The sequence below is a fragment of the Ylistrum balloti genome, unplaced genomic scaffold (assembly GCF_031769215.1).
Source record: "Ylistrum balloti isolate Yb309-2 unplaced genomic scaffold, AGI_CSIRO_Ybal_v1 Utg371668, whole genome shotgun sequence".
Classification (NCBI taxonomy): Eukaryota; Metazoa; Mollusca; class Bivalvia; order Pectinida; family Pectinidae; genus Ylistrum; species Ylistrum balloti.
In genome coordinates, this window is record NW_026782845.1 from 171,654 (window position 1) to 275,123 (window position 103,470).

At 35.3% G+C, this 103,470-nt stretch overlaps 7 protein-coding genes across 7 annotated transcripts; 3 read left to right on the forward strand and 4 right to left on the reverse strand.

Annotated features, from left to right (window-relative positions):
- Window positions 1–8,021: 8,021 nt before the first annotated feature.
- On the reverse strand, window positions 8,022–19,142 carry LOC132563295 (uncharacterized). Its single transcript, XM_060228056.1, has 4 exons — window positions 19,055–19,142; window positions 16,713–16,938; window positions 14,369–14,579; window positions 8,022–9,077 (listed from the first exon to the last, which is right to left on the reverse strand). Exons 1-4 carry the CDS (start codon window positions 19,079–19,081, stop codon window positions 8,828–8,830), a joined length of 714 nt encoding a protein of 237 aa, XP_060084039.1. The 5' UTR covers window positions 19,082–19,142; the 3' UTR covers window positions 8,022–8,827.
- A 4,799-nt stretch (window positions 19,143–23,941) lies between these two features.
- LOC132563281 (proteoglycan 4-like) lies at window positions 23,942–24,766 on the reverse strand. Its single transcript, XM_060228040.1, has one exon. The coding sequence runs from the start codon at window positions 24,764–24,766 to the stop codon at window positions 23,942–23,944; it is 825 nt and encodes a 274-aa protein (XP_060084023.1).
- Window positions 24,767–34,075: 9,309 nt separating this feature from the next.
- LOC132563300 (rhodopsin, GQ-coupled-like) lies at window positions 34,076–36,912 on the forward strand. Its single transcript, XM_060228063.1, has 3 exons — window positions 34,076–34,729; window positions 36,006–36,117; window positions 36,557–36,912. Exons 1-3 carry the CDS (start codon window positions 34,076–34,078, stop codon window positions 36,910–36,912), a joined length of 1,122 nt encoding a protein of 373 aa, XP_060084046.1.
- A 4,430-nt stretch (window positions 36,913–41,342) lies between these two features.
- On the forward strand, window positions 41,343–44,712 carry LOC132563282 (melanopsin-B-like). Its single transcript, XM_060228042.1, has 3 exons — window positions 41,343–41,996; window positions 42,869–42,980; window positions 44,399–44,712. The coding sequence occupies exons 1-3, from the start codon at window positions 41,343–41,345 to the stop codon at window positions 44,710–44,712; spliced, it is 1,080 nt and encodes a 359-aa protein (XP_060084025.1).
- Window positions 44,713–51,701: 6,989 nt separating this feature from the next.
- Window positions 51,702–70,464, reverse strand: LOC132563283 (beta-galactosidase-1-like protein 2). The gene is made up of 14 exons (XM_060228043.1): window positions 70,271–70,464; window positions 69,296–69,364; window positions 65,466–65,561; window positions 64,185–64,293; window positions 63,403–63,495; window positions 62,820–62,916; window positions 62,194–62,352; window positions 60,673–60,813; window positions 60,054–60,146; window positions 57,947–58,008; window positions 57,414–57,566; window positions 56,575–56,664; window positions 56,005–56,127; window positions 51,702–51,836 (listed from the first exon to the last, which is right to left on the reverse strand). The coding sequence occupies exons 1-14, from the start codon at window positions 70,462–70,464 to the stop codon at window positions 51,702–51,704; spliced, it is 1,614 nt and encodes a 537-aa protein (XP_060084026.1).
- Window positions 70,465–75,226: 4,762 nt separating this feature from the next.
- LOC132563296 (tubulin epsilon chain-like) lies at window positions 75,227–97,380 on the forward strand. The gene is made up of 12 exons (XM_060228057.1): window positions 75,227–75,298; window positions 76,035–76,108; window positions 77,580–77,699; window positions 78,655–78,770; window positions 79,266–79,387; window positions 87,780–87,846; window positions 90,917–91,037; window positions 92,285–92,487; window positions 93,466–93,606; window positions 94,842–94,982; window positions 96,345–96,519; window positions 96,870–97,380. Exons 1-12 carry the CDS (start codon window positions 75,274–75,276, stop codon window positions 97,026–97,028), a joined length of 1,464 nt encoding a protein of 487 aa, XP_060084040.1. The 5' UTR covers window positions 75,227–75,273; the 3' UTR covers window positions 97,029–97,380.
- On the reverse strand, window positions 80,423–85,618 carry LOC132563278 (tripartite motif-containing protein 3-like). Its single transcript, XM_060228037.1, has one exon. The coding sequence runs from the start codon at window positions 85,590–85,592 to the stop codon at window positions 84,168–84,170; it is 1,425 nt and encodes a 474-aa protein (XP_060084020.1). The 5' UTR covers window positions 85,593–85,618; the 3' UTR covers window positions 80,423–84,167.
- Window positions 97,381–103,470: the final 6,090 nt, after the last annotated feature.

A 103,470-nucleotide genomic window follows, 5' to 3' on the forward strand; every position in this document is an offset into this window, starting at 1 on the left:
GGATTGCTATCTCGAAGTTTTTGTATGCTATTTCGAAATTTCGGATTATCACATCGAGTTATTGTCTCAAAATTTCGACTTTTCGTTTATATTTCATATTACTAAGCGGGATGCCTTTCTTATTTACTTAAATACGGTTCTGCAAAATCTACGATAGCAGGAATTTCACTTGGTATATGTACAGTATCGTCGTTGGAAGGAGAGTCTGTCTGGAAACGTCAGAGCAGGGCTTCGTGAGTTTCCGGCGATGCTTTTTCTAAAATTTCAGAGCAGAGGCTCGTGAGATTTTGCGTTTATAATGTACACACAGAAGAATGTAAGAGTCAAGGAGAAGAGTTATGTCGTAATAACGAGTTTGTATGTCGTAATAACGAGTATATCTATTAGTCCGCAGGTTTCTGACTATTTAAACAGATTACGTTTTATGATACAACCATGAGACTCAAACATTTTCAGGCGGCTGGTCAAGGATTCTACGCTGCAACGAGCCATTACTAAACAGGGACGAGGGGTTAGGGGTGGGCTGTACAGACTGTGATATCTATAGACAGCTATATTTATGACAAAGTGTACAACAAACGTAGCAAAACCGACTACAGAACATTGTCACCATCTTGTGTACTTTTTTCTGTAACTTTTACCATCTCGTCACACAATTATATACCTTAATGTATATAGGATTATAGAACAGCCGAAAAAGTTGGTCGATTCCTTACCATCTCGTACACTACGTACGTCAGTGCTAGTACGCTCCACACTGGTCATATGTCTGATGAAGGTGACCGTGTAGTCATCGAGACGTCACACTCTAATCCTCTACTGGTAATGTTACAATGTTAACATATTAATGTTATTCTACTACCATTACCGACCTGAAGAAATTTTTTCGAAAAATACCATGATAGTTATTTCAAAGGATTTTCCGGTTTTTGAATTAGAATTGAAGACGTATTGATGACAGAAAAATTCCAGCTACCTATCCACTTGTGTGTCTTTTTTGAGCAAGTTTCGAGATTGCAGGTGGTATACACTGCTGGTCATGGACTTTTCGTCCTCGACATTGTTCATAGTATGTATAACAGTACAATGCCATTGTACTTGAATTTTCTTTCGAAACAGTAAGATTTAGGAATTAATTGAATTATGGGGCTAGTGCAGCTACCCATCAAGATATTAAAATTTCTATCAAACAGTTTTTCAATCTTTCCTCGCATACATTGTATCCCTGAAGGACGAAACATTTGTATTCGCAGTTCACTTCATTATTTGGCTTTACTGCATCCAGTCCTTTATTGTGTTTTAAGGCTATCTTATAAATATGACAAGAATTAAGGGTAATGTCTCGTACGTCCTCAGCTTCACCATAGGACAGTTTCAGGATAAAGCAAACGTGCATTTGAAATATTTATATACGTGTATTCAACTGTAGTTCAATAATAATAACCACCTCCCCTCTCCCCTCCCCCCCCCAAAAAAGAATAAAACGATGTTGTAGCTTAATTTTTCAAAATCTACAAATTTAAGAAAAAAACCCTTAATAAACCAATATTTCTATCCGAGTTTACTAGAATAGCAATCACACATATATATAATTAAACTATCTTTTGTTTGCTCTTTGGATTTTGTCCTTTATAGAACTATTTTTTAAACTTTCAAATTTACAGAAAACTTAGAGTGAACTTCAGAATCTGAAATGTGCGCCGCGATAGCCATGCCCAGATACACTAGTTGCCTGGTACATTAGAAATGGCCTCAGGTCGTTGATTTTTCTTCGAAAAATTTGGCTTTCCGCCACCTTCTAAACCTGGGACGTCAAAATAAAATGACTCTGGCTGTTAATAGAATGTTGAACAACAAAAGACTAATTTAAATTCAGAGAGAATGTCAGCCCAACACCATGATAAGTCCAGGTCACGGCAAACTGTAGGCGAAATTCAGCACAATCAATTATAGACTAAAATTATTATTGAAACCATATGTTTAGAATGCCTTATTTCTAAATATATAATAAGAAACCAGATTTGGTAATAATATAAACAAGAGTGCCGTGGACACAATATACACCGCCACAAGATATAAAGACCAAGATTGGTCGCTTTTAACATGTCTGTATCACAAATCTTACAAAAATCAATGAACCGTAAAATCGCCTCTTCATGCACATCGGACCATTGTATTAGTGACATTGAGCAAGTTTTATGAAAATCTTATCATTAGTTTACGAGAAGTTGCATTCACAAGGCTCCACTATGAGCAAGCTACAAGTTTCATGAAAATCTGATGATTCGTTTAGGAGTTGCGTTCACAAGAAATGGACGTACGGACGGACGGAGAAGATGACGCCGAAGGCGGTCGTATGAAAATGCAGACACAGGAGCCCACTTTTTAGTGTTTATGTCTCGCTCCACACCTCGACAATAGCGAGAGACAAAATAGTACATACGCACTTACTCCACCGGTATTCTGTACATCAGCGGAAAATCTCTAACAGCGCTAGACATCGTTTTCTTATCAACGTGTTCCAAAACTCAGCATTTGTTTTCTTCTGGTTAATATCACACCATATAAGCCAAGTAAAAACTCCATGTTTATTATATAATCCAGAAAGATTAACGATGATGCATCTGACACACCGTCCGAATCCATCTTTTCAGTCGTCGTTGCGGTAATAGAAGCCCGGATGTTAAGGAGTTTCACGCCTGATATTAACCGGTTTTTTTATATTAACTGGTTTTCTTATATTAACTTGTTGAACTGGAAATATCCAGTTGATATCACAATTTAACAAAGGTCACGTGTAAGGGATTCATCAAACGACAGAAGGCATACAGTCACATTATAGAATAAATTAGTTTGCTGGAATGATCAACTGTGAACAGTAGAGATCATTTTGAGGAGATGCCTCGTTGTGGTAGATGGTATTTATCTTACTGAACAACATACAGGAAGCCCGCCGCATGAAATCTGGACAATTACGATGAAGTGTCTTTTCTTGTCAACACAGAAGAACAAGACAACTCGAAAGTTCTACAGACCGATCTGTCATAGCCATAAAAATAAAAGATATTTGATACAGGATAAAAATAGATGAAACTGGATTTTAGGACTTCAGTAATGCCAGGGGCTTCGTGTACAAGAGGCATATTGTAAATCAATACAGCTCTAGTGCACTCGACTTAGAGGGGGAATACGTAAACCTTAGAATATCCAGAAAAAAATACTACTTAAGATACGTGGTGACGGAGTATTACCCCGGGGAAGCCGACCTACGCCAATTCTACTTATTGTCGAGTTTGCGAAAAAAAAAATCGTATTTTCAACATTCTATTCCTATTTTCTACAATGATGTATTTGAGACTATAGGGAAGATTAAAAGAAAAATGACACGTGACTGATCAGCACGTGAGTCGAACGTAATATCACAAACATTGAGGGAAGACTTCTAGGCGATTATTTGCCTTGTCCATTAACAGGGCGAGTATTTTTTTCTTCTGGTTAATATCACAGCATATTAACCAAGTAAAAAGTCAATAATTACACAGTATTTCATACGGAAAAGTGATATTTCCCTTCACTTTAAGAAAAAAAAATCAGTATCTCGTCTCACCATGTTATTCATACTCCTTCACGATTTCGTCCTTAGACTATACGATCTACGGGAGACAACTCCAACATAAACATCGGCAAATGTTCTTAGTCTTGGTATCCGTTTTGTTTTCTATTTAGATACGACAGATGAACTATTTTGATCATTGTTTGACAAATATTTACATGTATTGTAAATGACAGGTATTCTCGTTGTATTTTCTGAAAGGTACCACGTAAATATTTTCCTTCTACTAAATTTTATTCTCCATCCATTTACAATATTTGATTTAAAAATCACATTCACGTACAAAGTACCTTTGCGCTGAAAAATTGATTTTTTCTCTCTGCACAACAGTTGAGAAAATTGCTTATGTTTGTTAACATAATTGTTAGCATATATATGGTACACGTGATGTGTACAATCCAAGTGGCCAGTCAGCCATCACGACTATCTAGTCAGCCATCATGAGTATCCAGTCAACCTTAAAATACACGTTGCGGCCGCTGGCAGCCACCTTTGATAAATAAAACTACTATGCATGCCAAGTAAGCCTAAAAACCAAGGAAAAAGCAAACGAAAATATAAATGTGCTTTAATTTTCGAAATATAGTGATAACAAGCTTCAAACGTCAGAAATGGCTGTATGTTAGCCATTTTGTTTATCAGACCAATCTCCAATCAAGGGTCCAATGAAAAAAATGCGTTTCTCATGAAATAGTGATAACAAGGCCTGTTAAAGGCAGAGAGTGAAAAAATCACAGTTGGCAAAGGCTAATCATCTGATTGTTTGCTAATGTATATTTATTTATCATATTACAAGGAGTTAAAATTTTATAAATGCCTTCTAACAGAACATACTAGCCTTCGGAAACTGTCTAAAGTTTGGTAAGAAAACCAAGTTTTGGAATTTACTTGACTTTCAGTATTCTTTACTTTCATTCAATAGTTTATATGTATATATATACCTTTATCTCAGACATGATTAAACGACGATTTTGCTGGAAAGTTTAGTGTCAAAATTGGAGAATACTGAAAGAATTCAAACCTTTGTATTGTAACTCTAGATTGTATGTGACGATTGAATTTGGAATCTTTTAAATGTTTTCTCTTTCCTATGGATCTTTTTGTCTTCCTTGACACTTCATCATATCTAGCCTTTGGTTGAGTATTCGACCCTCTGAGGAAGGCTTCAGATTCTGGACCTACTTTTATAAATTATACAAATAGTTGCTATATTCTGTTAAATGCCTGGCATTGTGTTTGTTCATCGTCGATATAATGTCACTTATGTTGCTGTTTGGGGGCCTCAAGCAGTAGTACACTTCATTTTGGTAACAACAGAACTATAAAGATTCATTTCCACTCTATCGTAAGGAGGCTTACATGGACATGTGATATCTCCATCTACAAAAAAAAAACACACACATTCAGCTAACAAACACCTAGAGGCTGCCCTTAAATGACTCCAGCTGTTGGTAGGACGTTAAACAATATAAAACCAGGCCAAATCTCCTCACATACAAAAGGAGGCTGTCCTTAAATGACTCCAGCTGTTGGTAGGACGTTAAACAATATAAAACCAGGCCAAATCTCCTCACATACACCGGGAGGCCTTCCTTAAATGACTCCAGCTGTTGGTAGGACGTTAAACAATATAAAACCAGGCCAAATCTCCTCACATACACCGGGAGGCCTTCCTTAAATGACTCCAGCTGTTGGTAGGACGTTAAACAATATAAAACCAGGCCAAATCTCCTCACATACACCGGGAGGCCTTCCTTAAATGACTCCAGCTGTTGGTAGGACGTTAAACAATATAAAACCAGGCCAAATCTCCTCACATACACCGGGAGGCCTTCCTTAAATGACTCCAGCTGTTGGTAGGACGTTAAACAATATAAAACCAATCCTCACATCTCTTAAATGACTCCAGCATACAATATAAAACCAGGAGGCCTTCCTTAAATGACTCCAGCTGTTGGTAGGACGTTAAATGATAACAGACAAACTCTCCTCACATACAAAAGGAGGCCTACAATACAAACAATACAAGACCAAACCAAACTAACTCAAATATGAAATTAAAATTAGAAATAGAATGACAGATGAGTAAATGAAATATGAAAACTTTTCCTTCTTTATAAAAAGAAGAATGTTTAATTGCAATAAGACTTGTTTATAATACATTATATATACGACTGGAAATTAGTAACAGTGACCAAAAACAGATGAGAACTGAAAATGAAAGAGAGAAAAAACAACAACAATCTCACAACAAGTTAATTAAACATATCTTCCATATATTTCAAATTCCTGACTTTTAATATTTATTGATTGTAAATGATACAAACAGCAGGAATCTCATTGGGTCCTCTTATCATACAATTTCTTTATCTTAACTAGACATGCACCTGGTCATTAACATACTTAGCCAAACCAGAATTTAAAGAACTTGGTAAAGTCATTTGATTATAATCTGATGAAATTTATTAATTGCAAGCAAATCCCAGCACAGCATACTAATTTGAATCAAGAAATGTTTGAACGAAAAATTATGATACATGTATAATAACAATGATAACCTACTACAGCCTCCATCAAAATGGGTATAAAATACTAGCTACCAAACATTAAGAGTATAAATGAGTCATGATCAATTTTTTTTTAACTTTATAAGTGGAATCATGATAAGAGATATATAAAAAATTGTACTTGATCAGTCAAAGCCAAAACAACTAATCTATCACATCAATTTAGGCCTCAACAATTTTTCCTATTAGTATGTCAGAAAAAAATGAATGTAGGTTTGTCAGGAAATCTCCTATCTATACAGAGAGAATCCTAACTTTAAGAAATATGCAGTCTTTTTCTTGGAAACTGCATGAAAAAAAAAAAAAATTTGGCTGGGGGTTAAAAATACATTTTTTATATATATGTATATAGGGTTGGTCCAGTTAGCTGAAACACATGAACAAGTATTCAATTTAAGACCTAATCAAAGCTTGTGGATACATACAAAACACCCTTAATGTAATGTATGTATGATGGAATTTGTTTGTAAGTAGGAATCCCATTTCCACTGTGAAAGAATAATCTTAAAACAATGAAATAATTTTGAACAATCAATGAATGAAAAAACACATGCCCAGAAGAACAGAAGTAAATGTGCATATGATATGAAATATGTTCTTTCTCCTGTGAACCCAATCTGTTAAAACATTCTAAAGGTATATGCAATTGATTCAGAACAAAAAACCGGACATGACAGGATGGACAGACATATGGGTAACACTATATGTATGCCATAAAATGTTGGGGACATAGAAATCACAGTACAGATATGATACGAAGCAAATTTGGTAAAGGTTGACAAAATACAAATATTACTACACACAGACCTAAACTGTCTTTGTACCCAGAAATCAATGTATACTAGTATGGCTACACGATGTGTCAGCATAGAATTTTGTCATCCATTATTTATTGTTGCTTTATATCCTATTAACAGCCAGGGTTTTCAAAGACATGTTACCTTTGGGTGGTGACTCCCTACATAGGTCTCGAACCCGCGACCCAGAGGTGGAGGACTAGTACTAAAGACAACCAGATGCCTGGACTTTTTTGCCACTGTTACCCCACACGACAGAACTTATAACTGAATCTATGTACAGTAAACTCCTAAATATGGTGTAGAAAAGATATACTCACTAGACAGCAGAATTTTTCTAACACAAGACTACATCAGTACCAGTTGCAGATTCTAGTCCAAATTTTCATAAACCTGTCTGCAAGCTGAATACATGTAATTTTTCTTATCCATTGTAATCTTCTGAAATTCAAATAAAAGTATGTGTGAGAAATTTTGTTGTTTTGTTGAAGAAATCTATGTATAAATTGGTGCCCACAGAAAAAAGAAAAACTCAAGAATATTCAGGAATTAATGTTTAGGAAGGGGGAGACGCAGTTTGTTTGCATTTAGATGACAAACGGACAGACGGACGGACAAGGCAGCAACTAAATGCTCCCCCGATTATTTTCAGGGAGCATAAAAATGGTAGCATGCAGAGTGAGAATGAGTTACAAACTTGTTTTTACTTACACTGAGATGTAATTCCTCAGAAGAATTACATTAATTACAGAAAATGTCAAACAAATTGTTCACTGACAACTCTCACCGTATATATCTTACAATAAGCCCTAGAGGCTGACATGTTACCTCTTAATCAAAGTCTGTGGATGGGCTTAATACAGGACACCATGGGGCTGACATCTTACCTTTTAATCAAATTCTGGGGGTGGGTTTATTACAGGATACCATTGGGCTGACATGTTACCTCTTAATCAAAGTCTGGGGGTGGGTTTATTACAGGACACATAGACATGACACAAAGGGGCTTAATACAGGACACATCATCTTACCTTTTAATCAAATTCTTGGGGTGGGTTTATTACAGGATACCATTGGGCTGACATGTTACCTCTTAATCAAAGTCTGGGGGTGGGTTTATTACAGGACACATAGGGGCTGACATGTTACCTCTTAATCAAAGTCTAGGGATGGGCTTAATACAGGACACCATTGGGCTGACATGTTACCTCTTAATCAAAGTCTAGGGATGGGCTTAATACAGGACACCATGGGGCTGACATGTTACCTCTTAATCAAAGTCTGGGGGCGGGCTTATTACAGGACACAAAGGGGCTGATATCTTACCTCTTAATCAAAGTCTGGGGGTGGGCTTATTACAGGACACCATGGGGCTGACACCTTACCTCTTAATCAAAGTCTGGGGGTGGGTTTAAAGAGGACACAATGGGGCTTATTTTCAGACATAGGCTTATTGCTGAATACATACAGTAGTTGTTTTTATATATCTCAGACATTTTTTACACAACAGACAAATATGATCAAGTTTTCAGGTCCCATAAGCTAGATGACTAAGTCTAAATCAAATCTCCAGTCCGTCCTGATATCAAATGTGCATTCATTGTTAAGATCCCTCAGCTTCAATGTTAATTAAACCAAACGTCACAGTGTTTATACTGCTGGAACATCCACTTAAAAAAGATGGATTTTTCTGTAATGTATGCTGAAATCCATTGTCCACAATGTGCTGGAGTCTCAGCATTCTCCAGCAAAAAAGTTGTTATTTTAAGTTTCACTCAGACAAAATAAACGAAATCGTTAATCACCGTCAAGGAACGTGTACACATAACCATATAAAGTGTCTTCACATCCTAGTAACGCCCTGGTCGCACCAGGGAAAAGAACTTGGAACCAAATTTCCATATAATTTGGCCAAACACCAAAATATACACAATTCTATCATAATATGACCTACGAATGTTTTCTTCTTCTAGGTGTGTAACCTTTCGTGTGAGTTTTGCAACTTGCTTCTTTAAAAGAGTTGTCTCATCTTCTTCATTCAGCAGCAACGAGTCGTTCATAGAGGCACCCGGTGTGTAAGGCTCCAGTTGAACTGCTGACCTATTTTACAAAATCAAAGTTATCAAATTCCATTAGTTAATCACTTCAAATACTTGTACATGTAGTTTACAAAACCAGTTAATAACTACAAACCATAAATGAAATGCACACAAACTTGTATATTATTCGTACTAACTACAATAGTTCAATCATCAAAGACATTTGTCAATATGTACATTTCAATTTTCATCAGAAGAATTTTGATAGACTGGAAATCGGCATCTGATTTAGAAAGATTAAGACAGCATGGCAATTCACAAACAAGTACAAACTCAGGTTAAATCTTAGACAGAGAACATGTATGCATAGTGGAGATAGAAGGTTTTTTTTAATTCCACCTTTATATTGCTTGAGATAATCTTCCCATGCCTATAACATCTAAAGATCTGCAAACGGAATTGGAGCCAATAAGTTGGCATTGGACAAAATGCCTACAAGTTACAGTGATACCAAATTTGTATATGAGTTGTCTCCCTTCTATAATTTATTTCTTCAAATGCATTACGTATACAAAATATAAGTGATTTTATATCTATTTCTGGTATGGGACTTAAAGCTGGCATTAAAGATGGAAAAGATTGTTGCAATCAAACAAGCTGTTATCATGTAATTAATGATACAACATACAAGGAAGCTGAGCAGTAAAATATACGAGTAAATTCACTAATATTCTCCAGCAAGTTTTGTTTGTATACTCTCTTTTTAATGACTTTGTTTTAAACATTTGTAGTGATGGGGTTTAATATAGTCATGATTCAACAAAATGGCTTATAATAGGTGAACAAGCTTTTAATGAGAGAATAAGTCGGAGGACTTTTCAACTTTACTAAAGATTTTTGCAATATGGAATACAAATGTGTAAAAAACAAAACTAACCAATACACAAATGTATACCTGATAGCTTTAATACATTGTACACATTATGCAAATGTAAACTTTGCAATACATTAACTGCTGTTTCATACTAAGGTTTCTGACCAAGTTTGAATTAAAAGAAATTAAACTCAAAAATTGAATTTTCCTTTATGAACTTGTTCCATCCATACAGTGGAACATCTCTGAAATTTCAGTCAAAATTTGACCCATTTTTGGCCTCGCCTATCTCCACTGAGTCAGCCCAAGTCAATATTTTTTACAATTGTTAGCTTGTTCTCATTATTCTAACCAAGTTTGAACTATTTAAAAAAATAAACAAATTATGCTCAATAGTGTAATTTTCCTAAACAAACTTTTGTAAATTTTACAATTTTACAGAAAGGTTTTTGTAAAATTTCATCAAAATAAGTTCTGGAGTTTTTAGAAGAAGTAAAAATATCAAAGTTTATGACGTCGGACAAAAGGGGATTGCAATAGGTCATCCGGAGACTATGTTGATATTTTTGAAACCTGTGACCTCAAAATTAGGTCATAATCAATAATATTAACAAACTTGGGAGTCCTTCATTCTGGCATAATGCTGACCAAATATCGCTACCCTGGGGTGTTTGGTTATTGAGTAGATGTCACTGAGATATTGCAACACATGTGATCCCTGTGACCTTGAAAGTAAAGTCAAGGCAATCTATTTCCACGAACTTGGTAGCCCTTCATGGAGCACGCTACAGGGTCAATATCAGCACCTTGCACTGTTTGGTTATTTAGGAGAAGTGGTGTTTATAGATTTCAACACAATTGACCTCTGTTACCTTGAAAAAGGGTCAAGGTCATTAATTTTAACAAACTTGATATCCCTTAATCAAATTATGCCACAGGCTAAATATTAGGACCTTGTGCATTTTGGTTATTGAGAAGAAGTAATTTGAAAGGAAAGTTCCTGCATGTCTGATGGTGTACAATGATGGACAAAACACAATGGCTATAAGTCATTCTGACCCTTTGGGTCAGATGACCTAAAAATGTTATTTAGGAATACATGTCATGGGGATTAATCTACAAAATGTTTTCCAAGCAAATGATAAAAAATATACAAAAGTTCTCAGAAAATGGACAAGCAACACCGTACCATAATATGTCAAATTTTTGGACTGGCACATAGTCAACCCAAGCAAACCTATGATACTTTATATCATATCAATAAGGCAATTATTTTAAAATAGCACTTTATACTATGTTGGCAATGGGCTAATAGTGAGAACCTACAGCCTATCTCTGCTATTTACTATTAACAAAAGTGATCACCAATATATAAAACAACAAATTCTACAGTCATCTTACCAACAAGTCATATGTATTTCAACATCTCTACGCTGTCATTATAGCAGGTAAAGTCTTTATTAACAATTCACAGAAACAGTGTCGGACACAAAAGAAATAACAAAAAAAAAGAGTGTGTGTATAATTAAAGCAAAATAAAAACTCTGAAGTTGTAGAAAAGCTTTTAAAATGAAAGAAAAGTAAAACAAAAATTGGACATTCCTTTTTTTTTGTTCCTTAAAGAGAATGCTAAAAGAAGCGATATACAATGTATATATCAATGCTGATGACGGCGCTACATGCAGATTTCCGTATTGATCTAGCACTAAGTTCTGTACGGGTTTGGTAAGTCACCTTGTACATCCATTCTAGAATTTGGATAAATTTATTACCTGCTAGATAATCTTCATCTACAATCTTTGGTTTAGGTGGATATAGATTATAACAAGAGGCCCAATGAGCTCGCACACTCACCTGATATTCAGTGTTCATAAAAATTAAAATCAATCTTCATTACAAATACACGAACATGTGTAACATTGGCATTCAAAGTGGGCTTATTCAATCAATTTGAATCAAATTTGAATCAATTTCCACAACAAACTTTGGCTTCTAACACTCTGCTCTAAAAAGCAGCATTTTGAACTGGTAAATATCACTATTTGTTTCCGCCAGATTTGTCGGGTTTGACCCAGAAAAGACTTTACTTTACCAGAACAGATTTTGACAAAATTGGCCTCTGTGACCTTAAATACGGTTCAAAGTCATTTCTTTTTTCAAATTCAGTCAGGCTTCATCCCAGAGACCTACCTGCTGAATACCTGCTTCTGAGCCTTTTCATTAGAAGAGTTTGTTTTAAGGTTTTAACACATTCCACTCCTGTGAGAGGACAAAAGTAATTTTTTTTTCAAACTTTGTCAGAATTTGCACTTGAAACCTATCAGCCAAATATGATGCTTCTGGGCCTTTTTGGTTCATTATAAAAAGTCATTTTAAGGTTTTAACAAATTCAACCACTGTGACCATGAATACTAGTCAAGGTAATTTATTTTCAATAGCTTTGTCAGGTTTCATCCTAAGGAACCCATCCTTCCAGCCAAATATCATGATATTTTGCCAGTTGGTTATTGAGAAGAAAAAATTTCAATGTAAAATTTGACGCCTGATGGACAGATGGATGGTAGAAAGCAGACAGATGGACGACAGACGCTGCACCATGGTCCACTGTGCCCTTTGGGCCAGGTGAGCTAGTAACTCAATGACAGTGGTTCATGTAATGACAAAAATGGAGGATCATTTTAAGGATATCACCACTATTTAAATAAATATCTATATTCTAAAAGTTGAACATGATGACCATTTTTCTTGATGAACATGAAAATAATTCTAATGCTGTTCAATTCATTGTTTTTTCAGAAAGTCATTTGAAATTAATAGAATCTTGTCCCTAATTACCATGAAAATGATGCTAATATTACAAATTACAAATTTAACATTGACTACAGTGCAGACCATGTCAATATCACAAAATACTCATCCTGGCCAGAGACCCACAAAAATATACCCCCACCCTTTCATCTTTTTAATTCAAAAGTTACAAAGTGTAACCTTTGAGTCTGTCACCTTGGCCAATGACCCTCAATACCTCAATCTGGTATAGAAATATGTAGCATGGTGTCCGGTGTGAATATAAAAACTAAATCTATTGAAGGATTCATAAAGCATCTTGTACACAACATTTTTAACTTGAAAGTTTGATGCTATGGTGTTCTGGGGTTAATATGATACAGTATCCAAATTTTTGATCCCACACTTCACCATGACCTCCCAGACTTGTTGCAGAATCATTACGGTACGCAGTCGTCTCATATTTTGTTTCATGCAGTGAACAATTTCACTTAATTACACTGTGATGCAAACTGAAATACATGTATTACAATATAGCTGCACCTCTAGTGAGGTCTTGTTGAAGAATTTACCTAAACCAGTTAGCCATCGAAGATGTTATAAACTTTTCCATAATTCCATGTAACTTTCCAAATTTGTGACCCTCTGCTTCAAGCTCGGGCATGATGTTTTCATTTACTGAAACTTGTGTATTTCTGATGGGGAATACAAATTTGGATTCACTGCAAACAAAATCATGTAAGAAAATTGAGGGTGTACACTTTTTCCTCACATAGCTAAAACTGTAGTAAAATGTTGAGATCATTCCTCCAGACTTTTTTGTTTGAATATATTTCCATGATCAAAATTTTGAAATTACAGTGTGTGATATCTTAATATATTAGGATAAACACATGTTGTTGGACCAGAATCAATAAAAAATTACAAATTGTTTTAATATGTCACATTGCAATGTTCTGACAGAGTAACGTCCCCTGAATAGGATGCATACACTAAAATTTTACCCAAAATAATTACCATTGAAGCACTATATACACTGCATGTGTTTTCCTCACCACATTGTGGCGACTTTATGAGGCAAGCATAAACACCCATGCATCCACCTGTTTGCAAAACTTGTTTTCAACCTATGAATAGCCAAGGTCACTTGCAGGTGTAGTTCACATCGCCATGTACCCGACTGAACACCATGCAGGAAGCCAGCCACATGCTGTCAATTGCTAATTTGGTAAATTGTCTTTTCTCAGGACCATATCATGACAGTGCAGATGATTTGTCAGAATTTTGAGGAAACAACAGAAAAAGGTCAACCTTGGTAGGTGGTCAAACTACACACCTCAGATCTTCACCTTGGCAATGTTTGATACTCAATCAACTGATCTAGCTTGACCATTAGATTTTTAGACCATCTCCCAAGTGATTTGACCAAAACGGAACCAAACTAAATATATGAATGGGATTTTCAATGAAAGAAAACTCAATATTTTTATTGGATCTTTCTTTTCCTTCTACTGTAGATGTGTAACTTAGATATGTACAATCATTCTGGCATGCTATGTGTCTACTGCGAGATATCCATCGTTTGAATGTGCGATGAGTTCACTAGGTATGAAGTCATCTAATGCTTCAACAGTATGAAGCTGAGGAGAGGGTTCACACCTTCACTATAAAACACACATACTAAAACCTACCCGTTGAACTGTGACTGTTGTACTTTGTTTGTAGTTAGTTCTTGTTTTGGTTCCTCCTCTTTTATATCCATTGCTGGAAATCCCTGTTCCTCAAGGGTCAAAGTTCGTGGCGGGGTCATCATCCCAACATATGGTACTGTCTGGGGTGAAGGGAGGTTATCCATATCAAACAGTCGAAGATTCTCCTTAGCGCCAATGTGTTGGCCTTCACCTTCACAAAAGCAAAAAACAACACCATATTAAACTAGTTGCTCTTGGTTTCAATCTGTAATGTTTCTTCATATCCTGTTTACACATTAACAAGTGCAATGCATCTATCAGATTGGCACCTTAAAAAACGTGACAATATATATCTGTAAGAAGGGATACACACACGTCATCTGCGTCAGTATTTTTTTTAATTATAGAGGAAATTTGAATAACAAGTGGTTACATTAAACCAACATTAACAATTGTAAAGCAATATTGTGATCAATGGGAAATTGTCCACTGAAGGTAAATGTTATACAATCACAGCTTTACTTAGTGTTATTACATTAATAGTCATAATAAATTCTTTATATAAAGAGTGTTACAACATAGGCAACAGGGCAATGAAGAGATAAATATAGATACTGATGGGCTAATTATAGCATTTGAAGTATTCAGTGAAAAAGCAAATCTAACTGGCCTACAAGTTTATAAACTAGATACGTTATTTTCATCATTATGAAAGTGATATACATGTAGTTTGAAAGTGTTTGAAATCAAAATTTCATGTGTGTGAAAACCAGTTACCAGCAGTGTTTCCAATTACCCCTGAATGAGAGTACAAAACTCCCTAAATTTGTAAAATTCAAGAATTGTGCCCCTTGTTTTCAAGGACCTTCATATATGAACACATTGAGGGGGTGAACTGTATTCTCAGTTTCAAAATACAAGGGAAAACACTTTATCAGTATATCAATGCCCTGTGCCATGATATAATGAGGTAATATATGCCTTCACATATCTACTATCTTCAGTTTACTATCTACAGCAGCAACACATTCACTCTCTTTCTGTATGTAATATCATGCTTGTCAAATTTATACATTCACAGTCAAAACAAATTTAAAATCCATACATTATTTTTATACACGTAATATAATGGAAAAGGAATAAACACAGGGTCAAAGTAATTTCAATTGAACCTGTGTATAAAGGCCATTTAGTTTTAAAAGCATTCTTCTCTGCCCTCTTAAGTGGTCTTTATAGACAGGTTTGACTGTATATATATGGACAAAGTTTGAAATATGTTGAAGAGTGACATAAATATCAGACAGAAGATACATTTATCCTGATCTAGATATTGTATCATAGACTAAGATATCTAAGTCCATAGTTGTATATAGAGTGAATGCATATTTGATATCAAAACCTTGTACAGCTTCTGGGCTTGGAATTGTCTCTGGAAAAAAGAACATTTTTCAAAAAATCTTGTGTATGTACAATGACAAATAGAACATCACAGGATTTATATTTCCTTTGAATTATTGAAAAATTAGTGATGTACTTATCAAATGAACTGGATTAATTCCATTTTAAAGAATAGGAAATGTCTGCAAGTTACATGAATAACAGTGATTTTAAGGACTCTGATATTTTCCTCCTGGACTCATGCTTTTCAGGTGGGACTCACTCACATTTTGAGAGAACACTGTATCTTTTATTACATTTGTATTGGGATTAATCAAACTCTTGGAACTGCCACTCACGACTTCCCTAAAAAAAAATCCTAGCAAAATCACTAAATAATCTCAGACCAATTTATAAAAATATATATATTCTGTCCCTGTAGTCTATAAAGACAGAGAGACATGGACATGTGCAATCAATGATTCCTCAAAGCATCTACAATGTATTCAACCTTATACCTGTAATGATATACCAAAATAAACAAAATAGGTGAACAGGACCAGACAACGCCAATGAAGATCTTCTGGCGTTGTCTGGTCCTGTTCACCTATTTTATACCTATCCTTGGGTACCGGACTCTGTATTCCATCAGGGAATCCGCTGTGGAGTGTAACCGGACTTACCAGCCTTACCTCTTGGACATTGGATCTCTTTTTCTTCGTATTCAAAATAAACAAAGTTTATTATTATTATATACCACACAAGAGGGTGTGGGATGTATACCTATTGTCCTAAAAGCATTGCTTTCAAAAACTTACCCCAAAAACTCAAAGTTTCACGAAGGACACCATGATTAATATGGTTGCCAGGGGAACCGTATAAACTCTCTGATTACTTATAACCAGTGAGCTAAAAAGAGCAATTTTCAGTTGTTAATAATTTGGCAACAGGTTTCATGCTGTATCACCTGCAAGTAAGATCCTGTCAGGAACTGTCATATGGTGGGCACTGACATCAGTGGCGGTTGACTGGAATCCATGGGTGTCACCAACTTCATCCTTAATAGGGCCAAGTTTATGGGGCACCTGCATCTTATTACTTATATCTGATATAAACTCTGGGTCATAGGTTGATGGCTGGACATCGCTGTAGTCAGAGGGCAAGCTCTGCAGATGAGTTTTACGGGGGGTGCCCTGTAATTAAATCAATATAGACATCAATGAATTGATAATCTCAGGTAGCTTAATATGATAATTTGAATCATTCTAAATTCAAAGATATAGATCGTTATACCAGTATTTGTAATTGTAAAATAAAAATAGTTACCATGTCTTTGGAACAAACACATGCAAAATTTGATCATGTACAGTTAAGTTTGAACGATGTCTACAAATTCTTTGACAATGACACTTTAAATGATAAATCAAAGAAAGTCAAAATTATCCCGTGAAATTTTAAAGTTGAAAACCTACTTCTGGATGTTTTTAGTTCAGCTGGTATATAATTTAACAATACTTTGAGCTAAAATCCCGACACCACAACATAATGTTACACATACCAAAAACATAGGGTAAAATTAGATTGTTGTATAGCAGCACAGGAATCAGACATTTATAAAAAAAAAATGAAAGTTTGATTTAGGACACACAGTACACTAATAAGCACTCATTTCGGGCTTCTCAAAAGGTTTTGATGTCTCACACAAACTCTATCACTGACTTACATCATACAAAAGACACTGTCAAGGCCTTAGCCACCCATTACTGATCTTCTTCCTTACATTGCTGTACATGCATGTAAGATAGCCATGCGACCTTGCAACAGTGAACCTGAAAGTCCCACAGTGCACAATCCTCAGCATGATCTTATCTCTGTATCATAAAGGATCTACCTGACTGTATAAACTCATCGTAGACCTGTTTTTTCACAGATGACTGACTGTCACCTCTACTGAGGTATCAAGAGAAAGAAGATCACACTTCTTTTCTGACAAAGTTTCAAATAACTAGAAATTTTAGGTAATACTTGATGCATCAATTTAGCAGTTGAGAAGTTACTGCCAAGAAATGCTATATACTAAGCATATAGTATCCAACACTGTCCACCAAAAGGTACCATCTAACCCCTATCTCCAGATCACTATCCCAGAGGATATTCAATGGAATCCAATCTAAGACATCAACAACATCTCTAGCAGATTCAGTGTACATGCCAATGTTTTGATGATTTGATCATTCTTAGTGTCAGTGCATGCCAAGGAATACACTTTTATAATTATAGCAACTTTTAAATCACAACAGACATAATTTGTCAATCTGTGTACATGTATGCACACAAGTGCAGCAGATGATCAATTTTAGCAACAGAAATAAAAGACTAACAAACGATGAACATAAAAAAATCTTTCTTTGATAGAACAATGCTTGTGGCAATGACACCGTATGTACTCAGTCAAATCACTGAAACAGTCACATCAGTACTAAATGATCATAACAGTCAACTAAATCTGTTAAAATAATGTAAAATGACTAAATCCATTGATCTTCCATCTGTTTTGTGTATGTATGTACAATGTACTCTCTCACCCCTGCAAAAGTGTTTGGAATTTTGAGATATATAGCAGTGTAAATGACCTATATAAAATGTATAAATATCTTAAATTACAGTTGATGTACTTTAATATCTGGCATGAAACTCATAAAATAATAAATATAAATTTTAGGATTAATTCATTATCTTGATATAATCGAGTCGTATAAAACACAAGTCTGTATACAATATACAATCTAGTTTATTATTCACCAATTAGAAATGTCACAATGCTGCATAAATTTATGACAAGGTAAATAATTTCTTCCTAAAAGTTGTTTACTGAATGTGCTTGCTTCTTAGAAACCTGATGTAACGGTCGTCGCCATGACTAAATTTGCTTATACTAGGCTAATTTATGTTTCATATACAAATTTGTGTTTTTCCCCAAATGGATAATTACTACATGTCGGGACCCCCTATACGTCCGATGCTTATGACAGCAGGTTGAGAACATATTTGGATTTTAGAGGATGCACACAAACACTTATGTGTCCTCTCATCTCAGAGAATGTAAATATCTGAGCTTATACACATAATTGTTCAAATGAAATATATTGTTTCCCGTCACGACAATGCATAAATAGCCAGAGGGAAAGTCATTGGCAGATTAGCAGGCCCTCGCGGTGAATGGGGGTCAAACGGACGGCGATCAACTCCTGGTCTGACATTATATTCACTTATCAACTGATCAATAAATGAGAATGTATAAACGCAAACCTCATTGCTATCTGGGTGTCCGTTCATGTTGTCGGTGCCTGTATTCAGAAAACTTATCCAATATTCATCAGGAAATCTCTGACATCTTCGAACTACCTTTGTGCACAAATATTGATGACGTCACATAAATGAAAAGAAAACGGAGGCGGATGTCATATTTCCGGACAATTCTTCTCTGTATCGTCTTTTGAAAACTTTGTGATGTGATAATTGATGACTTAGATTTAGTGCAGCACTTAAATAAAAGTAACATGATTTTCTTAGGGGGATAAGGGATACGGTTAAGGCCATTTTATTGAGCGTCAGTCGACATGTAAATTATATAGCGTTTCTTCTTAGACAATTGTAGGAAATAGTATTTTTTTGGTGGGTATGAACCTTCAAAAGTCGGACATTATTTTCTGAAGAATATTGGTATTCGTATACACAAGCACGTTACAATGTCCAATATTTTCATGACTCGCTAGTGTTATTGGTGTCACATGACGGGCCTCGTTTGTGCAAATTTAGGATGATACGAATTTAATCAGAAAAAACCAAACCCACTGAAACATATATGTATATACAGATGTACATTGCATAGAAACCTTGAGTATATACATTAAAGTAAACAAATCATATACTTACAAACATCATCTTATATGTCTTCTTTCATATTTTTTATCACTGTGCATACAGTATATGTACGTCAAATTGTGGATAAACGACCAAGTTATCTACATTACACCGATACATACACACTGTATGTCACTCGGACTATCGCGACGAATGTTTATATTTATCAATATTTGATATTACGGCTTAATATCTATAAATTGATGTGTCTGTTTACCCAACAGAGACTGTTAAGCTGGTTGCAATGGCTTGTGATATCATTATTAATTAGTTTTTAATTAGAATATTTTATTACATTTCGAAATTCACTGTCCAAGCTTGACCGTAATACATCATAACACAGGTTTAATACTACATATATGCATATATATATATACATGTATCATGTTTCCAATTAAAACCGTTAAGCTAATTGTCTTAGCAGTACAAAATGGCCACATGTACAATTACACGTTAGGAGAAGCTGTGATTGGTGAAGGTTCAGAGACATCTTTTAGCAACTTATGAACTCTTCTCCATACATAAAATTACAAATAATTAATATATTACACGTGACACATATTTATACTATAAATATAAAGATAAGTAATTCGTAGACGTACAATTGTAAGTTTAAATCATTTTGTCAAAAGGAGGAAAATATGAGATGATAGGATAGAAAGAAAAGAAGAGAAAAAGATATACGTCTCTGATTTTATATAAATTCTATATCAATTCTTTATCAATTCTTTATCAATTCAGTGCCGACTACAAACAGTTTATGATTAGGTAGTGATTGTTTCACAAAGTGAGACCAATAACTAAATTCTAAGATTACAATTTCATGTTTTTCAAAAATTTCGATACATGTTAATCTTTTAAAAGATTATTCCGGAAATTTTACCCTTTTTAATTATTATTTACCTTTCACTTCGGGTTAGTCTACGCAAATGGCGGGAAAATTCGAAAGATGGCAGCAATGTCTACCGTGTGGTCTTTGAACCGCTACGCCAGATTTCGCCAACTACAGCAGACAGAGGGAGATACCGGGCCACCTTTTAAAGGAAGTTGGGAGGAGGTAACGCAATGTACTAGTGTGAAAAGAATCGATCTTCCTAATTTCCTTCACGCATTTTCTTTGCTGTTCCCGAATGCATCGATTTCGATGGGGGTTTTTTTTTCATATCGAAAAGTCATTTCCAAGTTTGCTCGTATATTAGTAACATTAAAAAAGGAAGGGCGACAACTTAAGCGGAGCTTTTCGTGTACATAGGCTCCTCATACATCTAGTTACTTTTCTACCAAACAGTGACGCTGTTACAAAGATGAAGTGTAAGGATATTTATACACGCTGCACGTATGTGTGAGCTGGGGATCGACTGTCCGAGGGATAGTCTGTTCTAAATGAGAAAATGTATTTAGGATGAAATGTGTTGACGAGTATACAGGGGCTATAAGCATGTTTCCAGCACTAATATCAGTATCACAAACCTCCTCCCCTCCCCCTTGAGAAAACATTGCATTTACATACAAAATGACTAGTATGGAGTATCGAGATTTGAAAAAAAAAAAATCTTTAAAGTAAATGTTGGTATCCGACCGACATTGGTGCCCAAACGAAACCAGTAAGTTGTTCTCGCAACCAATGTCATTATATTTGACTTTTGTTTCTTCAATAGTATTGCGGGGACGAAAAACCACTGAGAGCTGTACTTCACCAGGAAGGTCAATTTGTGCTGACGAGAGGTACAACGGTCATGGTAGGTTTCATTTTGAATATAGTGCTTTAAGTCCTTGTGTCCATGGTAGTACAGGTGACCTCGACCCCTCCATGTCCGAAAGGGAATCGAACACCGGTCACCGAGGTGAATGGCTAGCGTACTAGGATTGTGCCATCGATCGCTCATATTTATGTGAATTTATATTTATTTTTACAGTTCAATATTGTCTATGATCAATTCATGCCCTACTTATGTATTAAGGGAGCTAATAAAATGAAATGAGGCCAATGCGTAAATAAAAACAAATAAACGTGCACGTGATCATATATTTGTAACTTATATGGATGTTTGTACATTATCAGATAATGATGAATTATACCAATACAATGCAGGAATCAATCCATTTGAGGACAGCTGGATCTTGGATTAGAGGGACGAGTAAGGGAGACAGTGTCCTGTTGGTATGCAAAATCAAGGTATGCTGTGCTATTTGTAAGTTACCCTACATATCATAGTCTATCTACTTTGTGGCAGTATTTATATCGATAACATTAACAGACAAAACAGTGTGGTGGTTCAGTCACACACTCTTATTTCCATATTTCACTTTCCCAACAACAATTCCAAAGGTTCTAAAGGCGGATATGTCATTCAGAATAAGCTTTGCCACGTAATTAAAAAATGTTACGATATTAAAATTCCAATGACATGTGAACAAATGCTTTTAGTATATGAGTTTATTTTTAAAATGTCTATTTTCTGTGCCTATGTTATCGGTTTCAGGAAGAAACCCGCCGATTTAGAATGCAGTTTTCGAGCTGCAATGAACAAACAGATGTTAAGACATGTCAGGATTTCTCTGAAAAGATGTCTGCATATTTTCCAATCAAAGTGCTTCAACTTGAAAAAGACATAAGAGAGGTGTGTTAGTGATGTCCCAAGTACTTTTAGCATTTTAAATCCAATAATAACAGAAGCTGAGGTACTATAATTGACCTACACCCGACCTATCGATCTACTTTCGATTAAATATCTTTGTGACTTAGTACCAAGCTGACCCAGCCTAATATTGACCTTGTCCCTAGCTGACATAACACCAAACTGGTCTAGCTAAGCTGGCGGTGTTTTAAAAACCAAACGTGACGTAAAATGTGCATAATCTTGCCCCAAACTGACCTAGTCAGGCAGGTGAAGCTTTACACCAAACGTGACATAATCAAGTGGGTGTTGTTTTATACCGCAATATGGCCTCTATAAAAGCTCCAGGATTTCTGTTGAAGATCAGCTTTCGCATCAGCGAAAAACAATACAATTTACCCGAGAGACGTCACCGTAGTAAAGATGTCGTTGACCATCAGTTTATTCGAAGCTGATGCAGGTTTGAGATAAGTTAAGGGGTATTTTAGATGTTGTTTTATATCCTAACTAGTAGGAAAACACTTTAAAATTCCTATGTAACTTTATGGGGGAAAAGAATATTCTAACAAACCCGGCGTGAGTTCTCTCTGAGGGAAGACACTCTTCCTCAACTTATTGCGTCATCCATCTCACCAAAAATCTTCTGTAATTTCATTGTCGTCATTAAAACAAAACAAAGGCATGAATTCTGTTAGCGTTAAGGATGAAAAACCTGTTGTATGGTAATAGGCACATAACAGAACTAACTCTTTGATTGTTAAATGTCTCTTTAATAGTCTAAGATGACTGTCTTTGACTCCAGACCATCCTATATAAAATACTTTTCGAGCATAACGGCTCTCAAGATAGCATTTGAAAAGAGATTCGCGGTATATGTTGGGAAAACCGATGTTACATTTGATGAGTGGCACTTTCTGAAATGAGATGGTAATGCACATACGCGACCTAATGTAGAGTTGATGTTTTCAGAATAAAGACACATGAGAGTTGTCTACAGTAATTATGTAACACATGTAAATCTATTATTTCCTTGGAGTGTACATGTAAAGTGCTGAAGACTGTTTTCCTTTATCTTGATTTGATGATTCGCGGTACAATCTCTTGGGGATTCGCGGTACAATCTCTTGGGGATTCGTGGTACGTTCTCTTGAGGATTCGTGGTCAATCTCTTGGGCATTTGATGATTCGCGGTACAATCTCTTGGGGATTCGCGGTACAATCTCTTGGGGATTCGTGGTACATTCTCTTGGGGATTCGCGGTTCAGTCTCTTGGGGATTCGTGGTACAATCTCTTGGGAATTCGCGGTACAGTCTCTTGGGGATTCGCGGTACAGTCTCTTGGGGATTCGCGGTACGGTCTCTTGGGGATTCGTGGTACAATCTCTTGGGGATTTGATGATTCGCGGTACAATCTCTTGGGGATTCGCGGTACAGTCTCTTGGGGATTCGCGGTACAATCTATTTGGCATTTGATGATTCGCGGTACAATCTCTTGGGGATTCGCGGTACAATCTATTTGGCATTTGATGATTCGCGGTACAATCTCTTGGGGATTCGCGGTACAATCTCTTGGGGATTCGTGGTACAATCTATTTGGCATTTGATGATTCGCGGTACAATCTCTTGGGGATTCGCGGTACAATCTCTTTGGGATTCACGGTACAATCTCTTGGGGATTCGTGGTACAATCTCTTGGGGATTCGTGGTACAATCTCTTGGGCATTTGATGATTCGCGGTACAGTCTCTTGGGGATTCGCGGTACAGTCTCTTGGGGATTCGCGGTACGGTCTCTTGGGGATTCGTGGTACAATCTCTTGGGGATTTGATGATTCGCGGTACAATCTCTTGGGGATTCGCGGTACAGTCTCTTGAGGATTCGCGGTACAATCTCTTGGGGAATCGTGGTACAATCTCTTGGGGATTCGCGGTACAGTCTCTTGGGGATTCGTGGTACAATCTCTTGGGCATTTGATGATTCGCGGTACAATCTCTTGGGGATTCGCGGTACAATCTCTTGGGGATTCGTGGTACGTTCTCTTGAGTATTCGTGGTCAATCTCTTGGGCATTTGATGATTCGCGGTACAATCTCTTGGGGATTCGCGGTACAATCTCTTGGGAATTCGTGGTACATTCTCTTGGGGATTCGCGGTACAATCTCTTGGGGATTCGCGGTACAGTCTCTTGGGGATTCGTGGTACAATCTCTTGGGCATTTGATGATTCGCGGTACAGTCTCTTGGGGATTCGCGGTACAGTCTCTTGGGGATTCGCGGTACGGTCTCTTGGGGATTCGTGGTACAATCTCTTGGGGATTTGATTGGCAATCTTTGGGGATTCGCGGTACAGTCTCTTGATTCGCGGTACAATCTCTTGGGGAATCGTGGTACAATCTCTTGGGGATTCGCGGTACAGTCTCTTGGGGATTCGTGGTACAATCTCTTGGGCATTTGATAATTCGCGGTACAATCCCTTGGGCATTTGATGATTCGCGGTACAATCTCTTGGGGATTCGTGGTACAATCTCTTGGGGATTCGTGGTACAATCTATTTGGCATTTGATGATTCGTGGTACAATCTCTTGGGCATTTGGTTTTTTTTGGTAATTCTCTTGAGAAATGATAGTTCGTGGTACACGCTTGGGGATTTGATGGTTCGTGGTACAATGTACCGTTGGCTAATCTGTTTCTTGACAGGAATAATTCATGGTATGTTTTTCGGAAAATCATTTACCTCACGAGAAATTCATCACTAAATAAATATTGTTTTCAAAAGGACTGACATTCTGCCTAAAAAAATATGTTGTGTCAAACTGGAAGTTACCTCCGTTGAGGTGAAGTATCATCAAATTTACCACAGTATCTGCAATCATTCCACTACATTTCTATTCCACAAACATATATTTTCATAACAACATTTACTCAAAGTTTTATAAAACTTTCGAAGTAGGTATAAATGTATGTAGCAAATACTGAAAAAATAATTTAATCTGAAAGTTGAGGAGTATCTGTTATTCAGCCAAAAGCAAATTACAACACCCCAGATTTCAGGAATCAAGCAAATTTTCTCAAAGTATTGTATTATATTATGTTATATTATATTATATTATAAGTTAAATGATGAAATTTATATTACATTATTATAGTAATACTTTCTTGAACATAAAATTTTAGGTGTGAAATATGTCATTTGTGATACCATGGTAATATACTAATGATATATAACATTCTATACTGTTTCAGAACAAAAACAAAGAATCTGCTGAAAGACACGAGGCAAATCTCCAAGGGGAGGTTACTCTTTCGAAAATCGCCAAGGTTGGTATTTATCTTTAAGTTCTGACTGTCGATAAACTTAAATAAATGTATATAGTACATACGACATGAACGCTATGTTTTAGAGAACAGCGGAGGTAGGAACATAACTTACGGCATGCAATCAAATGCACGTTAAGTACTTAGTCCGTTTCAAATAATATGCTCTGGTATATATACTGCATTTCAAACTTTACGTGGTTGTCAGGACTGAAATTGCTCTCTCTTGTATATTGTTGTTTTTCAGAACTATTAACACGAGGTTCCGAATAAAATCAGGTACACTTCAAATGGTTTTTTGGTTAGAATGTATCAGTTAACGATATTAGTTGATATATTGGCGTCTTTCCATATTGTTATGCTTTTGTTATGTAGGCCTGAGTTGATGTGGCGACAGATGTACAAATACTTAAACTGGTAGTGAAAGTGAGAAACGAGTATATATTTCGCAAAAACGGCTATATCGTGCGAAAACTCTTATGAAAATAACTTCTAAACCTAAGACTACACGTGTACTAACAATTTCGAAAACAGTATACATACCGTTCATGTTTACGGATTTTTTTCCAGAAAGTTAGAAGTTTTGAGCGAATCAAAACCGATTATAAAATGTGAATTAAGATATAACGAAAAAATATTGTAACAAATGAATATAATACTTTTTAGATGTTGCATTTAATGTCTTATTTCTAGTATTAACATGACGTTTCGCATATTTTTAAAGGTTGTTACAAAAGAGGAAGAAGCCTCGTTCCCGGCAGCTTATCAAAACTGTTGTAATATACCGGGCGACCATTTAGAATTCATCTTACGTCTGTGTTTATCAGATCCAACATTTCCTGCATTTGTTGAACAAGTTGAACAAAAGTTGAATAAAATAAAGAACAACTGAAGATTAGAAATTTACTTATATATTGTCAGTAGATTTGTTTAACTCTTCAAATAAAAAAAAAACTCAAGTTCAGCGTTTTCAAATATATATATATAAAATGGTACGAGGTATGGCGTAAACGGATCCTAAATACATGTATGCCAGATGTGGTCATATGTATCATTTTGGAAAATCAATCGCCCCATACTCTATTCACAGTGTCATCGGCACCATGTGGTCCCCGCATTCATATTTACTTTACGTAAAAAGGAACCGAATGTTTTGATGTGCATATTGCATGTACTAAAGGTAAACTTAAACTAATTGTTGATAAAACGTAGGATACCATAGCCCTATTGCTGAAAAGAATGCATTTTCTTGTTATTTACATCAGAGTAGCTAAACACTATGACCCCAAGACGATCAAGAATTGGTGACCGGCACTCGGAGTTGAAAATTTGTTCATAGTCTTGTGTGGTATTTAACACACTTCTGCAATTTGCATTAAAGATGTATGAGTGCGTCCGCAGAAGAGCATTTTAAACCTTTATCGTTATCTTGATGGTAATGGTTACGAAAAGATAACTGACATTTATTAAAAGCCGTCGGTAACATTAGTGAAAACTGTCATTGACGTTATATCCTCATTGAAATTGAATCATCTGATAATGATACTTTCTTACTGAAACATTTAGACATATTGAGGATAATCTTCTAACAGGAAAAGTAATCCATCATTGTGTTGTTGAGGTACAAGTGTAATAATTAGTCTTAGACTGGCTCTGACAATACTGATTTGTTCATGCTAAGAAGTAATTGCAAAGAAAACGACAACATATGAACGATCAATTTGTGAAGCTAAGAAGAGAAAATTCTTTATCCCGACGACGAGTAATACGGTTTCAACTTTGTGAATGATTCACTTACTAGGATAGACATTATGAGACAACCAATGAAACTTAATTTTTTGAAGCATTATTTGATCCTATAAGCATATGGTATCTACATTAATTTGGAATCTCCTTTTCGATCTGATCTTACGTGCACTGCTTGCTAAAAGCTGGGAAAGATAAATCAGATATAGGGCGAACGATAAATTGAAGAGAAGCTTACTAGGCGAAGAACTGACACACCCAGATGAGGAATACGTAATCTTTTGACAGACTTGTTCAATATGATGATACAATTCTTATTGTACGAATTTACGATAGGGATTATTTTATTTTTTTTGACATTCTTAATAATAATTTCTTACATTCACTGCCTGAAAAATGAACCTGAAAATTTTAAATATGAAACACACACACACACACCCACTCCCCCCCACCCCCCAATCCAAAAGACACATGTGAATATGAATTACACCTCAATTCAAATTTATAATTAGATACAGAAGAGCCAAATAATGAATTTACTGCATTATACAGCAGTTTCGTCCTTCTGGAACTCGTCAGTGATGCTACATCATACAGCAGTTTCGTCCTTCTGTAACTCGTCAGTGATGCTACATCGTCCTTCTGGAACTCGTCAGTGATGCTGCATCATACAGCAGTTTCGTCCTTCTGTAACTCGTCAGTGATGCTACATCATACAGCAGTTTCGTCCTTCTGGAACTCGTCAGTGATGCTACATCATACAGCTGTTTCGTCCTTCTGTTACTCGTCAGTGATGCTACATCATACAGCAGTTTCGTCCTTCTGGAACTCGTCAGTGATGCTACATACAGCAGTTTCGTCCTTCTGGAACTCGTCAGTGATGCTACATCATACAGCTGTTTCGTCCTTCTGAAACTCGTCATTGATACTTACATCATACAGCTGTTTCGTCCTTCTGGAACTCGTCATTGATACTTACATCATACAGCAGTTTCGTCCTTCTGGAACTCGTCAGTGATGCTGCATCATACAGCAGTTTCGTCCTTCTGGAACTCGTCAGTGATGCTACATCATACAGCAGTTTCGTCCTTCTGGAACTCGTCAGTGATGCTACATCATACAGCAGTTTCGTCCTTCTGTAACTCGTCAGTGATGCTACATCATACAGCTGTTTCGTCCTTTTGTAACTCGTCAGTGCTACATCATACAGCTGTTTCGTCCTTCTGTAACTCGTCAGTGATGCTACATCATACAGCTGTTCCGTCCTTCTGTAACTCGTCAGTGATGCTACATCATACAGCTGTTTCGTCCTTCTGGAACTCGGCATTGATGCTAAGGGCCTAAAGTTCGAAGCCTAGGAGGCGACTAAGGGGAATCCAAAGTGATGAAAAGGAAAGTCAAAATATAGACGGGGCTTCAAGTCCACCAGCTGTGTCTACCACCTGCTATCTTAAACTTTGTACGAAGGTCATGCATGTAAATATAGCCTTTAAATACTTCCGATTAAGATAAAGCAGTGCCAATTAATGAATTCAAACTGTTTCGTCCTTTTACATGTATGACAAGCCAGTACAATATCAAAAGGCCTTTGGCACCGCGGAGGCTATATCAAAACCGACCAAAAGAAATGCCTATATCTAGATTGAGAGATGCACAAGCTTAATAATGCAGTAAATCACGGTAACATGCATATAAGTGTATCTGATAATTTCCAAACAACATCAAATATATGCGTATATTCTGAACCGTGCTATTATTCCGACAATTTGAAACTTGACAAGCAGGTTAAGGCAACCTCGGCAAAAAGTCCACCAGCAATGTCTATCATATACAGTTTCTAAGGTTGTACATAATACACACAAGTCAATAGCACCATTCAATACAATTTTAGAATTAGATACAGTAGATCCAAGCAATGAATCATATAGCTGTTTCATCGAAAAACGCATTAAGGGTTTGTTCGTAAATGGCACTTTCTACAACAGAAAATGAATGATATAACCGTTCATTTGTCCTTTCCCTTATACAGCTATATTTTTGACAGGAACAGTTCCCCTTGTCAACTTTCAGAGTGGAAAAAAACCTAGTTGGTCTGGTCTATTATTCATAAAAGAATCAAATCTGAAACGATACCGAAAGTCAAAACTGTTTTTCGTGATCTTGAAGTTAGGGCCTTGTTAATAATTTAATAATATGTTTTTGTGTATGTAGATAAGATACAGCGTATCTTATAATTTGATCCTTGTTTAGGAACACTATTTGCATTTAATGTATACAAAATGACTAGACATGCTCTTTAAAAAGGATATATCATCCACATTTTCCGAAGACACAGTACGAGCTAATCATTCTGATTGCCACATAAAGATCGGGGCGTTTCTCGTTTGTAATGAAATCCTATACTTCATATGAATCGATGTAAACATTATTATCAAATTGAGATCACCACCGTTTATCTTCGGTACGGTGGACCGAATAGCTACCACAAAAGCGACAAATAAGCCCTTATCACTGCTAGCGTAATTGTTTAAATTTTTCTATATTGAATTTTCCATTTCTGGATAAGAACATTAATACATCCCCAATCTTTCGTATTTACACATCAGAGTTGATTTGATATTCAAGACTTTATTCCCATTATCACGATTTTCGTCCAAAAATCGTCAACTGACGCATAAACTTGTTTCCAAAGATATAGGCTAATAAGAAGTATGGTGCAGTTTTACGTTTGTAAAGTGGTCTCATTGAGAAATATTCTGGTGGGTTTTTTTGTACGATAAAAAAAGCTGGACGTGTTTGGTGCTCGTTTGTATGCCTGTTGGTTCCGTTGTTGTATACTTTGTACTCATTTAAAAATCAGATGCTTTTTTAAAATTTTTTCAGGAATCTTCGCCTAAATCTATATTTTGTTCATATTTTGCTCTAGTTTTATTGAATCTGAGTTTGGTTAATGATTATTTTGACATGGTGGAATTTTAATGTTTTTCTTTTTCTGTCATTAGTTAAAGCCTGGCAGAATTTTTCACACTCATTACAGAAACATTACATCTGGAACGTATGTGAAAGTATTATGGTCGACCTAATCTAATTTCTTTTTTCCCTGTTTAATTTAGATGTGTTTAATGTTCGCAAGGTAAGCTGGTTTTGTGATTATTTATGTTCTTTTTTGAGAATGTCACATTACCTCATTTGTTTTCCCAAGATTTACATTGCTAGTGTTGTCGATTAAGCAGAAACCTACCTTTCTAGCACATGGTCTTATTTCCCTCGTGCCTTGTTAAGGTTATTTAAATCTTGATTTGTTGATATGTTGTCCTCGTGTCATCGATTTTTTAACATGCGAGTTGTTATTTCATGCTGTTTTTATGTAAGCATTGTTCCATTTCGAAATAACTAGATGCAAACAAGAATTAATTTTACATTACATATCAGGAATAATTTACATATTCGGTAATTTCAGACATTACATACCATATATTGATTGTTTTGTAAATGCATGATGAGATAAAATGTTAATCATTCTTTATCCTGGCAAAACCAAGTACTAAATTTTCATTACCGGACGTATGAACAAACAATTTTGTTTGATTTTTTAATATTTTTTTTAACTTAAAGTTGTTAATGTATTCGGCTGAAGAGTATTATCCATCATTACATTGCAACGTAGCATATTGATTACAAGAGTTATGGAAGGCAACATTAAGTACGCTACTTTGATAGTATTATTCTCAGGATTTACCGTAGAAAGAAATTTCATGCGCTTAGCAGAAGATATCTAATGTGATTACAGAATATGTCAGGGGTGCAAGTCATCTTTGAAGACAGATCGTCAGTTAACGTGTCAGCAAATCTGTATTTTGCATCTTCATTTTGGATGATGGCGTGTGTTAAGGAATTTGGAATTAGTTTTATTATTGATATAGTTAAGGTAACGCCCTATTCGTTCGAAGATGTGCTCTTATTTTGAAGATATTCCAAGATAAAAGTCATCAGATAACAAGACAGAAGAAAAACTGTGGGACTCAATATTGCGAGTTATCGAGAATCTTGAGTCGTGAAATTTCAAACTATCCTGAAAGCCTTTCAACAAATTTGTCTCAATCCTTTACACGCATGACTGGGTAAAGGTTATCATGTTTGACCTATATTTGACCTTTTCCTTAGATCAGTATTTGCCTATCACAAAAGTTAAACGAGCGTATCAATATTCGACTTACGTTCGTCGTGTACAAAGTCATAACAGTTAGACCTAAATTCAAAGCTCTCCTTTGGAAAACTTGGTCTTATGTTTCATGTACCATATCAAGGGTCTTCTTGAGGTTATATTTTAATTGGGTTTAGTTTCTTTTGTTATATTGCTAGAAATTGCTATTTCGCTAAATATAATTTTCGATCTAATCTGGCATTATTTTGGTTACGCTTCTGATACTGTTATGTTTCCGAATAATAGTACAGTGATTCTCTGATGATTGATCGTTCGTTTTCATGATCAGCCAAGTTATGTCCATTGATGTAGAGAAGAGGCTTACTGAGGTTTAGAATATCAATACGTCTGTAAGATATGGTTCTCCTTTTGTGCAGTTCCATGAAAATAATACATTAAACATTAGGTTGTGTGTTGACCAAAGAATGGAATACAATGTTATACATTCGTAACACAATTCATCAATCATAATGACATGACATTAATAGTCAAAATCATGAGATGTGCTTAGTGAAACTTATCTTTTAAATGGAATAGATCACATTGCCGAGGATTAGACAGTAATCTCCCACGTGGTAGAAAAAAATCTGCCCTACATTCAGGATAAATCACTAATCTCCGAGAAGGCAAACACATCTCTGTTGTACCCTAAAGTTAGGGAATGATTCCTTTATCTGCCCAACCCAACATAATTCAATAAAACATAGATTAAATCGAATTTATTGATTAAGTGAAAGAGCTTGCTGCACAGGACGTACTTGTTCGAAAAAAAGATTAAGACATTCTATACTGTAGCACTGATACTAGATATTATTGATGCTGTGCGCTTCTTGTATCTTCTACGAAATGATAACACCAGCGTTACCTTAAACTCTTGAATAACCTGAAACGAGGGACTGTATGTGTGAAACGAAGGACGGTATGTCTGAAACTTGGGGTTGGTATTTCTGAAACGAGTTTGAGAATTTCTGAGACGAGGGTCGGTATCTCTGCAACGAGGGTCGGTATCTCTGCAACGAGGGTCGGTATCTCTGAAACAAGAGTCTGTATCACAGAACCGGAGGTCTGTTACTGAAACCAATGTCGCGATGGAAATAAGGACTAGCTATGCAAGAGATCTTAAATGAATTGCACTTTAGGAACATGTGATTCATACGTGTATATAAGCATGTGTTCATGTACCTACCAAAACATGAACAAAAGAAAGCTTCACACGGAGACTCCTGAAAAAGTACAAAGAGGATGGCATTTGAACCGCACGTTCAGCTAAGTAGCAAAATGAACTGATGTATTTTGTAAGTCATTGTATAATGTATATGTGAATGATATCAATTAATAAAATACACTGTATAGGTCAACTGAGACAAAGTCTCATGGTTATCTATTGCAATCTCCTTTTAACCGACATTGTCTGTCGATCGCCGTGCTATCGTAAAACATTTAACATTATTAACTTCTGAATATCCCTTGGACTGATTTCAATAAACTTTTGCAGAAATCTTCCATGGCAACATGGCAAAAGATATACCAAAATTGTAGATTGTATGCCAACGATCTGATGGATAAAAATGACTAAGAACTTAAAAAACGTGCTCAATACTTGAATATGGTAGAATTAATACTTTTAATCGATGGAAGGGTGTACATGAGCTTTATCACAATTGTAACTTTCATGACCCCATAGTCGCAGGGAAGGGGTAAATTTTACTATATCTAAGTTTTTATGATACAAAATCATGCCAATTGTTCCTGTTTGTGATTTCACCATTTAGGCCCCTTTGTCTCTTTTTGTATAAAAATATGGTGTTTCTTCTTTTATTTTGTCTATTTATTTGGTTTTTGTTTCTTTTTCATTGTGCTTGATTGTTTTTCGTTATCTGTCTTTTGGAGGGATATGGTGCGATTTTTGTACATACCAGACTAATTCTTAAGCGTTAAATATCGATAAGAATAAGTGAGATAAACATTCATATACAAAATGACCTTGGTATTACACCATTCATATTGAAAACGAGAGATTAGTGTGCTTAAACGCAAGAAAAAATACGATCATTATTATATTGCAGTGTAATGCAATGCAGTCACACTGATTTTTATATCTACGTAAGATGATTAACATGCACTCCTCCGCGTTCTCACCCTACACTCAAGCATACACACACACACATATATATATATATATATAAAGACTTACCTGTCTATTTTCCTTTGTCTAAGTAACGTGCAGACAGCCTACCACTACGTGCAACTGTTCTTGTGTAAAATGGCCGTCGACTCAGTTCACTAGTAATGATAATGGATGAATATTGATATCAAATTGAAGCTGATTATACTTGAGTATTGTTGCAGAAGTCCTTTGATATTACTCAAAATGCGTTGCTAAATTGTATTTACCTGATAATCATTTGATATGGGTATATTTATATATTAAGAATATAACAAGTTCAGAATAGATCAAGACTCCTTGATGCTGGGAAAGACAAGAAGATTTGGAAGGTTTTGACTGTTAAAGGCACCACGTTAAAGATGAATTCATCAATTTATGCAAATATTTGTTATCAGTGTTATTCTGGCACCAAAGATCAGAACTACTTCCGGAAAGGTGTGTTGCAGGCTACCGCTATTTTCATGCTTATCCTAGCAACATTTGGATTGCTTTTTAATAGTTTGTTCATATACATTTTACTTACACACAATATCGTGAAGACCAGAAACAATATTTACGTCATAACACTTTGTGTCTCAAGTATCATGATCGCAGTTCTTGTGGTTCCGACGCTTGGTGTGTCGTCGTTGGAGGATAAATGGGTGTTTGGAGAAGTTGGGTGTACGTTACATGGCTTTATCATGACAACGTTTGGACTTTTTCAAATATTTGTTCTCACCGCTATGTCGGTCGAAAAATATATCATAGTGGTCAGAAACCATTGGGACTCATTTGTGTCAAAAAAGGGGACCCGCTTCACCACTGGATTGTGTCTGGCGTTGGGGTGTTTACTTGGGAGTTGTCCACTCTTTGGGTGGAACTCTTATAAACTGGAGCTTCAAAAAACGTCATGTTCCATTGACTGGGCCGATAAAAGTAGGAAAGCGCTTTCCTACACGTATCTACTGATTATAATTGGACTTGTGGTTCCTGTTTCGGTGATGCTTTTCTCGTATATAAATATATATTTCCAGGTAAGTAGGTACTCCATGTGTCACAAATACCTGTTTGATACAATTATTGTTCAATTGCGTGATTTAATCTTTATTTTTTAAAATCACATATAATTGCCTGCTATTTTCAACCTTAACTATCATCTTATTCTGAGGCGGAGAAATTACACTCATTTCATGTTTAAAAAGTATTTTATGGCCATGCCAGGAACGAAGAAACGATCATCCTAAGGTAGTAAGGATGACAACCGAAGGCTGCGATTCCGAAAGTCCCCCTTTACACAACCGATGAATGATTATTTTGACTGTTCCACAGGTACAGTTGTACAATGTAGCAACAAAGCAACTTTTAATACCATGATATATCGACGTAGAGAGAAATGTCGTTTGGCATACATAATGACAATATTAATTGAGTAACAAGCAAATTCATGGAATTTATATTCCAAGCTTTCCAAACATATTGTAAGTAAATATTTAGTGTTTATTATATTTAGGAAAGTTAGAGCACAGACACTGACCGACCAATGAAATGAAAGGATACCTAATTAGTATGCATATACATGAACAGATGATGCTGATTGCTAAACTCAGTCTTATGTGCCCTAATATGTATCTGCTGATCAAGTTTCATCTAAATCGGATGATATTTGGGGAAGTTAGAACACGGAAACGAAAGTGTGACAGATAGACGGACGGATAGACAAACCCTAATTAATATTCCTCGTTTCGGTGCGGGGGATAATGAAAGTCAAACTTGGTAATGTAATGATCTGAAATGATATGATAAGAAAAGCATCGCTTTTGTGCTATTGAAATAATATTTTTGCTTTATTAAGATTGGTGAGTCTTATGCCTATATATACAACTTACATATATTATGTTTAGACCATAAAAATATCTTACTGTTTGCATACAAATTTGGTCAATTATAGAGCAAGCTTTAGCATAACTTTTATTAATGATGAAACAGGTTCATATCTCTTGTGCACTTCTTTTCAAGCCAGGAGAAATGTTTTTTATGTCACCGGATCGACAGATCGAGGCGTTTTGTCTGTCTGTTTGACTGTCTGTTCGTTTGGCTTTCATACTTGGAATGTGTGTTGCTTGTGACAAGACCTTTGCAGTGGTATCAATTGTTTTGACCATGTGAACTTGACGTGACGTTTGAAGGTGTATATAGCTGTCGAAGTAAAACTGTCAAATCATTATCACAATGAATACATAAATGTTTCCCAAAGTGTGTATGCAATAGGGCCTATTAGCACATGCCTTATGTTAAAAATATCTTTTGCAGATTAAAGGTCATATATTCAATTTACGCAAGGTGTTACGTAACAGCGGGAAGTGTTATGCAAATATGCTGAAGAGAGAGGTCAAAGTCATCAAAACCATGTTTATTCTTGTTTGTAAGTATTTTCTTAATGGGAATATTCCATGGCACCACTACCTTACTCCCTCTACCCCTCGACCTTTGACCTTCCTATTGTACTAGATAATTCTTCCCAAAATGTCGACATTCACCACTAAACATGCTTATCATTAAGCATTAATTTAAAATTTTCATTAAATCGTCTGAAATACAAAGTTTGACATTTTGGTTATTATTCACATGTTTGATACTTGTGCTATATATTTAGATGTTCATAATATTCACGTTCCTGGTGTTTTCGGCGAAGTAGAAGACACTTATCATGTAGGAACGCATCACAGTCAATCTTCGTTAATTCGAAGTTGGCGGGACGTTGGGAAACTTCGAATTAAACGGGTTTCTTCGATATCACGAGTTTCGACTGTATGTCGTTCTCATTGTTGCATGTTAGTAAAACTGTTTTCTTTGTGTTATAGGTGCCTTCATTGTCTCCTGGGTTCCATACGCCACTATTTCTTTATATGCTATGTTCAACGATATCAGCTTAATGAACCCATTGCTTTATATGTTGCCGACACTGTTCGCGAAAGCTTCTGTCATCTGGAATCCGATCATATATATGTTTATCAATAAGGCATTCAAAAATGCCCTTATGGAAAAAATACCAATATTAAGGAAATGCCGCATATGTAAGCGTTCCAAAATACAGAACGAGCTTTTAAGTAATGAAACCATACCTAGCCCTACATATAGCAAAGATTCCAAATCATATGATCACCGACACACAGTCAGAATGTCAAGTCCAACCCACGTTGCCATCACAATGCTGTAATTTGTCAAGTCTCGTTTGTGCTAAGATCGACTGATAGAACGGATGTCGAATCTAAACTATATGTGTGATTACAATTTGGTAATTTGCCAGGACTCATTTGTATGACCATCAATATATACAGAAAGGAAGTCTCTTCCGAAGTGACTAGTTACGTGCAGATGTTTCGCGTCAAGACCTGCCGAAATGCACTATACACGCGGTAAAGGTATGAATTTCCAGTTAAATATGCCTTTTCACTAGTGTACGGCATCGAAACTCATTCAAACTTCCATCGATAGGCATTGAAACACTAATTCTTACTTATGTAGCTACAGTAAGTCTATGTGGCATCAAGACCTGCCCAAACTACCATCGACAGGTGGTTGAAATGTCACGTCCCAATCTGGTGCTCATCAAGACATCCGGCCTACAGTAAGGACGCCGAGAACTGCACATTCGGTGAAATCAAGCTACATGTACTTATACAGGAATTACCGACATCAACGTTAGGCTTTGTTAAAAATGAAAGTCTGACTTTTGTGGCCAGCAACTTACATTTTATAGTACAGATGTTCTAGTGATTCAGCACTATCCTTAACCATGCATCAGGCTTTACTAATAACTAATCTACTACCATAAAAAAAGTAGTATTGATATATAATATGTAATGTTCTCCCGTTCAATTATGACGTCACACAATCACTCTTAATACTACGTCACAGACATTGTATCTAGACAATTTATTAAGCATCATGAAGAATCAGGAATGAAAACTCTAATGCTTAATTCGCCGTGTTTTACTTTATTTTAATAATAATATATATCAAAATACTATTGATGTGTCAATGTAAATATATGTACTTCTTGTCTTTTAAAGTTGCTGTTGAAATAATATATTCATATGTATAAATACGATTAAAGCATTCTCATTTTATCATTTTATCGTCAACCTCATATAAACATTTCCTAAAAACTTGAACTTGAATGTTTTCTATTTCACATTCCGTTCCATTGGGGATTGAAAGAGTCTATTAATCTACAGTAACTGTATCATAAGGTTATACGTTTGTTCCATTTCACACCTTTACTTTCATTGGTAAAGATCTGATGAACTCTTCATCAACTTATGCTTAATATACGATATAATATGCAAATAATTCATGTTGGCCCATTTCCCTCCACGTAATTCGTGATGCAGGCGAATTGTATTAATAAAGATTTGAATGTTCACTTGTGGGCACTATTTTCGTGGTATTTTGATTTCCACAATAACCAGAAATTTGTACAATATTGTAACTGTTTATTATTCCGTGGAAATGTGGATTCATTGATGATGAGTACCTACAAAACGAAATTAAACTATTTCAAAAATATTTTTATATTTGATACGTTTTGATGCTGTTTATATGTCATGTTGCAACAACTAAATAATGACAGGTAATCAGGCATTTCTTGGTTTCTGTTATTGTTTCATACCGGTTTCTAATAAGTACGTATATTAGACTAAAGCTAAACTTATTCTTGGGTTCTTGTCTCTTCGTACTTGGGCACGATAGCTAAGTCGGTTAGAGCGTTGACCTATGCAGTATCAGTCTGGTTAAAAATAAACAACGTGTACAGACTATTGCTGGAGCAGTTTATATTTTACATTCATAAAACATCAAATCTACTCAATAAAATCATCTTTTTTATACTGGTTTCCGATAAGAACGTACATGTATATTAAGTATATTAAAGTAAGATTAAAAAGGATAAATGCTCAAATAGACTATGGCTATTGCAGTTTATCATGTTCAAACCATAAAACATCAAATCAAAATGATACAAAGGGAAAACATAAACTTGCCAGGAGTGACAAACTAAGAAATACAGTTATGTAAATAAGGTGCAAAAATATTGACTATTTTACAAAATGTCCTTCAGTAAAGCATTATTGAATTGTGGTATTAATTAATAAAGAAGTTAGATCAAAGGATGGTGGACCTTATATATTTTACCACATGTTGACTGATTAATGACAGGTTTTCCGTTTCCGCAGCTCGTCAAGGCGATGTCTCACCGACGAACGATCTGGCGGTGTGAGGGGGTGAACTGCATCTCCCTTCACGGGCGGAGCCGTCTGCCAGGGTGTCCGGGTGTTGTGTAATTTAAAAAGACCCTAGGCCTAATGGCGCATTAACTTGTCAGTGGCATAAATGATGTTAGCCTAGTTGATCCAATTGAATTCAGCCTGTAAGGTTGGATGGGGCAATGGGTTAGAAGGGGCGTACATATATTGATTTGAAATTAACGTAGTCTTAACGTCCATCATGTACTAATAAGATGTGTTTATCTTAACGCTATTCCTTAAACCACTGCATCGGCGTTATCGCACCTACTCTTCGAAGAGAAGAAACAGGATGGAAAGTTCTCACAAGAGCCACCGTTTGATATCCCGTCCGCCTGCCTACGGTTGTAGTTAATGGTTAGATCAGTGGCGGTGTAGTCATGGCTATCCCAACTTGAATTCTTTCCAAACATTCTGACTGTTTATAATTATGTGCGTAATTTGTGCAAATGTGCTGATTAGAAGGGTTAAGAGAGGCTAAAAAAAGATGAGTTACGTTTAAATGGAAAAAAAGTTATGATAGAAAAAGAATCACTACACGGTTGGACTGGGTTAGGTTGTAAACCATTGATTAAAAGTAATAATGTGTTTATTCTAATTGGATAAATGTAGGGAAGAGATAGAAAAAAATTATATATCTATTCTTTCATATACTCTATCATTTACTTTCCTCCCCGAAATTAGAATAAATGATGTTTAGAATGGAGTAAGAGAGGGGGCAGGAAGGATGGGGTCTTAGCCTTATTTGGTGTATGTGTGCCTGATTCTAGAGATATCAATTAAGTATATTACCTTTCTATTAAACCAAGACAACTGTAGTTTGATAAACAGACCTTTTTTATCATTTGAGGTTTATCTCAATTTGCCTCACTTTCGTTAAGTGAGTCCATGTGCCATTTGCCAAAATATTCAAATCGAATAAAGACTGTTTTTATTTTCATCGTACAAAGCAGACTCACTTAGATTCTGATGGAACATACATATAACATAGTCGACAACACAGTCCAACAGATATTTCTAATGAGGGAATTTTGCTGTTGTTATTTTGCATACTTATAATTCGGATAGGAATGTATTTCCATTCAGCGTTAAATGCTTGGGACAGCTTCTGCAGGTTTGACAGCTGATTCTGACGTTTTCTCACGCATTACTCAGGCGCACAAACAGGCTCAATTAGAAAAAAATCAGGTGATTTCAATGACCAGTCTAACACCTGCACATTATTCTGAATTCTGATGTAGGGAAGTTCTGCTGACTTGTGTACCTGTGCCTGCTCCTGTTGGAACATGGCGCCAACGTCATGTCTTCTCAGAATAGTAAAATCACTGGCCTTAAATTGTCATCCCGAGATCTTATTCTGGTTCAAGTGCTATTTACAATGTACTACAACTAGTCTGGTACAATTTCTCTCATCAAAAAAGATGATGACCTTGTTTTATTTAAGCGACTAAACAATTCTTTTAATGGTAATGGAATAAGCGTAAAATTGATAAAAAACATAAGATTTGTTGAGTTCTGAGAAAATATGGAACAAGTATCATTATTATTTTTATGAAATGTAAACTAATATACATTAAGTTGCAGAAATCTTTGTGATTGGGGAGCTCTTCTGTTAATATGGATTTTACACGCCTGAATTATTTAAATTTTTAATGCAAACTATTGTTGCTGTTTTGTTCTATTGCATACACACTATTTTGTTATCACTTATTTCTTGGGATGCACCAAGAAAACAAAAGACCAAAAAGTGAATTACTTTTTCATACAAATTTCGAGTTAGATACAGTAGAGCTGAACATTGAATTAAACTACCTTTCTTTCTCGTTTGATATATGCTTAACCGTGCGACGAATACATCGATAATTTTAAAAACTGACATCTGTTAACTACGTTGCAAATATTTTCAATAATCAATGCTTATCTTAGTTAAGGCTCAATGTTCAGCAAATCATGATTTAATGGAACAACGTGCATTTTTTTACTTAACATTTTTCTCTAATAATCGTATCTTATAAATGATTCTTCACAAATCGCGTGGTTGGTGTGAATTATAGTCATTTATGGATTTTTCTTAACCGCATTGTTGCGATCTGATGATCGATTTTCTTTTTCCCCCGGCATCTACGTCATTAAAAGGTGTTGTCACACCATATAAAGACCTACCTAGTGCAGAGCAGTCTGCTAATAGCTAGTTAGTCGCCGAAACAACTTGAGAGGAGCGATTCTGTTTCAATTTGAATTGTAAAAGCACATTTGGCACTTATCGTGATGCAATTGGGGAAATCTTATATATCTAAGTAATAATAACTCTGTTTCAGATACTTAAAAAAATCAACGTTTCAAGATGAACATATCAACATATACTCCAGAATATTTTGAGTGCAATTTTACGCAATCATTCAATGAAGCATTTAGGAGAGGTATGCTACAGGCAACTGCTATTTTCATGTTGATAGTTGGAATAGTCGGTTCATTATCCAATATCCTTTTTATTTACATCTTGCTGGAACAAAATATACGTAAATCACGGAACAATATCTATGTGATCACTCTTTGCGTTGCTAGTATAATGATTGCAATCATCATTGTCCCTTCACTTGGTATCTCCTCACTGGCAGATGACTGGGTGTTTGGTGAATCAGGATGTGTTCTGCATGGATTTGCCATGACAACATTAGGTCTATTTCAAATCTTCATTTTGACAGTAATGTCATTCGAAAAGTACATCATTATGGCGAAGAAAAGCTTGGAGCGACTTTTATCCAGAACTGGAACAACTTATACTATTATAGCCTGTGTAATACTAGCACTGTTTCTAGGATGCTCTCCACTTCTCGGATGGAGCTCTTATAAGTTGGAGGAACAAAAGACGTCCTGTACTATTGACTGGTCCGACCGCAGTCCGTCGGCTTTGTGTTACACGTTTCTCTTAATGGTGCTGGGACTTGTGCTTCCTGTTGCCATCATGCTTTTCTCGTACATCAATATTTTTCTCGTAGTAAGTATGTTTGCTTTACTTACAAATACACAGACAAAACGTATCTTTTATGTATCTTTTATCGTTATGATAAGAGTATACATGCATTCACGTGATAAACACAACATAGCATATATAATTTATGTATAGATTTTTGTCCGCCTGATTGACTGCTCCGAAATTAAGCCAAATGCTTACCCATAATTTTGTTGGAAAAATAATTGGTAGACTGAAAGAAATATTACAATCTTAATATATATTTCATATTTTTTTGGTGAACTTCTAGAATATAGAATCTTCTAAGTTGTTTATCTATTCTTTCTATTTATTTATGTAGGAAAAGTAAAAAGACATCGCCTGTATAGATAATGAACAATAATTATGCTTCCGTATGCTAGATACTAAAGATATACCTCAGTTCGTGAGTGGCAAAAAACACTTGTACACACGTATATCATAAATTATCAATATACTACATTAAATATGTTAAATGAAATATTTAAATCTCCTTTGCATTATCAAAAATGTTGTAGAATGTCATAATTGTGTATTTTGAAACCTATTTCTGCGCAGCTATTTCGTGCCAGTTCCGAAGACAAATAATTGTCATTGTAATGTTTCAAATGTTCAATTTCCGATGAATGAACAAAATTCGTCTTTATTCCTTGTATTTAATCATCTGACGTGTTAACATATATAATGCAACTTTACAACCCGTGTTGTTAATTTTAGGAAAAAACAAATCTCAACTCAAAAATAAGTCTTTTTTTGTTCAAACCCGATTCACAATTTACCTTTTCCACTTCTTTCACTATTATTTTTCTTTTTACGTTGATAAATGTAAAAATCATAAACAAAGATTGCATTGCATTTTTTTTTTGTTTCTTCTGCAGATACGAACCCACAGGCACAAACTGGGTCAAACATTACGTAACAACGGTAAATGCTACGAAAATATGCTGAAAAGAGAAATAAAGGTGATAAAAACAATGTTTATTCTTGTATGTAAGTATATGTTTTTGTTTATATACATAAAACTAAAACCTACTCCAATTTAGTGCTATAGGTAAAGTATAGTAAATTATTGAAATGGTGTAAATAGCCTTCATACTTCTTCAGAGAAAAAGAAGAAAAAAAATAATAAAAAAAAAACCAACTATAGAAATACTTATAAACTGAAATGTAGGCTCTTATAATTTATCGAGAAGTATGTAGCATTTGGTAGTAGTACCTTTCGAACGTTATTCTCGAGGGAGTAATAACATGCACATGTATTGCTGTGGTGTATCGATTGCTTGTGTTTTAGCTCCTACATGTGTCACTTTGAATATGTATTGTACTTATATTGTACTAATTATCCTCTTTTAACTAAATGGCAATGGTATGCTATATTGATATTTCAATTGGCTGCCATGTTCATGGTACTTTTGGTAATATTTTGCCCTAGTTTCATTGAGTGTAATGAAAATTCTGATTGCACGTCGGTATCATCTTTGTCAGTTTTATCCATATTTTCAAAACAACATTGCTTGAGACTCTTTTTACATATAGACTACAGTTGCATATGTGTAATCTTGGTTATGATTTATTTCTTGGCAAAAAGGCACTACTCTTTGGCTGAATTAGGGTTGAATTTAAGAATGGTAAGCCTAAAGTTGGGAGGTTGAGGGGAATTAGTCATAACATACCACACGGCTAGAGAGGAATTATCTCCGGTACTATCTGTATAGTATAAGACTGTAAAGTCAGAGTTCGAGCGTGGTTAGAATTACGATGACTTTTGCTAACTAAAACATCATTTCGGACTAAAAACATTCCACTAGTTTTATTTTTGTTACATTTGTGACCGTGAAATATATGAATTTCTAAATTTGATAAGCACTTCGATCCTTCCTGATATCTAAGAAATCATAAATGATAGGAAGTTTCTAATTTCCACCTTTTGTAGTTGTGAACAACTACAGCATGTAGATATTCCCAAATAATCCTGTTCAATGTGAATGTTAAATAAGCTGCTATTTTCCATATACATTAAATGTTTGTTTTCTATTTTGGTATTTGCAAATAGTTTTGTAAGCAGTCTTTACCAGATAACAGCATAATGTATTTGGATTACACGAGGCTTAATCCCCATAAAAGTCATTGTCATGTTGGCAAGCGTTAATATCTGACGTCAAAGAACATGCTAATATTTTCCCGCTTTTTTCCCAACTGATTAACAGTATTCATTTTAAGATCGACATTTTCTAGCCTATTTACATTTTCTTTACAAATACAATAAAAAATGCAATCCGTTTTTCTTTTAATGTAATATATCTTTTACTCTTATTACTAAATATATTTTTTACAAAGTAAGTTCATACTTTTTTTCGCAATTTACAAATATATGCTATCTTCTTATTGTGTTTCGTTTCGTCCGGCAGGTGCTTTCATTGTTTCCTGGCTCCCATACTCTGCCATTTCATTGTACGCAGTTTTTGATGACGTCACCATTAATCCCGTTTTGGGTATGCTGCCAGCTCTATTTGCCAAAGCGTCAGTCATCTGGAATCCGATTATATACATGTTCATCAACCAGTCCTACAAGAAAGTGTTAAAGGAGAAGATATCCCTGTATGCTCCGGCGGCTTGTACTAAATGTCAGTGTATATGCCTAAGGAGAGGCGACAACACCGCTGCAGTGGGCGATACAGCGATTGCAGTCAACGGAAGTTTTATAATCGCTTACCATGAATAACACTCTCATTATATAATAGCGACGAAACAGCGGCAGTGGGCGGAAGTTTTATTATCGCTTACCATGAATTACACTCTCATTATATAATAGCGACGAAACAGCGGCAGTGGGCGATACAGCGAAGGCAGTAGACGGAAGTTTTATTATCGCTTACCATGAAGTACACTCTCATTATATAATAGCGACGAAACAGCGGCAGTGGGCGATGTCACAAATACCGTCAACGGAAGTGTCATAATAGATTACCATGAATAACATTTTCATTATATAGAATGTCAACGCACTTTTTTAACAAAATTTCCGTCTGGGATGTTCTATGTTGTATCCTAGTGGAAAATTTATGACTCCCAAGCAACTTGATATGTAAGCATAAATAATACTCACTTAATTTACAGCTCTTATTTCAATAGAAGTTCTACAACGGGTGGCAGCTGGTTATGATCGTTATCTAACACGAGTAATGAACAAACGAGAGTTCGAAAAGGATGATAATCAACTGCCACGAGTTATAGACCTTCTATCTACCATTACCTTTTAATGTAAAAATAGATAAATTGTGTACAACATTGTTTCGCCCCCATTAACACTTTCGCGTAAGAATACATCGTAAGTTGTCTAATTGGTTCACAAAATCGCTATAATTTGGAAGCAAAATACTTATTTATTCAGTAATCTTGTTTGGAAACATCCCGTAACATTAGCTCATTGCAACACGTTACAAAATTACACAAATTGTTAATCTTAAAAAAAGATAATTTGGGACTAGATTTTATTGCGGATAAGAGTAGTGCTTCGTCGCGGGAAAATGTGAATGCAGAAACGATTATGATGACGTGTAATTTTGGGGCTGAGTTTCTAACGCTCTTTGCGGTGTTTCCTTGGGACTCAGCTGTACATTGAAGTTGAAGATCATTTGATACTGAGATATTGTCGGAAATGGGGCGGGGTTCAGCGGTAGGCCTAGTTGACACAGTGACGATAGGGTCAGGGGAAATGTCAAACCTGTATCTTGATTCCGAAACGACATTGCCCGTCTCCAACCTTATATAAAAGATTGAGAAACCAGAACTACTGCATTTACCAATTACTATCCCCTTTCCTACTCCACAGTTTTACTGCATCACCGATCTTGACCGCCGGCAAGAGTGACAGGTCGTCACTGTCAGCCATGTTGATGATGGACAGCACTTGGCGAAAGTAGTTTAGGGTCACAGATCATGGTTGGGTCAAATGTCAATGCCTCGTCCTAACGATTTGGCTGTCACCAATAATACACGTGTGTATTTTGCGTATGAATAAACAATGGATATGGTGTTTAATAAATAGTCTGGACGTAAGATAATATTCGCAGGTTATGGTAGAAACAAAAGTAAAACTTTTCTTTTTAAAAACAATGAACAAAGTTCAACTTGTTACTATAGTCAGTCATAGACGTGTTTACGAGGAATACAAAAGAGTTACATCCATTCATGTTGAGTGACATGTCCATCGATAACGATGTTTCAAAAGTGCAACATTGTAGCCACATGGAAAGGGAAACGTTTGTCATTAGTAGACAGAATAAAACCCAACAACTGAATTCTAGTGTCCACCTTCATAATTTCCAATGATAAATCATCAATGATTTTCATGCAAATATTGCTGTGACCTGCCCTATCGCTTGTTGTAATCGACCTTTAAAAATCAAATCACGAAAATTATTCAGATGAACGGTATGCTTTAAATAGTCTAGACAATGCTTTTTCTGGCGATATAAATTTGGTATTATATTTATGTCATTTATAGATTGCTCTTTTAGAAAGTCGATGTTGATATTAATGTTGCTCCAAGTTCCTCTAACTTGACTAAACGCTAAGTGCATATGAACCCAAAACGTCACTATGATGTTGGTAGTGAAATGTATCAACGAGATCAATTTCTGTTAAGCCTGCACCTGGTAGGACATGATGAAATTAAGGCATGGAATAAGACATGATGTATTTTTAACAATAAAATCTGTGTATAGTTGACATAATTGCAAGTATCCATTTGTTAAATTGAATATGAAACTGTTCTTGATGAGACCAACTCACAAAACGAAGACATTCCCTGAAAAACTGAATAGCGATAAGTCACTGGAAAGAGCTTTTAAATGACGATTTTAACCCAAATTTTCCTGATGCCGGAAGGTTGGTTTGGTTATAAATTTTCAATGCCTGTCATCCACAGTGTTGTCGTTAAAAAACCTCATCTGATTTATTGAACTTTTTCCACGTGAAAGTGTTCATCTCGGCAAAATATCCAGTAACCAGATATAAGTACTCACAAAAGGCAAAATAGGCCCTGTAGCACTACCTGGTGATGAGGACGTGCTGAGAATCATAGGCATTCACACTTATCTTATACGTGGTTCCCAGAAGCCTTTCTCTAAATTGGGGAAATCTTTGTCCATGGGAAACATGTCTAGAAGTATTTATTTCAATACCATGGTGAACATTCAGGCCAAACTAAAATCTGGTTTAGGATTTTTTGATAAATTTTTGGTAATATTCAAAATACTGTACAAGGGATACACAAGTGAATAGCACCATTAAATACAAATTTAGTTAAGATGCAGTAGAGCCAAACAATGAAGTACATCAGCTATTTCATCCTTCTAAGGCTGGTCTTATTTAACTCAATAATTTTAGTAAGACAATGTAAATATGTATCATTTAAGTCAATATTTTTAGTATGACAATGAATTAAACAATGAATTAAAGTACGTCAGCTATTTCATCTTCTAAGGCTGGTCTTATTTAACTCAGTAATTTTAGTACGACAATGTAAATATGTATCATTTAAGTCATTATTTTTAGTGCGACGATGTAAAAATATGCGTTATATCTCCCTAACCACAACTGGTTTGCAATTATGTTATATCATCGCGGTTAGAGTTAAATCATGACTACGATACATGTTTGTACCAAGAAAATGTAAATTAATTATCAAAAACGAATAAATATTGTAATATGTTTTGTATTTCATTATTGTTTCACTTAACCTGATAGGTTACCATGATGTAACAAATTAAATTCGTTAAATTATTGCACATGATCAGGGTTGGGGTTTGAGCATTGCTATCATATTTTGTTTTGTTTTTGTTTTATTATTATTTAATAAATATGAATAGGCTGTATTTGATATTTAATGTTCCTTTCTATTGCACATTTTATCTATTTCTCTCTAACCGCAGTCACATGCAATTATGTAACAAATTTTTTCATCAAACCCTGATCATTTGAAATTATGTAACGAATTGAATTTAATGCATTTTTTTTAATAATCAAGGGTAACGTTTTGAACATGAATACTTTTGGTTCTATCCATCAAAAGGTTAGCTATATTTCATTTTTGTGTTCTTTTTTCTCGCAGATAGATCTTCATTTTCTCAAAAATTACCAATTCGTTACATAATTGGATGTAGTAGCGGTTAATAATTAATGATGTATATGTCACAGATTTGTACCTAGAAATTACAATCTTCTCCTGAAAAGAGAAGAAATTCTGTTATAAATGATTTACTGCAGTATTGTTTTGTCTCATCGCACATGGTAAGGGTTATAATTTTGAGCGTATTTATCATTGTTTTTCATTCGCTAAATGAAAGTAATTCATATTTAATGTTTGATATTGCATTTTGTACCTATCTCTCACTAACTGCAATGACATGCAATTATGTAACGAATCATGATAAAGTGTCACGACACAGTTTTTAAGAAATTAAAAAAAATCTAAAACTTCCATTATTGTGTCGTTTATATAAAATAAAGGCTATTTTGGCTCAGTTCATGATTTTTTACCACTTTACGGAGCGAAAACTTTATTTTGTCGATTTGTCAAAAATGCACCCAGAAATTATGGAGGGTAGCATGTTTCTAGGGTCAAAATGTCGACAAAACAGCATAATTCTGCCAAAAAATACGTCGTTTTAAAGCGAATTCAATACCTTTTCCTGTGGTTTATAACGTATCTTATTTCATATAAGCATATAGAATAGATAACGAGTTAATATAAGAAAGATATGAAATGATACCTACAATTGGTACTTTACGCTTAACAATAACCAGAAAAGTGCAAATAAAAACGCTGAAATATTTTTTCTGCATTCTGTATTATGTCCCAATGGCATGTAAACAAAAGAATTGGTCACATTTCCATATTCTAAATTTTAAAAAATAATGTGTTCTCCTCTCAAGAAATTTGAAAAACGTCTAAAATCGAAATCTGACCACTTTTATTACTATCCTTTGGATGAATATCAGGAATAACTTAACAATAGATTCACACAATTTAAAGCGATATTTTTAGAAACGACCTTATAACATCTTCCATCTTGAAAATGTAACGAAATTATGCAATTATTTTTGTATCGAATATATTCGACCGTGCTCGGACACAGACGCCCAACTAGTATGTTTATTCAAAACAATACCGAATTCGAAAATGATCAGAAGATGAGCGGTATGGATCGAGATCCCGCCGATAGCGGAGAAAACATTAAGTTATATTACATATGTATCGCTATTTGTATTATAATTATAATTCATTGACGCTTAATATGTTTACATGTGAACAAAAGTGTGATATATATCTTTTAATAAAAATTAGAGGGAGATTTTAAGGGAACGTTGGTTTGATTTTTATTGTTCAAATATGTTTTGTAATAATCTAGAAAAGAAAAAGAAGGGGAAAAACAAACAAACAAACAAACAAACAAACAAACAAACAAACAACCCCCCCCAAAAAAAAACAACAACAAAAAAAAAAAAAAAAAATTCCGCGAGCCGGAGTGACACAACCGACCTACGGATAGCTTTTAACTAACTGTGTCTCTCTATAGGTAAATTTGTTTTTAGTTTTTAAAGATTATCATAACAGGTTACAATGACCTTGCAAAGTCGTTTAATTTCACCTTCAGATATGTTGATGAGTCTCGTCTTTAAATAACAAGGCATTTATTGACTACGTCAATCATATGTATCATACAAATCTGGAAAGTTTCGACAGACTATTCTGCATCAACGGCTTATCTCGATCTTCTCCTACAACGAATGAAACATAGACAGCTCTACAATCAGCTGTATGATACACATAATGATTTCAATTTCCCTATTGTCAAATTTCTATCTCTGGACAACAATCTCATTGTGAAATATCTTATTTCTGTGTGTGATATGTGGCTGGACGTATTCGATGCTCGTTATTTTGCCTGTTGGTCCTGTTGTTGTGTACCTTGTTCTCATTTGGGAAAGTGGCATTACTAACATAGTTTGACCAGTATTTACTTTGCGGGTGTCCCCGACGAAGCAGAAGACGTTTACTCTTCTGGAACACCTAGTAGACGCCTTACTTTCCTTGTACTTTTTAATGAGGCTCCTTGTAAATCTTTCTTTTGTTCATATTTCTTACTAGTTATATTCAATTTTAGATTGTATTATGATTATGTTGACATGTTGGTACTGTTTATATATTTTCTATTATCGTTTTATTTTGCATTGCTATATGAAAGATGTTGAGCAGTCCTGATGAAAATCAGTGCCCACGATAATTTGAATACTAAACACAGACATGCTTGTCTTTTGTATGTTTTTAGTACCTGTTACGTGACTAAACTAAGTCATGCTGGATTTTTTTTTCAACCAATCATTTCAACGGAGTGAGTCAAACCCCGTATATTTGATTCGCTATTTTCTAAGATACCACACTTAACACATATCCCCAAATTAAATTCAGTATTTCCATTCATTTTCCCCAACAACTTTCCAAAGTGATTACAATGGCCACCACTACATGGATTCTCTCTAAACTCCTTCTTGTAAACTCTTCGTTTCCGCCAGTCTCGCGTGATTTTACTTTTGGTTGGTTAATAAAAAAACTTTTGATTTATGAAAATGAATATCATTTCTATGTTTACGGAGAAGCAGAATCTGACTGAAGATATAATTATATGTATTTTACACCAACTTTAATAACAAAACTGAACTAACATCTAAGCTACTTTTGATGATCTCGCGACCGCCATATTTCCGCAAGGTATCAAGAGAATGTTTGACATCTATATAAATACATGTCAACCCTTTACGTGAATTTGCCTCATGATGCAAGTGATCCTAGGTATCGCAGAACGAAACATGAGCAAGAACCAACACTGAGATTTTATGGTTATTTTTTGTCAAAATTTTGTTTTGCAGGAAAAAAATAAAGAAGCTCATATATATATTTAATATTTTAACGCAAAACGTTTAGTAGTGAGAACGTTAAAATCCGAGTACTGCTGAAATATGTACATTTAAAGTAAATCTTCTTTGGATAGCACAGGTGTCGTCCGCAATTCAACATGTATATGACTGCAGTGTTGATCAAATATCAAAATCTGGAAATGAAAATGACACCGTATGGTAATTTGCCAATACAACCAAAATATCGTTTACAAAAAACAATAATTCATTGAAACGACTTTGTTTCTAATTGGTTTCAATAATTCTCACTCTTAAAGATTTGATAGAAAATCATGAAATCTATTCAACAACACAGAAGACATGCTCAGGAAATCATTGTCGTTTTCCGGATATATGTCACTGCTAAAATCAATCTTCTTCCACTAATATATTTGACCTTCCCATCTTTATGCTTTATAAAGACTTTTAATCAATGTTTGCTGTGAAGATGACGATAATGATCCTGCAGTATTCGAAAGCGACAACTCTTTTGTTACATATCCATAAGCTGTATATACCTTAATATTCTTAAGGATTGCAATATAGATTACTGTTAAAACATTAATTTTCATTAGTGAACCTTGTTAGCCAGATGTATCCATAAACGTTAACGAGAATGTACATGTGTAGAAAACCATGAAATTTTAGCCCAACGAAAATACATTATTTTTACATTATCATATCATATTAAAGTGTCATGCTGTTTCCTTTTTTTCTTTAGTTGATATCATTGAAGGCTTTAGAGGGATTTTATATTTTCTGGTCTACCTCATTTTGATGTGATTTTAATCGAGTCTTTGGCAAATATAACGTCATCAGAGGTCCTTTGTTCCAGTATCGACCTAGGTTGAAACCGTTAATCACCACGAATCCCTTACACCAGTCCTAGAAAACATAAACATCCAATTACTATTTTCTGGTTTACGTTTATCATCATATATGCGAAGATGTACATTTTAAACATAATTTAGCCATGTTTTTGGATCATTCACGAACAGTTTCTAGTATATATATGTAAATATATGTTGAAATTTGATCACGTAAAATACATTGTAGCATTTCTTATCTACGCATGTAATATATGGAGTTAATTATCACTTAATATAACAAGGGGTCAGAGGTCACCCGCCATATTGTTTTTATAATAAGTGGTGATCTGAACATAAATTATTAAAGTATTACACTAAGTTAATGATTCTAATCAAGTTTGAATTATTTCCAATTAAACAATATTGCCAATTTTATTTCTTATACAAATTGTGATAAACTCCGTGGTCTAGAACGCAGTTTGGAGTGGCATCGTTATATCTTTCCAACAAGAATTATTGTATCATACTTTATTTGTGTCTTTAAAATTAATTTATCAAGTTTACTCCTCTTAGCACCACCTGGCAAGCTCTGCGGGGCTAGCTAAGGTAACTTCATTCAAACGGTCAAACTTTCATCCAGAAAATTCACATCATGTTCGCAATTTTCCAACGGCAACTAAACAAAATCGTTTAAATGTTCAACTTTTTCATATAAAACAAACTTCACCCTCCACTACTAAAGGGAAGTTGAGATCCACGGGTCACACTTTGTGTTATGAATCATAATACCTATAATGTTCAATGGTATCATTTTCTTGCATGAACTATAGTAAACTTCACTTTAAGAAGAGGAGTATTGAAATTGAAACTTTTGATCTCTTTGTTCCTTAAATCAGAGTATCTTTGACGCACCACGCACGACGATAGCGACTAGAATAGGTAAAATGAAACTTCATTTCGGATGGCAGTGTCAGGTAGATTTTTTTATCGCATGTAAAAAAACTCTGCACATCTGAAATACGGTGTGGAGTTTATAATCACTTAAAATAAAAAAAAAATTTTGATGTGGAGATTCTATTCACAAATTTAAGATGTGTTGCTGATTTTGTATTACAAAATATGAAATATTGTATGATGTTTCTTATCTACAAATATAAGATGCAATTTGAATTCACTAATCATCACATAGAAAAGACATTGGATCCAGGTTTGGTAAGATCTGTTCAACATTTTCATTCAGAAAATATGAGGAAAAATTTTAAAAACCATCAGCTGCAGTCACATACCTTCATCCATAGGAACGTATCTGTTAAGTCACCGGTAATATCAAAGCGTCCTCTATATAGTGTTGGTGTTGTCCTGTTAGAATTCCCAAGAGTAGACCATGTACCATTCGCCTGCGTTCTACGAGCATTAAGTAAGGATAAACACACTTTAAACACAGAAGGAAACGCGCTGTTGTGTTGATAAATGTTTAATTTCACCAGAAACGTCTGTATCTGTCATGGTTTTGATTGAATAAGTCATTTGTTTTGTTAGATAATGTGCTGTGTTTGCCCAACCTATACTGATTGTACAAAAATCGTACAAGTGAATTGCATCTTTAAATGATTTATAGTTACAGTAAAGATGTAAAGCCAAACATAAAGTAAACTGCATCACACACATGTGTCGTTCATCGACGACCTAAGGGCCTATATTTTGAGGCCAAGGAGGCGATTAAGGAAAATCCAAAATGATAACAAAAAAGTCAAAATCCAGACATGGAGGAGGAAACTGCCAAATAATTAAATAAATTTCATAATTTTCATATATCAGATGATTTGATAATAGTGCCAAGTATCAACTATGTTTTGCTATTTCGTTTTAAAGAAAGTCATACTTCATGTACGTCGTCACGTGACCATGCAGTATAACATTGTATTGTATGGGGACGTGTCAGTTACAACGCTGTCTTAGAAGGCCGTCACGTCAACATAATTTCCACGTTTCACTATTTGCACTATTTTCCAGTATTGCTGTGCCATAGTATTGTGAAAAAATATTTGCCCCACATTAATATCACACCAACACCTCGGGTCAGATAATTTTTACTTTATAGCAGGTAGGCATAGAATATCTCTATTTTATATTAGTATATAGTACATTACATATGATAAAATGTTAGCACAATAAAATATCCAGAGAATCACATACACCGCTGTAAATTACGGGGCATAAATGATAAACAGAACAAGGTTCTCGTCCTTTGTTTATATCTGATGTCCAAGATTGGAACAAAAGACGCTTTCTCTTCCGAAACACCTGGTGTATTTTCAGAGTTTTCTGTGTAGACATTTGTTGTTTCTTTTTTTCAGTTTGGTATGACATATTGGTATTTTCTTGTTTTTTTAAGAACAGATTTTCAACGATTGTTGTCAGTATGTTTTTAAGGACGTTTTAAATGCTTACCTATTTAGAAAAGCCTCTGAGAAATCTAAAGGGTATATATTCCAGTTATGTATCGCTTGTCCATCCAAAAGAATGTCGGTATTGATACCTACCAAATAAATCATTATAATATTTAGATAAGTTATCAATATTATCATTATATCATTTACGTTATCAGACATCCCTAGGAAATCGGTTTACTCGGAATCAGGTACCATAATAACAGTATAATTGTATCAAGATGTTGAATAGAGGTTCTTATACCACAACCAGCGAGATATTTATATCGTAGTTGACACGTTCTGGGTTTTCCACCAGTATACACACTTCCATACCCTAGTCAAAACAACCATGATGGTGACAAATACAGTCGAAACTCGTCATCTCGAAATTCAAGGGACAGTAGAAAATATTTCGAATTATCTGAAATTCAACTCAAACGAAGTGTATAAATAAGACGATATCGGTTTCCTGACGTTGATTACGGTTGAAAGAAGTAGGGCTACGATAGCATGCAAACAGCGTAGTTTAATCTGTTTTTGAAAAGACAGTTAATAAACAAATGAATTTAATTCTTCTTTCTCCTTTTTTGTTTATTCATCCAAAAACAAAGCATGTAATAACAACTCCAATCAAATGCATTTGTACTCATGTCGTTCCTTCTCGCATACGTGTTCAGTATCCTTACTGACCATGCACATATATATCATATATTTTACGGGATGACAATAAAACGAAATTAAAATTTGCTTTCGATACGCCACAATAAACGATGTATAAAGCTATAGTTCATATAAATAGGACTTTATTACGAATAAATAAACATATGGAAAACGCGACGCTGGAAAATTTTTACCTGTTAAAAATATTGTACAAGCGCTAGACTGAACAAATCACACACAAATATAGACTCTATCCATGAAAAATGCTTTCAGAACTTCATTGTCCAAACACTAAATCTAACAAAGTTCACGATCACAATCCCTTAGTGAGCAAGCTTAAAGTTAGTTTCTCTCGGAATTGTGTGGGGATCAGATTTCCGCTTTTCGTTTTTATCGTTCCTGAAAATGCACACAACCAAGCTAAATGTTTTCTTCATGTTTTGTGTAAAAGTTTTTTAACGAACATGAAAGTCACTGCTACATAATGGTGACACTATTTAAGAAGACGAATATTTTAATTGGGTAATTAAACTGGCAATGAATCGTCACATACAAAGTGTGGTGTGCACGATGGACAACCGATACGCCGTTATTAGCCATATATTACGCACAGGTGAATTTCTACTTTGTGTTTGTATTGACTGATTTCGTTTGAAGACTTGCCGATGTTTTGGCAAACATATATTTCGAGATAACGAGTGACTTTTCCTTTGCTTTACAATGAAAGGGACTGAAAATTCACTCCGTCTCAACCGAAATATCGACTTAATGCAATTCGAGTCATCCGAAGTAAAATTACAAAGATATAGAAGGACAAAAATGGGGACTTAATACTTCGACTCAAACGGAAGTTCGACTCAAGCGATTTCGAGACAACGAGTTTCAACTGTATAAAAAAAATGTTAAGAGATTCATGAATATGTGTATCTTTAGTCCAATCTATATATAGTTTTAGGGATACAATTGTTATTTCATATTTTATATTGATTATTAAATACTATCAATTTACTATATATAATATTTTCTCATATAACTAACATCATTGGTCACGTCAAAAGAAAAAGAAATTGATGTTAAGAAACGTTACAAACAAGACACTGAATAATAATCAACAATAAAATATCTGTCTGAGATACACTGCATCAAACTGACTCTGCAAGACTTAAACAGACACAATACGAACGTACCCTTCCGCTGTTCATTAAAGAACTTGTATGGCATCATAGCGTAGTTGACACGACCTCGGTTTTCCACCAGTATTCCTAATTTCATATCCTAGTCAAAACAATCATGACCATGACCAATATTGTAAACTTCAGTAATACTTCCTGTACATTTATTCATTTATTTTTCATTTTAAAACGCCATTAATAATTACACTTATCAAACAACTTATTAAAAATCAGTTCCTATCAGTTTCCTAGTTTAGGAAAAAGCTCAGATGTAGAGGATTCTGTCGTGGTCTTGATTTCAAATGGGATGTGTAAATACGATGACATGGTAAAAAATGTCTTGTAAAATCAATTTAAAAAATAATCTCTATATGCCATGGGTGAAACAGAATGAAGTGACAACGTCTTTGCTACTTGTGTGAGTTTTCATATGAATCCAGGTTCGTGTGAAAACAAGGATCAATTTCAGTATGGCGAAAGCAAAAGCATAATCCAATCAATTTACTACATGTAATGAATCTGAATATGAAAACAATATTTATCTCATTACCTGTCCTTTTGTTGGAGGTGGAGGTATAGACACTGTGAGGTCGGGATCATTAGCATCATGTGTAGCCAGTGGAATATCGTCCAAAAATATCTAGACAGTAGAGATAACTCTGTTTAACGACAACATTAAAACATATCAAATGAAAAAAACCGGTCTCAATTCTATTAAAAGATTATATTTTTTTCCATTTTTATTTTCAGAATACGAAAACATTCCTTATTGTCCCTTATTGTTAGACTTAAACATATACATTAATGCAGATGTTTTCAAATGTATTGTCTAAAGGGAAAACATATTTTGAAATAATTGTTGTAGATTTACAAAAACGTAGGAAATGTTAAAGTCCCGTGTTAAAATATCTAAGTAATGGCAATATTTCAACATGCTTACCAGCATTACTTTATCAGTGCAAATCAGCTTACTGATATCGTATTCGTATGAAAACGTGTACATTTGAAAGAATGAAAATCTAACAACACCAGAGGAAAACAGCGAGAGGCAAAACGTTCAACAGACGTGGAAACAAATTCATTATCATATTGATGTCTGTTACAATAAATAAACAAAGAAAATATCAACATGTCGTCAGAAAGTTTATTGAAAGTCAAATTCCATGTAACTAGGAAAAAGTATAAGTAGAATAATAATTCATCAACGCCGTCCGCCATGTAAATTTTGGTCATTGTAATAAAATATAAAAGTAACAAACACAAAGGAAGTTGATATTAATGGAATCTCGTGCTCAAATGCTACTCATTACACATGTTCTCATATTTTGGAATCGTCTACATAACATTGCCTTTATAAAACAAATATGTTACTGAATAAGGACGGCTCACCTCATTTCTATCAGTAGGGGTGCTTTTGAAGGTGAGGTTCCCGTTATCCGATATTCGTGTAGAGTAGTAGATGTACCCAAAATTCTGTCCATAACCGTTGTCTTTCCACACCAGAGCTTCCATACAAATAGGATCCACACTAGTAAGTGGATTCTGTTAAATAATGGAGTGTGCAAAAAGAAATCAGACCAGAATATATATTTTTAAACTCGAAAACAACATTGAATTGTAATATCACTCATATAGATTTTGTATACCAATTTAAAATTAGCATTAGGTTTACAGCTATTCCGGAATGAATAACATGACTGCCTGTCCAGTTCTAAGAACCCTGAAAGCAGAGATTTCGATATCGAAATTACAGCATTAATGGTTTGTCCCGTTTTCAAACATTGGCGCGTTATACCATCTCAGCATATGTCTTTTAATACATTAGTTTAAATTCCATTTTAGAGTTTTGTCGCTAAAAAAGTTTTGGATTGCAGCACCATTGCATTACCAGGAAATATATCTCTGCAATATAATTGACCTACCTCCACAAAGCTGATGATCTCCTGAAGTCCCATGAAGTCCTGAATGGCGATTACCATTGGACCTAGATGATTTAAGACGCATGAGTATCTTCAGAAATATTTTTAAAAAAAGAACTCGCATAGCTATAACCCCATCACATTATCGTTTTTTATGTAAATCTATCGAGGGATTAATGTCTTGAAGGGATCTTGAAATCTCTTGTACACAAGGTATTTATTTCATAAGTGATCAAGGGCGAAATTCTACCTTTAACCTTGACCGTTGACCATGTGTAGACCTTGGTGATGCTATGGTGTGAATTTGTCCATGGGTTCACGATATATCACACACACACACACACACACACACACACACACAGATGCACAGACAAAATGAATACTATGTACTTTCTTACTGGAGTGAGTGGCATAATATCGTCATTTTATCTCAACACCCATCTGGCCCCCAACCCTCAAAAAAGCCTTACAGGAAGTCCCCCGAAAGGATACAGGGATATTTGATAAACTATGATAAAGCTGGGTTAGGGTATATTGATGGTACTAGAGGATATATATGTTGGGCAAATCCTACAGCCGCATATTCAATTATATCAGGTTTACCGTTTGTTGCACAATCAAGCAATATGTTTTAAACACATACTGTTTAAACTTCGCAAGTTAGTTAGTTGTCAGATACACAAGATTTAAGACTCACAAAAAAGTAGAGAGTAATGAAAACTTTGAATGTAAGAACCGAGTGTTTCTTAAGGCTAAGCAACATCCCGCTTTATCTAAAGATAAAATTGTGGTCTGTCTGAATAATGTCATCTTATCAAACTTTTCCTGACGAAAGTGACAATGTTGTCATCGAAACATCAAATGTATTTCCTTACAGATTGTGGTATAACAGTTTCCACTCTTAATAATATTCTCTTGCATACAACAATTTTCATGCAAATGTAGTCATAACATTTTTGTTTTTAAGGTTAATATTCACATTTTGAATAGTTATCCTTTGAAAATTTGAAGTGATATCAATTAAACAAAATGCAAAGTTATTGATCATAAGTATAACTTATATTTCTAAATCACTGTATCAATGTTTTATAATGCTTAATGGCTGTCAAACTCAGTAACTCAACTGTTGTGACTTTGATAATCATAATGAAATAAATGTATTCGATATTCACCTAGATAGCTATCTCTGTTTGTTGGTACAGGGTCAGGAATGGAAACATTGTCTGCAAGAAAGTATATTGGCAGTCGATATATGTTCAAACAGCACACCCTGAAGAAAGGCGTCCTGTGGTCAGAAAGAGATAGATTTATGTTGCATAAAACCAATATACCAAAGGTAGCCTAAATCGTCTGCAATAATTGCAATACAATGCATATGACTGACTGTCTGTAATTCTATCAATGCCTGAAATCGTTTGTTTAAATCATTCACAAGTAATAAGATCCTAAACATAAGAGCTATCAACATAACTACAAACAATAAAAACCCCTTTATCTCTTAATCTATCAGCTACTAAATTAGCTCCATTTTAATTTTTTTTTTCTAATTCATTATACAATTCACAGTTTATCAAAATCTCCTACATCTACCACCACATTACCTGTCTCATATTTTATAACTATCTACAAAAGTTTTTTTTTCAATTCATTGTAAACCTCCTATTTTAATGTGTATCCAAATATAAATTCCACAAATCATATTCGACATTTTTGTTATAACTTGAAACATTTCTTTCAAAATCCACTCACTTAGGTAATTTTCAACACCAATTTGATATGGTTATTTGTTATTTCACCAGAGATGTGAACTTTAACGACGCAGTATAGTGTGGATTAGATAGCAATATCGTTCAAATTTTCGCTAAATGATATAATAAGTAAAAGGGACCTGGCCCCACTTGTATAAAACATCTCAACTTGAGATTTCCTCAAGCCCAGATTTCCCTCAGCTAATATCTCCTTGAAAATATCTTGTATGAAAATTCCTCAAGGAATTTCAGGACATCCTAGCCGATGCAAGCCGTTTTTGAGGAGATATCAGCTGAGGAAAATCTCGGCTTGAGGAAATCTCAAGTTGAGATGTCTTATACAAGTGGGGCCTGGTGATTACCTTGGGCTGATAGAGATATTGTTCGGATTAAATCTCTAGCGGCAAAATATTTCTGTGTCAGTTGTCCGTCCTCACTGACAAGTGTGTCATAATCTGAAATAGTTTTGTCATCATGAACCTATTCACCTGTCCATTGTAAAATTAAAAATAAGAACTGAATTAAAAAAACAGGAATGAAGATACGTATACATATGATGAAACATATTTATCTTCGTAAAACGATTTAATATGATAATATTCATGTGCATTATGCTGAAAGTATTTTCAGAATTAATACCAATATATTCATAGTTTGTGTTGTGAAAGTTTTTAAGCTAAAGTTCAGATGACTACAGTAACCGCCATGAAACTTTTGTATTTAACATTGAATTATCTATATTGAGTATTGTTAAATGTTTATAGTTAACATTAAAACACTTACATCAGATATGGTTAAACCTTTGCAGTTATCATTAAGATAGAAATCTTCAGTGTTGATATTTACACACACATACTGTTTTGAAGAGTCAGCGAATAATTTCAAAAATTGCATTGAGCAAAATCTGAGTCCTGGGGGCGGTCAAATATTGGTACACTGAACACACAATTAACAATTACAATTAACATGGATGCTTCATACCGTATGACGTCACGTCGGACTGATAACCATCTTTCTCAATGTTGGCTCCGGAAGTAAAGCCGAAGTTAGTTCCTCCGTGAAACATATAAACATTGACAGAGGCGCCATCATCTAATAAACTCTTTAGTGTATTTCTAAAGACTAAAATAAAGACAATAGACAATCTTTGTAGGTCCTGTATACAAGAATTATTTTAGTTTCCATTAAATACATTAATGCAATCAGCTAGGTTTACTGAGGGATGCATTTTCTAGAGAAATTGCTATTTAAATGTACCGGTAGCAATATTGTATTTAAAGTTGCTGTAGCTGTGTTTTAGCGATTTGGTGATAAATTTCTAAAGTCGTCGAAGTCGTCATCACAAAATACTACTGAAAAAATCATTAATTTTCTTGGGGATTTATTAGGCTTGATTTCAATGTTTCAATCCAAGAATGCATATGATAACGAACTGTTAAAATAAGTTTTAAGTTAAAATAAGTACATTTATATTTCTCCATGAAATTAAATGCTCTCGAAAATTGAGCCCATTGACAATATATGATTTTTCAGTTTTGTTACTTTCAGGGATGAAAAATTCTTCAATGACTCTTTCAAAGAATTACACCGTTACAGTGTGATCAACACAGAGTTTTATATTGAATTTTGATAACTATGTACATATATTCCTAAACGAATTATTCAAAAGCGTTTATTATCTACCATAGCTAGCAGAGCAAAAATGTTCTCCCAGCAACTATTGTCAGAGTATTGTCCCGTGTCATCACTGAAGTGTTTTATTTCTCGGTATGAATTATATTATTGCATTCAGGGGCGTAGCTTCCATAGAAAGAAAAAGCACGGGCTAACACATAAAAAAAATCCATGCACAGAATATGTCGGACAAAATTACAAACTAAGGTTGAAAATAAATATCTAATAAATAAAAAAAATTTAGATATTTATTTATAAATAGACAATTGTTGAATAACTAGGCTTAGTGCTTTGCTTTCCGGAACTTTATACATGTCATACTATTCTACTTCTTACTATCATTTCAACGTTTCCGATTATAATGTTGTTAAAGTGCAAATTTTCAAAAAGAAGAAGGCTTCTGGATTACAAACGTCGATTGATAAGTTTTTCAAACAAAATAGAGTCTTTTATTTAGTCAGGGGTTGAAGTTCGTTGTTAAATAAATAAAAAAACTGTCTCAGAAAACGATTCAAAACATCTTTGAAATCATGAAATTCATTTTCGGTCGGGGGGCTTCGCCCCTGGCATTCATACCGCTTTAGATACCTTTCGCTTGTGTGCATTTCCTTTGCTAGCTTTTAACAAAATACAAGACCCCGGTTTCTTTAACAAAAATGTATACTGTAAAGAGTTTTCTTGATATGAGCTCTATTTTTCAATATTTTTAGGGTGAAAAATACAGATGTGACTTGAAAATAAGACATTTTTAAAGCAGTTTTATTTATAGTAACATAGTTTGAGTACGTGCTCTAAAATCGACAAATCAATCATGTTGCATATACAAACCATCTACAGCACGAGTATTGTGTCCTTGACCCCAGTGATCGAACCAGCCCGACCAGAACTCCGTGACCACCAATGGAAAGTCTTCGCTCATTCGCAGGATCTTTAGAAATAATCCGTATCCTTGGTGAATATCCGCAAAGTTGGCCGTCGGAAGGGCTTCTATTTCAGAAGTAAGCCATCATGTTATATACATATCTATTCATTGTATAACTACCCAGCTATTAGAGCAATAACACCTATTACATATCTTTTAAGACACACGTGTAAGATTTCCTGATGAGCTGTGCTTGGCGGAAGATTCCACGGTGTCGATTAAGAACTGAAGTTATGCGATGAATATAATCTGGCCATTTTATATGACATTTATGAATCTTGTCATGAGGTTTGGTTCATTGAAAAGATCTACAACTCCTTTCCGAAATCTTATATAACGGAAACTGATGTCACATCCTCTATGATACAAGTATATAGAACAGTAAAAAAATCATGATTGCATTACACATTCATTATTCAAACAGAAACTCTTTCATCAAGTTTTGTAGGAAAGAAAAATGAAATAAGGCGACCGCCAAACTACATACTTAACTGATACACACAGTGAGATAATATTAAGGAGGATATTGTACCTGTGTAAAACGGAGCACGATCTAAGCCTGACATATTGTACGCTAAGTAGCTGTCCGAGGTGAACAACATCTCCACAATACCATTCTTTAACAGCAACTGAAAGTTAAGTATATGAATGTTTAAATGCAGCAATTAACACATGACGTCTTTTATCTTGAAACTTTACGAAGTTCACTCGGAAAATTTGATATAGTTTTGTTCATTTCATACAAACAATGGTACGGTGTTATGTATCGAATTGCGTTTTACTTGCAGTTTAGGTATACATACATTTTGGGACTCCAAAAGGTTGATTTTCCCTTCGCATTTTATGTAATTTAAACCGGGACACTTTCTTCCGGATTTGTTTTCTGTTTTTGTTTGTTTTGTTTTTTTTTTTTTACATATATTTGACTTATTTGTTCTTAAATATGAAAACATTTTGAAGATTTCTTTTCATCAACTACAACCAAAAGCTTTGTTTAAGAAATGGCTCTATTTCCTGGTTGTAGCATATCTTAAACATTGACACAATGGAAACATTTTATGTTAGTTATACTATACAAACAAGAAACGAAAATGTCGGTTGTCAGTTTTCAATACCTGTTTTAGGAAGGCCAGGTGTGAAACCTCGTTGCTGTAGGATCCAAACTCGTTCTCAACCTGCACTGCGATGATTGGACCCCCACGACTGAACTAAAATAGGTATAAATACGACGGCATTTTATATAACCCTGGTTTCCAATCAGTCCCCAGTAACTGAATAGACCATCATTGTATGATGATGATGATGATGATGATGATGATGATGATGCCGATGATGTAATGGTTCATAATGATGATGATGATGATGATGATGATGATGATGATGATGATGATGGTGAAGGTGTTGATGATAATGATGAGGTATTGGTTCATGATGATGATGATGATGATGATGATGATGTATTGGTTCATAATGATGATGATGATGATGATGATGATGATGATGATGATGATGATGATGATGGTGAAGGTGTTGATGATAATGATGAGGTATTGGTTCATGGTGGTGATGATGATGATGATGATGATGATGATGATGATGATGATGATGATGATGATGATGCAATGGTTCATGATGTTGATGATATTCTACAAAAATTCTACAAAAAAGATAAAATACGTTTGTGAAGAAAGTGTGTCTTCGGCCATATGTATGTTAGAAATGGGTCTCCTTTTTGTCCTCGTAACATTGATTGAATTTTGATAGTTATTTTGTTGACATGTTGGTATCTATTTTCTTGCTCTTGTAGTGACAATGTGTTCTATATATAACTGAGTGCCAGCATGAATGCCAATAAAACAGGCCAAAGATGTATATACATTGTAAAGGGCTATCTAACCTGGAGGTCTGCTACCTCTTTTAGGAGCCTTGTGAAATAGCGTTCTACAGCTTGAGTGTATCGTGGGTAGTTACTACGAACCGCCATGTTTGGATCCTTCAGAAGCCAGCTAACGAACAATAAAGCGACATGTATTATCACAAATCACTTGTTATTTCATATGTTATCAGTTATTAATGTTATTATCACAAGCACCTTATATCTCTATATTCATATATGACTATCACAGATCAGATGTCAAATAGTATTACAGTTTTTCCCTAGTTAATTTGAGTATCCAATGTAGATAATAGTGTCTTTAATAGTTTCTTTTCGAACAAACTTATCCACAAATATTGTTTTGCATCTGTCAACGGTGTCTTTTTCCAGTCACGAAGAATGAGGTATCTAACAACCAATTCCTTTTCTGTAATATGTTTAAGAGCGGATGTAGAACAGTTTTTCGATATTTTCAAATCAATTGAAATTTTTGTCATATTGAAAATCAAAACAACTTGATATCTCAGTATCATATAAATTTCCGTAACATGTTTATTTATCATTCAGTCGGAAATAGTGTAGGACTTCGACGATCCCTACTCGGAACAGTTTGTGTATAGAGACGGATCGCTCTTGGTGTAGTTTTTTGTCCTTCAGCATAACGCTTCTATATATGTCAGGGGTCCCGTATGTTATTGAGTAAGGTAGTCACCATTTACCAGCGACACCACCTCAATTACTCAGCAAAAGAAAGCTTAGAAATAATAACTTGAAACTTGAAGTTTGAAAATGTATCACAGTTAACAGCACACCAAAGTGATTGTCGTCCTTAACATATCTGATCTTTCTTTTACAAAGTATTATCCAGATAGGATGTCCCTTAAAATTGTTCTCAGTTGTTAACTCAAAATATTATGTATCATACACCACTGGTATGCATAGAAAATAAATAGTTATTTATATTAACTTAAGATAAAACATTTATGTATATGCATTTGAAAAGAATAAAATAAACACGACAAATGTATTCTGCTAACGTCAGCGGGATACATTTGTCGAAGTGATTTTATTCTTTTCAAATATATCATCGATAAACAAAGTATCTTTAAGTAACATATACATATGTGTTTGATCGTAGATACAAAGAAAATATCTATACAAACCCTTTTTAAAATTCAATTTTTACTAATCACACTTCACTTCAAAGAGTGCGTGGGTTCTTGCAATGTTTCCGTGTTGGAAGAGGTTATATTTTACGATGCGAACGAGAAAACGTACAGGTTATGACAGAACATATCTTACCTAGGTAAACCGCCAAACTCCCACTCAGCACAGATAAAGGGTCCAGGTCGGAAACTTACATATAGATCAAGTTCGTGTGCAATTTCGATAAAACGCCTAAAAAAGAAAGTTTTTTTTTCTTAATTAAGTTCCAGTTTCGTTTAAGATATTATAAAATGTGGAACTAAAGTAAATTTAAAAATAATAAAAACCGAGACATTGTGGAATCTCTTAATTGTGTTTTTCAAACACCAGATAAATATGTAGACATGTCAAATTGATCGAAATAATCGATTTGTTTATTTTCAAAGTGTGTGCTAATATTGTGACGTGGAAACCGAGGACCTTTATCAAAATATAGCATGGAAAGTGTGTGATAATATTCCGGGGTCCTTTTCCAACACTGAATATGGAACAGGGATCGGACATAAAAAAGTACAAGGAATATATGTCATAATATTTCGGGTCCATTTTTCAACGTTGAATATGGAACCGGGTCATTTATTAAAGCAAAGAATGTGTGTTAATATTCTGAGCTCTTTTTCAATGTTGAATAAGAAACCATGTGCTTTCACGACACCTCTTCGGACACTCGCCTATCTTCTTGCCCAGTCTGGGATTACACAATGCCTATTGATATAAGGCAGCTAAGGTTAACCCCACATTGGCTTTTTATTATAATTACTTAAAAAATAATCTTTTGTTCATTTTACGGTTTTTGTAACTGTAAGATATGTTTTTAATTTCATTTCATAAATAAATACAAAGTCACCCTCTCTGTAAGGTTGGCCTTTTCGTTCATACTCATTGTTGTGTCGTTTCTTGTCGTAGTGTGCAGATACATAAATCTCTCTATTGTGTTCGAATTGGTGTCTTCAACAACTGTTTACAGTCCGCCAGCTTTGCGAAGTACGCGACTGTTCCCGACATCTTGTGTATCACAATACTCTTATTTCTTCTACATGTTCTAGCGTTTTACGCGCATGTGCATGAAAATGCTCTAATATTTGCATGTGTGCAAAATTTTATCAATAGCTCCAAAAGATTTGGTTAACTTCTTTCAAAAGGCCATTCTTAATCCGTGTCATTTATTTTCTACTCTTATCGGCACGGGTAACCAAACCTAACCTGTCTCTTTCTCTCTCAGTCTCCTTCCCTCCCCTCACCTCCCCTCAAACCAGACTTCCCACTCCGAACTGTATTTAAATATATTCTTTGATAAGTTTTGTAATATTTCAATTCATGGCCTTTACAATTTCTGTCTTCATGCCATATTATAAGTAAATTAGATAACTCAAGGAAACAGATTTCTATAAGGTTTTTTTTTTTAAACTTGTTTCCGAATCCTATTCCAATGTACGTTATCTGTATTGTTATGTATGTGAAATGGAATAGGATAAAGTTTATATTAGAAGCCAGGATCATTTTGATGTCATAAAGGATGACATGTGTGTCATGATAGGGCCCTTCTTCAACATTGGATGTATCACTGGTATAATTGATACAATCAACACTACCAGAAATGCTCAGTGTCATGTTTAGGGTCCTCTTTCAACATTGAATTTAGAGCTGAGACCATCTTTTATGAAGAAATATGAGTCTAAATATTCTGGATTCCCTTTTCCATGTTATTTATGAAAATGAAATATCTTCTAAAGATGATTTATTTCTTTTGGGATATCAATATTACCACGCTTTAACCCACGGATCAAGACAAATCTAAGGTAGTTACAGAGTCGGGGCACTTGTTCCAGTTGATATTACTTGACAGTTTGTGGTTATAGTGTTGGGATATCAACTTTTATTTGACGAATTGACACCCGAGCTAGGACCCCTGGGACGAGGGATAATTCCGTGTGCAATTCTTCAGAATCCTACTCCTCCTGTAGTAATGATTAGATTTTGACGATTGGTTTCGGACCCCAAGGACGGGAGGGGTGGGCCCAATAGAGGAAATGCCTGGATTCTATCCTTAGTTGGTCTGAAGCATGCGTGGATGAAGGGAAATCAATTCTCTATAAACGTTGGGCATCGGCCATCTGGGGCGAGAGGGGCGGGGCCAAATAAGGAAAACAAATTCTTAAAACCTGTTGGAATAATTTAGTTTTGCCCAAATTTTATCTGAAGCATTTTCGGATGAATAGAATTTGATTTTGTACATCTGAAACACCGGGATCTGAACAGTTTGATTTGACCCCCGGGCTATGAGCCCTGGAACTAGGGATCTTCTTTAAGTTACTTATCTATCCATCTTACACTTACCCCCAAAAAGTTTTATGTACCTAATGTAGTCTAAGGACGAGGATATCGTCTGTATCAATGCTTTGACTATCGGGCTAACACTCCAGAGTCAATGCTTATTTCAGGTTTGCGTTTGGCTCTCAACAACCATCAACGCCACCCACCACCCACCCCACCCTCTTCCCGCCCGCTCGTCACTCCATCATTCAACCCTCCCGCACTACCCTTCCCGACAAAAATCATGTAAGTTACGTGCACTGATCAAAGTTAAATTCATCGCATAGAAAATAGCTTTTCGCACATTTATCTCAAATATATTTTCAAAATTTTCAAAGATTCCACCACTCCATAACTTATCTTCCACTGAACCCATCTCTACTTTCTTAACAATTGTGCTTGCTTATGTTGGATTGATCTTAAGTTAAAATGCCAATTTAAATCGAAGTTACTATGTCTTTCAATGGGAAACTCATTTTGACACAATATCTGCTCAGTAACTGGACTTCCTATGGACTGTTTATTGATCTCATGAATTATTTATTAAAAAATTACACCATAATCCCTTGACATGCAACAGACTGGCAGGGAGGAGAGCGGTAAGCCTCATCCAGCAATACCTTGTTGTGATAACGTTCGACGGGGGCTGGTCTTTTTACCACAAGAACTCGTTTTGTTATGTATTTATATTAGTTCATATTAACTTATGTTTCCTTCATTATTAGTTGACATGTAAGCCACTTTTGAAGCCTGCTTGCCAAAGGCTACACATATTCATAAATAAATCGTCGTATCAAGGTCACTATTACCATATATAGGAGATCGGTTTTCATGCGATAACTTTATAGTTTTCTTCGGACAATTACCCTCAAATGTCATGCAGTGATTCCTTACCAAAGGGCTTGCTTAAGGTTGCTCTTCAGGTTTGAAGGTCAAAGGTCAATGTCACTGTTACTATAAATAGAAAAATTGTTTTCGTACAATAACGTCACCAAAGGTACTTGCTTGTGATTGATTTTCGTATCCGAAGGTCAAGGTCATTGTAGCTACAAAAAGGAAATTGATTTTGTGTAATTACTTGATCTTTTTCTTTGGACAATTAGACTCAAACTTCATACATTGCTTCTTAACCTAAGGAACTTTTTGGAGATTGCTTTACAGGTGGGTTGTCCCTGTTCCTGTCATATTTGGAGCAAATCAACACTTTTTTTTTTATGAAATTCTAATTCTGCGCGTAATTGTAATATACGAGTCTATCCATTGGATTCAGTTCGCTTCGACGTCATACATCTCATCTGTAACTCATCACATCTCTAACAAATGGACAAGCTATATGAATGGAATAAATACAATGAATATCTACGTCTATTGTTCCATAAAACACATCTCCAGAAACCTTGCTGGGCAAGGGGAATTACTGTTTATTTGTAAATTATTTCAATATAAATGTGTGTCTTGATAAAATGAGCTAGGTCTTGACAATATGACAAAGACAAATTTGACGTTACGTATAGCCGTGTTCAGGTATGTTATACGCATTCAACAAACATCTGCTAGGTCAGACACTGTGCCCTTGTTAGGATTTACAGTGCTTTTCACTGACTAGACATTACCTCAGATTCAGGCGACCCGTAAACTGAAACTCTCCAGGATAGACTTCGTGTAGATTCCATGGCACGTATCTGAAGGTACAGAAAACACGGATAGGAGAACAATGCTGTAACTCTGCCTTAAAACCAAAGCAAAACAGCAGAGTAGAAACGACAGAAATGCATGGATGATTTCCAAGTGCAGGAGTAGTAAAATACATTCAGGAAGAATAAGTTTCTTCTGCTTCATGGACGAAACCCTATCAGTGTGCGGTTATACTGGTATATATACCCTATCCGGGTGCGGTTACACACGTATAAACCCTATCCGGGTGCGGTTACACTCGTATAAACCCTATCCGGGTGCGGTTACACACGTATAAACTCTATCCGGGTGCGGTTACACACGTATAAACCCTATCCGGGTGCGGTTACACTCGTATAAACCCTATCCGGGTGCGCTTACATGGACGAAACCCGCCATGTAGAAACAAAACAATGTCATAATATGAGTGTGCGGTTTCACTCGTATAAACCCTATCCGGGTGCGGTTACACTCGTATAACAAACTGGTGTTGTTGTGTCCCTGTATTTTGCATAAACCCTATTCCAGTTGCTTTCGATACCATGTGTCATGTCTCGCAAATGCTGTAACGATTCAGCAACAACCAGTTACTGCAAGGTGACCCCCCCCCGCCCCCCGAACACAAAACGACCCTGACTGTTTAGGAGGCTATAACTATGGAAACAAAATATCTATGTACTCTTCTGTATATTTGAATTTATATGTAATTGTGGATGTTCATCTAGTTTCATTACCCGGATAGATAATGAAACTGTGATTTATAGCGTGAGGAACGTTTATAGGAAAATTACTACCGGTCACTATTTTCACGCGTCTTAATATTTCACGGATCAAATTTTCGCGATCATAAAAATGACCCGCGAAAATAATTGGCTATACTGTAGTTAATTATGTCCTGTCGTCCATGTACTTACACAGTTACAGTGTTCAAACCACAGGCTTTCAGCTGCTTCAATCGTTCATGCCAATACTCTGGTAAAATTCGAAAATAATGGATGCTTCCTCCGAGGAGTTGGAAAGGTTTCCCATTGAGATAAAACTGTCTTTTGGAAAAAGTCAAACTGGAATTACTAACATATGGAATACCAGGTGGAGAGCGGGTCGTCATTGGGTGTTCAGTAGGCACGAGGAAACGTCTGTGTGGTACATCCTGATCGCCTATATCACTTCGAACACAAATTATTGACACTAAACCGAACAAAGCAAGATATAAATCCATTATTTCAAGCTTTGTGAAACCTTCCTATTCAAACATTCCGACATCAATCTACATCAAAGCAAATGAAACTCGCTATAACAGTTATTTACAAAGATGGTATAAGATTACGTAGTTACTTTCAAGATAAGACCAACGATCATTTCATAATCAAATGTAGGTCAAACTCTCCTATGACAGCGATCCGTTCTATAAGACAATATTAACTTCAATAACCAAACTTTGACAAAACAATTCTTTATCTTTTGAACTCGCAAGTCAGCTGATATATTACGTCAGTAATATTTAAGTGTGACCTATGGCACACCGCAGTCAATACATTTACAATTTAGCCCCTTGGAATCATTGACAAGTCCAGGAATGAATGAACAACTGTATGCTGGTTAGGGGGTTGTGCTTTGTCTCTATCTCACCTAATTTCTTATTACAACGCGATATTAATTTGTGTTCCTTTTATACAATATCCGACTACACTCTTTATCATTACCATATTTCCTGGCTTAAATCTAGCTGTGTGTTCCTTACATTTACCTTTATTTTTCTTTTTTATTGTTTCGAACAGTTAGAACAAATTTTTTTAGCCTGTGGTTAGGATGAAAATCACTTGAAATCACTTTTACATATACTGTGCTAAGCATATGTATGCTTCATCTCAAACCGAAATCATAAAACATCAATTTATTTAAGTAACAAGAAAAAATTTCTACAAGATGATATGGCCAAATTGTTTACTAAATTCTAGTTCAATATTGCGGAGACAGAGTAAAACATTTACACATAATGGATGTAGAATCGAAACAAATATGAACAGGTGTTCTGGAGCGGTAAGCGTCTTCTGCGTCAAGGACGAAACCCCGTTGATGGTCTTTAGTTTCTTGTTTTAGAAGTTGTATACCCAAAAATAAGATAAAAAATATATGAACTGCAAATAAGTATTTGTACACGTGTATATACACTCTGTCAGGCGATGACGTCATTGGGAAGGGACACGTCGCGTTTCTTCGCTTAGCATGGGTAGGCGTGTAATACAAGAACGGCGATTCTACGTTAATTGTCCTGAAGAGACCGGCATTATACAGTTTGAAATGAGAGCAAAATTCCTCCGAAAGTGGAAAGGTATGGGGCATACAAGTGTAGGTGCTCCGCATTACCCAAACAAGTTAATGAGAGTTTAAGATACCATGACATCATTTTCCTGGATTCGTTTGACTTACCTTTGATTTTTACATAAAGATACAAATGAAATTGGTATGAATTGATTTTGTTTGTTCCTCGGCGTGTACCGCCAACCTATATCATGACGTCAGAACGTATATAAATAGCACACAAAACGTCAACGCACAAAAACAGATCGATCAGTCGTTGCTGCGCGCTGAATTCTCTCAATTTCTTGAAGCACTGACAAGTTTACCCATTTTTTTCGGTGTTTTATTTCCTTGATGCTTTCAATCGAGAATGTCATTTTGGCATATGTAAGCTTTGCTCTTTCCAGACACATGTCTAACTCATATTATGATGCCTTGCGGTGATATATATAAAATATCTAATACTATTTGACAGTATGATGTACTAATTACCTGTTATGTACATTTTGTAGGTCCTCTGTACCCTCAAGTCCGTGCGTTATCCTGTGCTAGATATTTCGTGTATAAAACAAGATTTGATGCAACAGAGAAAAAAATCTTCCGGAAGTGGAGCATAGATGCTGTCTGCACTTCCGGAAGTCAATGTTAATAACAATGTTAATAGCAATTTGATTAACGCAGGCGGAAAGCGTCTATATCCACATCTGATATTTACATACAACATAGCATCAAAGACTTTGCTTATGAAAAGTACCGATCATATTAATTAAAAATCATACATTATGTTATTGAATGCTCATCCAATAGATGTTTAAATGTCCTGACAGTTATGCTTTTATAACGCGAACACGTAACCCATTCCATACGTCAATAAACTGACAGTAAAATTTCTCGTGGGTTTTGCATTACATTGACTTTTTGCAGTTTCAATAACCTCGAATTCTTTCATCTTTCGTTGGTATCAAAGATAAGCGGGTTTCAGGTAACTCTTTCGTCTAGATGATTTTTAGATATTTTAGACAGTTATGAAACCTCCTATCATTCATCTCTGCTTCAAAGTCGGGACCTGTGGCTTCTGTAGTCGTTCCCCATCTGATCATTCTTTAAATCCTGGTATTAGCTTGGTGGCTTTTCGCGGTATATTTTCTATCAATTGAATATCTTTTATTTTGTAGGGGTCCCATGCTGCATCTTCAATGTGTGGTCTAACCAATGCTTTAAATAATTGTTTCAACATTAGTTTCATCCACGTGTATAAAAGATATTCTGATAAGGCTTTGTTGACGGAAATGATCATATGGTTTCGGAAATTTAATCTATCATCAACCATCACACTCAAGTCTTTTTTTCAGTTTCAATATTTTCTAAACTTTTAGTTTCACCATTCTGTTCTTTCAAATGGTATGTTCTTTCTGTTTGTCCTAATTTTCTCACAAGTAGTGCTTTACATTTATTAGGGTGAAATTATGATAACTTATCATTCGACCATTTTTGCAGTTGATCCAAATCCTTTTGTTGAATATTTCAGTCGTCCTTATTTTACGTTATAATTTCGTGCAGCAGCAAAAAGGAGACATGTGGATGTAATACTCCATGGCAAATCGTTGACATAGACGACAGATAAAATTGGCTCAGTGTACATCCCTGTGGAATACCACCGAGTACATTGCGATTTCTTTTTTTTGATAACGAACCATTTACTGTATATGGTCCAATTCCACATTTGTTTAAGCTTGTGTTTGAGGCGAAGATGATGAGGAACCTTATCAAAAGCCTTCGTTAAGTCCATATACATATATATATTTGAAAAGAATAAAATCAAAACGACAAATGTATTCCGTTTTCAGGCTTAACGGCCATCTTCAGACGATACATTTATTATAACGTCTTAGTAACGACATTGTTAACATCGATATTCTCTTCTGAGTCCAACATAACAGTTGTATGATACTGTTTAATTAATTGTTTGGTTCTACTGTATTTCAACCTAAATTATGAAAAGGTGTCATTCCCTTGTCTTTTGTACAATCCTAGTCCAATCTTCCAGAACCATCAACATCAAGCGACTTGTTGGTCTTCCAGGAATGAATCTGAATTGCTAAACGGATTATTTTCCATCAAATATAATACAATTTTATCTTGGATGAGCTTTTCCATTGCCTTTACTAGGATACTTGAGACTTTGGCGATTATTCTCTGGGTCCAATTTGGGTCGTTTTGGTATATGGCTATAGTATTAGTGTAACAGAGGTCAAGCTAAAGAGAAGTTCTTTCCAGCCGAGTGGTGTATTGCGGGTAGTATTTTACCAGGGTTACACTTCTCTCTAGCCGAGTGGTATATTGCGGCTAGTATTTTACCAGGGTTACATACTCCCCCTCCAGGAAATAACTCATCCTCGAGTTTCCAGGGGTTACATTAGCATCTTTCCAAAATTAGTGATAATTTTCCTTCGATGATTTTTTTTAGATATTATTTTCAGATGTTTGCGTAGGATGTCTTTAAGTTCTTTCAGTGTTTTTGGGTGCATATCATCAAGGCCGCATGATTTCTTACTTTCCAGTTCTAGTAGGTATCTTTTTTATCTGTTGCTCTTTAGAAAGTGCTTCATGAAAAAGTTGAACGAACTTCGTTTTCAAATTTTGGCATTTCGCCTGGTGGTTCCACCGTGAAGAAGTTTCACTAAAACATCTGCTTTATCTGCATCGCATGTAGCTACCTGTACCTCGTTCTTATTTAATCTCTTCATTATGTCCCCAAATACCTTACCTTGATTTTCGTTTTTCATTTATGTATTTTCAGAAGCACTTTGACCGTTCTTTTAATGTTGTTTGCTATATATCCCCCGAATCCTTCCTTGCTTTCCGTGTCTCCCATTTAACCTGATTTCTATACCCCTAGTATTTTTTTTCTGCCTGAAGATTTTGTTTCCATGTATCGAGTCTATGCCCTTTTGTTTCCCTGGTACATTTGTAACATCATCACTTAGTGTAAGTTTTCTTGAATTCTTTGGAGTATTTCTTTTCTTTGGTATAAATATATCCATTCTTCTGAATTCGTTTGACTTACTTAAGATTTTTTTCAGTTATTCATGGAATGACGACACAACATATCCTCTAGTACACTAAACGCCACCGAATTAAGCGTTCGGTCACTCGATATACCATAAGGCGTCATATTGTTATAATTTTAACCAACATTTCTGTGTTTCATTTTTCTGTATACTTTCATCAACAAAATTTTATTTTTGTATATAAGCTTCGCTCTTTCCATTTGCTCCCTGGCTCATATTATTTACAGGTCCGTCCCCGATTTGTGTCTGAACCAGTAAAAAGGACCGACCGCGGTTCGTCCGCATAATCGAACTTGCCGGTAAACAGAAATTATATATAGTTCACTCTGTTCGTCTAAAGCACTATAATCACGACAAAGCTATTCAGGTTATGTTCATTCAAGTCTTCTGTGCGCTTAACAAGCATGTCATAATGTTTTTTACATGGAGCATCTTAATAACCTGGGTAAATAACATCATGGACGAAGAAATGGATAACAGAGTTTGTTTACATACACGTGTTCGTAAATTCTGATTGTATTTGACGAGTAGGATCGCGAAAAAGAATGACACAATCAATAGTTGTTCAAGGTGAGTCGCTTTGCCCTGAGGAGACGCAACCGATTAATATGGCGCTAACTCTACTTCTTTCAGATAATAATAACCAACTGCAACAGGTTGAAGGTTTTGTCATATATGGTTGGCTTCGACAAGAAACGGAGAGAAACATAATCTATAATGGAATGAGGAAATTGATGATTTAAAAAAAGATGATATGACAGCTGATAAAGTTTCTGGTAGAAGTATAACCCAATCATAATCCCTTCTTGGATTCCTCCTTAAGACTCATTTATATAGGAGGTTTTGCAACGAGAGACATTGTCAAATGTCCGCGATCAATGAGTCTCAAATAGGAATAAATTAAATTCATCATTGGTCCAGGGTCATACAAGATCAGTGTTCACAAACAGCAAGCTTGCTTATACCACTGCTGTTAACTGTATCAATAGTCACTTATTATGACATGGTACTACTACTGCATGTGCAGCTGTTGATTTTATACTGATTCTGAAATACAGAACTGAAATACATTCTTTAATTCCTGTTGATATTTTGAATACAGTTAATGAGAATCTGTTGTGTATTAGTGAGTCTTTTTTTTATATTTCAAATACAGTTAATGAGAATCTGTTGTGTAATAGTGAGTCTTTTTTATATTTCAAATACAGTTAGTGAGATTCTGTTGTTTGTGATAGCGAGTCTTTTTTATATTTCAAATACAGTTAATGAGATTCTGTTGAATGTGAAAGTGAGACCTTTTTTGTAGTTGGACAGTGTGGGAATCAGATTGGCTGTAGATTCTGGGACTTGGCATTACGAGAGCATGCAGCTGTTAACAAGGTAGGCACAAACTGATTCATACTCATGATATAGTTTTTTTTTATACCTTCCATAGTGTACAAAGATATTTTAAATAATTAGAGCTTGTTAAAATCACTGACCAATCATGCATCATTGTGGTGTAGTAAACCTGAAGACAGTGTTAGTAAATTCAGCCTAAAAACTTGGTTAATCATTGATAATCTATATATTTAAGGACCTAATTAAACTGGTAGACAAAACCATCAATGACTTTTGGGACTCAGATATTTGAGTCGAGGACTCCACCTTTCCTGTTGCACTATCTCAAATTTTGAGAACCTACTGTATCTCTTACTATTGGGACTCATCAAGTTTATGTTCTGGACTCACCTGAAAAAATCTTACGAAAATTTCTGAACCATTGATTATACATTAATGCTGAAATCAGTGACATGACAAATGTTTGCTCATGGAAAATATGCTTCACAATAACTGAGCTTATGTATATAAGGATTTTGAAACAGACATGAAATATATTTTCAATTTTTCATCATTAAGTCTCTGTTTTATTTCTGTCCTGTATACTTCACCTCTCATCAATTTTCTTTTCTTATCTAATAATAAAGGATAATTTTTCTGATTAAGTGTCATCACTAAATCATCACACATAAAATTTCACAGTGCATGATTTAAAAATATATACCATATAATATGAACTTTATTTACTTTTCAACATTTGCGAAACAAGCCATCAGCTTGTATTAATCGTTCTTGTTGGCCCAGATAGATGCACACTAAGGGTCTTACTGTGGCAGAAAAGGGGATTACCTGGGGAAAACCCACATGGTTGAGCAGGTGACCCATACATACCTTCTTACATCTTTTCCGGGAATCGAACCCTAGACGGTTACGCGAAAGGCGAATGCCGTACCACTGTGCCTCTCAACCACCATATCAAAGAAATGAAAATCTATTCATGGAAGGGTTTATGTTTTTCCTATAAAAAGGCATCTTGGTGAGGCGATGTGTCATTTATCAAAAATAGGTTATACTTTGACCTACATTTTGACCTTTGAACAAATCAGAGGAAAAGCTTATCAAGGCTCCATCCCTTGCATTACTAGTCACTGGAATCTTTGTGAGACGGTATGTTATGTATCAAAAGTAGATCATTTTGACCTACATTTTGGCTTTGACCTCTAGCAAAGAAACATTGCCTTGACTTTATCTCCTACATTACTGTTCGCTGAAACTGTATATTTTGGGTATGCCTTCTCATTAGTGAGGCGATGTGTCGTATCTGAAAAGTAAGTTGCACTTACTTACATTGACTGTACATCAAAGGAAAATTTTGTTCGAGCTGTATCTCACACACTACTATAGTCACTGAAACTTCTTACTTGGGGCTTGGGTTCACTCACAGTGCATTTTTTACATGCAATTCATATTTGATGGGGGACTAATTTACTGAACTGGCTTTTATCTTAAAATGCATTTGTTGATATTTCAGAGCGGATTGTATGATGAATCTATTGGAAGTTTTTTTAGAAATGTTGACTCGCGCTATGATGATCCAACAGACATCCCATTAGGGACAGGGAGAGGAAAGATCAGGTCGCTGAAAGCCAGGGTAAGTCTACAGTTGTATACTCTCATACAGAATATTTGAATTATTTGAAGAGTTAGGCCCCTTTGTATCAACATTGTGGGCCTAAATGTTATCAATTTATTTCTAGATTTCAAGGAGGAAACTTTATCAGTATAATTACACAGCTGTGTATATACTTTAAAGACATTCTTGCTGTAGCTTCCTGTAGCTAAAGTTTGAAAATCTTATTCTCTGGTTGAGAGTCTCCTTACCCTTGAGTTGAGAGTCTTTTTACCTTCGCCTTATCCTGGGGTTGAGAGACTCCTTACCCTAGGGTTGAAAGTCTCTTTTCCCTTGGGTTGAAAGTCTCCTTACCCTTGGGTTGAGAGTCACCTTACCCTGGGGTTGAAAGTCTCCTTACCCTTGGGTTGAAAGTCTCCTTACCCTGGGGTTGAAAGTCTCCTTACCCTAGGGTTGAAAGTCTCCTTACCCTGGGGTTGAAAGTCTCATTACCCTGGGGTTGAAAGTCTCCTTACCCTGGGGTTGAAAGTCTCCTTACCCTGGGGTTGAAAGTCCCCTTACCCTGGGGTTGGAAGTCTCCTTACCCTTGGGTTGAAAGTCTCCTTACACTTGGGTTGAAAGTCACCTTACCCTCGGGTTGAAAGTCTCCTTACTGTAGGGTTGAAAGTCTCCTTACCCTGGGGTTGAAAGTCTCCTTACCCTTGGGTTGAAAGTCCCCTTACCCTGGGGTTGGAAGTCTCCTTACCCTTGGGTTGAAAGTCACCTTACCCTCGGGTTGAAAGTCTCCTTACCCTCGGGTTGAGAGTCTCCTTACCCTCAAGTTCAGAATCTCCTCACCATCAGGGTGAGAGTCGTCTAACCCTTGAGTTGAGAGTCTCCTTTGAGTCTCTGAATCTGAGACTCTCCTTACCCTTGGGTTTAGGAGTTTCTTTTTCATTACACAGGTTATATAAATCTATAAGACTTTATACTGTAGGCTGTATTAGTGGATATGGAGGAAGGAGTAGTTAATGAGATGATGAAGGGACCCCTTAAGGAAGTGTTTGACTTCCAACAACTCATCACAGACGTATCGGGTGCAGGAAACAATTGGTAAGAAAATTGTACAAAAGACATGAAAGTCAATAGCACATTTTAATACAAATTTAGAGCCAAATGATTAAGTTATTTCATGTTCACACCGATCTTGCTGTATTATTTTAGACAGGAAAATTTGACTTTAGTAAAGATGACAAAAATGAAGGGATTCTAGTCAAGAGGGTATTATAGGAACAAATTATTGAATGTGAATGTGTTTCTGTGTTTTACAAAATACAGAGATCGGACACATCTGGAGAATAGCTGTGTCTCTCATTTAAAAAAAAAAGACTTGTTTTTATCATTGTATTGATTTCCATTTAAGATAAAATAGTAAAATTATAGTTCTGTGTTTTTCCAGTGTTCTTTTATAAGCTCCTAACATTGACTAAGAAATAACATGTTGGTTTCCTAGTCTAACTGTCGGATGAAAATCATTAGTGAAAATTACCGGATTTGTTTTTGACATCAGTCAAATGTGTTTTATTTTTAATGTACTTCTTTATCAAGGGCTGTTGGTCACAAGATGTATGGTACCCAGTACAAGGAGAAACTGACCGATGTGATTCGAAGGGCAGCAGAGTTTTGTGATTGTCTCCAGTGTTTCTTTGTCATCCATTCCATGGGAGGAGGTGAGAAAATTTACATTTGAGGATAAATGTCAATACATATCCAAATTAACGGAAGTGTTAAGAATACTTTGAAATATCCGGATTTTGAGTACGTGTTATTCTAAAATTGAATCTGATGGAACTCATTTCCAGTGATGGTGTTTCACTATGTGTAATTCTTACAAGTAGACATTTTTTCTCTTTGATCTATAAAACAAAACTTCAACAAAAGATTCTAGTTAGACAAACACACAAGCCCACACAGTGGAACAAACAAAGTTGATGTACACTTTGTTTTGTTGTGATCTGGTTCACATTTGGTATATATAAATATATAATTCTCCTGTCACATGTTAGTACATACTGGAGATATCGTATATACATATGTCAAGTGGAATTCACTTATCATTTTCTAAAGTTTAGCCAGCATAAGGTGCATCTATTAAAACACTTCAGCAGTCATGGAAAAAATTTTAAATTAGTTTGAATGTTTTGTTATTAAATTCCTAAACAAACCTGGGAGTTCTAAGCTGGTGTAAATATTTCACTAGAATAACTCCCAACCCAAAGCAAAACCTGGAGTCCTAGGTTAGAATAGACATTTTACTGAGATAACCTCTAACAAAACCTGGCACCCTTGGGTAGGCTAAATGTTTCATTCCATAACTCTTACTTAAAACCTGGAATCCTGGGTTAGTAAAAGGTATGATTAAGCTTATTACCAGTCAGTGACTCTACTGAGTAACTATTAATATGGTCAGACTTATTACCAGTCAGTGACTCTACTGAGTAACTATTAATATGGTCAGACTTATTACCAGTCAGTGACTCTACTGAGTATCTATTAATATGGTCAGACTTATCACCAGTCAGTGACTCTACTGAGTAACAATAGTTATGGTTGGACTTATTACCAGTCAGTGACTCTACTGAGTAACAATAGATATGGTCGGACTTATTACCAGTCAGTGACTCTACTGAGTAACAGTAGATATGGCCTGGCTTATTACCAGTCAATATAAATATATAAATAAATTCAATTAAAATTGTGGTAAATATTTATTGAACATGAAAAACAACCATCAAATAAATACAAAGACACATAACTACATCAGTACAGGGAATTCACAGAATTCTTAGCAGTAACTTCATTATACCATTATTTCTGAACATTTACGTGTCTGAACCACATGAGAATTTCTTCCACACTTTTCAGGTGTAAGAAGGTCAAGATAAATCAATCTTTCACTAAAATACAGACAGTTCACTTTATGTGGTTCAACAATATTGCAATTAGATAATGGAACTGATCAATTTCAACACACTCCATTGATGATGGTTTAAATAATATATGTATATATAGTTCTTGACAGGGATATAAAATCCATTTTACAACTGGAAAGTGCAGGAGGAATCTGTCACTTCTGTGTTATGTGGACTGAGTTATCTTGACCAATTGTATGATATTTTCAAACTTAAACAATAGTCACTCCTTGGACAAAACCTTAAAACTAACAGGTCAAGATACCTTTGTCTACATCACTCAGTAGTGATTGTTTATATCTATCTTTTTTGTTTCCTATTCTTCTGCATTGTGGCACAATCATCCTTCTGATAAATAGTTTTTATTTATATGGTATCAGCTTTTTAAATCTCATTTTAGACAAGAGATTATTTTATGTCCTGACAAAGACAAAGTTTTAAGTGATTCAGCAGTTACAAGTGAATTAAAAATGTAAAGATTTTAAGGCACTTAAAAATACCACTACCAGGAAACTTGCATCAGTTTGAATTTGTAAAATAAATCAATTAAATATATCTACAGTATTTAAGTATTTGATTTGTCTCTGATAAAAAATAAATGATTCACAACGATCCTGTCATGTTTTCTACTAAAATAATGAATCCTAGGCAAAAAAATATCTATTTAACATTGCCAGTAACTCATCATTTATGAACTGAAAGTCGGCAATATGACAAAAAAATAACAAAAGGAAAGACAAAAAATGGCAACGAAATTTTATATCATTACACACCAATACCAACAAGTCAACAAATCAGCTGTTAATGTTTCATTACTATATACATTAGTTTGCAGAATTTAGCATGTTCAACCTATTACTAAGAAGAGACCCCAAAGGGATATTGGGCACCATCAATTGATTGTCATTTATTCTTCAAAAATTGAATCTTTCCATATTCTCTTCTCCACTATTTTTGTTCTTACATTTGTAGTTATATGAGATTTCAAAATTCCTCTCAAGGAATAGTGAAAATAATCTTTAATGCTAAATCCAAGATGGTCACCAGTCAGCCACATTTGTTTACTTTATAATCAGTCCCAAAATCCAGTGCTTCTCAAAAATAGACATAAGAAGCTTTCATTGTCAAAATCAAAACTGGCTGTCTGTCAGCCATTTTGTTATCCTGATGAGCTCCAAAATCAAACCCTCACAACCAAGGACCAAAGGAACTCTAGAAACGAAATTAGAGAAAGATCCATCCAGTACTTCTCAAGAAATAGTGATAACAAACTGTCATTGTCAACATCTAAGATGGCCTCCTGTCAACCATTTCTTGTTTCTGATCAGTCCCAAAATCAAAGTGGCCAACTACAGACAAAGGGGACCTACAAATTAAACTTGAGGGAAATGATCCGTACAGTACTTCTCAAGAAATAGTGGTAATAAACTTTCATAGTCATAATCCAAGATGGCCACTTGTCGGCCATTCTGATTTTCTCATCAGTCCAAAAATCACACCGGCACAACTACAGACCAAGGGGAACCCACAAATGAAAATTGAGAGAGACCAATCCTGTACTTCTCCAAAAATATCAACGATAAAAAAATTGTTTATGGGTGTAGAGTGACTTGAATAATCCACCTGATCCAATGATGGTGGGCTGAAAACTTGAGAAAATCACAACCATTTGAGTAATGTCACCAAATCATTAAAAAAGGGCCATGTCTAGAATTTCGAAAACAGAATGAAGATTCATCAAATGAAACTTAACTAACATTTATTTTGATGTTTAGAAGTCTTTCTTTACAATTATATATGAAGACCTGGCAAATATATGCAGGGCAAAATTGTGCCTTTTTTGTCTGTTAAAGATCTCGTTTAAGCATACATTGTAGATAACATTCTCAGTATGCATTCATTCCACTGAATTTTTAATAATTCTGAGGTTCATATAAATCCTACAGTATTAATGTACCATAAACATCATGTAGTCTTTCAGCATGAGAAAGACATGAGGACATTTTTTTAGGACCAAAATCACTAACCTTCTATTATCTAATAATAGCCTATGATATAAATTTTACAGCCGAGTTACTTCAGTGTAAAAGAAAAAAAAACTTCAACAAAGTCAACTGATTTACAACTTCTCTCTCTTTCTCTCAACAATGCCAATGTTTCATGTAAAATTCAATTTTGTAAAGCCTTCTAATGCTATACAAGCGTAATAATAGGAAAAGGCGTTAATAATGTTGTTTAATTGGATTAAGATCTTGTAACAAACCTACACTCTTCGGGGTAAAAAAAAAATGTGTAGTACAATTATTAAATCACATGAATACAATTTTACTTGTAACTTCTGCATATATGAAACTTGAGATGTCGCATGTATATATAGTAGATGACCACCAATCTGAGACATTAAGGTCATATATACTGATTACTCATCAAGGTAGTGTGTAATGGACCAATAGTGATATACAGGTAGGTTGCAGCAGGAAGTTTGACTTGAAAAGGTACCGGTATCCAAAATCATTCATTTATTTTTGACCTTGACAAGATCTGCAAATTGAACTTATTCTAATTACTCTAAACTGTAAAATATGGCAGGGATTACATAATTACAGTTAAACTAAAATTTTTACATGTAGTGCAAACGATATTTGACAATACTCCATTACAGTAGTAGCAAAAAAGCGTAAGATTTAGGTTTAGAAAGAAGATGAGCTAGAGTGGTTTGGCCAATCATCACGCTTTACATCTAACTATAAGGCAGGCCATCCCTTGGATTACTTCAGAACATGGAAATATTTATAACTGTGATTTTACAACATAAAAGAGATTTATAATATGTACAGAAAATGACATTTACTGTCTGAACAATAACACTGTATACCTATTTTTGAATTGTTTTTGATGTATTTTCAAAGATAACTCCAGTTAATTTACAGCAGATAAAGGATATATCACATCTGTTTACAGTCGTTTGTGTTCACATACTGAGTTATAATTTTGAAAATTGGCTGATTCTTAAAAAACAGTAAATGTTACATTGTAATTTTTTGTCCAGAAAATTGAAAATGTTTCACTCCATCTGATCAACATCTTCAGTTAACACTGATGACTGATGGTTAGAAAAATATTGTGTATTGTCCTATGAGTTTTTTATTATTCGATAATCGATTTAATTTTGCTCAAGACGTTTTTTTATTAACAAAAAAGGATTTCTTCTACAATTTAGTAGCATTAATATGCAAAAACCATCAAAATCTTGCTGAGGGATAAGTAGATACCTCTAAATTAGAGGCGCTAAGCCGTCATATAACCAAACATTACAACTGGTTGAAAAGACAACAAAATTATCTTGACGCACAATGCATACCTTAGTACTCTGTGCATGTTCAATTTCAAAAGTTCAAAATTTTACAATTCAAAATCTTCAATATTCAGATTTAAATAATTATTGACTTTTTACATATCACTATATTCTAATATATATCACAAATGTCTCATCTATTAGAGGATGGTGTAGATTTCACTATCGTTATTTATTAAGATTCTAGATTGAACTTCCCCCACCCCAACTGTACACTCTGACTTCCGCGAACTGTGGCCCACTGAACAAAACAGCAATATTGTTTCCCTTAGTTACTGCAACATTTAAAGGTTTCACATCTGGGCTGATCAGATCAGTGTCCTTCACAAGTGTACGTATGTGTTGTCCCTTTGATGTAAAAATTTCCACACGAAAATTTCCTGCATCTGCTACAATAATATTGTTCCTCTCGTCGACTGCAATGCCCATTGGTAATGATAAACATCCTGAAGCACTTCCAGGTTCACCAAACTTTCGTTTGAAGTTTCCAGTTGAATCAAATACTTTGATACAGTCATTTCCAGAGTCACTCACTATGATGTAGTCTTTATGATTAAAAACAACAAATTGTGGAAACATGAAATGATTGTCTCCCGAGCCTTTCCAGCCAAATTTCGTGGAGAACTTCCGCTGATCTGTGAACAGCAGAACATTATGTCCCACAAGATTTGTTATTGCAACATGATTTCTGGAAGAAATAGCAATTCCACTCGGTTTATCGTGGCGATAGAATTCTCCGTAAGATTTTAACAATTTGCCGTCAAAGTTATACTCCTGCATAATGGCGTTTCCTGGCGTATTGTTGATGGCGACCATGATATTGTTCTCACGCGTCATTGCAGCACAGGCAAATTTTGTATGTTGTCCTGAACAAGAAAATCTTGATAGGAGTTCACCAGATTTTGAAAAGACTAAAACTCTATTAGCATATTCAGTGCCTCGATCCGTGATAACAAACTCATCATTCCTGCCGACTGCTAACCCATAGGGTTTATGAAAATCATTTATCGTTGAAGCCCATTTCCCAAATTTGAGCAGCATGCCTGCTGTACATGGTAGTCCAGACTGATCACAGGGAGGGGAGGGTGTTTCGGGTACTTTCGCGATGTCTGGAACACTCGGATATAGCAGTTCAGGCCCACTAGATGGAACCTGTTCCCAGTTTCCTTCAGCCGTAGTCGGAGATCTAATAGAGACAGGGGCTTGGGGTCTTGGAGGCACTGGGTCAGGGGGTCTAGTAGGCACAGGTGCTGAGGCGTTGTAGGGTCGGGAAGCAAAACCCATGGGATCGCCGTCTGGACGAGGCGGAGCAGGTCGTGCAGGTTTTTCTACCGTGTCTTTTAGACTGGTTATGTAATAATTATCGGGAAATCCGTTCACACCTTGTGGTAGCAAAGTGGTGTCTTCTCTACATACGGGACAAGGAAACTTACCCATGTTTTCGTATCCCCGACTCGTGACAAAATCTCGTAGACAGTCTAGACAGAATGTGTGTAAACATGGCAAGGCTTTCGGTCTGTCAAACGGATTGAAACATATGGCACATGTTAAATAGTTCTCTTTGATCTGGGACCGCAAACTCATCGCTGAAGCTGCCCGATTTGCCATTTGCGCGGTTCTCCTTTCTTTTTCCTAACGTTCCCAAGTTTGTTTATACAGAGGAGGAAGTTACGCTTTTACAATTCACTCCCTTCTGTATTGAGTTAATGAAAGTTGTGAAAGTTTATGTCATTTTAAGATAAAAATTAATGAGCTTGTTGGAAAAAAATATTTATTCGATAATACACAGTTTTTCATATATCAAAGTCATACCATTGCATCAAAGAATTCCACCATTGCAAATGAGGAGGCATTTTGAACAGCCGAATGACTAAAGAGTTCGCATGAATTTGACTCACCTGGCCCGTAATTGGGGCCTTTTAGGGGTAATCGTATTGTCAAGTCAAGTAACATTTTATTCTAAGTCGGTACATACACATAACAATCAACACAAGTCAAAGACTTTTACAACCGACTGTTAACATATGTAAAATATCAAAACAGCATGCATACACGCAAAAGCATATAAGATGGCGCTGGTTAATTAGGATTAAAGCGTAAGCATATAGCATACTATTAAAGCAACGAAACACTTACATTGATATAAGATTAACATAAGACAGGTTAAGTTAAAATTAATGCATAGGTCAATCAAAGTAAATTGAATATGTAGACATTTAAATTAAGCAAAAGTTTGAATTAAGCAAATATATAACTTTAAGCAACAAAAATTTAAATAAGCAAAGTAAATTGATATCTTGCTAATCTAAAACAAAAACAAAAGTAGAAGATAATATCATCTACAAGCTGCACCTGTGCAAGTCTTTCCATTCCTCTGCCCGATCACCATTTTCAATTCATTAAAAGAAGTAATTTTGAACATGTGGTCAGGCAGGGAATTCCAGATACTTGTAGCAAGATACCAAAAACTATTTGTTCCATACCTTACTACCTTCATACTTGATAGGTCTCAAATTCTAGAAATATCTGAAAGTACAATTGGAAGGTTTTATACGAATAAAATCATTATGATAGCATGGTGAAAGCCTTGTGAAATTTTAAAAGTTTCAATAGCAAAAGTTCTGATTCAATTTATTTCTAGTGTACAATGGTTACATTTTGCTAAAAGTCCTTCATAATATTATGATGAATAAAAATCTTGATAAAACAAGCTTAAATGTTCAAAAATTAATTCGCTCTAACTTTTGGGTGTTTGCTTTTGAGGAGAAATGCCATATGAGTGGGCAAAAATTAAAATTTGATAAAATGAAAGCTGTGCAAATAGCCTTTGGCCCTTATATTTGTCAAATCTTTAGCAACTCGCGCCAGGACATTTATTTGTCAGGAGGCTTTGGAACAAATGTGTTTAATGTGGATGTCAAAATTTAAAAAGAAACACCGAAAAGTTTTACATTTTATGATCTGAATGTCATTTGTACTAAAAACAATGTCCTCTTTTTCTGTTTTCTTGCCTACACCTTGCTTGAAATTCATCAGGATTAGCTTTCATTTTATTGTTTGTAAACCAATCAGTCATGGTTATACATTTGTTTTGCAGAGTTTCTTATAAAATGTTTAAATTCTTATTAAAATGGGTAAGTGTATTGTTATCTGCAGCCTACTCGAACGCGTTGTTTCTACCAGTCGTGTAACTCGCAATTAGTTTATAGCAAGATCTCCCAGTACATATGCCTTCAACTTTTCCAATAAAAGTCCATGGTGGACACAGTCAGAGGTCATGTACAAGTCCATTGATATGGCTGTAACAGAATTGTTGCTGTCCAAGGCTATCTGTCACTCTTCATTGAGTGCCAACAGTGTTGAGTGACAACTGTATCGCTTTCTGAATACGGTATGGATGGAGTATGCTGCTGAAATAGCTCGCAAGTTGATTACTAATTGGCCTTTCAAGTATTTTGGAAACGGCAGGTGGAATGCTCACTGGGTGATAATTCTTTTTATCTACAACAGTTTCTTTCTTGTAGATCGGGTATACCCTGACTTTTTTTAGCTGTTCGGGAAATCCCCCACTTTGTAACATGCTATTTGCCAGACTGGTGCTAGGCCTCCTCATAACATCACCAGTGATCCTTAGGATTTTGGGTGACATGTTGTCTAGTCCTTTACACATAACTTAGAGAATTCAATAATAATACTGTCAAAGCCAGGACAGGTTGAATGACAAGCATTTGTTCATTAGATGTAGAGAGCAATGGAAGTTATGTCTTGCTGAAGCAATCAATTTTATTTTGACAGGTACCGGTTCTGGAGTGGGTACTTTCATTTTGAACCTGTTGGAAGAGGAGTATCCAGATATATACAGGTAAACGATAATAATTATATATCAATCTACTGTAATTATATGGTACATAAAAAAACACTCTGAAATGTTAAATACATTTTTAAGTAATTGAAGAATAGCATTCATGTACCAGTAAACAATTTTAGTTTGGTTTAGTATTACAGGAACTGTTATAAAAGAAGTCTCATCCATCCATCTCTGTCCATTAAAAAAATCTCATAATAACTATTAAGTCCTGTAGTTGTGCACATATGTCATATGTGGCCATTTTTGATAATGGTGGGCTGCTCTTGAATTTTTACCATGAAGTTTATTATTGCTATTTCTTGAGAAGTACTGGATAGATCCAGCTTGAATTTTTACTGAATCATTACACACTTTTAGCAGAAGCATTAATCACCTTCACCTTTATGAACATAGGCAAGCATTTAAACTGAAAAATCAGCCTAGCTAAGACATCCTACCTACTTCCGATTCTCAGTTTTAATCAATTAATATTCAACATAAATGTCATGAGATCTCCATTGGAGAAAGACTACACCAATGGGAGTGAGAATGAAGGTACTAAAGCTATTGTACAGTATGTTTCATCACTGCCATCTAGAAATGTCTCCGCTGGACCACATATGCAAGAGTATGTTAACAAGATAATTGTTAAAGGTGATGAACCTAGCTGTTTCTATCTGTTGTGAAAATCTGTCTTTGTGTTATTTCCTAGTGAACCAATACTGATAATCGCATACAGGGTCTTCTGGGATGTCCTGTATCCTAATACCATAATTGTTTTCGCAATGTGAAGAAAATGTTTATGTATATAGAATGTTTAAAGCAATTGTTTGACTGATCACTGCACAAAATTCAGTTAACAGGTAAGTAGGATGGGCTGCATTCAAATAGAGGTCTTGGACATGCATATTTCTGTTTTTATCACCCACTGTCTTCATCACAAAGTTATCATTGCTCACGCTTCATCACACAGTCTTCATTAACAGGTTTCATCACTCACTCTTCATTGTTCAGGAATTATCACACTGTCTTCAACACCCAGGCTTTATCACAGTCTTCATTGCCCAGGCTTCATCACACAGTCTTCATTGCCCAGACTTCATCACATAGTCTTTATTGTCCAGGCTTCATCACATGTCTTCATTGGCCAGGCTTCATCACACAGTCTTCATTAACAAGCTTCATCACACAGTCTTCATTGGCCAGGCTTCATCACACAGTCTTCATTGCCAGGCTTCATCACACAGTCTTCATTGCCAAGCTTCATCACACAGTCTTCATTAACAAGCTTCATCACACAGTCTTCAGTGCCAAGCCTTCATCACACTGTCTTCATTGCCAAGCTTCATCACACTGTCTTCATTGCCAAGGCTTCATCACACAGTCTTCATTGCCAAGGCTTCATCACACAGTCTTCATTGCCAAGCCTTCATCACACAGTCTTCATTGCCAAGCTTCATCACACTGTCTTCATTGCCAAGCCTTCATCACACAGTCTTCATTGCCAAGCTTCATCACACAGTCCCACTTAACAGGCATAATCACAGTCTTCATTGCCCATCCTTCATGGATTGATAGTCTTCACCAAACATTTTTCATGATCTTTTCTTCATCACAAAGTATTGGTCTTCATTGATTGCCCAGTCTTTATCACCCATTCATCATTGTCAATTCTTCATTAATTTATCAAATTCTTCTTCACACATTCATCAACCAGTCTTCATCAACTATTTTTCATTTCTTATTGCTGCAAATGAAAACAGATAAATGTTTTGTCCAAATATGAAATCATATGACACAAGAGCTTATCCTGTTTTTGTTGATGTTAATCTGTTAATGCTGTGATGTCAATCTGTCAATGCTGTGATGTTAATCTGTCAATGCTGTGATGTTAATCTGTCGTTAATCTGTCAATGCTGTGATGTTCAGCTGTCAATGTTGTGATGTTAATCTGTCAATGTTGTGATGTTTATCTGTCAATGTTGTGATGTTTATCTGTCAATGCTGTGATGTCAATCTGTCAATGTTGTGATGTTTATCTGTCAATGCTGTGATGTTTATCTGTCAATGCTGTGATGTTAATCTGTCAATGCTGTGATGTTAATCTGTCGTTAATCTGTCATTGCTGTGATGTTAAGCTGCCAATGTTGTGATGTTAATCTGTCAATGTTGTGATGTTTATCTGTCAATGTTGTGATGTTTATCTGTCAATGCTGTGATGTCAATCTGTCAATGCTGTGATGTTAATCTGTCAATGTTGTGATGTTTATCTGTCAATGCTGTGATGTTAATCTGTCAATGCTGTGATGTTTATCTGTCAATGCTGTGATGTTTATCTGTCAATGCTGTGATGTTAATCTGTCAATGTTTTGATGTCAGTCTGTCAATGTTGTGATGTTAAGCTGTCAATGCTGTGATGTTAAGCTGTCAATGCTGTGATGTTAATCTGTCAATGTTGTGATGTCAATCTGTCAATGCTGTGATATTAATCTGTCAATGTTGTGATGTTTATCTGTCAATGCTGTGATGTTTATCTGTCAATGTTTTGATGTCAATCTATCAATGCTGTGATGTTTATCTGTCAATGTTGTGATGTTAATCTGTCAATGTTGTGATGTTAATCTGTCAATGTTGTGATGTTAATCTGTCAATGTTGTGATGTTAATCTGTCAATGTTGTGATGTTAATCTGTCAATGTTGTGATGTTAATCTGTCAATGTTTTGATGTCAATCTGTCAATGCTGTGATGTTAATCTGTCAATGTTTTGATGTCAATCTATCAATGCTGTGATGTTTATCTGTCAATGTTGTGATGTTAATCTGTCAATGTTGTGATGTTAATCTGTCAATGTTGTGATGTTAATCTGTCAATGTTGTCATGTTAATCTGTCAGTGTTGTGATGTTAATCTGTCAATGCTGTGATGTTTATCTGTCAATGTTGTGATGTTAATCTGTCAATGCTGTGATGTTAAGCTGTCAATGCTGTGTATTAGGCATCACTCCTGCAGGTCTCAGATCAAGGTATAAGTCATGAAATTGGTCAAATTGTTGTCAAAGTACACTTCATTTTTAAAACAATTTTAGGTTTGTTACTGCTGTTTACCCTTCAGCAGAAGATGATGTGATAACATCCCCTTACAACAGTGTACTTGCTATGAGAGAGCTAACAGAAAAGGCTGATTGTGTCTTACCAGTGGAGAACCAGGTAAAATTTCTTATGACATGGATTCTATCTGAAGAATTAAATAATACAAAAGGGAAAACAGATAATAGTTTTCATGCACAGAGCTCAGATCTATGATAAGATAACAAGTAAATATTCATTTGTTTAAATGACTTACATTGTACCTGTAGATAACAGGTTAGGGTTAGGGATTGGGTTTACATAGAAATCTGATAATGATGTACCTGTAGAGAACAGGTAAACTTACACAGAAATTAGATAGTCATTTAACTATAGCAAACTGGTAAACTTACACAGAAATTAGATAGTCATTTAACTATAGCAAACTGGTAAACTTACACAGAAATTAGATAGTCATTTAACTATAGCAAACTGGTAAACTTACACAGAAATTAGATAGTCATTTAACTATAGCAAACTGGTAAACTTACACAGAAATTAGATAGTCATTTAACTATAGCAAACCGGCAAAATTACACAAAATGGGAAAGTGATTGATCTGTAGACAACTAATAAGAATAAACAAAATTTGACAATAATTTACCTAAAATCTGATAATAATTTACCTGTAGAATTAAGGTAACATTTATATTAATGTGAGGTTAAAAGATCTCTTTGAATAAATGCTTTAAGTTTAAAAATAGATTTGTCACATGATTATTTTGTTATCAGTGTAACAATTTAATAATTATCCTGTTGTCAGTACAGTAACATCTATTAGTTACCTTTCCTGTTATCTGACTGGAAAATTAGATGGCAGATCATATGGGCTGACATTACTTTGAGATTGTCCAGAAAATATCTTGTTACTTTGAGGTTGTTACTAAATCAATTATACAGTGTACATGTAGCTACTGTTGCCACCATATTGAGAAACTACTTTTAAATTTCTTCCACAGTTCAACTGGTTCCTCTGAACTGAATCGTGATATTTTATCCTCATGGCTGCTACCACAGCTGCCATTTTGTAATATGATTGTTCAGTTATGGTTTTCCTTAGCAACACCTCTTTTTTACAACGAGGACAGCTATCCATCAACAGCAAACATAATCATTTCAATTTCCCTATTTTGAATTTTCCATCTCTTGATGGCAACATCCCTACATTCCAAACATGAGATATTAAATAGTTTAATGGAAACACATTCAACAACCATTGCTGAAGTTCTGAATTGTTATAAATCAATGATAAAGGTATTGAAATTAATCTACTGGTCCTGAGATTGGTCACATGTAACAATCTGTATATGTATTTCCACTTTTGTCAGGCACTGATGGACATAGTGAACAAGGTTGGAAATTCTGTGCCGTCTTTGAAAACTGGTAAAAAAACCTTTTCAGGGCTGTCTGAGAGCATGAAGGCTGGTAGTGCTATTACAACAGGAGAAGGAGGTATGGTCTCTAAGGTGGAGGAGCGGCCATTTGACAGTATGAACAACATTGTGGCTAACCTACTTCTGAATATGACCAGGTGATATATAGATATATATAGATATATATAGATATACATATAGATACTGTAGACTTGTAAACCATTCACCATGGTGACCAGGTGTTTATAATTAAATAATTAAAATTTATTTGTCAATATGCCAATACCTGGCAATAAGCCTTATAACATTTTTATATCATTAAGTACTATTTAATTGTCATGTTATATGCCTAATCCTTGACTAAGAGTAAGAATTAAGTTGTTGGCTCATGGGATTTATTGTTGGTCACTCTCCTGTAATAAGCCCACCTCCTCACACAGAATAAGACAATATGTGTTGGCCTTTTGAACTTTCTTGTTCATCACTCTCTTGTAATAAGCCCACCCCCTCACATTCAATAAGGGAACATTAATTGATCCACTAGGCTTATTACACGATAGATACATTTAGTGGAATGTGATGCTGGACATTTATACAGAGTTATGGCCCTTAGATCAAAACAACAAGCTGTGTCTTAGACATATTTTCCTTTTAATTTCTACAACATGCATGAAACTTGTTGAAAAAAGTTAAAGAAATATAATAGCCTGATAAGAAGGATATTAAATTTAAATTTGTTAACATTTCTAATGTGATTCATGAAACTCTACAAGGTTTTAATTTCAACTCAACAAAGGCATGTTAAATAGAAACATTCTTGGACTCATTTAACACATCCCCTATTAAATTGACAGATGAACAATGAGATCCTGTGTTATGTCACTGCATCATGCAGCATTAAAGGGAGATGACAAGATTGGCTGAAAACTGGTGTGCTAGAAGTTAACTTCATAAGCTTGTTAATTCTGGATATAACGAAATCTTTGTCCTGATGCATTTGTGTTAAGTTTGCTGATGCATCTGGTGTACTAATAGGATGCTGTAATACTATTATATAACATATGTAGGCTGTTCTAATGCATCTTAGAAACAAAAACAAAAATGTTCGTAAAATTGGTGTGCTACTTTGTTTACAGTTCTGCTAGGTTTGAGGGTTCCCTAAATGTGGATTTGAATGAGATAACAATGAACCTGGTTCCATTTCCACGACTACATTACCTTGTTTCCAGTCAATCGCCACTCTATGCCATAGCTGATGTGAAGCTGCCTCCCAGAAGGTCAGTAGTAATTCTCTCATATCTACTTTGCTAAAGGTATGCTATCTCCCTAAGCTTCCCCCCACAAGGTCAGTAGTAATTCTCTCATATCTACTTTGCTAAAGGTTTGCTATCTCCCTAAGCTTCCCCCCACAAGGTCAGTAGTAATTCTCTCATATCTACTTTGCTAAAGGTTTGCTATCTCCCTAAGCTTCCCCCCACAAGGTCAGTAGTAATTCTCTCATATCTACTTTGCTAAAGGTTTGCTATCTCCCTAAGCTTCCCCCCACAAGGTCAGTAGTAATTCTCTCATATCTACTTTGCTAAAGGTTTAGTGTCTCCCTAAGCTTTCCCCTAGTAGGTCAAAAGTAATTCTCTCATATCTACTTTGCTAAAGGTTTAGTGTCTCCCTAAGCTTTCCCCTAGTAGGTCAAAAGTAATTCTCTCATATTTACTTTGCTAAAGGTTTAGTGTCTCCCTAAGCTTCCCCATCAGAAGGTCAGTAGTAATTTCCTCATATTTACTCTGCTTAAGCTTAGCTGTCTCCCTAAGCTGATGGAAGGACTTAAGTTGCATCATCTTCTTACAAAATCATTACACCCACCTGTTGTGGAATATATCTTTAGATTACTTATATTTTTGGTTGAAATTACCTAGATTGATCTGTTCAAATTGTATTAAATTCATTTCAATGAAACTTTCAATGAGTTATTAGCTCTCCTGGCTCAAAGGTTTGTTTGTGTTACAGCCAGGAACTGGCCTCTGGATGGAATCAGCTTTTCCATTTATACAATTTCTTAATATTGAAAAGGATTAGAATTATAATATTTGGCTGGAAGGTTCCTTGAATGAAGGTTAACAACATTTGCAAAGAGAAATGACCTTGACCTATATCCATAGCCACAGGTGTCAAATTTGTTTAAACCTTCAGACAACTTCTCAATAAACAAAAGGCCTGGAATCATGATGTTAAGCAGGGAGATTCCTGGGATAAAGCAAGTTTGCAAAATGAAATTACCGTGACTGATATTCATTGTCACAGGAATCAAATTTGTTAAAATTAGAAATGACAATGCAGATGGTAATGCAGGCCCATTGGGCCTCTTGTAGAGAACTGCTGCTGTGATTTCTGGTCAACCGTTACTATGAATTTACATTTATTATGACAATCAAAAAAACTTTGTAGAATCATATCACACTTAGCTTAGATGGTAGAATCTGTTTTTTAACTTTGAGGAAAATACATCAATTTCCAGACTCGACCAGATGTTCTCAGATGCATTCTCTAAAGACCATCAACTATTACGTACAGACCCCAAGCGTAGCCTTTACTTAGCATGTGCCTTAATGGTCAGAGGCAATGTGGAAATTTCTGACGTCAGGAGAAACATTGACAGGTAAAACACAGTGGCCAAATTGAAAATGACTTAATACATTTAATAATCAGTCTTTAAATTGTGATGTAAATTATTCCTGTAGAGAAGCTATGATTTCATCAGATGGTTTTGAAGAAAATTTTACAAAATGATCTATGTATGTTTTCATGGAAGTTGTACACCTCAATTTACCACTTAAATAAACGTGTGATATTTAATTTGCCGAAAGTCTTTGTAGATCTAGCTAGATTGATTAACAAACATCTACGTGGCCCTTATTGCAGATTTGAGTTGTTATTAGCTGAACAGAATGAAATATTGGTGTAAATTATGAGGTCAAAAGAAAATAAGCCTAATGAAGTAAGAAAATTGCAACCCCAGCAAAAATTTTAATGAACAGCATACATGCTTGTGTACTTACCTATAACACTGCAAAGAATTAGTGATCCAGTGGTCCTTCAGTTCCAGATTTCCTTATGCCTTATGTTTACACTGTTACATTTATATTAGCTGGGATTCTTCTGGGATTATGTTGATGCTAACAAAAGTTTTAAGACATTTTGCAACATCGATGGAATATTCCTTTAAGAAACACCATTCAACAAGGAATATACAGACATGACTGATATTTCTCACATTTGTACTCTAAGGGGTATCCCAGTGTAGGTAATACTTGACTTCCTGTACTCTAGGGGGTATTCCAGTGCAGGTAATACTTGACTTCCTGTACTCTAGGGGGTATCCCAGTGTAGGTAATACTTAACTTCCTGTACTCTAGGGGGTATCCCAGTGTAGGTGTAATACTTGACTTCCTGTACTCTGGGGGGTATCCCAGTGTAGGTAATACTTGACTTCCTGTACTCTAGGGGGTATCCCAGTGTAGGTAATGCTTGACTTCCTGTACTCTAGGGGGTATCCCAGTGTAGGTAATACTTAACTTCCTGTACTCTGAGGAGTATCCCAGTGTAGGTAATACTTAGCTTCCTGTACTCTAGGGGGTATCCCAGTGTAGGTAATACTTAACTTCCTGTACTCTAGGGGGTATCCCAGTGTAGGTAATACTTAACTTCCTGTACTGTAGGGGGTATCTCAGTGTAGGTAATACTTAACTTCCTGTACTCTGGGGGGTATCCCAGTGTAGGTAATGCTTGACTTCCTGTACTCTAGGTGGTATCCCAGTGTAGGTAATACTTAACTTCCTGTACTCTGGGGGTATCCCACTGTAGTAAATGATTGCTATATCTATTTACCTTGACATCTATGTCCATATGATTCCATAAGTAGATATGTTGGTTTAAGCACACCTTCTGATGACTAAGTTTTCTTTGCAAATTTTTTCTTCATGTTTACCCTGCAGACTTTGATTGTCATTGTATAATACAGATTGAAACCAAATCTACAGTTCATTCATTGGAACCAGGAAGGCTGGAAGACTGGTCTGTGTTCTGTGGCTCCAGTTGGTCAGCCTTACTCTCTTCTGACTCTCGCTAACAACACCTGTGTCCATCACACCTTCACTGAGCTGAAGGACAGATTTGTCAAACTCTACAAACGCAAGGTCTGTGATTCAGTGTGTTTAATTTTACTTTGAGGGGAGGTATTGGGGGGGGGGAGTTCATTCGTCATAACATGCATGGCATTTAATGTTAGCTCTTTGGGGTGGGGGGGGGGGCGCTGTTGTTGTAACAGACTTGGTATTAAGTGTCATGTCTTTGGGAGGGGCAAGTGTTACAACATGCATGGTTTTAAGTGTCATGTATTTCCAGGTGGGTGCAGTTGTTTTAACATGTCTTAAGTAGCATGGTGAGATAAAATGTTTTAAAATTTGTCTGCAATATGGTGTCAGATAAAAACATGTTGCATTGCTTATAATTTGTTTTGAAAACACTACATTTCATTGTATTTCAGGCCCATATACACCATTACACTCATGTAGATGGTATGGAGTTGTCAGACTTTTCTGACAGCTTAGATTGTCTCAGCTCAATAATCACAGAATACACAGACTTAGAGAGGCAGCTTGGTAGTCCACCGCCAGCAGAACCAAGGTTAAAGGTCATGACCTGATGCTCTTATCATATTGCTGAATACACAGACTTAGAGAGGCAGCTTGGTAGTCCACCACCAGCAGAACCAAGGTTAAAGGTCCTGACCTGATGCTCTGATCACATCACAGAATACACAGACTTGGAGAGCAGCTTTGTACTCCATAACATCAGAACCAAGGTTAAAGGTCCTGACCTGATGCTCTTATCACATTGCTGAATACACAGACTTGGAGAGGCAGCTTGGTAGTCCACCACCAGCAGAACCAAGGTTAAAGGTCCTGACCTGATGCTCTGATCACATCACAGAATACACAGACTTGGAGAGCAGCTTTGTACTCCATAACATCAGAACCAAGGTTAAAGGTCCTGACCTGACGCTCTGACCTTACCCTTTGTAGACCATAATATTGGGAATTTTGAAGGAGTGTCATTGAAATGATTATGCGGAAAAGACCGAGTATGATGTTGAGATATCAAAATTTCCTTTGACATCATTTGAAGCAATGCTTCTGGTCTGCTGGAGATCTTTGGCCATATGGATGGCAGATCTATGTGGTATCTGTTTAATTTTTTGCTCAGCTGAGTTTGAAGCTCAAGTGAGTTTATTGCTATGAGGCTCCATCATTTTCTGTCTTGCATCTTTTGTGAACATTTCTTTACAGATTTTGATGCAATGTCATCTGAATCAATTCAGGGTACATATAGATTTCTTGTGTGTTTTAAGTAAAAAGGAAACTTAAGAGTGTTGCCATTACTGCCAGCTTTAGAATCTACCGGTATTTTGAACTAATAACTCCTAAAACCTTTGAATGATATCAATGAAATTGTGTAAGAATGATCTGTAGATTTATTTTGTACAAGTGATGTCCATTAAAATATGAGTATTTTTGATGATATAACAAACAGACAAAACAGATACCATAAAAACAACAAGTTAATCATAGTTTTTCTTTATCTTGAATGAAAAACGGCAAAACCTCTTAAAACTGAAACCACTTGGAGACAACAGCTTGTTGTTATAAAAGTTCTACAGAACTAATATCAAGTGTTAAAGTTGTAAACTGTGTAATATAAAATTTATTTTTCACAGTAATTTAATACTAATCTATATATTAAAGGTGATAATTTCGTAGTTGATACCATTCCTACAGTGATTGCATACGTTGTACATGTACTATATCCTTATGCTTGAAATATCATGGCCTTTATTTTGATATTACATATTTTTGTGATTTTATTTTTAATAAAAATGATTGTTGAATAGAATTCTTTATATTTGTCTGTAACCCAATATTATCACACGATGAGATATCAGACACATTTTAAAACTTATTTCAACTAATATTTATTTTGCTGTAGTTTTTTACCCCACATCCCGAAAGGGTGTAGGGTAATGCGATCACGCACGGCGTCCGACTGTCTGTCAGGCCATCCGTCCGTCTGTCTGTCTGCCTGTCCGTCCGTCCACAATTGCATTCCGCTCATTATCTCCAGAACGACATCATCGGCGATCACCATTTTCGCTGGGCATGTCGGGTCAACAGACCTACACAACCCTGTTGTTTTTTGTTGTCGCCCGATATCCAATATGGCGGTTACGGCCGCCATCTTGAATTTGCATTCTGCTTATTATCTCAAGAACGACATCACCAGCGATCACCATTTTCACTAGGCATGTTGGGCCTATGGACCTACACAGCCTATTGAGGTTCTTCACAATCTCAGCCCCGCACCCAACTTTGTGATAAGGCTGTGGTGTATTGCCCGCGTTTGCGGAGCTATTTTATTATGTTTCCTACTAAACCTGTATCAGATCTTGAGAATTAAGATGAACGAAATGTACAAAACCTGATAATGTATATCAAAATAACTCAATTTTTGATTTTCAAATATTTAATTCTTGTTGAAACTTTTACAGCTAGCCTAAATCTCACATCTTCTGGCTTCTTATATCAAAGATTGTACAAAAGATGGATGGCACCATCTTATACAAATTTAGAATTAGATACAGCAGAGCCAAACAATGAACAAAGCTATGCATCTATCATGCAGTTGAACAAAATTTCATAGAATCATGATATAAAACTCTTCATCAACTGTTTCGATGTGGTTATAGGCCCTTGTAAATTATCCATGAAAATTGCTAATAGTCTATTTTCTACGGAATAAAGTTGCTGAATGTGTTTGATGAGTAAAATAGTTAGAAACATTCGGAACTCTAATCATTGCACAGTTCATGAACTATCTAATTATTTAACTGAATTGAATTAGCAATACTGTTTTTTTTATAGATGGTATAATCAGATGGTGGGCTATTCAGATCGCTCTGCATCCGAGGCCCGTCGTCCGTCTGTAAACAATTTTTGTCATCACTATTTCTTGAGAAGTACTGGATGAATCTTTTTCAACTTGCATATGTAGGTTGCCCTTGGTCCATAGTTGTGCCGATGTAATTTTGGGACTGATCAGAAAAAAAAAGGTTGGCAGACGGACATCTTTGAAAGTTATCGCTATTTCTTTAGAATTTACAACATAGATCTTTCTCAAATTTCTTGTGTATGCTTTCCTTGATCCTAGGTTGTGCCTTAGTTTGTTATCACTATTCCTTGAGTACTACTCTATAGATCTTTCCCAAATTTCTTGTATAGGTTCCTTTAGGTCCCTAGTTGTGCCAGTTTGATTTAGGTACTGATTAGAAAAAACAAAAATGTCCGAAGGCAGCCATTTCTCAAATTCCATACGTATGTTCACTTTGGTCTCTGCTTGTGCATGTTTGATTTTGGGACTGATCAGAAGCAAAATAGCTTCCAGGTGGCCATTTTGAATTAAAGGTAATTGAGGTAAATATTATCGTCACTATTTTTGCAAAGGAATGTTTGAATGTCTTTTTATTAAGAGCAAAAACAGAAAAAAGATCCAACATTCAAAAAACATAAAAAGATCAAACAATGGTGGGCGCCAAGATCCCTCTGGGATCTCGCGTTTTTTTGTTTTTTTAAATTCATGAACTAAGAACTTCATCAATAAACTATTTTGTTAGGTAGATACATACTTCATGAATTGACATAAGTTGTAGTTCCAGTTTCAGTTTAATGTTTAATTCAAATTCTTGAATATCCAATTTTAATCTAAACAGACTCGACTATAAACATTCATATAAATGCCAGTATGCATCAACTGGCCTGAAATGTAAAAGTATTTCATGAATTAGTAATACTAAAAATCAAATACATGCTCATTTATGTTATTTTGATTTTATTAAATGAGAAAGGTTTCTAACCTCACTCTCTCTCTCGTTCTCTCTCTCCTTCTCACTCTCTCTCTTTCTCTCTCTTGTTCTCTCTCTCCTTCTCACTCTCTCTCTTTCGTTCTCTCCCTCTTTCTTACTCTTTCTCTTTCTTTCTGTCTCTCTCTTTCTCTTTCTCTCTATCTCTGTTTCTCTTTCTCTCACTCTCTCTCCCCCCACTCTCTCTCTCTCTCTCTCCATCTCTCAGCAGTCAAAATCATCCCTGAAACCTGAAACCTGCAAAACGCACCCTACAATAAGGCCATCTGGTCAGGACGACACCTGTGAGATCTTGGAGATGCTACTTATACCAAGACATGGATGTTCTTGTCCTGACAAGCTCATATACAATTCAACCTATTTAGTTGAACCAACACTCGAACTCTCCTTCCGGTTTGTTCTGTTACGAACAAACTTTGGATTTGTTCAAAATATTGAAAACAAACTGTCTTATCTGAAATATAAGCATTGTATGAAGTGCAACTCAAATCATCCCTCATGGAATCAATCAAAGCCATATTCAATGACGTCATCTATTACATTATCAATGCTATATAACAAGTTGCTATGAAAAATACAAGTTCAAATCACATCTGACCCTTAAGGTCACGATGACCCGTTAACACCATTCTTTGTCCATCACAAGGGGATGACGATCATTTCTAAAATACAATCGATGATGCCTCTTGTAACATTGAGGAGGTGCCAAATGAGGAAATTAGTTAAGTATGCTCACATTTTGCTTGAAGTGCTACTCCTCCTGAACATCTGAGTGGATTTTAACCAAATAAAGTGGCTAAATTATCTTGCTGTTTGATTGTCAAATCTTTGTTCATTTTGAGATTGCTTTGAGATCCTTTGTTACTAGTTTTGGCAAACTACAGTAAAGATCACACATTTTGATGTTGACAATTCTTGGCTCATGACGTTATTTTCTGGAGTTTCGTAAGTACTGCATGGTTCTTTCTTGACATTGTTAGGTTTCCCTTTGTGTCTTGGTTTTTTAGGGCACCTGAGACAAAGTATCATGGTGACCTATTATAATACCCATCATCCAGTGTCATGCGTCCGTAAACAATTTAACACTTTCGACTTCTTTTTCAAAATCCCCAGATCCAATTTCAATGAAATTTTGCAGAAACCTTCCCTTGCCTAAGATGAATCAAAATTGTGAATTATACCATCCACTACCCCCAGGGGCCTAAGGGATGGGACCATAAGCAGTCAAATTGACTCAGATTTAAAAAAAATCTTTTTCTCAAGACCCAGATAAGGTAGAATTAAATACTCTTCATGAATGGAAGCATCTTAAAGTGCTTTACCAAAATTGTGAATTTATTTTTCCCAGGGTCTCGCATATCACTGTGGGGATGGGGTAAAGTTTACTATAGTTTATACAGGAAAACTAGATTTTTAAGTGTAATTTAATTTCCATTGAAAATATTTCAGACTTGGTTAGAATTATGAGTGAAGGATGACGACTTGATGGTATGCCCATTTTTATCCTAATTGACCCCAGGGACTGATGGGCTGGGCCAAAGGGGTCAACTTGACTTGAATTTCAAACATCTTCTCAACACTCAGATATGGTAGAATCAAACACTCTTCATGTATGGAAGCATTTAAAGGTGCTTTCATTACCAAAATGAGTCATATGTTTTTCTGGCTAGGAATACTTCTTTTGGACTTTACTGTAATTTTCATAAAAAAAATAGTATTTTTGAGCAGAATGTTAGTTATTTCCGTGGGAAGTAACTTTATAAGAACTATCAGTATAGATGACAGTTTTGATGGAATGCATGTGTTGACACTGTCTATATTCAGTGTCCGAATTTCAGTTTCATGACACTTCACAACTATCCTTTAGCCTTTATATTCAATATTGCATATCTCAGGTGACCGTGAAGGCCACTAGACCTCTTAAATTTAAAAAAAATGTTTGTGTTCAGAGAAGATAGAAGAGAAAAGGAGAAATCAGAAAACAAAAAAAAATAAAAAAAAAAAATAAAGATCCTACAATGGTTAGCACCAATATCAATCTGGGATTTCTTGTTGATATTAAAGCACTCAAAATCTTTGGAAAAGATTGTACAAAGGGTTAGCATCAAGTGGACAGCACCTTTAAATGATTTAGAGTTAGATACAGAAGGGCCAATACTTGTACAAAAGACACACAAGTGAACAGCACCTTTAAATAATTTAGAGTTAGATGCAGAAGGGCCAATGATTGTACAAAAGACACACACGTGAACAGCACCTTTAAATGATTTAGAGTTAGATACAGAAGGGCCAATGTTTAATGATTTAGACTCGAACAGGAAAAGCTGTGTGAGAAAAATGTTTTTGGCAAATTGTTGTCTTTCTCAAATGATATGACAGATTTGTCTTCATTTAGTGGTCAAGCTCTCATGTGTAGGAGGATTCAAGAGGATTGTTCTAACTCTGTAACAAATCGTGCTAAAATGTGCTAATGTGAACGTGTGGTTTTGGACAGTATGTTCTAATGGTAATCCTCCAAAGCTGATGAGGAATCAGGGTTAGCATTGGATGGTAATTGAAACATTCAAAATTAAAACATTTTGGTAATTTGAAATCATAATAATAAAAAAGATAAAAAAGTGAAGGAAAAAAAAAAAAAAAAAAAAAGCAATTAAAAAAAAAAATCCTCGGTAGAAATGTCCTATTACAACATCATAAGGCCTCGTTTTGGTTTAAAATGTGTTTATTGGCTATTTACAATTTGTATTTCAAATGAAAGTTTACACACAGTTGAAAAGCACCATACGATATATCGTTAGAATAATTCAAACAATGAATTAAACTTTATTATACAGCTGTTTTGTCCTTCTCAGACTGGTCGGTGATGCTGAGGTAATTAAATTGAATGCAGAATGATGAACAGGGAAGGTATGTGGACACCATCATTATGTCATTGGGAAGTATTCTATTTCTTTGTGTGTAACTAAACGTGTCTGATGCTCGTAAGCTTGCCTTTTATTCCGTGGTTGTTTACCTTGTTCTCTTATGAGAACTCAACATTGTTTTCGGTTGGCTAAGATTTACATGGCAGTTGTCGTCGATAAAGAGAAAACGCATACTCTTCTGGAACACCTGGTCTTTTACTCCTCACACTTATCCAAATGACTTCGAGGAAAGATTTATTTTATATAATCTT

Bases quoted from the DNA above. Each gene is read 5' to 3' on its own strand.
- LOC132563278 (XM_060228037.1), bottom strand. From the start codon at position 85,592: ATGGCAAATCGGGCAGCTTCAGCGATGAGTTTGCGGTCCCAGATCAAA.
- LOC132563296 (XM_060228057.1), top strand. From the start codon at position 75,274: ATGACACAATCAATAGTTGTTCAAG. The intron at 75,299-76,034 runs GTGAGTCGCTTT...CCTTTTTTGTAG, and splicing joins ACAATCAATAGTTGTTCAAG to TTGGACAGTGTGGGAATCAG. The intron at 79,388-87,779 runs GTGAGAAAATTT...TTATTTTGACAG, and splicing joins CATCCATTCCATGGGAGGAG to GTACCGGTTCTGGAGTGGGT.
- LOC132563281 (XM_060228040.1), bottom strand. From the start codon at position 24,766: ATGCCCAAGGGATTGTACCGCGAATTATCAAATGCCCAAGAGATTGTA.
- LOC132563283 (XM_060228043.1), bottom strand. From the start codon at position 70,464: ATGACGACCCGCTCTCCACCTGGTATTCCATATGTTAGTAATTCCAGT. The intron at 69,365-70,270 runs GTAAGTACATGG...CTGTACCTTCAG, and splicing joins GGTTTGAACACTGTAACTGT to ATACGTGCCATGGAATCTAC. The intron at 62,917-63,402 runs GTATTGAAAACT...CTTAACTTTCAG, and splicing joins ACCTGGCCTTCCTAAAACAG to TTGCTGTTAAAGAATGGTAT.
- LOC132563300 (XM_060228063.1), top strand. From the start codon at position 34,076: ATGAATTCATCAATTTATGCAAATATTTGTTATCAGTGTTATTCTGGC. The intron at 34,730-36,005 runs GTAAGTAGGTAC...TATCTTTTGCAG, and splicing joins ATATAAATATATATTTCCAG to ATTAAAGGTCATATATTCAA. The intron at 36,118-36,556 runs GTAAGTATTTTC...TTTGTGTTATAG, and splicing joins AACCATGTTTATTCTTGTTT to GTGCCTTCATTGTCTCCTGG.
- LOC132563282 (XM_060228042.1), top strand. From the start codon at position 41,343: ATGAACATATCAACATATACTCCAGAATATTTTGAGTGCAATTTTACG. The intron at 41,997-42,868 runs GTAAGTATGTTT...TTTCTTCTGCAG, and splicing joins ACATCAATATTTTTCTCGTA to ATACGAACCCACAGGCACAA. The intron at 42,981-44,398 runs GTAAGTATATGT...TTCGTCCGGCAG, and splicing joins AACAATGTTTATTCTTGTAT to GTGCTTTCATTGTTTCCTGG.
- LOC132563295 (XM_060228056.1), bottom strand. From the start codon at position 19,081: ATGAACGGACACCCAGATAGCAATGAG. The intron at 14,580-16,712 runs GTGATACAGCAT...GCTTTTGTGAAG, and splicing joins TGACAGGATCTTACTTGCAG to GTGAAGGCCAACACATTGGC. The intron at 9,078-14,368 runs GTAGGTTTTAGT...TTTGTAAAATAG, and splicing joins CAACAGTCACAGTTCAACGG to GTCAGCAGTTCAACTGGAGC.